This window comes from Hyperolius riggenbachi, chromosome 11 (genome assembly GCF_040937935.1).
Source record: "Hyperolius riggenbachi isolate aHypRig1 chromosome 11, aHypRig1.pri, whole genome shotgun sequence".
Taxonomy (NCBI): domain Eukaryota; kingdom Metazoa; phylum Chordata; class Amphibia; order Anura; family Hyperoliidae; genus Hyperolius; species Hyperolius riggenbachi.
Window position 1 is genome coordinate 43633018 of NC_090656.1, and position 144179 is coordinate 43777196.

Here is a 144179-nt window from a genome sequence, read left to right on the forward strand (position 1 = left end):
CAGCGCCGTATGATGTAAACAGCGGGGATTTCTTCCCCGCGTGTTTACATTTTGCCGGCGAGCCGCGATCGGCGGCTCTCCGGCTGTTCACGGAGACACCCTCCGTGAACTGACATGGAAATGGGAAACCACTTAAGACCTGCCGACGCCTATGGGCGTTAGCTGGTCCTTAAGTGGTTAAAAAATTACAGACGCACCTTTGCGGCACGCATGCGCAGTACTGTATTTACATTCCTACACTCTGTAGGAAGTGACTGTGCTGTGACCACATATGGGAACATCAGAACTGGGCATGCACGAGTTCTGTACCACACATGCTCAGAAAAGGAAGTGCTTGTGCATGAAAGAAAGAAGATGTGCACAAGTGCTTTCTGTCACTGGATGTGTGTGATTTGGAAGTAGTGCATGCCCAGTTCAGATGCGCTTGTTCACAAGCCAGTAAACTTCTGGGACACTGTGAAGAAAAAACTATGTGGAACCGAGAACAGGAGTTACCCTGAAGACAAAGAGGGAAGAGTGTCAGCAGTAAGTGCTCTGGCACCCTTGGATTTTTATTTAAAAAATTCCACAGAGATGCCCTTTAGGGCCCGTTTCCACTAGTGCGCACCGCATTCAGTTGCGGAAAACGCCAAAATGAATTTGCATGCGGATGCAAATTCTTATGCGTTTGTATGCACATTTTTATGCAAAAACATGTTAAAATTTGCATTTGTTTGTAAGTATGCGAATTTAACCATGTCAGTGTCTGTGCGCTTTTACATTGATTTTAGGCGAAAATTGACGCGTATAGACCTGTACGTTGGGGGCAGGGTTTACCCATACGTATGCTGCCATGTATACTGCAGGAAGTTGAAAACCGGTGATGCTCGGATACCCGCGATCACGGATTCGGCCAAATTCAACTACGGCGGAGTCAAAATCCGCCGAAGTAGTGATTTTGATCTGGATTTGAAATGGTCTTACTAATTCAGCCCGGATTTTACCCGTGATTGCCACTAAAATCTGGAATCACGGCCGTAAACAAGGCCTAACAAGATACAATACATGCTTACATAAAGGTGGTGATGTGGAGAGATAATCAGAAGATATAAGCCTCAATTCACTAAGCTTATCTCCTGTCTTTAATAACGTTTCTAGAGTTATCACCATGGTGATGAGGCATGTAGCATTCAGGAAACATTTTACCTCAGGCAAACCTAAAGTTAACTCTTCTGGCTTTAAGTTAACTATTCAATCCTTAAAATAACTCCAGAATTCTAAAGTTAAAGACAGGCTGTTAATTAACTGTGTGTAAAAATAACTACAGAGGAGGTAACTTATCTACAGAGGAGATAACTTAAGGAATGAAGAGATAAGATAACTCTCTCACTGTGGGCTCTATTCATAAAACATTTGCGGTAAAAAAAATCTTGGAGGGAAAACACCGCATCGGTATTTTAGACTTTTGTGTGCTAATTCATATAAATGTTTACACTTGCGATAATAGGTCGGGGAATTCCTGCACTAAACTGGCGGTGCTACTGAGTTGTTACATTTGCTGGCTGAGTAGATACATTTCTCTGTGCAGAGACAGAGTTACTATAAGGAGGCAGCCCCAGCATCCCTTTACATGTGCATTCTTTTGAAAACGGCCTCTGTTTGCCATGAATCTTCTCTCTGAATCTGTCTATTAGTCTTTCTAAACAGTCTGTTTAATTGCCACAGCTTAGAAGAACTTCAAGAAATGTTACACATGCAGGTTTTCTAATGTGAAATTTATTTAAAAACAGGTACCCAAGGGGTTAAAAAAAAAACAGCCTTGGTATTCCGGGATGCCTTGTCTGCTCTCCTCTCACTGCAGCTGCTTGGGAGGTCTTTCTCATTCACTTGCTGTTATCTTGACTGTGACTGCTGGCTTATCGCCTTATCTAAACAGCAGGTTTCTCTGCACACATTCTGCCTGCTCTAATCTTTATGAATTGACCTTCAGTGACATGTGTAGTGATAATCACCGCACAAGGCGGTAATTTCCCACACTGCAAAGGAATGTCAGATTTTCATGCGGAAACAGCCTTTATGAATGCCCACTTTGCTAAATGGTCGGAAAAGTCAGCTGTTTTGAGCGGAAAACTTGCGGTAAAGTTTTATGAATAGAGCCCTGTGTGGTGGCAAGTTTACTCTTGCTTTATTATCTCCAGCAGGATCTTACTGAATTAAGGCCATAGTGGCCCATATTCAATTCACCCCAAGTTATTATCTAGGTGACATTTTTTCACACCTTATCAATAAAATGCCCTTTAACCACTTGAGGACCGCCCCCAGCCGATGGGCGGCGGCAAAGACTGGGCCCAAACGACCGCAATACGCCCATCGGCGGGGGCGGCTGCGGGAGTGGCTATGCGGCGATCGCGTCATTCGTGACGCAATCAGCCGCCGGGGACTGGCTCCGCCCACCGCTCGTAGTAACCCGCCGGCCGTTCGGAAGCGCCGGCGGGTTACTAGCACCCGGATCGCCGCATGTACTTAGTATAATAGGCTTTGTAATGTATACAAAGCCTATTATACTGGCTGCCTCCTGCCCTGGTGGTCCCAGTGTCCGAGGGACCACCAGGGCAGGCTGCAGCCACCCTAGTCTGCACCAAAGCACACTGATTTCCCCCCCCCCTGCCCCCTGATCGCCCACAGCACCCCTCAGACCCCCCCCTGCCCACCCCCCAGACCACTGTTTGCACCCAGTCACCCCCCTAATCACCCATCAATCACTCCCTGTCACTATCTGTCAACGCTATTTTTTTTTTATCCCCCCCCCTGCCCACTGCCCCCTCCTGATCACCCCCCACCCCTCATATTCTCCCCAGACCCCCCCCGTGTACTGTATGCATCTATCCCCCCTGATCACCTGTCAATCACCTGTCAATCACCCATCAATCACCCGTCAATCACCCCCTGTCACTGCTACCCATCAATCAGCCCCTAACCTGCCCCTTGCGGGCAATCTGATCACCCACCCACACCAATAGATCGCCCGCAGATCCGACATCAGATCACCTCCCAAGTGCAGTGTTTACATCTCTTCTCTCCTCTAAACACCCACTAATTACCCATCAATCACCCCCTATCACCACCTGTCACTGTTACCCATCAGATTAGACCCTAATCTACCCCTTGCGGGCACCCAATCACCCGCCCACACGCTCAGATTGCCCTCAGACCCCCCTTTATCAATTCGCTAGTGCAATATTTACATCTGTTATTCCCTGTAATAACCCACTGATCACCTGTCAATCACCTATCAATCACCCCCTGTCACTGCCACCCATCAATCACCCCCTGTCACTGCCACCCATCAATTAGCCCCTAACCTGCCCCTTGCGGGCAATCTGATCACCCACCCACACCAATAGATCGCCCGCAGATCCGACATCAGATCACCTCCCAAATCCATCGTTTACATCTCTTCTCTCCTCTAAACACCCACTAATTACCCATCAATCACCCCCTATCACCACCTGTCACTGTTATCCATCAGATTAGACCCTAATCTGCCCCTTGCGGGCACCCAATCACCCGCCCACACACTCAGATTGCCCTCAGACCCCCCCTTATCAATTCGCCAGTGCAATATTTACATCTGTTATTCCCTGTAATAACCCACTGATCATCTGTCAATCACCTATCAATCACCCCCTGTCACTGCCACCCATCAATCACCCCCTGTCACTGCCACCCATCAATCAGCCCCTAACTTGCCCCTTGCGGGCAATCTGATCACCCACCCACACCAATAGATCGCCCGCAGATCCGACATCAGATCACCTCCCAAGTGCAGTGTTTACATCTCTTCTCTCCTCTAAACACCCACTAATTACCCATCAATCACCCCCTATCACCACCTGTCACGGTTACCCATCAGATTAGACCCTAATCTGCCCCTTGCGGGCACCCAATCACCCGCCCACACCTCAGAACGTCCTCAGACCCCAGCCCTGATCACCTCGCTAGTGCATTGCTTGCATCTATTTTCCCCCTCTAATCACACCTTGAGACACCCATCAATCACCTCCTGTCACCCCCTAGCACACCTACCCATCAGATCAGGCCCTAATTTGCCCCGTGTGGGCTCCTGATCACTCGGCCAAACCCTCAGATCCCCCTCAGACCCCCTTCCGATCACCTCCCCAGTGCATTGATTGCATCTATTTTCCCCTCTAACCGCCCCCTGAGACACCCATCAATCACCTCCTGTCACCCCCCTAGCACTCCTATCCATCAGATCAGGCCCAAAACATCCTGTCATCTAAGAGGCCACCCTGCTTATGACCGGTTCCACAAAATTTGCCCCCTCATAGACCACCTGTCATCAAAATTTGCAGATGCTTATACCCCTGATCAGTCATTTTGAGAAATTTGGTTTCCAGACTACTCACAGTTTTGGGCCCGTAAAATGCCAGGGCAGTATACAGTATAGGAACCCCACAAGTGACCCCATTTTAGAAAGAAGACACCCCAAGGTATTCTGTTAGGTGTATGATGAGTTCATAGAAGATTTTATTTTTTGTCAAAAGTTAGTGGAAATTGGATTTTTATTGTTTTTTTTCACAAAGTGTCATTTTTCACTAACTTGTGACAAAAAATAAAATCTTCTATGAACTCACCATACCGCTAACGGAATACCTTGGGGTGTCTTCTTTCTAAAATGGGGTCACTTGTGGGGTTCCTATACTGCCCTGGCATTTTAGGGGCCCTAAACCGTGAGGAGTAGTCTAGAAAACAAATGCCTCAAAATGACCTGTGAATAGGACGTTGGTCCCCTTAGCGCACCTAGGCTGCAAAAAAGTGTCACATGTGGTATCGCCATACTCAGGAAAAGTAGTATAATGTGTTTTGTGGTGTATTTTTACACATACCCATGCTGGGTGGGAGAAATCTCTCTGTAAATGGACAATTGTGTGTAAAAAAAATCAAAAATGTGTCATTTACAGAGATATTTCTCCCACCCAGCATGGTTATATGTAAAAATACACCACAAAACACATTATACTACTTCTTCTGAGTACGGCGATACCACATGTGTGACACTTTTTTGCAGCCTAACTGTGCAAAGGGGCCCAAAGTCCAATGCGTACCTTTAGGATTTCACAGGTCATTTTGAGACATTTGGGTTCAAGACTACTCCTCACGGTTTAGGGCCCCTAAAATGCCAGGGCAGTATAGGAACCCCACAAGTGACCCCATTTTACAAAGAAGACACCCCAAGGTATTCTGTTAGGTGTATGATGAGTTCATAGAAGATTTTATTTTTTGTCACAAGTTAGCGGAAATTGATATGTATTGTTTTTTTTTTCACAAAGTGTCATTTTCCGCTAACTTGTGACAAAAAAAAAAAATCTTCTATGAACTCACCATACTCCTAACAGAATACCTTGGGGTGTCTTCTTTCTAAAATGGGGTCACTTGTGGGGTTCCTATACTGCCCTGGCATTTTAGGGGCCCTAAACCGTGAGCAGTAGTCTAGAATCCAAATGCCTCAAAATGACCTGTGAATAGGACGTTAGGCCCCTTAGCGCACCTAGGTTGCAAAAAAGTGTCACATGTGGTATCGCCGTACTCAGAAGAAGTAGTATATTGTGTTTTGGGGTGTATTTTTACACATACCCATGCTGGGTGGGAGAAATATCTCTGTAAAAGGACAATTGTGTGTAAAAAAAATCAAACAATTGTCATTTACAGAGATATTTCTCCCACCCAGCATGGGTATGTGTAAAAATACACCCCAAAACACATTATACTACTTCTCCTGAGTACGGCGGTACCACATGTGTGGCACTTTTTTGCACCCTAAGTGCGCTAAGAGGCCCAAAGTCCAATGAGTACCTTTAGGATTTCACAGGTCATTTTGCGACATTTGGTTTCAAGACTACTCCTCACGGTTTAGGGCCCCTAAAATGCCAGGGCAGTATAGGAACCCCACAAATGACCCCATTTTAGAAAGAAGACACCCCAAGGTATTCCGTTAGGAGTATGGTGAGTTCATAGAAGATTTTATTTTTTGTCACAAGTTAGCGGAAAATGACACTTTGTGAAAAAAAACAATTAAAATCAATTTCCGCTAACTTGTGACAAAAAAAAAAAATCTTCTATGAACTCACCATCCTCCTAACGGAATACCTTGGGGTGTCTTTCTAAAATGGGGTAATTTGTGGGGTTCCTATACTGTCCTGGCATTTTAGGGGCCCTAAAGCGTGAGGAGTAGTCTTGAAACGAAATTTCTCAAAATGACCTGTGAAATCCTAAAGGTACTCATTGAACTTTGGGCCCCTTAGCGCAGTTAGGGTGCAAAAAAGTGCCACACATGTGGTATCGCCGTACTCAGGAGAAGTAGTATCATGTGTTTTGGGGTGTATTTTTCCACATACCCATGCTGAGTGGGAGAAATATCTCTATAAATAGACAATTGTGTGTAAAAAAAATAAAACAATTGTCATTTACGGAGATATTTCTCCCACCCAGCATGGGTATGTGTAAAAATACACCCCAAAACACATTATACTACTTCTCCTGAGTACGGCAATACCACATGTGTGGCACTTTTTTGCAGCCTAACTGCGCTAAGGGGCCAAAAGTCCAATGAGCATCTTTAGGCTTTACAGGGGTGCTTACAATTAGGCACCCTCCAAAATGCCAGGACAGTGAACACACCCCACAAATGACCCCATTTTGGAAAGTAGACACTTCAAGGTATTCAGAGAGGAGCATAGTGAGTCCGTGGCAGATTTCATTTTTTTTTGTCGCAAGTTAGAAGAAATGGAAACTTTTTCTTTTTCTTTTTTTTGTCAGAAAGTGTCATTTTCCGCTAACTTGTGACAAAAAATAAAATCTTCTATGAACTCACCATGCCTCTCACTGAATACTTTGGGATGTCTTCTTTCCAAAATGGGGTCATTTGGGGGGTATTTGTACTATCCTGGAATTTTAGCCCCTCATGAAACCTGACAGGTGGTCAGAAAAGTCAGAGATGCTTGAAAATGGGAAAATTCACTTTTGGCACCATAGTTTGTAAACGCTATAACTTTTACCCAATCCAATAAATATACACTGAATGGTTTTTTTTTAATCAAAGACATGTAGCAGAATAACTTTCGCGCTCAAATGTATAGGAAATTTTACTTTATTTGAAAAATGTCAGCACAGCAAGTTAAAAAAGTCATTTTTTTGCCAAAATTCATGTCTTTTTTGATGAATATAATAAAAACTAAAACTCGCAGCAGCAATCAAATAGCAGCAAAAGAAAGCTGTGTTAGTGACAAGAAAAGGAGGTAAAATTCATTTAGGTGGTAGGTTGTATGACCGAGCAATAAACCGTGAAAGCTGCAGTGGTCTGAATGGAGAAAAAGGCTCTGGTCCTTAAGGGGCGAAAAGACTGTGGTCCTGAAGTGGTTAAGCCACCAGCAAGCAAATAAATACTCTTTTGCTAGTACCTTTCCTCTTACTTTTTGGTACTTTTTCAATTGTAGAGTGCTCAAAAATTATTTTAAACAGAAGATGAAAAATTGTCTCCTACCGTGTTTCCCCTAAAATAAAACCTCTTCCGAAAACAAGCCCTAGCTAAATGGGACGCTATGTGCACGGGGAGGTGTGCAGTCTCTTACTGCATCTCCATTGTAGCTGCATCCCCTCCATTGACGTATAACAGCTCCTGGATCATAGCTGGTCGGCGTTGTGAACCTTCTCCCCAGAGGCTCAGTGACTGCGCTCCCCATGTGCGCCGGGGATGCATCAGCGCGTGCGCACACATGGATTATGACAGAGGGGAGCGCAGTCATGGAGCCCGTGTGTAGATGAGTCACAGCGCCGACCAGCTAGGATACCGGAGCCGTTATACGGTAATGGAGGGAGACGCAGCCGCAAGGGAGGTGTGAGAAGAGATTGCACACCTCCCCACACCCTAGTATAGTGTCTACCCCTCCCCACAAATGAATACTTACCTAAAGAGAGGTAAGCCTTGAGGCTCCCCTCCCTGTTATGATGTCCCCCGTCACTATGCCCAAACCCCCAAAAGATTAGCAGTAATGCATTACGCAGTAAGCCGGGGCCGAGGGTCCCATGCTACTGCGTATGCGCAGCCATGCTCGTGTGTCTACTGCACAGCCTTGCTGCAAGGGGAGAAGGAGCACAGCCTCGATCTGGAGGGGAGCCACGCTCAGTGACAGAGGACATCTGCGTAGACAGGGAAGCCTCGATAGGATTCTGAGACTTCCCTCTATTCAGTAGTGTTGCATTGTGGGTAACCACAATGTTCACCTATAGCAGAGTTATTGCAAGTTTCCTTCTGTTTTAAGAAGGCAAATTTCCCCAAGCATTGCTTATTAGTAGGAGGGCTTTTCGGTCTCTTTTATCCCCCTATACATTCCTAGTGGTTTGGGTCACCCCGAGCTGGTTGGTTACTCTGTTGTACTGGTCCAAACCCTATCCAGCCCTGACAGCCATATCAATCCCTGCCATGTACTGATGAGGGCCAAAAGTCCGAAACAGGCTGTCTACATGTGGGATTGATGTGGCTGTGTAATATTTAAAGCACAACTGAAGTGAGAAGGCTACGGAGGCTGCCATATTTATTTCCTTTTAACCACTTGAGGACCATAGTGGTAAACCCCCCTAAAGACCAGGTGGTGTTTTGCATAATTGGCCACTGCAGCTTTAAGGCCAAGCTGCAGGACAGCACAACACAGCACACAAATTATCCCCCCCCCCTTTTCTCCCCACCAACAGAGCTCTCTGTTGGTGGGGTTTGATCGCCCCCTAGTTGTTTGTTTGTTTTTTTTTTACAAATATTTATCTATATTTATTGCTAATAAAAATGTGTATTTTTGCATTTTCCCCCCTTGTCCCTCTCGCCCCCCCCCTCCCTCCCCCTGCCAGCCAATCACGGCAATCGGCTGTCATAGGCTTCTGCCTATGAGAGCCAATCGCTCTCTTGTCCCCCAGGCACGGCTGTCCCAAGTACAGCGCTGCTGCCGATTGCAGCGCTGTACTGTGTAAATAGACGGCGATCACGCTGTCTAACAGTTTCCCAAGCGGCAAAAGCCACTTGGAGACTGAAGAGGGGGAAGTGCTCCGCCCCCGAGCAGGAGATGCGCACGCAACTTGCGCGCGATCTCCTGCAAAATGCAGACCCAGGACTTGACGCCAATTAGTGTGGGCAGGTCTTTAAGTAGTTAAATACCAGTTGTCTGGCATCCCTGCTGATCTATTTGGCTGCAGGAGTGTCTGAATCACACTAGAAACAAGCATGCAGCTAATCTTGTCAGATCTGACAATGTCAGAAACACCTGATCTGCTGCATGCTTGTTCAGGGGCTATGGCTAAAAGTATTAGGCAGAGGATCAGCAGAACAGCCAGGTAACTGGTAATGCTTAAAAGAATATAAATATGGCAGCCTCCATATCCCTCTTGCTTCAGTTGTCCTTTAAGGCTGCTTTCACAGTAAGACGTTACAGGCGCACGTTAGAGCAGCCTGTAACGCAGCCCAACTCACAGTAATGAAACATCAATGGGCTGTTCACAGTGCCCACATTGCGTTACAGTGTAACGCTGGACGTTATTTGAAAGTGCAGCGTGCTGTGTGTTCTACGTTAGACTGTTTGCACATGCTCAGTATTGTGTGTGTTTTTTTTATTTTTTATTTTGAGCAGGCGAGGAGGAGGGGAGAGTCCGCTATTGTTAGCCACATGGCTAATTAATATTCACTGCACTGCAGTGTAGTGATGGGAAGTTCAGCTCAATTCATTGAATCAATTCATTGAAAAGAGCCCGACTTCCCATCACTACTGCAGTGTTTACTTACTGGAGCGGCTACTGATTGGCTGGTGGGACCACGTGATGCGGAGTGTTCCGATCACGTGGTCCCCGCAGAGTATCAGACAAAAAAGGTGCACCAAAAGCCGCACAACGCAGCTCACTCTGGCGTCCATTCCAACACCACCAGGGGTTGCGTTAGGGGTACGTTATGTGACCTTAATGTCCCCTAAAACGCAACGTCTTGGTGTGAAAGTAGCCTTAAGCTATAGGCTTGCTATACACCAGCGGTTCTGAGTGCTTGCCAGGCTTACAGGGGCAAAAAGAGATCATTTGCATATTCAGTAGTGGTGCATTGTGGTTAACCACAAATATTCACTTATAGCTCAATGATTGCAAGTTTCCTTCTGTTTTAAGAAGGCAAATTTCACCAAGCTTTTAAACCGAGTATCTGTTTTTTAAAACCATCTCTGAGCTAACGTTAGCTACATCTCAGCCATGTGGTAAACTACAAGAAGCGAAGGAGCCAGCCAATGGGAAGAGCCATCCTGTATGAGTCCTCACCCCATTGGTGCCCTAATGCACCCAGGGGCGGGACATCTGTGAGGCCAATGTTTGTTTTGCCTTTCTTGCTTGCCTGCAGTTGAAATTAGAAAGAAGAATCGATCCGGCTCCACTCTGTGTAGGCCTCGGCCTTGCCTCTGTCATTGCAAGAAATATTCAGACCAGCAAAAAGAGAAAACACACACCTTGAGTGAGTTCTCCCTCTATTTTTTCATAAAATGTTTATCACTAACAGAAGTGGCTTGCTGGAATATCTTTACTCCAGCATGAGCATTAGGCCCTGATATGATCAATCTTAGCTTGTGCCAGAGTTTAAACACCTTGCGCCAAGTCGTGATCCTCGGTGTGATAAAGAAGCAAACACTGCAACTCAGCTTGTCACTTCAAATGTCTATTTTTGTTCTTTACCAAAAGAAAAAAAAAAATCACACTTGGCTAAAGAGATGGTGACATCATGGTTGTCATGACAACAGATTCTTCACACAGGCGTTGTGAGGGCTGTTGGTTTACTGGTCTGCAGATAAATCCATGAGAGTGTAAGTCGTCTCCTCGTACGCCGAGCCCTTCGGAAACCCTCCTGTATGTTTTACATGGAGGCTGCAGTGACGTGATTCTGCTGCAGAGACCACTGCCAGTGTCTGCAGGGAAGTGACACAGGCAGCATCCGGAGAGCTTCCCAGCATGCAATACTGTTACTATGCAATTGCTGCAGACAGCAGAGCTCAGAATACTATAGGAAATTGCATAAAACTGAAATTCTCTTAGTTCCGTGGCCTTAATGTGAACTTGTGTCTGAATGCTGTGAAGTAAAAGCAAACCTTTGAAAATGTTGCCGACTTGTCTGAACTTAACCACCCTGGCGTTCTATTAAGATCGCCAGGGCGGCTGCGGGAGGGTTTTTTGTAAATAAAAAAAAAACTATTTCATGCAGCCAACTGAAAGTTGGCTGCATAAAAGCCCACTAGATGGCGCTCCGGAGGCGTTCTTCCGATCGCCTCCGGCGGCCAAAATTAACACGGAAGGCCGCAATGAGCAGCCTTCCGTGTTTGGCTTCTCCTGTCGCCATGGCGACGAGCGGAGTGACGTCATGGACGTCAGCCGACGTCCGCCGCCTCCGATCCAGCCCTCAGCGCTGGCCGGAACTATTTGTTCCGGCTGCGCAGGGCTCAGGCGGCTGGGGGGACCCTCTTTCGCCGCTGCTCGCGGCGGATCGCCGCAGAGCGGCGGCGATCGGGCAGCACACGCGGCTGGCAAAGTGCCGGCTGCGTGTGCTGCTCTTTATTTCGTCAAAATCGGCCCAGCAGGGCCTGAGCGGCAGCCATCGGCGGTGATGGACGAGCTGAGCTCGTCCATACCGCTAAGATGGTTAAAGAGCCGAGCGTGTCGCTGCAAATTTTGGGGGATTTTTGGGGAAAAGGAGTCATCAGGATTCTGGACGAAGCTAACAGTTATGAAACTGTAATCTATACAGCATTTCAGAAGATGTCAGTGCTATATAAATACACAATAATATGGTAGGACATTACACTATGACTATAGTATGATTAGATTGTGAGCTCCTCTGGGGACAATCAGAAAAGGGGGACACACGAAAGAGAGGGATAAAAAGGTTGAGGCACAAGACAGAGAGCCTGGTGGGAGAGAAGAAGTGGAAAACTGCAGACATCACCAGTGCTGTTTGGCAGAGACAAAAGCAGTAGGATTAGCCATACTATGCCAGGGAAAAAACATATATAAATACTTGATCTGTTACATCACACGTGTATTGTACTGTCCACGTTTTGATTTCAGTGAATTTTATATAGTAAATGAAGAGAATTCATTTTCTGGTGGGAACCATGGCTTTTGCCCAAAGTTTGAGGCTAAATCCTGATGTTATTTCCGCCCTTAACTTTTTTTTTCTTTTCTCCTCCAATCGCTAAGTCACCTCAGCCTTGCTTGTAAACACAAGTGAGCAGAGGAACCTGTTTCAGATAGGCAGCTAGGCAGGGAAATAAAGGGAAGAGGAGGGACATATTATAGATAAAAAGAACCCAAAGCATGCAACTGTTTGGCACTGACTGTTAAAGGGCCAGTGCTCCTAAAGTATGTGATAACTCCAAACCATAACAGCAGGCAAAGTTTTGAATGCAGGATTAGCATCTTTATCACTTAATACACTCAGACCAGTTGCTGTTGAAATTTGATTTTTATGGTGACAATCCTGCTTTAATAGAAGCCACTAAAATCTGAAAAGAGAAAAGGGTCATGGGGGAAGACAACAGGGTGGGAGGGGGAGCTGGAAAAAGAGATAAGATTACCTGCAATCAAGTTAATCTAAATTGCCTGGAGCTTGCTTCTCTGCTCACTACAGAAGTTGGCTGTCAGCACTTGTATCACGGCTTCTGCAACAGCACACTGCACTGCATTATTGATTAATTGCTCTGATCAGGATAATCAATAGTCTAGGGCACTCTGGTATTACAGCAGCCAATGCACTTGGCTACTAATGACAGGCAACTTCTGAAGCACTAAACACATCCTGCCACCGTCCCAGCTGCAGCACAGCAATCATTCTCTCTACTCACCCTGCTGCTCTGCACATTCACTCATTGCAGGCTGTGTAGAGAGCAAGGAGTACTGTAGAGATGATCAATGAGATGCAAATTCTTCCAAAAATACAAATATTTATGCAAATGTATGCAGATTGAAAATGTACCAATCAATTTAAACCTAGGTTTAAATTGATTGGTCCATTTTCAAGCTGCATACATTTGCACCAAAAAGTTGCATAAAATGTGCATCAACTCAGAAGAATTTGCATATCTGTGATCATCCCTAGCGAGGATACACATTGCCCACGGGACAGGAAGGAGGATTGCTACATCTAGTGCAGGAAGTAGTACAGTCCCCTACACTGCCTGCTGCTATTTTTTCAAATGTTGCCCAAATACAGCAGCACCCCTAGCCATGGTTACACTGGATGCTGTGAGCACCTGCAGCTTTATGGTAGGTATGCCCACTGGTGTACCAAGCTCAGAATGCCAGGACAGTCAGTGTCAGACCAGGTCTGCCAGAACAACAGCCAAATAAACCTCATTACATGATCTCATCTGACCAAATACCTCAGAGTTTGTTAAAACGGTGATTTCCCCCGCTGCGGTGCACTTTCATTTTCACTGAGTTACAAGTCGACGTCCACTGCGCGCTTCCTTGTACATGCTCCCGTCGCCAGGAGCATCCTGCACAAGCTCAGCATGAGAAAATCTATACTGTGCCTGTGCAGGATGCTCCTGGTGACCACAGCGTGAATGAGGATGCGTGCGGCCAGGATCGCACAGGCGGCGACTAAAGAAACTGAAGGTGTGCTGCAGCAGAGGACTGGAGGATCATTGGGAAACAGGTTGGGCACAGGATGGCTGCAGGGGGCTGGCAGAAGCCCCAGGTAAGTGAAACTATTATTTTACATACTTCAGGTTTCCTTTAAAGGGAACCTAAACGGAGAAGGATGTGGATTTTAAAATAATACCAGTTGCCCGACTCTCCTGCTGATCCTGTGTCTCTAATACTTTTATGCTGCATACACACTTGAGATAAAAGTCTCTGGAAAAGGCAAGATCACAGACCAATTATACCCCATTCCATGTAGTATGAGAGCCATACCTTCGCAGTCTATTCTATGGAGCTGCACTCCCCATCAGATAAAATCTTTGAAAGATGCTGCACACAAAGATGCCCGTACACATTCAAAAGATCATTATCTGCAAAAGATCTCTTCCTGCAATAGATCCATTCCTTCAAAATGCATTCATAGTCTATGAGATCTGCAGATCATCATACACACCTTGTTTAGCAGGCAATCATCTGCAGATCAGATCCACCAGGATGGATTTTCAGATCTGCAGATGATTGCCAGATATGCAGATGAAGTCTGTTAAACAAGGTGTGTATGAGGATCTGCAGATCTCATAGACTATGAATGCATTTTGCAGGAATGGATCTATTGCAGGAAGAGATCTTTTGCAGATAATGATCTTTTGAATGTGTAAGGGCATCTTTGTGTGCAGCATCTTGCAAAGATTTTATCTGATGGGGAGTGCAGCTCCATAGAATAGACTGTGTAGAGTATGGCTCTCATACTACACGGAATGGGGTAAAATTGGTCTGTGATCTTGCCTTTTCCAGAGACTTTTATCTCAAGTGTGTATGCAGCATTAGCCACAGCCCCTCAACAAGCATGCAGATCAGGTGCACTGACTGAAGTCCGATTGGATTAGCTGCATGCTTGTTTCAGGTGTGTGATTCAGCCAGTGCTGCAGCCAAAGAGATCAGCAGGACTGCCAGGCAACCAGTATTGTTTAACCACTTGCCGACCGCGCACTCATACCGCGCGTCGGCAAAGTGGCCGCTCGCGCGAGCTGCTGCTTCCTGTCAATTCACGGCGGGGGGCTCCGTGAATAGCCTGCGGGCCGCCGATCGCGGCTCGCAGGCTAAATGTAAACACAAGCGGAAATAATCCGCTTTGTTTACATTGTACGGCGCTGCTGCGCAGCAGCGCCGTAAGGCAGATCGGCGATCCCCAGCCAAATCAGACATGTCCGATTGGAATTCGATTCAGTTCGATTTGCCATTGTTTTGGCAAATTGAATTGAATCCCAATCGGACATGTCGGATTTAATCGGATCGTAAATAGAATCTTAATCGAATCGCACAAAGAATCGTATCGTGTAGATTGGGCTTAAGAGCGGAAAACTGCAGCTAAGAGTGGTAATCCCGACCTCTGCTCGGGGTAGCGGCCGGAGGCTGTGTGCAGAGCAATGCGCGTACAGGGCATTTCTATATACCTCCCAGGGGATCCTGACGTCGGCCACCATTCTTCTTCCGAGGCTCTGCTTCCTCCTGGTGAGATCGCCAGCTGTCGTCATGAGGACAGGCGGCAACCTCACTTGAGAGTTGCAGCGCCAGCCGGAGGGAAAACTAGAGCACTGGAGCCAGGGAGTTGAGTGATTGCAGAACTGCTGCAGATCTCTCTGGCAGCATGATTTTTTACCAGGTTATAGGGTATGAAAAGGTGCAAAAAAAAATTAACCGGGTAACTTGTGCGTTTACGTACTTTCATTGTACTGTCCGCCTCCCCGCATGGTAGCACTGCAGCAGTACCGCACAGTGTGACTTTTTCACAGTTCAACACAACTTACATGGTGTAAAAGGGGGAAGGTGGGAACTCATTCTTTTATTTGTATTTTTTGTTTGTTAAAGTGGTTCTCCTGGGATTAAAAGGAGAGGTGTAAAGAGGAACTGCAGTGAAAATGTCAAAAAAAAAAAAAAGCTATTTTATTGATGTTAATATTCATTTATAAATTGAAATGATATCATCAGTGTTACCCACTGTAAAATCTTTGCTTTCCCTGATTTACATTCTGAAATTTATCAGATGGCAACATCTTTAGTTCTGCCAGGTGATCTGTATGGACTGTTTGGAGAGTTCTATGCACAGCGGGAGATACGGTTTGCTTGGCAGTTGGAAAAAGCGGTTATTTCCCACAATGCAACGAGGTTCAGACAGGAAACTGTCAGGACCATGGTCATTACATCACACTGTGGGAGTGGTTTATCAACAATATCAGCCATACAGACCCCCTCGATTATCTGTTTGAGAAAAGGTAAAGATTTCTCGTGGGAAAGGAGGTATCAGCTACTGATTTGAATGAAGTTCAATCCTAGGTTAAAGTTCCTCTTTAAAGTGTAAAAGCACCCTCATGTTTTTTACCATACAGATCAGTGGGAACATTAAAGAAAACACCTACCCTGTGCTCTGATTCATCCTTCACCGCTCAGCCTGCTTGTTATCAGCCCTGATAAAATCCCAGACTGAGCATTCAGTCTGGCTTTAGCTGAGACTTTCTTCTCAAGCCCAAGCCTGCCCCCTTCTGGCTCTGCTTTACTGTTTACTGTATAATTGCAGCATCACGGAGAGCGGTTATGAGATGGAAGGTGCTTTGCCTGTACCTGCTAATGTAAGGGTATACTGTAAAATATATATTTTTTAAATCTATATTTGTTAGTCATAACTTGAGGTTTTTAGAAAAGGAGATTTTGTTTTGCACACAGCCCACTAAATAATATGTTTTTCTGATGAACTATGTTTTGCATGGAGTTATAGTATATAAAAAAAAAAAAAAAAAAAAAAAAAAAAAAAAAAAAAGGGCACACCAGAGCGGCGAAAATACCAGGTGTAGTAATTATTTTATAAAATCTATTGGGGGGATATGTTTATTTGTGCCAAAAGCGTTCATCTCTGGTTTCCTTTGCTGCAGTTTGTCCAATACACATCCTTAAAAAGGGGGCCTAATAGAGTCAGGCAGAACTGAAGGCAGACTCCTCTTAGAGCTCTGCTTACAGCACGGCCAGCTGGATTCATGCTCAAAAAATATCTTGCGCATGTTGAGTCACTGATTTCATGAGTAACGTTCATGTAAGAAACAGTCTGAGAAAAAAAACTAATCTTGGCAATCAGCAAATACCTTTGGAAAAAGATATGAGGCAATAGAAACAGCCAGTTGAATAGTGTTAATGGAGCATGCACTTTGTGTGATAAGACAGACTTGTTTTTGTTTCACATGCATTTTACTATAAGGAAGTATTGCAGGCAAAAGGGCACCAGCTAATATATTAATTCCAATAGAGGTTACAGGTTAAATCATCAGAAAGCCATAACAGGGCAGAAGTACACATGTTACAATACAGAGAGCAGCTGCCCCATCCTGATAGTATTTACAGAACATTTCTGTGCTACTCTGTGTCAAATATACCTGAAACAAAAACTCTTAAAGGACCACTGAGGCAAAAATTTTAAAATTTAAAATACCAGTACACGTGTATATGTGTGTATGTGTGTATATATATATATATATATATATATATATTACTTTTCTCCTATGTTCCTGTCACTTACAGTAGGTAGTAGAAATCTGACAGAACCGACAGATTTTGGATTAGCCTGTAACCTCATGGGGGATTCTCAGGGATTTCTTTATTTTCAAAAGCACTTAGTGAATGGCAGTTGCTCTGTCCAACTGCCGAAAAAGTGAACGGTGAGCAGGGAGGCAGGCCAGCATCATTGTATAAATCTTTTTCAGGGTGTTTCTTTATAAAGAATAAAGGTCATGCTGAGAATCCCCTATGGAGAGATGGACTAGCCCAAAACCTGTCGGTAATCTCAGATTTCTACTACCTGCTATAAGTGACAGCAACATAGGAGAAAAGTAATTTATGGCTCATTTTACTCTGGAAGAAATGTATTTGTATGTGTGTATATGTAGTTTAAATTTTAAGATTTTTGCAACAGTGGTCCTAAAAAATAACCCCCACCCTTCCCAAAAAAAAAAAAAAAGCTTGTTGGTCCGTTAGAAGGCATTTCTCTACCTAAATTTCCTGAAACTATCATGACTACAATTATGCTAAACAAAGCGAATTGTCCGTTAGGTAAAACAAACTTTTGTGCAAAAGTAGCCAACCAACTTAATATCTTCAGACAAAAGGGGAACATTTTTGGATACCTGGGGGTATTTTTCAGTGGGTCTGATGACAAGGTTCCCAAGCACCAGAGGCAGAGCTTCCAAAGTGATCCCCCACCCCAGCAGGTAATTTGGGTGCCACTATAGGTGCCCATGTTAACATTTATTTAAAATTAGTGTCTCTATTTGGTTATTTGGGCGCTGGGGCAGCACAACAGCTCTGTTGTAGTTTGGCTACCTGGAGCAGGTGCCCGTAGCAGCAGGAATAGCTATGATGGTATTAGAGGGGACACTGGTTAGCGAAGTTTGCTAAATGCGGTGTCAGGTGTAGGTAGAGGGTAGGTTAGTGTTAGGGACCTGGGAATTTTTCCTAGCTCCCTCTAGTCCGTCAGCTCCCCCGCCATTCTCCCGGGCCAATCTGCTGTGCTCCTGTGGATACAGCTGGGTTGTCAGTTCCTGGGCCTCCTCCATCACAGTCCCATAGCAGTCTGCGCAAGCGCAGTTAGTCTTAACTATGCATGTGCAGAAGGCTCCCAGCCATGGGACTGCGCATACGCAGTATTCCGCGCCTCATGTGAGTCACAGTCTTTATGTCTGCATTTCCCTGCTCCCCCACCATCCATGGTGTGCAGTTGCGATGCTTCTGGGCAATGAGTGTGCTTGGTGCACTGCATGTCCTGCCCCTCTTCCTACATGCCCTGTTAACGTGCAAACATTTTTGCATGGACAAACTCCTGCAGGGCAAAGCAGTGTAGTTCGTTTAGGCCCTGCAAATGTGCACATTCTGTGCCTTTAAATTAGCCGAGATGCTTATCTGCAGCCATTACTCACTTTACACCAATGACTGCATCGCCACAGATCCATCTGTTAAGGTTCTGAAGTTTGCAGACGACAACAGTTGTTGGTCTCATTCAAAACGGGGATGAGTCTGCATACAGGCATGTGGTGGGACAGCTTTCCTCCTGGTGCAGCAGCAACAACTTAGAACTAAATGCTCTCAAAACCATGGAGATGATAATAGACTTTAGGAGATCTCCCCCCCAGCACCTCCCCTTAACCATAAATGGATCCACAATAACCCAAGTAGAGTCATTCAAGTTTCTTGGGTCCACGATCTCAAACGACTTAAAATGGGACAACACTGCCACTATTGTCAAGAAAGCACAACAGAGAATGTACCATCTGCGGCAGCTGAAAAAGTTTGGCCTACCTCAAAAGCTAATGGTGCAGTTCTACACTGCAATCATCGAATCCACCATAACATCATCCATGACTGTATGGTTCAGCTCCTGCTCAGCATTAGAAAAGGGGAGGCTGCAGCGCATCATCCGATCAGCGGAAAGGATAATTGGCTGTAGCTTACCTTCCCTGCAGGATCTTTACACTAGCAGGTGCAGAAAGAGAGCGACCAAAATTGCCTCTGACCCCTCTCACCCAGCTCACTCCATCTTCCAGCGCATGCCTTCAGGAGTAAGATTCCGGTCAATCGCTACCAAAACCTCCAGACACAGGAACAGTTTTTTTCCTCAAGCGGTAGCCATACTTAATGCTGAACCACGTTAGAGCTGCTAGGACTGAAAGTAATCAGCACAGAACTAAACATGAACAATTCTCACATTGCTTACTGCCACTATACTTATAATGTCCTTAACTTGTAATATTCACACTGTCTGTCCTTGTATTGTTTTTTGTTTGTGTTTGTTAAGCAACTGCCAAGACAAATTCCTTGTAGGTGCAAACTTACTTGGCGAAAATAAATTGATTCTGATTCTGATTATAATACAGGTGCTTCTTGGTCATGAGAACACACCATCCCGCTATTGCAGCAGCCCATGAGAATACCTTTTTGTAGTTCTTCTAATGATAATTATTGTTAAACAGTGACATCTTGTGGCAATTTATGGTTATTACAACTTTTACCTTAGTAAACAGTATTTGACACATCCAATATATAATTTATTGTATATGCTTCTTTAAAACAGAAGTTAATTGCAGATATTGTGAGAAAGAAGGAACTCCTACAATACATCACCTCAACTCAACAAGTAAATATGCAAAGCAAACCTGTAGTCAAGGGAAGGGGGGAGTTACATACCACAAGCAGGGGTAAGCTTTTCAAGGCTTGCCAGGTCCTCCACAACCCCTCTTCATCCTTGTGACCGCCCTCCCCTCCATTAAGTGCTGCTACACTGTACAGGCACCAGTGAGTTGGCCTCTGCACAGTAGCACACAATCGCTTGTGCATGGAGAAACAAGCCATACAGAAACTGCTCCCTCCGTGCTACTGTGCAGGTGCGGGCCATTCTTCGCACCTGCATAGTATGGCTGCACTCATCAAATACTGTTAGACTAACAAAATGTTCAGCCTTATTTCTACTATCCTATAAGTTTCTATACCTGTTCTAATGTGGTCTGGATTATTGCAGCCTTTTCTAGTTGCTCTGTCTCTGTAATAGATCTAATCTTTTCTTGTCAAGCCTTGTCGAGACAAAGAGGAATGCACTGTCTCTGCTTTGATAGGGGGACATTATGCACACCCCCTGCAGGCTCTACTGTGTGTGTACGAGTCACAGGCAATGGCCTCAATTCACTAAGCTTATTTCCTGTTTTTAACAACGTTTCTAGAGTTGTTACCATGGTGATAAGGCATGTAGTATTCAGGAAACATTTTACCTCAGGCAAACCTAAAGTTAACTCTTCTGTCTTTAAGTTAACTCTTCAATCCTTAAAATAACTGCAGAGTTAAAGGCAGGCATTTAATTAACGGTGTGTGAAAATAACTAAAGAGGAGGTAAATTAACTACAGAGGAGGTAAAGTAAGGAATGAAGAGATAAGATAACTCTCTCACTGTGTGGAGGTAAGTTTTCTCTTGCCTTATCTCCAGCATGATCTTAGTGAATTGAGGCCATTGTCTCTGCTCACAGCCAGAGTCTCTGCAAGGCTCGTGGAGCTGAGACATTTCAAACTGCTGTGAATGCAGAGAGATCAGTGCAGAGCTCAGACAAGCAGCTAAGGAAACACATGGGAGTAACATTCCAGCAATCAAGTCACATTTGAGAGGAGCTTCTGCAAACAGGCACCTGCTCTGATGATGTATTGTCTGTTTGGCGGCCATCTTCATTGTTTACAAAAAACAATGAATAAAACAGTGATTTTATCACCAGAAAAGCAGCAGGAGCAGCGAAAATGTCACAGAGGGGGCTAGGAGAAGACAACAAACAGGCTGGTACGTTTATTTATGTAACATTTTCACAGTACAGATTCTCTTTAAGAGGGCCCCAGCTCAGGAATGTAGAAAGATCAGGGGAAGCCTCTGCACCAGGGTTCCTTGAGGACATTGAAAGGGTTCCCGGGCATTTCTTCCTCCGGTGAGCCTGGCCTCAGTTGGCGGAGTGAAAAAGTACCTCCTTTGTTCCTCAAAGGACAGACTAAATTTGGGAGCAGTATAATAAGGAGCGCAGTAACAACCAACAGTATAATGGTGATGCAGTATAATAAAAAGCCCTGTTATAGGGGCGCACTATAAGAAACACTACCACAGGTTACTGTTATAGGGAGCACTAAAGAGGTGGAACATGGAATGGGGACTAAACAAGAGGCTGCTACAGTTAATACGTTTTTAGCCACACCTTATTTTAGGCTGCTTACACACTAAGACGTTACAGGCGCACGATAGTGCATCCTGTAACGCTCCCCCAACGCACAGCAATGTAACACAAGTGGGCTGTTCACACTGCCCACGTTGCGTTACATGTAACGCTGCACATTCTCCCGAAAGTGCAGCATGCTACGGCGTTAGAGCGGCTTAAGCCGCGTTAGACTGTCTGCACATGCGCAGTCATGTTGGGGAGGAGCGGAGAGCAGCCAGGCACATGGCTAATTAATATTCACTGCACGTTGTGACGTGCAGTGTTTACTTCCTGGTGCGGCTACTCTGTGCGGCATTTGGCCGGCGGGACCACGTGATGCCGTATGCGTCCAAGAGTACGCATCACGGACGCCAGAGTGAGCTGCACAACGCGGCTCACTCTGACGTCCACATCGAAGAGCACCAGGCCTTGCGTTAGGGGCACGTTATGCGACCTTAACATAGCACCTAACGCAACGTCTTGGTGTGCAAGTAGCCTTAAAGATTGAGCCACCTGCAAAATAAATCCTGACTCCCTCCGCTAATACAGGGAGTCCCTGAGATCCAAAAATTATTTGAAATGTTCCACCAGGGTGAAAAGGTTAATCAAAACTGCTCTGGATCATCCATCTGCTACTTCCTCCGTACAGTTACTTACGGCTACTACTTAATTGCCAGTTAATTTAGAGCAGGGATGTGGAGTTGGAGCATTTTTTGGGTACCTGAAGTCAGAGTCATAAAAAAAAAAATCTACCGTCTCCTTATAAATGTAATCGGTTATTAAAAGAAAAATACGATAAAATGTTCTATTCATCAGATAATAACAATCATAAATAACTTGTATATACAGTAAAAGCAGTTATTAGTCCAAGAAAACTACGGTAAGTAATACATCCAATTAAAAAAGACAAACAGTTACTAGTGTTGCTGCAAGTTGTCACAGTATTTTTAAAATCCAATATACATATCTGATTGTGACTGTATATCTGATGTGTACACATGAATCTTTTATAACATCTTGGCAGTAAGAATAAAGCCTGAAGAGCAGATGTGTCACTAGTAGGGACGGCCAATGAGATGCAAAGTATTCTGTGTTCATGCAAATTTTATATGCAAATGTGTGCTGCTTGAAAATGGACCAAGCAAATTCCACCTTTGCACGATTTGATTCGTCCATTTTCAAGCTCCATACATTTTCATACAACATTTACATAATCCTGCATCAACTAAGAATTTCATCTCACTGCCCTTCCTTAGTCACAGCTGAGATAGTATGCAAACTGGCATTCATACATAACTTTAGTGCATTACAATAGAATAACATTTTATATGAGCTTGTATATTGGTGTACACCATTGTCTGTATTATTATGTACCCCATGTTTGATTCTTACTTTGTACAGCGCCACGGAATATGTTGGCGCTTTATAAATCAATAATAATAATGAGCTGTAATTTGAGCGTTTAAGAAAGGACCGCAGTACAGGCGTCCATGAATCTTAAGTCAAAGTATAGGTGACGCAAGGGGTTTTTTTTTTGTCTGGTAGGGTTTAAAGATATATATAAAAAAAAAAAAAAAAAAAAAAAAAAAAAAAGGGGCTCACTGTCACTTTTAACCACTTAAGGACTGCAGTCATTAATCCCTTAAGGACCAGAGCCTTTTTTTTTCCATTCAGACCACTGCAGCTTTATCGGTTTATTGCTCGCTCATAGAACCTACCACCTAAATGAATTTTGCCTCCTTTTCTTGTCCCTATTACAGCTTTCTTTTGGTGGGATTTGATTGTTGCTGTGATTTTTAGTTTTTATTATATTCATCAAAAAAGACATGCATTTTGTCAAAAAAAAAAAAAAAAGTTTAACTTTCTATGCTGACATTTTTCAAATAAAGTAAAATTTCTATATACATTTTTGTCCAAATTTATTGTGCTACACGTCTGAGGAAAAAAAAAAACATTCAGTGTATATTTATTGGTTTGGGTAAAAGTTATAGCGTTTACAAACTATGGTGCAAAAAGTGAATTTTCCCATTTTGAAGCATCTCCGACTTTTCTGAGCACCTGTCAGGTTTCATGTGGGGCTAGAATTCCAGGATAGTATAAATACCCCCCAAATGACCCCATTTTGGAAAGAAGACATCCCAAAGTATTCACCGAGAGGCATGGTGAGTTCATAGAAGATTTTATTATTTGTCACAAGTTAACGGAAAATGACACTTTGTGACAAAAAAAAATACAAAAAAAAGTTTCCATTTCTGCCAACTTGTGGCAAACAAAAAAGAAAAGAAATCTGCCACGGACTCACCATGCTCCTCTGTGAATACTTTGGGATGTCTACTTTCCAAAATGGGGTCATTTGTGGGGTGCGTTTACTGTCCTGGCATTTTGGGGGGTGCTAAATTGTAAGCACCCCTGTAAAACCTAAAGGTGCTCATAGGACTCTGGGCCCCTTAGCACACCTAGGCTGCAAAAAAGTGTCACACGTGGTATCGCCGTACTCAGGAGAAATAGTATAATGTGTTTTGGGGTGTATTTTTACACATACCCATGCTGGGTGGGAGAAATATCTCTGTAAATGAGATTTGATTTTTTTTACACACAATTTTCCATTTACAGAGATTTTTCTCCCACCCAGCATGTGTATATGTAACAATACACCCCAAAACACATTATACTACTTCTGAGTACGGCGGTACCATGTGTGGCACTTTTTTGCACCCTAACTGCGCTAAGGGGCCCAAAGTCCAATGAGTACCTTTAGGATTTCACAGGTCGTTTTGAGACATTTGGTTTCAAGACTACTCCTCATGGTTTAGGGCCCCTAAAATGCCAGGGCAGTATAGGAATCCCACAAATGACCCCATTTTAGAAAGAAGACACCCCAAGGTATTCAGTTAGGTGTATGGTGAGTTCATAGATTTTATTTTTTGTCACAAGTTAGCAGAAAATGACACTTTGTGAAAAACAAACAACCAACAACAAACAATACAATTCCGCTAACTTGTGACAAAAAATAAAATCTTCTATGAACTCACCATACTCCTAACGGAATACCTCGGGGTGTCTTCTTTCTAAAATGGGGTCACTTGTGGGGTTCCTATACTGCCCTGGCATTTTAGGGGCCCTAAACCGTGAGGAGTAGTCTTGAAACCTAAAGGTACTCATTGGACGTTGGGCCCCTTAGCGCACCTAGGCTGCAAAAAAGTGTCACACATGTGGTATCGCCATACTCAGAAGTAGTATAATGTGTTTTTGGGTGTATTTTTACACATACCCTTGCTGGGTGGGAGAAATACAGTGGCTTGCAAAAGTATTCCTTGATGTTTTCCACATTTTGTCACATTACTGCCACAAACATGAATCAATTTTATTGGAATTCCACGTGAAAGACCAATACAAAGTGGTGTACATGTGAGAAGTGGAACAAAAATTATACATGATTCCAAACATTTTTTACAAATCAATAACTGCAAAGTGGGGTGTGCGTAATTATTCGGCCCCCTGAGTCAATACTTTGTAGAACCACCTTTTGCTGCAATTGCAGCTGCCAGTCTTTTAGGGTATGTCTCTACCAGCTTTGCACATCTAGAGACTGAAATCCTTCCCCATTCTTCTTTGCAAAACAGCTCCAGCTCAGTCAGATTAGATGGACAGTGTTTGTGACCAGCAGTTTTCAGATCTTGCCACAGATTCTCGATTGGATTTAGATCTGGACTTTGACTGGGCCATTCTAACACATGGATATGTTTTGGTTTAAACCATCCATTGTTGCCCTGGCTTTATGTTTAGGGTTGTTGTCCTGCTGGAAGATGAACCTCCGCCCCAGTCTCAAGTCTTTTGCAGACTCCAAGAGGTTTTCTTCCAAGATTGCCCTGTATTTGGCTCCATCCATCTTCCCATCAACTCTGACCAGCTTCCGTGTCCCTGCTGAAGAGAAGCACTCTCAGAACATGATGCTGCCACCACCATATTTGACAGTGGGGATGGTGTGTTCAGATTGATGTGCAGTGTTAGTTTTCCACCCCACACAGCGTTTTGCATTTTGGCCAAAAAGTTCCGTTTTGGTCTCATCTGACCAGAGCACCTTCTTCCACATGTTTGCTGTGTCCCCCACATGGCTTGTGGCAAACTGCAAACAGGACTTCTTATGCTTTTCTGTTAACAATGGCTTTCTTCTTGCCACTCTCCCATAAAGGCCAACTTTGTGCAGTGCAGGACTAATGGTTGTCCTATAGACAGATCCCCCCACCTAAGCTGTAGATCTCTGCAGCTCGTCCAGAGTCACAATGGGCCTCTTGACTGCATTTTTGATCAGCGCTCTCCTTGTTCGGCCTGTGAGTTTAGGTGGACGGTGTTATAATTTAAGTAGGCCTCAGTTACTTGGCCTGAGTTTTATGTAAAAGGCTTGTCCGCAGTGTATGCCTTTAAAATAGACAGAGGCATCTCAGGGTCTGCGTGTAGCAGAAGATACACGCAGATACTGAGAACATGTTCCTAAGAGAAGGCCATCTGTTTACTCTGACCTCCACTTACAGGACAGGAACAGTAAACATTGGCCATATTTACTAAACATTCACATTCCCGCATCTGGGTCAAGTGCCTCATCGATTATTAATCGAGTAGGTGTGTATGATGACACCACAAGTGAGTCCACCAATAGACTTATTTAGGGGGTGGCGAAGATGATGTCATATTTAACTCTTTCCTAGCCGGTATTAAATCTGGAGTGAGCAATGGAGAACTCACTTCTGCTTCTTCCTTCTGCACTAGCTCGCAAGGCCGACTGGGACCTAAGCATGTTCGTCCTTTCTGTAATCTGATATAATGTATGCTGTACATATGTAGTTTAGTGTAACGTAGTTAGGAAGAAGGTACCTGATTGACTTCAAGAGGGAGTCTAATCATGAGCTTATAACGCAACATGAAGATTGGCATGGCTAGGATATGATGAATGTATCTATCTGTATTCCTGTGACTTGAATAAATAACGGAAACATTGAAAGAAGCCTGAGCAAGTCTATATCCTGTTTGCTGTGTGGAGAGTCAAGTGATCTCACAGTCTGTGAGACGATGGTGTCGAAGCAAGGTGATAAGAACAGTTTATAACAGTGGTGCCGTTAAACCCTTCCCTGTTTAGCAAAACAGGTGGACGGGCCGGGGCCGAAAAAGAAGTTTTCAGGATATTCCACAGCAAGACAAGCGGAATAGACGGACGCAGACAGTAAAGCTTATCAAGCTGATACTGATAAGTGGTGTGGGATGTGTGCGGGAGTCAAGCACACGGCAGCGATTCGAAAAATCAGCGGCGAAACTCTTGGACGTTACACTGTAACTGCATGTGCACACAGTTACAAGCCTAAAAACCTGGGTCAGAAGGAACTCTCCGAGGCTACGGCTGCTCGCAACTGCCGCTGGAGATTGAGCCGCTGTGGGGGAAGGTGGATGCCCCCCACTGACGTTCCGGTGTCCACAGAGGTTTCGTGGGAAAAGTTGCGGAATGCTGGTGAATTGCGAAGAATCTGCTGCTCAGGCAAGTTTGTTTACGTTGTTGTATGGCCTTATCTGTGTTGTATTTGGGTATTATAACAAGGAGAGGTTAATGTGTTAATGTGTACATTCTGTGTTAAGTGCAGCATGGTGGCTGCGGGCTTCTCATCTCTCCCATGCATGGTGGGAGGGGGGAGTCTGGTTTATGTGCTTGGTTTTTTTTTTTTCTCCCTCTTCAGATTCAAGCTTCCTGTGTTGTATATTTACGGAGTGGTTATCTCTGCATTTGTCTCAGGCATGTTTGTGCTGGCAAGAAGTTTTTTTTCTCTTCTCTTCTCTTCCCGTCTCTACAGAGGCTGGGAAAAAGGGGGGGGGGGGTCCCCCGCAGCAGGAGATAAGCCAGCGGTGCTTCAGTCTGTTGGGGCTGGATGGGGGGGGAGAGAGGGGAGAGAGGAGGAAAGCGAGTGTCTTTCTGTTTGTGAGATGTTCTGCACGTTTCTCGCATTTCCAGTCGGGCGGTTCTTAGTTATGTCTGTGATAGAGTGAGAAAGATTCCTACGTCTCTGGGGATCCGTATGTCTGATTGCAGTTCGGATTACAGCTGAGACGTGAAGGAATGCTGAGGCTGATTTTTGTGCACTGTGGATAGATGCTGTGTGTGACTAGGCATGTTTGTTTGTATTTTGTTCTCTCTCCTAGGTCTATAGGAACGAGAGGCTGCTATGGGAGCAGCCATCTTGGCTGGCAGTCCAGGACTCAAAATGGCGGCAGTGGAGAGAGCCCGCCCCCGTGAGTCATGGCCCCCACACGTCATGGCAGGGGGGAGGAGGGGCTGGGGGGATCCACGTCACGTCAGGCTGTGCTCGCGGCTCCGGGCAGAGCAGCTGAAAGGAAGGGGGGTAGAAATACAGAGACGTTCTCCTGTGTGTCTCGGTTCTCAAAGTATTTCCCCAGAGTTTTTCCCAGAGTCCATGGACAGGAATGCCAGAATAGGAAGTGTTTCCCAGCTCGGTGCAGGGACACACGGAGCAGTACAGATCGGAAATGGGTCTGTACTGTGTTGCTTATGGGATTATTCCTGTAAGTGAGGCACCTTAATGGGTGGTGCAGCATGAGTTCCCAATAGAAGGAAAGGGGGACAGCGCATCAAAGGGGGTGCCGGAGTTGGAAAAAAGGGAGTTGACCAATTCGTGTTTCCGTCGCCGCTTCTGCAGAGCGGTAACGTTTTTTCCGGTTTTGTCGTGAATAGGACCAGAGCTGGACTGAGAGGTCTATGCTGGGCTGGAGCTGTTTTGTGTGCGTTTTTTTTCGTCCACTGATTGGTCGAATATGTTTTTTCCAGCTCCTATCAATTGTAGCACAAAGAACAAGGACGGACAACAGTTCATGGGGCAATTATACAGATGATAGAATTGCCGTTTACAGAGTGACAGTGTATCAGTACGCTGTTTGCCATGTGACTACCTTCCATGTGGGCATTCAGGGATCTGCATACAGGCATGTGACGCTGGTATGCTTAGCCCTGCACCCTGTGTAGTTTAAGTGCAAAGTGCTCCTTCCTACAGGGAGGCAGCCAGTTTTTTTTGGTAGTTTAGGTGGTGGCACGGCAAACATTGGTCAGAGGGTACAACACACAGAACTTCTAGCAGAGCTGGTATCGCGATGAAGTTCTAGACAAGGAAATGCGATAATGAGTAAGAGCATTGCAGGCTCGCCTGCAAAGCAGCATCAGGTGTGGCATCCGTAATCTGTGCATGCGACGGCCGCGCATGGACAGATAAGGGGGGATGTGGAGTGAGCTGCAATGGGGGAGAGCTTCCAAAGGTGAAGCGAGCTTCCATAGGTGAAGTCCGCGGGAGCATATTTTAAACAGGTAAGTACTGAAGATAGTACTGAGGTAGGGGGGTGAAGTTTAACTCCAATCTACCAATAAGAGTAAACAGAGTTCATGAGAACCATAAAGCAACGAGATCAATTACGGTATATATTGATCAATTTAAAGTGTAAAGAGTACAAGCCGCAGGGCGAATCCCAAATCATTAATAAGAATTGATTTGTTTGTATTTCGATTTCAGGTGTTTGGCAATATGGATTTGAGACGGATGCCGTGCTGGCAGCAAAGCTGGAGATGTCAGTCGGATAAGCGAAAGGTTCCAGATGCCAATCTAAGCTTGGAGGAACACGAGATTCCTGAAATCGGAAAGAGACTAAAACACGAGATTCCTGAAATTGGAAAGAGACTAAACCACGAGATTCCTGAAATCGGAAAGAGACTAACAAAACTGTCGGAGCAAAGCATAATGCAAAGTGCTAATGTTTTTCTTTCCCAGGGTGGTGCTTTTATAATGAAGTGTACCATGCTGATGGTGATCCTAGGTTGCCATTCCGTCCTAGGAGAACGAAGAGAGGACATTCTCATGTATAATAAGGGGTTAATGAGAATGCAAGGCCCAAGCATGTTAATGTTGGGTGACAAAGGTACTGATCCTTTCACACCTCCCTCCGCTTGGCACAGATGGACCATGCAGGGACGGAGGAAAGGAGCACTTGTGCCAGGAGAAAGCAAATTTCATGGCACAATGTGGGTGAAAGGTCTGAAGGGTCAAGTGTGCGGGCAGTGGGAATTTAATGGCAGTGTAAATCTGCTATTGAATGCCACACTCCCAGAATCAATGCACCGATCCAAAGGTTTGTTAAAAGGTACATTGCAGTACAATGGGTACATGCAAAAGGGGGAGTGTGTGATTCAGGGGTACCTTGTCTTGGTTATGCAGAGTGAGATGGGTCCAGATTGGAGAGGAACGAGCAGGAGGCGTCAATTCTCTTACCAGAGAGACGCAGGGGACCACATCACACTCTGGAGCTACCAACAGAGAGTGCCTCTGAAACAACTATACACACGTAAAGGCTGGAAAGCCAAAGGTGGGAGGTTCTCGAAACAAGAAGTAAAAATCGAGATCAAGCCACATTTCCAGGTGACAAAGAGGGTGGGGAGAGCGGTCCCGGGGGAGGGAAAGCCCACACAGGGAACCCCATTCACACCACACGGGTCACAACAGGGGACGATATTACACAGTCCATATGCAACAGCTTATCCTCATGAGAGTTGGGTAAGTGATAGAGGTACTCTTAATCGAAAGATTGCAGAGAGTACAGTCTTCCCGACCTCAGGTACATATTGTGCCTCAGGACGTAAGGGGGGAAGAGGTCCAATCAGGACAGCTGGGGACATATTTTGTCAGCGAAAGATTGGACAAGGGGAGGTATATTAATTTTTCTGGAGAAGGATCTTTTGCATGGCAGCTTCGAGATGTTTGGGTGAACAAATGGAAACGGTGCAACATTCCTTTAGGCACCGCCACTTCCTTAGTTCCCACCTCAACCCATGTCTTACACCAGGACCTGAGAGGTCAACCTTTTTTGGTGCTAGACAGGGAGGTGAAACAAGTAGAGTTGTCCTCATGTGGGCAATTCTTGCAGAAGTACCTGCGTTGGCCGGGGCAAGTCAAATTTAGTGAAGATGCCTGCAGGCTCAATAACGCAGAGTGCGAGGCTACCATTCAAAAGATCCACCCTGAAGCCCAACCGATAGTTCCGGTGGCGGAAGGAAAGGTTTGGTTTTTAACATAAGGTCTAATGATACATTCAAGGTATATTCTCATAATTGTTCCGATAAGGGGGAGTTTCCAAGGGGAACATATTGTGTGAGTGGAGATCCCATATGGATCCTGTCATCCAGGTTTGATGACGTTGTTTCTCAAATTGTTAAGAGAACTCTAAAGGTCAAAGTTTCACGGGTAGTTCCCGTCCTGAAAGAGAACACGACATGGGACAAAGGGGAACAGGGTTTGATCCAAGACGGCCACATTTTGTTACAAAGGTTAAACAAACAGTACACTAAGTTAGAGGTAAGATTTCACCATGATACAGGTGATCTTAACGAGGTAGAACACAAAAATGAGCAGGTGAGTTCCAGTCTGCCCTGGTGGACAAAGGTTCCGGTGATGTTCCAGGGACACTCGGACGGGGCATCTGCAGTTCCAAAGTTCTTTCTACACCCACTGGTCGTCTGGATGGGGATGACAACTTTAGGCATCGTTATCCAGGTGAGGTTGCGGGTTAAAATTACGTAAAATAAATTAACCGGTCCAGAGATTGGTGCCTCATAAACAATCTCCGGAACCAATAGTTTAAATTAAGGGATATACAGGGTTACGGGTATAGGTTTAGTAGTACCTAGGAGCTGATTGTATAAAGGCGCTCTTTTAGAAGGCACCTGGCACTGCTCCGTTTTGTAACAACCAAACGAGTTTCACTTTTCTGTGGTCATGCAAGTTTGTGAGTGATACGCAAGTGACGCAAATGCTGAGCATGTGGTATTGAGGGACTTAGAAGTAGGGCCTCCCCAGAGAGCCTGGTTACAGGAAGACCAAGAGGTCTTGCTCTCTCTCTTCCAGGGGTAACCGCCTAGAGCAGAGAAGTTGTGTGAGCACGAACATCGAAAAGTGAAACATACAAGAAAGAAACCAGGTACTGGGAGGTTCAGACGCTGGGATCTGCGGGTCAAGCCGTTTTAGGGGGGATTGTTATAATTTAAGTAGGCCTCAGTTACTTGGCCTGAGTTTTATGTAAAAGGCTTGTCCGCAGTGTATGCCTTTAAAATAGACAGAGGCATCTCAGGGTCTGCGTGTAGCAGAAGATACACGCAGATACTGAGAACATGTTCCTAAGAGAAGGCCATCGGTTTACTCTGACCTCCACTTACAGGACAGGAACAGTAAACATTGGCCATATTTACTAAACATTCACATTCCCGCATCTGGGTCAAGTGCCTCATCGATTATTAATCGAGTAGGTGTGTATGATGACACCACAAGTGAGTCCACCAATAGACTTATTTAGGGGGTGGCGAAGATGATGTCATATTTAACTCTTTCCTAGCCGGTATTAAATCTGGAGCGAGCAATGGAGAACTCACTTCTGCTTCTTCCTTCTGCACTAGCTCGCAAGGCCGACTGGGACCTAAGCATGTTCGTCCTTTCTGTAATCTGATATAATGTATGCTGTACATATGTAGTTTAGTGTAACGTAGTTAGGAAGAAGGTACCTGATTGACTTCAAGAGGGAGTCTAATCATGAGCTTATAACGCAACATGAAGATTGGCATGGCTAGGATATGATGAATGTATCTATCTGTATTCCTGTGACTTGAATAAATAACGGAAACATTGAAAGAAGCCTGAGCAAGTCTATATCCTGTTTGCTGTGTGGAGAGTCAAGTGATCTCACAGTCTGTGAGACGATGGTGTCGAAGCAAGGTGATAAGAACAGTTTATAACAGACGGCCTTGTCTTGGTAGGTTTACAGTTGTGCCATACTCCTTCCATTTCTGAATGATCGTGTGAACAGTGCTCCGTGGGGTGTTCGAGGCTTTGGAAATCTTTTCGTAGCCTAAGCCTGCTTTACATTTTTCAATAGCTTTTTATCCCTGACCTGTCTGGTGTGTTCTTTGGACTTCATGGTGTTGTTGCTCCCAATATTTTCTTAGACAGCCTTGGAGGCCGTCACAGAGCAGCTGTATTTGTACTGACATTAGATTACACGCAAGTGCACTCTATTTAGTCATTAGCACTCATCAGGCAATGTCTATGGGCAACTGACTGCGCTCAGACCAAAGGGGGCTGAATAATTACGCACACACCACTTTGCAGTTATTTATTAGTAAAAAATGCTTGGAATCGTATGATTTTTGTTCCACTTCTCATGTGTGCACCACTTAGTATTGGTCTTTCACGTGGAGTTCCAATAAAATTGATTCATGTTTGTGGCAGTAATGTGACAAAATGTGGAAAACTTCAAGGGGGCCAAAAACTTTTGCAAGCCACTGTATCTCTGTAAATGGACAATTGTGTGTAAAAAAAATTGTCATTTACAGAGATATTTCTCCCACCCAGCATGGGTATGTGTAAAAATACACCCCAAAACACATTATACTACTTCTCCTGAGTACGGCAATACCACGTGTGACACTTTTTTGCAGCTTAGGTGCGCTAAGGGGCCCAACGTCCTATTCACGGGTCATTTTGAGGCATTTGGTTTCTAGACTACTCCTCACTGTTTAGGGCCCCTAAAATGCCAGGGCAGTATAGGAACCCTACAAGTGACCCCATTTTAGAAAGAAGACACCCCAAGGTATTCCGTTAGGTGTATGGTGAGTTCATAGAAGATTTCATTTTTTGTCACAAGTTAGTGGAAAATGACACTTAGTGAAAAAAATAAAAATAAAAATTTCTGCTAACTTTTGACAAAAAAATAAATAAAAAAAAAAATCTATAAACTCATCATACACCTAACGAAATACCTTGGGGAGTCTTTTTCTAAAATGGGGTCACTTGTGGGGTTCCTATACGGCCCTGGCATTTTAGAAGACCAAAACCGTGAGAAGTAGTCTAGAAACCAAATGCCTCAAAATGACTGTTCAGGGGTATAAGCATCTGCAAATTTTGATGACAGGTGGTCTATGAGGGGCTGAATTTTGTGGAACCAGTCATAAGCAGGGTGGCCTTTTAAGATGACAGGTTGTATTGGCACAGAAGTGCAGGAAGTTCTCAAATCGTGACCTGGACATGGCAGCAGAGAGCATGGGCATGTGATGTATTGGGTGCATAGACCAATAAGACCGCAATACATTCTTTTTGACTAGACCCATGTTAAGGAGAAGGCCCCCAAAAAATGTTACGTTCAGAAACTTGGAGTGGCTTCCACCGAAAAGAATGGGCATAGTAGCTTCTTGGATTGGCGGTTGCGTATTGTGTGGCATAACGGTTGGTCTCAGCCACAATCAAGTCATACCAGCAGTGATCAAAAAAAAATTCTGTCACTGCGGTGGGACGGGTGAGGGTTTGGCCGGGTGATCAGAAGCCCGCAGGGGGGCAGATTAAGGCCTGATCTGATGGATAGGAGTGCTAGGTGGTGACAGGAGGTGATTGATGGGTGTCTCAGTGGGTGATTAGAGGGGAGAATAGATGCAATCAATGCACTGGGGAGGTAATCGGAAGGGGGTCTGAGGGGGATCTGAGGGTTGGCCGAGTGATCAGGAGCCCACACGGGGCAAATTAGGGCCTGATTTGATGGGTAGGTGTGCTAGGGGGTGACAGGAGGTGATTGATGGGTGTCTCAGGGTGTGAATAGAGGGGGGAATAGATGCAAGCAATGCACTGGGGAGGTGATCGGGGGTATCTGAGAGCGATCTGAGGGTGTGGGCGGGTCATAGGGTGCCCGCAAGGGGCAGACGAGGGTCTGATCTGATGGGTAGCAGTGACAGGTGGTGACGTCGCGGGTGGGCGGAGCCTAATGCCGGCAGATGCATGCGATCTCCGGTATTTCCGTGTCCCAGGACCCGACGCCCATCGGCATACGCGGTCCTGGGTGTGCCACTTTGCCGACGCCCATAGGTAGTGGGCAGTCGGCATGTGGTTAAACTATTTCCCCCCCTCTCCTAACTTTATGTGAATGATTACTGGTAGAAGAATTAATTCACAATTGGGAGAATGCATGCGCGGGAGCGCAAAAACTGCAGGATTCTGCACTGGACGTACCTTGTACATCCAGGAGCACAGAGAGGCACAGACTTACAAATCAAGACTTTTTTTTTTCTATTTTTAACCACTTGAGGACCACAGTCTTGAGCCTTTTTCTCCATTCAGACCACTGCAGCTTTCACGGTTTATTGCTCGGTCATACAACCTACCACCTAAAAGAATTTTACCTCCTTTTCTTCTCACTAATACAGCTTTCTTTTGGTGCTATTTGATTGCTGCTGCGAGTTTTACTTTTTATTATATTCATCAAAAAAGACATGAATTTTGTCAAAAAAATGACTAACTTTCTGTGCTGACATTTTTCAAATAAAGTAAAATTTCCTATACATTTGAGCGCGAAAGTTATTCTGCTACACGTCTTTGATAAAAAAAAACTAACAGTGTATATTTATTGGATTGGGTAAAAGTTATAGTGTTTTAAACTATGTTGCCAAAAGTGATTTTTCCCATTTTCAAGCATCTCTGACTTTTCTGCCCACCTGTCATGTTTCATGAGGTGCTAAAATTCCAGGATAGTATAAATACCCCCCAAATGACCCCACTTTGGAAAGAAGACATCCCAAAGTATTCACTGAGAGGCATGATGAGTTCATAGAAGATTTTATTTTTTGTCACAAGTTAGCAAAAAATGACACTTTGTGACAAAAAAAAAAAAAAAAAGTTTCTATTTCTTCTAACTTGCGACAAAAAAAAAAAAAAAAAAGGAAATCTGCCACGGACTCACTATGCTCCTCTCTGAATACCTTGAAGGGTCTACTTTCCAAAATGGGGTCATTTGTGGGGTGTGTTTACTGTCCTGGCATTTTGGGGGGTGCTAAATTGTAAGCACCCCTGTAAAGCATAAAGGTGCTCATTGGACTTTGGGCCCCTCAGCGCAGTTAAACTGCAAAAAAGTGCCACACGTGGTATTGCCGTACTCAGGAGAAGTAGTGTAATGTGTTTTGGGGTGTATTTTTACACATACCCATGCTGGGTGGGAGAAATATCTCTGTAAATGACAATTTTTTTATTTTTTTTACACACAATTGTCCATTTACAGAGATATTTCTCCCACTCAGCATGGGTATGTGTAAAAATACACCCCAAAACACATTATACTACTTCTGAGTACGGCGATACCACATGTGTGGCGCTAAGGGGCCCAAAGTCCAATGAGTACCTTTAGGATTTCACAGGTCATTTTGAGACATTTGTTTTTAAGACTACTCCTCACAGTTTAGGGCCCCTAAAATGCTAGGGCAGTATAGGAACCCCACAAATGACCCCATTTTAGAAAGAAGACACCCCAAGGTATTCCGTTAGGAATATGGTGAGTTCATAGAAGATATTTTTTGCTTCAAGACTACTCACGGTTTAGGGTCCCTAAAATGCCAGGGCAGTATAGGAACCCCAATAATGACCCCATTTTAGAAAGAAGACACCCCAAGGTATTAGGTTAGGAGTATGTTGAGTTCATAGAAGATTTTATTTTTTGCCACACATTTTGCTAAACCGTGAGGAGTAGTCTAACCAAATGTCGCAAAATGACCTGTGAAATCCTAAAGGTACTCATTGGACTTTGGGCCCCTTAGCGCACTTAGGGTGTAAAAAAGTGCCACACATGTGGTACCGCCATACTCAGGAGAAGTAGTATAATGTGTTTTGTGGTGTATTTTTACACATACCCATGCTGGGTGGTAGAAATATCTCTGTACATGACAATTGTTTGATTTTTTTTACACACAATTGTCCATTTACAGAGAGATTTCTCCCACCCAGCATGGGTATGTGTAAAAATACACCCCAAAACACATTATACTACTTCTCCTGAGTACGGCGATACCACGTGTGACACTTTTTTTGCAGCCTAGGTGCGCTAAGGGGCCTAACGTCCTATTCACAGGTCATTTTGAGGCATTTGTTTTCTAGACTACTCCTCACGGTTTAGGGCCCCTAAAATGCCAGGGCAGTATAGGAACCCCACAAGTGACCCCATTTTAGAAAGAAGACACCCCAAGGTATTCCGTTAGGTGTATGGCGAGTTCATAGAAGATTTTATTTTTTGTCACAAGTTAGTGAAAAATGACACTTTGTGAAAAAAAAACCAATAAAAATCAATTTCCGCTAACTTTTGACAAAAAATAAAATCTTCTAGGAACTCGTCATACACCTAACAGAATACCTTGGGGTGTCTTTTCTAAAATGGGGTCACTTGTGGGGTTCCTATACCGCCCTGGCATTTTAAGGGCCTAAAACCGAGAGTAGTCTGGAAACCAAATGTCTCAAAATGACTGTTCAGGGGTATAAGCATCTGCAAATTTTGATGACAGGTGGTCTATGAGGGGCCGAATTTTGTGGAACCGGTCATGAGCAGGGTGGCCTTTTAGATGACAGGTTGTATTGAGCCTGATCTGATGGATAGGAGTGCTAGGGGGGTAACAGGAGGTGATTGATGGGTGTCTCAGGGGGTGATTAGAGGGGAAAATAGATGCACTCAATGCACTGGGAAGGTGATCAGAAAGGGGTCTGAGGGGGATCTGAGGGTTTGGCCGAGTGATCAGGAGCCCACACGGGGCAAATTAGGGCCTGATTTGATGGGTAGGTGTGCTAGGGGGTGACAGGTGGTGACAGGAGGTGATTGATGGGTGTCTCAAGGTGTGATTAGTGGGGGTAATAGATGCAAGTAATGCACTGGCGAGGTGATCAGGGCTGGGGTCTGAGGGTGTGGGCGGGTGATTGGATGCCCTAGGGGCAGATAGGGGTCTAATCTGATGGGTAGCAGTGACAGGGGGTGGGTAATTAGTGGGTGTTTAGAGGAGAGAACAGATGCAATGCACTTGGGAGGTGATCTGACTGCGGGTCTGCAGGCGATCGGATAGTGTGGGTGGGTGATCAGATTGCCCGCAAGGGGCAGGTTAGGGACTGATTGATGGGTGGCAGTGACAGGGGGTGATTGATGGGTGGCAGTGACAGGGGCTGATTGATGGGTGGCAGTGACAGGGGGTGATTGATGGGCGATAGGTGATTGACAGATCAGTGGGTTATTACAGGGAAGAACAGATGTAATTAATGCACTGGTGAATTGATAAGGGGGAGGGGGGGTCAGAGGGCAATCTGAGCGTGTGGGCGGGTGATTGGGTGCCCGCAAGGGGCAGATTAGGGTCTGATCTGATAGGTAACAGTGACAGGTGGTGATAGGGGGTGATTGATGGGTAATTAGTGGGTGTTTAGGGTAGAGAACAGATGTAAACACTGCACTTGGGAGGTGATCTGATGTCGGATCTGCGGGCGATCTATTGGTGTGGGTGATCAGATTGCCCGCAAGGGGCAGGTTAGGGGCTGATTGTTGGGTGGCAGTGACAGGGGGTGATTGATGGGTGATAGGTGATTGACAGGTGATCAGTGGGTTATTACAGGGAAGAACAGATGTAATTAATGCACTGGCAAATTGATAAGGGGGGGGGGGGGGGTCTGAGGGCAATCTGAGCGTGTGGGCGGGTGATTGGGTGCCCGCAAGGGGCAGATTAGGGTCTGATCTGATAGGTAACAGTGACAGGTGGTGATAGGGGGTGATTTATGGGTGATTGATGGGTAATTAGTGGGTGTTTAGAGAAGATAACAGATGTAAACAATACATTTGGGAGGTAATCTGACGGCGGGTTTGCGGGCGATCTAATGGCGTGGGTGGGTGATCAGATTGCCCGCAAGGGGCAGGTTAGGGGCTGATTGATGGGTGGCAGTGACAGGGGGTGATTGACAGGTGGTCAGGGGGGATAGATGCATACAGTACACGGGGGGGGGGGGGGGGTGTCTGGGGAGAATCTGAGGGGTGGGGGGTGATCAGGAGGGGGCAGGGGGGGGGATAAAAAAAAATAGCATTGACAGATAGTGACAGGGAGTGATTGATGGGTTATTAGGGGGGTGATTGGGTGCAAACAGTGGTCTGGGGGCTGGGCAGGGGGGGGGGTCTGAGGGGTGCTGTGGGCGTTCAGGGGGCGGGCGGGGGGGAAGATCAGTGTGTTTGGGTGCAGACTAGGGTGGCTGCAGCCTGCCCTGGTGGTCCCTCGGACACTGGGACCACCAGGGCAGGAGGCAGCTTGTATAATACACTTTGTATACATTACAAAGTGTATTGAACACTTTGTAGCGGCGATCGCGGGGTTAACATCCCGCCGGCGCTTCCGTATGGCCGGCGGAATGTTGTGGCGGGTGGGCGGAGCCAGTTGCCGGAGGAAGCGCGCGTCATCAATGATGTGATCGCTCCCCCGGCATGTGAAAAGGACGCAACGCCCTTGGGCGTATTGCGGTCCTTTAGGGATCCACTTTGCCGCCGCCCATCGGCTGTGGGCGGTCGGCAAGTGGTTAAATAAAAAAAATTTTTTTTATACAAAAAAAAATAAAAAATAAAAAAAAGACCCCCACAGCAGCAATCAATCAAATACCACCAAAAGCAAACCCGATTTGTGAGAAGGAGGTAACATTCATGAAATTGTATAGCTGAGCAATAAATTATTATATTTGTGAAGTGTGAAATTGTAAAAAATGGCCTGGTCATTAGTGGGGTATAAACCTCTGATCCTCAAGTGGTTAAATGACATATTCAGTACAGTTCTACTTTACAAATGTGACGGTGTTCTTTAAATGACCCCAGTAGCAGAGCTTTCTCCAACCAAGCTCAGGAGGTAAGAGGCCAAAAAGCTTATTCAGCTGAGCTCGATCTAGAATGGAATTTCTCAACTCTTACTGACTCTCCATAAGTAGCGAGAGAAAGTGGCGCGATACAGCAGACAGCCTGGGCACAGCAAAAGCTCCCGAGGGCCGGAGGTGGCTCATAGGCCACTATTCAGGGCCAGATTTCTAGAAAGTCCACAAAGGCTCGTGCCTTGGGCGGCTGCAGCACAAGGGGGCACCTGAACATGAAAGAGGGGTTGCTACATATGGAAGAGGAGGCTGAAAATAGAGAGCATCACATGAAAAGGGGAACTGATGAACAAGGAAACTGTTCATGAAAGCAAGGGCCTACCATATATGGATGAGGGGGCTGCACATTGAATGGGAGGGGGCTGCTGCACAGAAAAGCGAAGCCACAACATACTTGGCCTAGGGCAGTGATCTGCAAACTTGGCTCTCCAGCTGTTAAGGAACTACAAGTCCCACAATGCATTGCAAGAGTGATAGCCACAGTCATGATTCATAAAGACAAATGCCTTGTGGGACTTTGGGGGGGGGGGGGGGGGGAACCCCTGTAATAATAGCTCATGAACAATGTACCCATGACAAAATGAATGATATGAGTAACATACTGTAGCAAAAGTTTAATGGAATTTGCATCTGAATATATACAATAAAATACCAGTGACACTAGTGTAACAGCATGGCCCATCGGAAAAACTTGGTTTTAAATCTGCACAAAGCATAATTATGAGATGTACATTACATGAAATGATTTTTGTACACTCTTTAGATCTTCAGTTCCTAACGGCAAAAAGCAACAAGTACTTTTTGGACTATTGGGGGGGGGGGGGGGAAGAAAAAAGCCAACCGGTTGCCGTAGTTACCGACACATCATTGCTCTTTATACTTAAAATTAAATATATACAGGTTGTCATACATTTACGTAAAATTAAAAATTGTTGCAGCTCAAGGGTTAAGGGTACTTTTTAATTAACAAGGCCAGTAAGCCACTCCTCCAAGCTAGTGCTGCTAATTAAACGCCCTACAAGGCAGATGCCAATCAGCAGATGTAACCAGTACGCCCATCAGGTCTCCGACTCCGGACACGATGTGTAAACACGCAGGTCGGCAATCCACTGCTAGTTATAGACTGAAACAGCTAATTGACAGAGCCGCCTCTTGATCTGTTCTGTTCCCAGCCTAGGTTGTATTGATTTATATGCAGTTTGGAATTTGACAGCGCTAGTGGAAGGCAATGGGTAACTGGGCTGTACTTTACAGCCCAAATCCAAACAAGGTAAATTCTAATAGCACTCAGGATGGTAATAGTTTCATGAGCCAAATGTGCTTTCAAATGCAGTGCAACTTGCTTCCTGCCTTTAGCAGCTGGGTGTGTCAGTCAGACTGACCATGTGACACTTAAGGTAGGAAGAAGAATAGATGCCAGCCTACATTTCCCAGAATTTCAGCATTACAGTAGAAATTATGTGTCTGCATGAGGTGGCTGGACTTTTTAGTTGCACAGGAAGTAGGTGTTTACCATTCTAAGACCTTGATTCTTAACAGAAAATAAAAAGCATGGAAAGGTCTTAAAGTAAACCTGAGATGTGGAAATAAAAAGATTTGGGGCTTCCTCCAGCCTCATGAGCACCAATGCGCCCCTCCGCACATGCGCAGAAGAGCCTAAGGACGCAACTGAGCCAGATTACCAGGCTGATAGCGGCAGAACGGAGGCAGTCGGGAGGACGGCGAGGGACGAATCGGTGCTCATGGGGCTGGAGGAAGCCCCGGGAGAGTGGGTGTGTATAAAATCTTTTTATTTCCACATCTCGGGTACACTTTAAGCCTGTATGGATAGGGGCACAGCTGCAGAAAGCTACACAAAGTATTTTTGGGTTTTTAAAAGGTGCAGTTACCCATTTAGTTATGGTAAAAAAAACAAAAACAAAACAATGCTGTACAACAGCCAGATAATCCCATTTTCTGATTCAGTCCTGTGCAATATCAGCTCATAGTTATTAGGGTCTGTACTGCCTACAGAGTACCCAAAAGAGGCAATCGCATCTCTTTCGTCAGATTTTAATAATGTCCCTAGTTGTCAGCCTGGCTGTTGGTGGGCTGTGCTGGTCTTTTATCCTGGATTTTAAAAACATTCCTGGCTCTGTGGGGAATACACGTCAGCAGGCTGGAGACAGGAGCATCGGCAATGCCTGGTAAAAAGAAAGATCTACATTACTCGACATATACTTACAACCAGATCTCTCAGTTTTCTGTAGCCAAGATTATGCAAAATGTTGATCTTCTTCAGACCAACACTGTGCGGATGAGAAGAATTTGACAAACTCAACAGCAGAGGCTACCCATATCCTCCTGGCCCCAACCAACAACATATTCAACAAGAACAGATATGTGCTGGGTGGCTGAGCTCCCTGCCCTGCAAAATTAAGGCCATGCCTGTGTATAAAGCTGCCTTATTTCATGTTGTCTTGGGTGCCCTTTAACCCATTAGCAGCTTCAATAGCGTTATCTCGTTTGAGATAAATGCACTGCTCGTTGTGCTGTAAATTCTTGGAATGCTTTGAACTCTCTCTACTAGCAGAAAATATAGAAACTGAAAGTAGAAGTCCGCTGTTATCTGCCACTGCCCCCTAGTGACAAGTGGCCATAAAGACCACTTACCTTCGGTAAAGTCTTTTCGAGTAGTCCAGGGGACAACACCCCCCCCCATTGAGACTTGTCTCCCTCCCAATTCTGGACAGGAAGCTATTAAACAGCAGCATACATAAATACAAGCTACTCACAGAGATCCTCAGTAATAAAAAAAGGATGACCCGGACTCACCGTATGATGCTTGCATAATTTCTTTCTTAATAGTTCCCCACATAAGGTAGGAAGTAGGGGTGCTGTCCCCTGGACTACTGGAAAAGACCTTACCGAAGGTAAGTGTGGTCTTTCCCAGAACGTCCTTGGGACAGCACCCTTCCATTGAGATGATAATCCAGATAAATAATTAGTGTGGGACCACTGCCTGTAGAACTTTTCTACCAAAGGCTAGATCACCACTGGATAAAAGATTAGGTCTGTAAAGTTTTACAAATGTGTTTTGGCTGGACCAGGTAACCGCTTTGCAAATCTGCTCGATGGAAGCTCCAGCCCTCTCTGCCCATGATGTTCAGACACTTTTCGTTGAATGAGCCTTGACAGATGTTGGCACAACTTTTCCTCATGATTGATATGCCACAGAAATGGCCTGTCTTATCCATCTAGCAATAGTTGGCTTAGATGCACGGAACCTCTTGTTCTTTCCTGCAAAAAAGTATGAATAAAGCGTCTGTTCTCCATGATTTAGATCTATCCAAGTATTGAAGTAAACATCTTATAACGTCCAAGCAATGAAGTCGCTTCTTTTCATTTGATCGTTTTTCACAACAAGAAGGGAGAAAGATTTGAGTCCTATGAAATTTTGAAACTACCTTTGGAAGAAAGGCTATATCTGGTTGTAAAGTAACTTTATCATCAGAAATAATACAGTAAGGAGGCTTAAATGATAATGCCTGCAATTCCCCCACCCTTCTGGCTGACGTGATAGCAATAAAAAAACGCTGTTTTTAAAGAGAACCAGAGATGAAGCACCCTCTTGTATTTTACCTTATAAATCAGTGGGAACATGACAGTAAACACCTAATCTGCCCTTTGTTTCATTGTTCTCTGTGTAATCTGACTGTTATCACGTCTGATAAGAATCCCCGACTGAGAAGTCAGGCTGCTCCGTCTAGCTTTGCTACAGAAAGATTATAGCTAAGTCTGTATTCTGTGGTGTTATTTCAAGTCCAAGCCTGCCCCCTTGTGGCTTTGCTATAATGACTCAGCTATAATCATTCCCAGCAAAGCCAGATTTAATTGCTCAGTCTGGGATTCTTGTGACTGCTGTTAACAGACACTTTTAGCAGTGAGGAGGAAACAGAGAGCATGGTAAGTGTTTTCTCTAATGTTCTTACTGATATACATGGTAAAATACACAAGGGTGCTTCGTCTCTGGTTCCCTTTAAGGATTACAATTTCTCCGAAATCTGATCCAGAGGCTCAAACGGAGGGCCGCACATAGCCTGTAGCACCGTATTTAGTTCCCAAGTAGGAGTTTTTGGCACAACTACAGGACTAAGCCTCTTCAGAGCCTGAAAAAAAACGAAAAAAATTCCTCGAGCCAGTCTCCTTTGTAAGAAAACACTAATTGCTGCCGTTTGTACTTTTAGAGTACTAACACTAATGCTGAACACACACGTAGCGTGGATCTGGGAGGGAGGCCCTAGAGCTGCACAGCCGCACTCGCGTCGGTGCGGACTGCGCAGCCCGGCCTCCTCCGGCGGCCATATTTGAGGAGGCAGGAGAGCCCGACCCGGGCTGGGGGGGGGGGGGGTGGTCGGGGCCCGGCCGGGGGGCGGACAAGCAGCGGGGACCCGGCGGAGCTGCACGGAGGGCGCGGATGGCGTCCTCCGTGCCTTTAAACGTCATACAGGTACAGACCTTTTTTTATGGATTTGGGCTCGTAAATCCTTGAAATAAAACCTAAATATTCCATCGATTGTCTAGGTTCAATAGATTATTTTAATAAGCCATCCTAATGACTGCAGAAATTCCAGGGCAAGATTAACCACTTAATGCTTACCTGAGGAAAATGTATGCGTGCTTTGCGGTATTCGTTTTTTGACCCTGCATAGTTTGGCGTGCGAAAGCAAATGCATATTTGCATGAGCATTGCCTCATGAATAGCCAATTGAGCCAGATTTGCAGAGCCAGACTTGCTAGGGTTAAAACTTGGTGTTAGAGCACGCATACATTTTCCTCAGGTAAGCACAGATTAACCACTTAAGCCCGGAGTGTACTTTTTCCCTTATGGACCAGAGCAATTTTCACATTTCAGCGCTCCTCCCAATTATTTGCCAATAACATTACCACTACTTATCACAACAAAATGACCTGTATCTTGTTTTTTCTGCCACTAATTAGGTTTTCTTTGGGTGGTACCTTTTGCTAAGAATTATTTTTTTCTAAATGCATTTTAACCACCCTGGCGTTCTGATTAAATCGCCAGGGTGGCTGCGGGAGGGTTTTTTTTAAATAAAAAAAAAACTATTTCATGCAGCCAACTGAAAGTTGGCTGCATGAAAGCCCACTAGAGGGCGCTCCGGAGGCGATCTTCCGATCGCCTCCGGCGCCCAGAATAAACAAGGAAGGCCGCAATGAGCGGCCTTCCTTGTTTCGCTTATATCGTCGCCATAGCGACGAGCGGAGTGACGTCATCGACGTCAGCCGACGTCCTGACGTCAGCCGCCTCCGATCCAGCCCTTAGCGCTGGCCGGAACTTTTTGTTCCGGCTACGCTGGGCTCAGGCGGCTAGGGGGGCCCTCTTTCGCCGCTAGAGCGGCGGCGATCAGGCAGCACACGCGGCTGGCAAAGTGCCGGCTGCGTGTGCTGCTTTTTATTTCGTTAAAATCGGCCCAGCAGGGCCTGAGCGGCAGCCGCTGGCGGTGTTGGACGAGCTGAGCTCGTCCAGACCGCTCAGCTGGTTAATGGGATTAAGAAAAAAATAAAAATCATTACGTCTCAGTTTTCAGCCATTACAGATTTAAAATAATACATGCTTCCATAATTAAAACCCACGTATTTTATTTGCCCATTTGTCCCAGTTATTACACCATTTAAATTATCTTGCTATCGCAATGCATGGCGCCAATATTTTATTTGGAAATAAAGGTGCAGGTTTTCAGTTTTGCGTCCATCACTATTTACAAGCCCAAAAAAAATAACAGTAATATACCCTCCTGACATACATATAAAAAAAGTTCAGTCCCTAAGTATTATTTCGTTTTGTTTTTTTTACTTTATTTTATTATTTTTTTTAAATGCAAAAGTTTTATTTGGGCATTTATGGGAGAGAGTGGGAGGTAAGGGGTTAATTTTAAATTATGTGTAGGTCTCTTTATTAAAGTAAATGATTGTAGGTGTAATTTTACTCTTTGGCCGCAAGATGTTCTCAGTTATTAGCTTCTTGCGTATGCTTTTAGTACACAAACAGGAACTAATGCGTGTAAGTGTAACTTACAGTGTTTACAAATGACCGCAGGCATCTAATTGATGTCGCGATCATGGACACGGGGAACTAGAAAAATGAATGGGAACTGCGTTCCCATTCATTGATCTCCAGGCTAACATGTAGCAGTGAGAACTAGTGCGTGAGCACGTGAGAGCACGCACAGCGGCGATTGTGGCAGAGTTACGAATATCTACTCCCCTGAGGCTTAGATGAAGTTTTTAGGGGAGTAGATATACTGTACTGTAAACATTAAGTGGTTAATCTGGACTCTGACGGAATCTACAGAATCCCCCCAAAATAACAGATCATCCAGGTAGGTCAAAACATTAACGGATCTACTTCTCAAAACTGCGAACACTTATGACATACGTTTTGTGAATAGCCATGGAGCTGAAGCCAAACCAAAAGGTAATGCGCTAAATTGGAAGTGTCTTACCTCCTCCTGAACGCAGATGGCAAACCTCAGGAACGGTTTTGACTTCAGATCTACCGGGATATGAAGGTAAGCATCCTTTATCTATTGATGCCAGGAAGCAGTCTTTCTGTAACAGATTTGACAGAATTGATATTGTCCATCCTGAATTTTCTGTATTTTACAGCTCTGTTTAATCCCTTTAGGTTGAGAACGAACCGAAACTCTGAGGCTTTTTTACCAGAAACACCGGGGAATAATAACCCTGACCTTTCTGGAATGACAGGACTTCCCGGATTACTCTTTTTGTAACACTGAAATTTCGTTTTGAAGAGAGTTTATTTGAATTAGCGATCTTGGTTTTTGATTTACCCAAAACCTGTGCGGGGGTGGGGGGGTGTGTGAGATACCTTTCCAATACAATCTTTTCCATCCATCGATCTTGAGGAAGAAGTAGCCATTGTTCGTAAAAGTGGGAACCCCCCCGGTATCCTGGCGTCATTGTTTGTTTTGCTGGGGATTTTGGGCAAAATTAGATATGCCCTTCTGAGGCCTACTGGGTCCCCATCTTTTTCTGGAAGAGGTTTTGGTATCTGGCTCTGGCTTAGTGGAGCTACGAAAGGACCTTTTGGGCTGGAAGGACCTTTTCTTTGTGGGAAAATTATTTTTTGCATCTGCAGTTCTTTCTAATGTCTGTTCCAATTTTGAACCAAAGAGAAATTCAACCTCACACAGTAAACCACACAACTTAGACCCAGAAGAGTTATTCCTTGCCAAGTCTTCACCCATATGCCACGTCTAGCTGAATTTACTAGTGCCATAGTTCTAGCTGTCAATTTTACTGTATCATCTGCTGCATCAGTGAGATAATTAGTAGCATTGAACAATCTAGGAAAGTCCTTCAATATTTCCTCTCTTGGTATTCCTGAAGCTATTTTATCCTGTGTTTCCGATAACCATGTCCTCAAAGATCTACCCACTGCTGTGGAGGTCACTGAGGATTTAAATGTTAAAGAAGACTCCCATGCTCTTCTAAGTAGATTATCCATCTTTATCAATAGGATCCTTTAAATTGCATAAATTTTCAAACTGCAAGTCTGACTTTTTTGACACCCTAGAAAAAGATGGCTCCAGCTTGGGAGAATAACCCCGAAGATCTTTGATCATCCGCACTAAACAGGTACCTACGAGATAGAGGCCAAAAGGCCCTCTTTTCTGGTTCATCCCATTCCTTCCTGATCAAATTTTTTTTTAAAGAAGAATGGACTGCAATGAAACAAGTCTTAGGGTCTAACAAGCTCTCGTACATTTGATCCAAGAGTGTCAAAGCCTTTTTCTCTATAGTAATTCCCATAGCATTATGGATTTTAGAAAGTAAATCCTTCATGAGATCTGGTGAAAAGGCAAACTTTTGTGGTTTATCAGGTTTATCAACAGTATCCTCAGCAGAAAGGGAGGATATTTCTCCTTCCTCTTCAAAAAATTCTGAACCTTCTGACTCCTCACCACTCTTTCTTTTAGTGTTATGGGAAGGAGGTGAAGTAGCCTGCAAAGTGACCTCTACATTAGAGGAAGGCCCCTGTTTATGTGTACTGTCCTCCTGAGGGATACGGTAGAAGTAGTAGCAGCAGAATAGGAGGATGCTATAGCTGAATCTTTGATCTCCTTTATAGCATCTCTGAACGCATTCAGCCCATTAAGTCCTTAAAAACTACTGGAGACTCATCTTTAACAATCTTGTCTGTACAGTATTGGCATAATTTCTTAGAAGAGGATACAGATGATGATATACAATTACTAGAGATAGCACATCGTCTTTCTTTGCAGGTTGATGAATGTCTACTCTGAGTTGACTTGTCTTTTTCCTTATCAATCTTTTCAGCTTTAGTATTTTTAGGCTGAAAGATCAAAAAAGAAGCCATCAGTCCCTTCAGTGTACATTAAACAACAGATCCGCAGAAGAACCAATACAACTGCTCACCAGAGAGGGTTCATGGCCAGTCTCTGCAGATTGCAAAGGCCTGCAGCGTCCTCAAGGCATTGAGGCCATGAACAAACATATAGGTTATAAACCTTACCCTCACCTCCAACTCCTCCTTAATTGCCTGCAGCTGCTGCTCATCTCCCGCAGCCAGCCATAATTCCAATCACCGCCGCGGCTCTGCAATCAGGGCTAATCATGTGGGACGCCTGCACATGACCTCATCGCGCTTCCGCCCGGAACTTCCGGTTAGAGCGCGGCCGTCCATAAATCTTCAGTTTTCCATGGAGAAGTCTCCTATACGCTGGACGCGCGGCATACTGAGTCCCCTGCTCAGCCCACACTGCCTGCCCCAAGCGCTGCACCTGCCGACCTGACATGGGAGCACAGAGACCCCTCCACACCTCCTGTCCGGGACAGGAAAAACAACTGAGGATCTCTGCGAGTAGCTTGTATTTATGTATGCTGCTGTCCATTATGCAAATGTATTTGTTTAATAGCTTCCTGTCCAGAATTGGGAGGGAGACAAGTCTCAATGAAGGGGTGCTGTCTCAAGGACGTTCTGGGAAAAATACATTACAGTAGTAATAAATTAGAAGCAAGGAAATGTAAAAAATAAGAAATAAAAAAAAATGCTAAAATACATTGGCCTAGGGCACTTGCAAGCCTCTAAATGAATTGGCTGCTAAAGGGTAAGGGCCTGTTCAGACTATGCGCGTTCCTAGACGTTTTCAGGGAACGTGTCTGGGTACCAAAAACGCATAGAAACAGCTCCTGAAGCTTTTGAATGGGCTAGTTCACATGTATGCGTATGAGACGCATACGTTTCTCATCCGCATTGCTGCACGCAGTTCTGTGTGTCACGCATAGAAACGGACGCAATGAAAATCTATGGGCTCGTATCAAAAACGCGTACTATTGCGTTTTTAGCATCCATTTTCCTCTGCGGTTCCCATAATTCTTTTTTTCCCCTGGGTCACGTGTGTGTGCAAAACGCAATAGAATACGCATTAGAACGCAAGAAAAACGCATGCGTTTTTCAACTTGCGTTTCTTTGATTTTAAACGCATTCTTCATACGCAGATAAGTCTGAACAGGCCCTAAAGAAACCATACACAGAATAATTATTGGGTCAGTAGAGCACTGGTATGTATGTATAGTATACACATAATAAACAACACCAAAACCAGCTTTCTAAGGACAGCCACTGTATAATAGGGGTGTAGGGAGAGGAATGGTTTGTTAATGATTACTACTATACAAAGCCCATACAAAAGTGATCAGTACCACTACAGCAATGACTAGTGGAGGGCCCTATGTGGACTCCTCAGGTCCAGGGACAATGGTGCAGGGACAGCCTCTGCATCCCCTATTGCTTTGCCACTGCATTGGGTAGATTTCTGGAATCTTATGAGAGCATGTGCTAGATGTGGCATAGCATAGGTGTGTGCAGAAATCGTGCTGTGATCACTGTGAATGGCTCACAGTGATCAGTGTCAGAAGCCAATGAAATCAGCTCCTGACCAGTGTATGGAGCAAGCGGGAAGACTGTGGCACTAGACGTGAACATTGAGAGTGACAGGGAGCACGCAGCGGCAATGTGAAATCTTCATCCTGTCAGAGCCACACAGCCCCGAGCAGGACATAGATTTCAACTACGCTATGTCAGTTTGGAAGTAGTTAATTTACACTACACATTTAACCCCTTTTAAAAAGGTGGCCCACTTACCGGCTAGTGCCAGCGCCTTGACGGACTCAAGAAGATGAGGGCTGGAGAACTTAACGAAACAACGCAAGGGTTCTATTTTTCCAGCAACGTCAGGTTCCCCTTTAAATGCGGTTTCCATCTGTTATAATACCACAGTGCGTGAATACGACAAATCAGCAAAGTGAATTAAGAAGACAAACAGTTTTTTCACATTCTAAGCTTCATAAAATTGTTGAAAGGAGTGCATAGTTTACAGATTTAGAACCAAAAATTCTGTGTTCTCCCAGGGCTGTGGAGTCAGAGTCAGCAATTTTGGGTATCTGGAGGCGGAGGTTTATAATCTGTGGAGTCGGATAATTTCTGTACCAAATCCATCGCCCTGGTAAGTATTGGACGAAGGAGTCAGAGCCATTTTGGGTACCTGGAGTCGGAGTTGGTTGATTTTTGTACCGACTCCACAGCCCTGTGTTCTCCCTAGGCTCTGTAAGCTAGGCGCACTACCCGGCTAATTTTGGCGAGCACCCGGCTGACATCGGCTCGTGTGCTCCGCCTCCTATGCCACAGCCCTGCATTCCCCGTCACGCCCTACCCGGCTACATTTTCTTTCACTCAAGCTTTATTGCAAAATATAAAGTGCAATTACTTTACAACAGGTAAAAAGAGAGTATATAAAGTAACACTCGCAATATAACAGGTATAAAATCAATGCTATAAGAATATACAATCCCAATGGCAGAAATAGACCGGCTACATTTTCATGCTACCCGGCTGACAACGAATTCTGAAGAGAACACTGAAGACCCATTATTCTCCAACCCCTCTATGGATCACCAATCTTCAGAGCACATGTAAGCCCTGTAAGTAGACTGTGCTGCTATGGGAGGACGTGCCCAGCATTAACATACGCAGCAGGTGTAACAAATCAATCAGTTTTTCTCTGCCCAACTATGGTGGATTATGATCTGTACAAGACTCCTGGGGACGTGTGTACCTTAAAGGAAGCATATTCTAATTTGGGAAGCGGTCCGTCTCCAAATGTTTTGCAAGTCAGATTATGTATCCTCTCCTTCTCCTTCAGATTTTCATAGATCACCCTGGAATCCACTAGAATGAGAAAGCAGATACTTATAATCAAATTCCTTCGATAATTGGTTTCTCTTCTAATGGTGCACTGGCCCTTGGAACAGAGTAAGCTAGATGTAAGCTAATGGCTGGTAACCGTTTCATATGCTATTGATCCACTGATATGTGTAATTAATTTAGTAACTAGGGTGAAGTTACCAGAGTTATACTATCATCTATAGCAGGGGTAGGGAGCCTATGGCTCGGGAGCCAGATATGGCTCTTTTGATGACTGCACCTGGCTCACAGACAAATCAGTAGGCGTTGATTAACAAACCTACACTGCTCAAGCATCGCAGCTTAGTGTGGCAGTGCAAGTAACATTTTCAAAGTAGTGCTAGTGCACATGCACTACTAACATACTCGCTCTGCCCCAAAACGAACGGCGGCTCCAATTGTCCCACTCTGGACCCTGTCAGGTCCAGTGACTTAGTAGAACTAGATCCCCGCACTTTGATTGGCCCAATAGACTGCCTGTCACTTGACAAGCAGCCTATTGGGCCAAAGTTTGGGGATCTCTTCCCACAAAGTGAATCAACCCTCAAGTCAGCTAGCTAATTATACAAGCTGTTAGTCTGCATTTCTCCTGTCTGGCTCTCTGGGAAATTGCTGATGTTGCTGAAACCCATGAGAAGCTGAAGAAGTGTCTGACACTTCCGCTGCCCGGAGTATCAACTGTATACACATCACCATGGCAACAGGGATGTGAGCCCTACTGTCCCAGTTTGAAACATATTGTATGGCTCTCACGGAATTACAATTTAAAATGTGGCATTCATGGCTCTCACAGACAAAAAGGTTCCTGGCCCCTGATCTATAGAGTTTATAAGCTCATAGTTTACAGTATGTCTGATGTTGCTACTGCAATACTCTTGTACAAGAAGATCCCACAATGCGCTACTTTGAGTTGCCATGGTCAAAAGATATCTATAATCACATGCTTGTCAGGGTATTCTTCATTGTTACATGTGTAAATTGTCTATTTTTTTTGGTTATAGACTTTCTGCATGCAATGCGTTTCTTAAAAAATAAGATCACACCAGAAGTAAAAAAGGTCATTGCAATTACTTCCCAAAGGGCCACCAAGCCAGTCTCAGCATGGCCTCAGACACTGTATTGACCTAAAGAAGCTGGAAATATCCGTGAAACGCGATGTGTTCCATAAATGTGTATACTTTTTCATTATCCATGGTTGTCCATGACTGAGGTAAGCCACCTATTGCCTGTTTTTTAAAGTCTTATCTGCTTTGGGGCCTCCTTCCTTCCTATACTGGCTATTCCTTGTTCAGGGGTTCTGCTAGAATACAGAGAGACTATTTTTAGTTTCAAAAACATCTTTATGAGAACATTTTCTCATTACAACAATCAAACAAATTCCCAACATGTGATTAAAATAAAGCTCAATATTCAAAAGTGATATAACAGGAATTCTAGGTCTCATTTCCACATTTACAGCGGGCTGGGGATTATTTGTGTTGTCTTAGCTGTAGGTTTATGAGATATAAGTATGGTGAGAGGAACCCTTACATTTAAAGGGAATTCAATAAAGAGAACATAAAGGGAATTCAATAAAGAGAACATAAATATTTTCATTATAATATGTCTATGGTCTCCAGGTTTTCTCAAATACCGTATTTTCCGGACTATAGGACGCACTTTTTCTCCCCCAAAAGTGGGGGGGAAAGTTAGTGCGTCTTATAGTCAGAAGGTGTCCCCCACAAATACATATTGCAGAGACACAGGGAAAGAATAGGATCGCAGCGCTGGACAACAGATAGAGAGGGACTATGTCCAGCTGTGCAGGAGTCAGATTACTTACTTGCTGTTTGCCTGAGTTCAATGCTTTAACTGAAGATGACCACAGTCAGCACACTTGGATTAAGCAATGGTAGGAAAAATAATAACACAGCACACACTGAATATTATGAGAAATAACAGCACAAAATGGCACAATACGCAGTAAACCGTAGCATTACTGATATTTTTAATATATATATTTTACACTTACTAATACCGCCTGTCCCCGGCCCGATTATCTTGTCATAGTGTCATTCTACTTCAAATCACGGCAACTGCAGAATCACAGCCCGTGCACGCTACCTGCACTAAACTTGTTAAAAAATGCGGAAGTAACGTCATTGACCTATGACGTTACTTCCGCATTTTGAATACAGTGAGCGCAGGCAGTGTGCGCGGGCTGTGATTCTGCAGTTGCCGTGATCTGAAGCATAATGACACTATGACAAGATGATCGCTGGGACACACGGCGGGGACGGCACCAGGAGGAGACCTAGAAGTGATTAACAAACCTACACTGCTCAAGCATCGCAGCTTAGTGTGGCAGTGCAAGTAACATTTTCAAAGGCGCTACACCTGCTAATGCCGAAATTCTGTTTTGTCCCCACGTTTGTTGCCTGATGAAGCGGGCTGGGCCTGCGAAACGCGTTGCACTTTTTTGGGGTACTATTTAATAAATGTGATTGCTACTATTCAGACAGTCTTTCGTGTCTGCTTTATGGAGGTAAGTCCACCGCTTCCTCCCAGCAAATTTTAAAGTTTTTATCCGCTTTTATCCTGCTGGCGCCTCTGTTCTCCTACTGCTATACCGTGTCCACCCCTGGTGGAGGGGTGATCTACCCCTTTTTCTGGTCTACAGAGAGCGACTTCTTCTCCCTGAGTGAGGACAGGTCTAATCTCCTCACCTGCCTATACAGTGGTTGCCTTTGTGGTAACCCATGTTTGTGAGTATAATTTTCTCACGATAACCTTTATTTCATTTATGCTTAACATACTACACTATATTGGGCTCTCGGTTTCTCTACACTTTACCTATATGATATATATTTAACTGACATTTTTTATTGTAACAACCAACGATTTATACAGGAAAATCATGACGATTAACGAGATTGCCCAAACTTTCGCATCCCAATGTACAATACATGCGCCCACCCTCTTTCCACTATAGCTGGATACAGAATACCACAGGAGTCGAAAAACAGGTTTACAGAAGTTCTATTGTATCAGGCTTTACTATAACAGGCGTTACTCCCACATACTTAAAAAGATGCTTGGTTGGGACCTGGACATTTAGTTTACTATACTCAAAGTTTGAGTATATCAGAGTTTACTAGAATGAGACTATACTGTATTATCATTTTGGAGGCAGAAGCAACATATTGAAGCTTATGTTCATTATGATTAAGGAATTTAGGTTTGTATCCCAATAAAAATGATAATGGGTCTGGTACTATACTTTTATTTAGAACTTTAGACAGTATTTTACTCATCAGCATCCAACTTTTGGAGGCCTTGTGGCAGTTGCATCCCCTGAAGCAATTTGGGGAGATATTATGATTAATTGTATGTAATCCTAAGGGAACCAAGGCTGTGGAGTCGGTACGAAAGTCATCCGACTTAAAGGGGAACTGCAGTGAGAGGTATACGTATGCTGCCATATTTATTTCCTTTTAAACAATACCAGTTTTCTGGCAGCCCTGCTGGTCTATTTTGATGCAGTAGTGTCTGAATATTACCAGAAACAAGCATGCAGCTAGTCTAGTCAGATGTGACAAAATTGTCAGAAACACCTGATCTGCTGCATGCTTGTTGGGGTCTATGGCTAAAAGTACTAGTGGCAGAGGATCAGCAGGAGAGCCAGGCAACTGGCATTCCTTAGATGGAAATAAATATGGCTGCCTCCATACACCTCTCACTTCAGGTTCCCTTTAGGTTACTTACACAGTTGGACATTGCCTCTGATGTGACGTTAAGGTCACACAACGCGGCCCTAACGCAACAAGCCGCACTGTGAAAGTGTATTTACTATGGAACAAAAACGTTGCATGCGGAACATTTAAAAAAAAGGAAAAAACCATTACTGAGCATGTGCAACACAAGTAACGCTACACACTAACGCAACGTGTGCACTGTGAATGTCGCAGACTTCGCGTTACTCTGTGTTAAAGTATTTTATAACGTGCGACTTTGACGTCGCACTGTCAAAGAGTCCTTCATGAAATCAGGACTCCGACTCCAGGTACCCCAAATTGCTCCGACTCCACAGCCCTGAAGGGAACTATGCATATCCGATTACGTAATATACACTTTCAGAGCTGAAGTTTGGAGACTGCCTTTAGATACAGTATTGATTTCACTCTTGTACTCACATGCTTCTATACATATCTTTTTTCCCATTTCTGCATAAATTTAAGCTACCTTGCAGAAGTACATTTTGTAGATCACAGAGGTAACATATGATTTCCTTTCTCAGGTGAGTTCTTTCTAATCCTTTAATCTGTAGAAAGTTTTTTTTTTTTTAACTTTGACAGCGACCACAGACACCAGCTGGAAATACCGCATACCTGAGTAGGGATAGATTTTGCCCACATGCCCCATGGTGGCTGTATAACAACCCAGTTTTCTGAGTCTCTCCCTTTCCTAATCGCTATTTATTCCTACTGCTTGACAGGCTATAGGGATATTGGTGCTCCTGGTTGTCTTTTTTTTTATTTTTGAAGTGTAGCCTCCCAGACAGCTTCCAACGGCAATTACTATGGTAATCGCGATGCTACTGTGATCGGCAAATCACATATGATGTGAAGCTCGTATTGTAACATGCCTACCGAAAAAATGGGCCTGATTCTATACCCTTTTTCTCCTAGGAGATAGTTTTTCATTTACATTTAAAACTACCCCTGCATTCTGCAACTGAAAATGTAGCAAAACATAGGGGAGAGAGAGAGAGAGAGAGAAAGAGAGAGAGAGAGATCTAGGTCCGAATGTGCAGCCAGCCAGCGCGAGGACATGCTCCCCTTGAAGGAATGCGTGGGGCTACAGAAGGGAGCTAACAGCTGCACCCTAGGCCTGCTGATGAGCAGAGTGGTGGAGGCTCACAGACCGCGGCGCACATGGCAGTTCCAGCGTAAAACCCCCCCATTAGCCATGCAAGGAAGCTCCCCCCTCCACATCCCAGTGTACGTGGGGCTACCAGAGGGAGCCTACAGCGTTATGCTATGCAGAACAGAGCTGTGGAGACACACAGACCGCGGTGCTTGTGGCAGCTCCTGCATAAAAAAATTTCTACTGAGTTTTCTCCTAGGTAATATTTTTAAACTTGTCAATAAAATGCCTTTTAAGCCACCAGAAAGCAAGAAAATACTAAAGATTGATATCGGAAAATTGATACTTACCTTTCCGTAATTTTCCTTTCCTGGATCAAACGATGGCGGCATACCTATGGGTATTGGCTCCGCCCCCGAACCTGATAGGACAGATCACCTATAAGATTTCCGTTCCGCCCCCCTCCAGCCATTCTGGTGAAAATCAGGCCTCGAATGGACAAGAGGGAGGGATCTGTATGCCGCCATCGTTTGATCCAGGAAAGGAAAATTACGGAAAGGTAAGTATCAATTTTCCGATTTCCTGGACCAAACATGGCGGCATACCTATGGGATATAACAAATCACGCTTGAGGGAGGGAACTGTTGCAAAAAGATTAATACTTTATTTATACAGACAATACAGCTCTCCCAAAATCAACTGATGACAAGGAAGCAGGGTTAACATGGTAATGTCTCAAGAAAGTATTCACGGAAGACCACCCTGCTGCTCTACAAATAGACTCTACAGAGACTTTAGAAAAACAAGCCCAGGAAGCAGCCATGCCCCTGGTTGAATGAGCCCGAACTTCAGTAGGTATAGGTAATTTCTTAAGAATATAAGCCTTCTGTATGGTCTTTACCAGCCACGAGGCAATAGTTCTAGAGGTTACTGGCATTCCTTTCCTGGGGCCTCTGAAATTGATGAACAAATATTCTGAGGTCCTGAACAAAGTTGTAGCTTCTAGATACATTCTTATGGACTGCCCCACGTCTAAAGGATGATAATTCTCCTCCGCCAGAAGAGTGGGTAAAGAAAGCTCCTGATTTATGTGGAACGAAGAGGCTACTTTCGGAACAAACTGCAGCACTGGTCTAATTACAACCCTGTCTGGGAAGAACTCCAAAAGGTTGCCAGAGCAGCCCAGAGCTTGGAGATCTGACACTCTCTTCCCCGAGGCCATCGCTGTTAGGAAGACTGTTCTCATCGTTAGATCTTCCAATGACAAGGATTGCAGAGGAAAGAATGGAGGAGAAGACAGCACCTCCAGAACCAAAGACAGGTCCCATTTTGGAAAGAAGGGCTTCCTGGGAGGGCGCATTTTGAGAAGTGCCTGGATAAACTGCACCACTATAGAGTGAGTGGCCCATCGATGACCTGTCAATGCTGATAAGGCTGAAACCTGAACCTTTATGGCTGCCACACTAAGGCCTTTATCAACTCCCGATTGTAAGAAGTCAAGGATGTTCTGGACCTCCGGTTTCATGCTATCGAATCCTCCTTCCAGAGCGAAACTCACAAATCTTTCCCATATCCGGTAATATGTGGAATTCGTGGAAGGTTTTCTTGCTTTTAGAAGAGTCTCTATCACCTGTCCGGAACATCCGATGTTCTCATACCTCTTCCTTTCAACCTCCAGGCCGCTAAATCCAACTCCTTGACCCTCGGATGAAGGATGCTCCCCTGGGACAGGAGTTTGTGATTCATTGGCAACCTCATTGGATCCTCCACACTTAGAAACGTTGCTAGGGCAAACCACGGTCTTCGGGGCCAGAAGGGAAGTATAGTGATGATCGTGCATGATTCTCTGCACAGTTTCTGAAGGAATCTCGCGATCAGAGGGAACGGAGGAAAAGCATATCCCAGATCGAAGTCCCACTTCTGGACCAGACAGTCCACTCCTGCCGTCGAGGGGTGATGAAACCGAGAGAAAAACTTCTGAACCTTCTTGTTCCTCGGGGAAGCGCATAAATCCACCTGTGGAAGCCCCCATTTCTTGGTGATTTCGAAGAAGACCTCCTTGTCTAAGGACCACTCGTGGGGATCCACAAATTCCCTGCTCAGCTGATCCGCCAAGGTATTCTGCTCTCCTGGTAAATAGATTGCCGTTAGGTCTGCCAAGTTCTTCACTGCCCAGGTCATGAGATGTGCGGTTTCTTGAAGGAGAGACCTGCTCCGAGTCCCCCCCTGTCTTCTGATATAGGCCACTGCGGTCACATTGTCTATTCTCATTAACACTGATTTCCCGTAGATCATGTGCTGAAGAGCCTTCAAAGCCATGAATGCCGCTCTTAATTCCAGGAGATTGGAGGGTACACCTTCCTGTATCGTTCTCCACTTGTCCTGAACTTGCACATCCTTGCAATGGGCTCCCCATCCTCTGATACTGGCATCGGTCGTGATCACCACTGGGGGATCTGGCTGAATCTGCCGACAATTCCTCAAATTCCGTTCTCTGGTCCACCAGAGAAGAGAACTCTTCACATCCAGAGGAAGGTAGAACCTCTGACTCAGGCTCCTCTTGTTCCAGTGAAGAAGGAAAAAGAATTGGAACTTCCTGAGAAACCAGTGGGCCCACTTCACCATCGGTATTGCAGATGACAGAGAACCCAGCAGGCTTAGACAGTCCCTTGCTGACAAACTTGCGACTCGCAGAGATCTCTGAACTCTTTTCTGTATCGCTTCTACCTTCTGATCTGGTAGGGAGATCTGGTTCTGCACTGTCCGAAACCTTGCCCCCAGAAATATTAAGTCCCGAGCAGGGGATAGCTGACTCTTGTCGAAGTTGACCAACCAACCGAGCTGTTGTAGCAGACTGAGCAAGGTCCTCTGATGCTGCAGTAAACCCTGGCAATCTTGATGGAGCAGCAGGATGTCGTCTAGGTAATGATAAATTCTCAGCCCCTGAACTCTTAGATACGCCACTACCGGAAGCAGGATCTTGGTGAAGGTCCTTGGGGCTGTAGACAGGCCAAATGGTAGGCATCGAAACTGATAGCATCTTCCCTCTAATGCAAACCTGAGGTACTTCTGAAATTCGCTCTTGATGGGAATATGTAAGTAGGCGTCTGACAAATCCACCGTTGTCATCCAGTCGTCTACAGCTATCATGGAGGTTATTGACTGCAGGGATTCCATCTTGAAGTGCTTTATACTTATATGCTTGTTTAGAAACTTCAAGTCGAGGACGGGCCTCCATCCTCCTGAGGCTTTTCTTACCAAGAATAGTGGTGAAAAGATTCCTACATGACTTTCCTCGACTGGAATGGGAATGATCGCTTCTTGTCTGAGCAGCGTCTGTACAAAATCCCTTAGAGCTAGATACCTCTCCTTGTCTCGTGGGATCTTCGTGGGTGTGAACTTGAACCGTGGAGGTCTCCTCCTGAACCTCCAAGAATGTCCCACCTTCAGAGTGTTCACCACCCAGGGGTCTTTGATTATTCCCACCCAAGATTCCCAGTAACGGTGCAGTCTGGCCCCCACCTGGGAATCCTGAGTGGACGTCCCATCAAAAACGCTTTTGACTCTGCTGGGGATCGGATGAGGCCTTGTTCTTCCAACCCTTAACAAAGGAGGCCTGGGTTCCCTTCCAATTCCTATTGAACTGTCGGCTTGGTCTGTACGATCTTGACTGCTGAAACCTGTTACTGGGGTTTCTCCTAGAAGTCTGCTGCCTAAACGGCCTCTGCTTTCGGTCCTGTGGGATCAGACCAGACTTTCCCCCAGTCACCTTTGAAATTGCTTCATCCATCTGAGGGCCGAATAGATAAGACCCATCGAAAGGAATCTTGCACCAATTTGCTTTTGATGCTGCGTCGGCGGACCAAGGTTTCAACCAGAGAGCTCTTCTGGCCGTGACGCTGTGCAGCATTGACCTGGCGGCCGATCTGATAACGTCAATTGCTGCCTCTCCCATAAAGTCCCCAGTTAGTTTTAGCTCCTCCAAGGCTTTTATTATCTCCTGCTTGTCCGCGCCCGAATTCAGGGCTGATTCCACATTCTCTACCCAAACATGAGTAGCTTTTGCCAAGGAAGTTAAGGCAATAGCTGGCTTGCATGCGGCTCCTGCCGCTAAAAAGGCCTTCTTGACGTCTGTGTCAATCTTTCTATCGGAAGGTTCCTTAAAGGCTATCGCATTTTCCATGGGGAGCGTCACGTGCTTGGCCAATCTGATGACCGAAGCGTCCACGGCCGGTGCAGAATCCAGCAGCTTAGCATCCTCCTGCTTCAAAGGGTAAAGCTTTGAGAACCTGTTGTTAAGAGAGGCTTTCTGCTCCACTTTACTCCATTCTTTCATGATCACCTCCTTAATGACCTTCATGAACGGGAATGCCTCTGGTTGCTGGTCTAGGTGAGGGTAGTATCTATCTGGCTCGTGAGCCGAACCCTCATCCTCCTGCCAGTCAATAGCTGATTTTATGGCAGATAGAAATGCTGGTACCAGCGCGAAACTGAAGCCTCCTTGCGGGGAATCCTCCTGAGGGAGGGGATCCTCCCATGGCGCCTGAGGGACTGCTGACGCTGCTGGTTGTGGAGGTGCCATATTCTGGAAGGTGTCTCTAACTGCCTGTTGAATAAAGGCTAGTACCTGTTCGTTATCAGTGTCTCTCTCTCTCCCAAGTTCCGCAAAACAGGCCTCACAGACCCTCTTATCTGGCATAGCTGGCTGAGAACAGGACCAACACTGATTTTGTATAGGCCTCTGAAACGGCTCAAGGGTCTCAGATTGAGGCGAAATGACCCAATCTCTACGGGACCTTTTAGGGGACCTATAATCGTAACGTCCTCTGTCTCTATAAGAAGAATAACGATCCCTATTCGGAGATCGCTTTCTTCTAGAGTCTCTGGAACGCCTGTCCCTTGATCTTGATCTGGAGCGGTAATCCCGCCTCCTCGAGGACTCCTTCCGATGTCTCCTGCTCCTACTACGGGACCTGGATCTACGATCTCTGGAGGACTTGTTCCTCTTGGCCGATTTATTCCGGGAACGACGGCTCTTGCTCCTGTCCCTTGATTTCGACCTGGTTTGCCGGGCCTTAGATGGGGATCGGTGCTTGGATACTGCCCGGCCACCTCCTCCTTCAGTCTGGCCCCCCGAACTGTAAGATAATATAACATATACCATATGTTTCAATCACTTCCCTTATGACTATATTAAGACAAAGGGGAACTGCACTCTTTTACTGAACATCCCATAGGGACCCTGTGCCAGGAAATTATATATGACGACACCATGTGCATAAACAGAAAGACTACATTTAGTAGTCTATACCTGTTGATGACCACCTCCTCCACACGCTCTCTAGGATCCATATCTCTGTTTAAGAGAAGGATTGCACAACTATTAGCCAACCTTCACATAATGCAGGTAGTGACATTAGCATTTCTAGAACATGGCAGATGATTCTCATACCTTCTTCAGAAGATTCAAGCCCCCAGGAACGATCAGTCTGGCCCACAGCGGTGAAAGGCAAGGAAAGCACCGCAATCCGGATCAGCAAGGCCTCAACCGGCCTCCACAAATCCTCCGCAAGGCTTCAACAGGCCGCATCCAGGAGCGAACACACACAGCTCCTCTCTGCCAGGACGCCAGGAACAGCGCGCAGCCATCTCTCTGCGGCTTCCTGTACGCCCATATCCGTGCGCCCGGCCAATCAGGAGCTCCCAACGCAAAATCTCGCCTCTCGCGAGATCTCACGCACAGGCTACGCAAGGAGAGGTGGAGAGAGGGAGGCGGCGAGAACCGGCGGCGCCATTGCAGAGCAGGGCAAGCCGTACTCCAGACACGCTGGGGCACATGCATGAGGACGACATTAAACCCTGTTTAAGGGTACAGACGTCCTCAACAGCGGGAGAGGCTGAACCCGCTGGGCACAGGGGAAACAAGTAAGCACCTATAGATAAGAGATAGCTGGAAAAAAAAAAAAGAAAAGAAAAAAGAAAACAATCAATGGAAATACAATATAGGCGAAGCTGTCCATTCGAGGACAGAAAAAAGAATGGCTGGAGGGGGGCGGAACGGAAATCTTATAGGTGATCTGTCCTATCAGGTTCGGGGGCGGAGCCAATACCCATAGGTATGCCGCCATGTTTGGTCCAGGAAAGTACTTTTTCACCTACTTTTCAGTACTCTTTCAGCTGAAAAGTGCTGGAAAACTACTTTAAATAGAAGATGAAAACGTATCTCCTAGGAGAAATCTCAGGTGAAAAAGGGGATTGCATATGGGCCATGGAGTGCAGAGGTGATAGGATCTCTGGTAACGAGTGCAGAGACATGGAGTGCAGAGGTGATAGGATCTCTGGTACTGAGTGCAGAGACATGGAGTGCAGAGGTGATAGGATCTCTGGTAACAAGTACAAAGACATGGAGTGCAGAGGTGATAGGACCTCTGGTACTGAGTGCAGAGACATGGAGTGCAGAGGTGATAGGATCTCTGGTACTGAGTGCAGAGACATGGAGTGCAGAGGTGATAGGATCTCTGGTACTGAGTGCAGAGGTGATAGGATCTCTGGTACTGAGTGCAGAGGTGATAGGATCTCTGGTACTGAGTGCAGAGACATGGAGTGCAGAAGTGATAGGATCTCTGGTACTGAGTGCAGAGACATGGAGTGCAGAGGTGATAGGATCTCTGGTACTGAGTGCAGAGGTGATAGGATCTCTGGTACTGAGTGCAGAGGTGATAGGATCTCTGGTACTGAGTGCAGAGACATGGAGTGCAGAGGTGATAGGATCTCTGGTACTGAGTGCAGAGACATGGAGTGCAGAGGTGATAGGATCTCTGGTACTGAGTGCAGAGGTGATAGGATCTCTGGTACTGAGTGCAGAGACATGGAGTGCAGAGACATGGAGTGCAGAGGTGATAGGATCTCTGGTACTGAGTGCAGAGGTGATAGGATCTCTGGTACTGAGTGCAGAGACATGGAGTGCAGAGGTGATAGGATCTCTGGTGCTGAGTGCAGAGACATGGAGTGTAGAGGTGATAGGATCTCTGGTGCTGAGTGCAGAGACATGGAGTGTAGAGGTGATAGGATCTCTGGTGATGATTGCAGAGACATGGAGTGCAGAGGTGATAGGATCTCTGGTACTGAGTGCAGAGACATGGAGTGCAGAGGTGATAGGATCTCTGGTAACGAGTGCAGAAACATGGAGTGCAGAGGTGATAGGATCTCTGGTACTGAGTGCAGAGACATGGAGTGCAGAGGTGATAGGATGTCTGGTACTGAGTGCAGAGACATGGAGTGCAGAGGTGATAGGATGTCTGGTACTGAGTGCAGAGACATGGAGTGCAGAGGTGATAGGATGTCTGGTAACGAGTGCAGAGACATGGAGTGCAGAGGTGATAGGATCTCTGGTAACAAGTGCAGAGACGGAGTGCAGAGGTGATAGGATGTCTGGTAATGAGTGCAGAGACATGGAGTGCAGAGGTGATAGGATCTCTGGTGATGATTGCAGAGACCTGGAGTGCAGAGGTGATAGGATCTCTGGTACTGAGTGCAGAGACATGGAGTGCAGAGGTGATAGGATCTCTTGTGATGAGTGCAGAGACCTGGAGTGCAGAGGTGATAGGATCTCTGGTACTGAGTGCAGAGACATGGAGTGCAGAGGTGATAGGATCTCTGGTACTGAGTGCAGAGGTGATAGGATCTCTGGTACTGAGTGCAGAGGTGATAGGATCTCTGGTACTGAGTGCAGAGGTGATAGGATCTCTGGTACTGAGTGCAGAGACATGGAGTGCAGAGACATGGAGTGCAGAGGTGATAGGATCTCTGGTACTGAGTGCAGAGGTGATAGGATCTCTGGTACTGAGTGCAGAGACATGGAGTGCAGAGGTGATAGGATCTCTGGTGCTGAGTGCAGAGACATGGAGTGTAGAGGTGATAGGATCTCTGGTGCTGAGTGCAGAGACATGGAGTGTAGAGGTGATAGGATCTCTGGTGATGATTGCAGAGACATGGAGTGCAGAGGTGATAGGATCTCTGGTACTGAGTGCAGAGACATGGAGTGCAGAGGTGATAGGATCTCTGGTAACGAGTGCAGAAACATGGAGTGCAGAGGTGATAGGATCTCTGGTACTGAGTGCAGAGACATGGAGTGTAGAGGTGATAGGATCTCTGGTGCTGAGTGCAGAGACATGGAGTGTAGAGGTGATAGGATCTCTGGTGATGATTGCAGAGACATGGAGTGCAGAGGTGATAGGATCTCTGGTACTGAGTGCAGAGACATGGAGTGCAGAGGTGATAGGATCTCTGGTAACGAGTGCAGAAACATGGAGTGCAGAGGTGATAGGATCTCTGGTACTGAGTGCAGAGACATGGAGTGCAGAGGTGATAGGATGTCTGGTACTGAGTGCAGAGACATGGAGTGCAGAGGTGATAGGATGTCTGGTACTGAGTGCAGAGACATGGAGTGCAGAGGTGATAGGATGTCTGGTAACGAGTGCAGAGACATGGAGTGCAGAGGTGATAGGATCTCTGGTAACAAGTGCAGAGACGGAGTGCAGAGGTGATAGGATGTCTGGTAATGAGTGCAGAGACATGGAGTGCAGAGGTGATAGGATCTCTGGTGATGATTGCAGAGACCTGGAGTGCAGAGGTGATAGGATCTCTGGTACTGAGTGCAGAGACATGGAGTGCAGAGGTGATAGGATCTCTTGTGATGAGTGCAGAGACCTGGAGTGCAGAGGTGATAGGATCTCTGGTACTGAGTGCAGAGACATGGAGTGCAGAGGTGATAGGATCTCTGGTACTGAGTGCAGAGGTGATAGGATCTCTGGTACTGAGTGCAGAGGTGATAGGATCTCTGGTAACAAGTTCAGAGACATGGAGACGGAGTGCAGAGGTGATAGGATCTCTGGTACTGAGTGCAGAGACATGGAGTGCAGAGGTGATAGGATCTCTGGTGATGATTGCAGAGACCTGGAGTGCAGAGGTGATAGGATCTCTGGTACTGAGAGCAGAGACATGGAGTGCAGAGGTGATAGGATTTCTGGTACTGAGTGCAGAGACATGGAGTGCAGAGGTGATAGGATCTCTGGTACTGAGTGCAGAGACATGGAGTGCAGAGATGATAGGATTTCTGGTACTGAGTGCAGAGACATGGAGTGCAGAGGTGATAGGATCTCTGGTGATGAGTGCAGAGGTGATAGGATCTCTGGTAACGAGTGCAGAGACATGGAGTGCAGAGGTGATAGGATGTCCGATGACAGGTGCAGAGGTTATGGGATCTCTGACGAGTGCAGAGACTGCTAAATCTGCAAATATATACAACAAAAACAACAACAACAAAAAAAACAAAAAGCAAAACAAAAAACCTTTAACTCACCTATGGCTGGGGTGAAGCTTTTTACTGGAGGTGGTTTCATATGATGTGTCAGTAAACTCTGTTAAAGTAAACAAAAACGAGAATGTTGATGTTGGATTTTTGTGGATTTATAACAGCTGGTGATATGTTTTTTACACTCTTGAAGCAACATGTAACATGAGAGTAACCAATGTATGTAAAGCCACACTTCTACATGGAGCTAGGCTTTGATCCAGTTTTCTCACTGTCAATGTTAGAAGTCCAGGGTTATAAAAACAGTTTCTCTGCAATGGTGCTGCAGTATCAGGATGCGTACACACATCCCATTTTAATAGTTGGCCAATCTTACTACCTCCATGTAGCATGGCAGCCAACCTACACAATATGTTCATAGCATTTAAAATCTGTTGGCCCTCATGCTACACGCAATTGGTTAAAGGGGCATTGCATCTAATGTTGCTGATTATAGTTAATAATATAAATAATAGTGACTGACTTCAGAAGGGCTCATTAACCATGTGGGGGGAGGATCAGAGCAACTGCCCTTCTGGCTAGAAAGAAGCTGCTTGCCAGCAATGTGTTGTTTAATCTCTGCAGCGTCTCTGGCTGAGTCTCTGGTTCTGCCGAGGACACATGGACAGTCTGTGTGAGAGAAAGGAGGGGCAGACTCAGTCAGATACGCTACAGTGATTAAACACCACATTGCAAGCAGCGCAACTTCTTATCACAGGGAAAGAATCTTTCTAGCCAGAACGGCAGTTTGTCTCCCCCCACGTGGTTAATGAGCTCTTCTGAACTTCGTAGCTAATGTGTATTCCCATCCTCCCCCAGCTGCAGCAATGTGTCCTGTCACACACCACTTAACTTTTCACTAGATAGATACTTTTTTTTTAACAACTTGTACCTCTTGTGCACATTATTTACTTTATTAACTAAAATCAACAATATTAGCCATAATGCCCCTTTAAGGTAACGGATGCAATTGTAAGACTCCTGTGTGGCTGAGAAAACCATCTACAGGGAACTACACTTGAATACATGAAACCCTCATGTCTCATACATTAGATGAAACTCGTCTGAGGCAGCCAATAAGGACCGCCTCTGAGGAGAATCCTGCGTGTGCACAGTATCCCCAGACACCCTCGGCCAGTAATCAGCCTGGTAGATTGCATTGTCAGCCGAGAGCATTGTTCGCCCAACTCACCCGGCTCCCATGTGACATCACAACTGCGCCACTGTCTGCCCTCTGCATAGCAACAGATTACGTTGCTACCCTGCAGGTAAAGACATCTCTACAGCCTTAGCCTTGCAATGTTGTCTAAGGGATCATGTCCTGATCTTGTTGATTTTGGCACGATCCGCGCCGCTACAGTTGGGTACCGCTGGTCTTGGTTCCCATTGAAACATTGGTTATTCGCGTAAATTTGGACGGCGGGAATTGCCTCATTTCCTCAGACCTCCTGGTTTTGTATCGACATCTAGGGATTAGCTAAGATTCCTAGATAAAGCCTGATACACCCCTTCAATTTTGATTGGCCAATCATTTTACCACCTCATGTAGTATAAGAGTTTACCTAAACAATCTGCTCATAGCACTCAAAATCTGTTGGCCCTTGAAACTACACGGAGGTGGTAAAATTGCCAAATCAAATTGAAGGTCGAATAAGATCGATTTTGAGCTTTGGGATTGGTCGTTGGCGATCAGTAAGCTATACATTTTCTCAACCGGAAATAGGATCGGAAGTGAAAGTTGCAAGGTGTGTACCAGCCTTTCCTTGTGCGTCACATCTGGCAGATCTGCACAACAACGGAATCCAGAGACGAGGTAATGTAAGTTGTACCCCAGTATGAAACACATTCTATCCAGCAGTGACACCGGCTACACTCAATCCTCCTGGTTTTTAATAAAAGCTGTCTCATTCAGTTTTGGTTTAGATTGGCTTTAAGCCCATGGGATCAGGGGTAGATTTGGCTTTAGGCACAAATTGTCCAATGACTGCCACTGATACACAACAAACAATTGCCAGTTGACAGCAGATAGTTCTCCAACCCTTACGGTACCCAAACATCAGTCCATGTATGGGCAGATCGATTAAGACACAGATCTCTCTATGATCAAATCTGATTGGAAAGAAATCGTTGCCTGCCCATTTACCACAGGCTGATTACCAATAAATCTCATGCGGATATTGATCCGGAATCGGCCTTGTGACCCATCCACTTCCCCGATGCTGCCCCCCCCTAATATTCAATAAACCCTTTGGTGCTCGGTGCACTATACATTGCATGTCCATGGCCACCACTGGCTCCGGCCATACACGTGCCCCACGTGGTTGCCCGAGTAACGTGGGCGTGTGCGATGCGGGGCACGTGTATGGACGGAGGAAAGTGCTGGAGCCAGCGGCGGCCATAGACATGTAATTTATAGTGCATTGGGGGAGCACATACACCATAAGGGTGATAGCGTCGGGGGTTTGATTGCTTGTCGCGCACCCAACCGCACACGACGGCCCGACATCTTGCAGCATGTCCAGCCAATTAATACACCCCATTTCAGCCCAAAATTGGTCACATCGTCAATCGGCCATGCAATTGGCGGCACCAAATTTTCTTCCGATTTGATTATAATAATCGAATAGGATGGTCGATCGAGCGAAGTGTATGGCTGCCTTCCGTAAACCACCCCCCATGTCACTGCCCTACATATACAGTTCACAGTATAATCAAAGGTGCAGGGTGTCCCATCACTCAATACTAAGCAGTTTGGGGTGGCCTTCCATTGATAAAGGAGGTTCCAAGACACAAGAAGGCAACACAGAAGTACACATTTATGTTGCTTTCAGAAGTGATTCTAAAGATTACCAGTAGGTGGGAGAGAAAGCCATTTACCTTAATAAACAGCTGTTCGCCATACAGTGCAACAAGCTCAAGGTTTCCTGATGACTTTTCCCACCTGCTGAAGTGGTTTAGAACCAGATCTGAAAAAGGAAACACTGGTATCAGAAAAGAAATAACAAAAGTGACAGAGCACTGACTACCTGTGTCTACTACGGTGACAGTACACAGTCCTATGATGAGCAGATACAGAGTGTCATCAGTGAATCTACAACATCAAACAAGATCACACTATTGTACATCAGACTTATGCTACATACACACTTGAAAGATAAATGAAAGATATCAGACCAATTTTACCCCCTTCCATGTAGTATGAGAGCATACTCTACACCAGGGGTCTCAAACTCGCGGCCCGCGGGCCATTTGCGGCCCTCGATACAATATTTTGTGGCCCTCGCCGGCAAAAGCTTCCTTATAGTTTGCTTCAGTGCTCCCAAGTAATCCGCCGCATCCCCGCCACTAAACGAGGGCTGCAGAGCCCCCAAATCGCCCGGGGGGCTATCCGCCGGCATTTCCTGGAAGGGGCAGAGCTTTCAGTTTCAGCTCTGCCCCTCCTGACGTCAATCGCCGCACGGATCGCCGCCTCTCCCCGCCCCTCTCTGTGAAGGAAGAGTGAGAGGGGCGGGCAGAGGCGGCGATGCGCCGCGATTGTGAAATTCCTTATGCGGCCCAGCCTCATCCTGACTTTGCCTCCTGCGGCCCCCCAGGTAAATTGAGTCTGAGGCCCCTGCTCTACACAGTCTATTCTATAGTGCTGAACTCTCCAGCAGATAATGCAAGATGCTGCACACATTCAAAAGATCATTATCTGCAAAAGATCTGTTCCTGCAAAAGATCCATTCCTGCAAAATGCATTCATAGTCTATGATATCTGCAGATCCTCATACACACCTTGTTTAACAGACATTCATCTGCAGATCATCTGCAGATCAGATCCACCAGGATGGATCTTCAGATCTGCAGATGATTGTCAGATATGCAGATGAAGTCTGTTAAACAAGGTGTGTATGAGATCTGCAGATATCAGACTATGAATGCATTTTGCAGGAACTGATCTTTTGCAGATACTGATCTGTTGAATGTGTACAGCATCTTTGTGTGCAGCATCTTGCAAAGATTTTTTTATGTAATGGGGAGTTCAGCACAATAGAATAGACTGTGTAGGTGTGGCTCTCATACTACATGTAAGTTGGTAAAACTGGTCAGATATCTTTCATTTATCTTTCAAGTGTATACACACCATTACGGGGCCCATACACTCAGCCGATTTTCTGGCCGATCGATCAAAATCGATCGATCGATTGCAAATCGGTTGGCCAATCGACTGATCGACAGCCGATTTCGATCAATTTCGATGGATTTCCATCAAAATCCAGGTCGATCTGTTGAGATTGCTTATTATTTTGCATTGGCCCTAATGGAAATCTGATGGCAAAAAAATGCCATCAGATCGAATTTCAATAGATTTCAAACTGAAATCTATTGGAATTCTATCCTAGTAAAAAAAGTTTTAAAAACACATCAGATAGATAAGAAATCCATCTGATGATCTATCTGCTGCTAATCTGATGAGTGTATGGGCACCTTTAGGCTAAACACACACCACACAATCTTGGTTGTTCAATCTTACCACTTTCATGTAGTATAAGAGCTTATCCAATCAATCATCCAAGGTATTTTCAATCTGTTGGCCCTTTTACTACATAGATTTGGTAAATCTGTACAAAGATTGTATGGTGTGTGTTGAGCTTAAAACCCTGTGAAAAAATGCTTCCGTTTTGAACATGTACAATTTACTTCTACACTATTTAATGTTCTTTGTCAAGTGTTTGGACAGTTTCTTAGGCTTTTCTATCCAAAGCTCCCTTCCCTACTGCATAAGGCAGGTAGAGCTTTGATTACTTTTTTTCAAATCTATTCTATTTTAGTACTCAGAGTGAAGGCAGCGGAATAGGGGACATTAATATAGCAATCGGAATATAGATCAAAAACTATTTGCCATATTTATTTCCTTTTAAGCAATACCAGTTGCCTGGCTATACCGCTAATCCTCTACCTCTAATACTTTTAGCCATAAACCCTGAACAAGCATGCAGCAGATCAAGTGTTCCTGACATTGTCAGATCTGAAAGATTAGCTTCATGCTAGTCCCCAATTCAATGAATACGCAACGCCGGCATTCATTGTATCTTCCGGTTACACTGCCAAGCATTACTTCCAATTCACGTGCTTATCTATGAGAATCGGTAATGACTGAGGACATCTTCATTTTTATTTAATAAAAATCCCCACACTGACTTTTATAATTGACTATTTCCCTCCCACACCCTCCCATAGTACCCAAACTTCTTTTTTTATTATATGGGGAAAAAAAATTACATAAAAAAAATATAAGCAGTTACCTTAGGGACTGAACTTTTTTTTTTTTTAAATTTAGGTCAAGGCAGTATATTACTATTAATTTTTAATTTATGGGCTTGTACAGTGGGTTGCAAAAGTATTCGGCCCCCTTGAAGTTTTCCACATTTTGTCACATTACTGCCACAAACATGCATCAATTTTATTGGAATTCCACATGAAAGACCAATACAAAGTGGTGTACATGTCAGAAGTGGATCGAAAAATCATACATGATTCCAAACATTTTTTACAAATAAATAACTGCAAAGTAGGGGTGTGCGTAATTATTCGGCCCCCTGAGTCAATACTTTGTAGAACCACCTTTTGCTGCAATTACAGCTGCCAGTCTTTTAGGGTATGTCTCTACCAGCTTTGCACAGCTAGAGACTGAAATCCTTGCCCATTCTTCTTTGCAAAACAGCTCCAGCTCAGTCAGATTAGATGGACAGCGTTTGTGAACAGCAGTTTTCAGATCTTGCCACAGATTCTCCATTGGATTTAGATCTGGACTTTGACTGGGCCATTCTAACACATAGATATGTTTTGTTTTAAACCATTCCATTGTTGCCCTGGTTTTATGTTTAGGGTCATTGTCCTGCTGGAAGGTGAACCTCCGCCCCAGTCTCAAGTCTTTTGCAGTCTCCAAGAGGTTTTCTTCCAAGTTTGCCCTGTATTTGGCTCCATCCATCTTCCCATCAACTCTGACCAGCTTCCCTGTCCCTGCTGAAGAGAAGCACCCCCAGAGCATGATGCTGCCACCACCATATTTGACAGTGGGGATGGTGTGTTCAGAGTGATGTGCAGTGTTAGTTTTCCGTCACACATAGCGTTTTGCATTTTGGCCAAAAAGTTCCATTTTGGTCTCATCTGACCAGAGCACCTTCTTTCACATGGTTGCTGTGTCCCCCACATGGCTTGTGGCAAACTGCAAACGGGACTTCTTATGCTTTCTGTTAACAATGCCTTTCTTCTTGCCACTCTTTCATAAAGGCCAACTTTGTACAGTGCGTGACTAATAGTTGTCCTATGGACAGAGTCTCCCACCTGAGCTGTAGATCTCTGCAGCTCGTCCAGAGTCACCATGGGCCTCTTGACTGCATTTCTGATCAGCGCTCTCCTTGTTCGGCCTGTGAGTTTAGGTGGAAGGCCTTGTCTTGGTAGGTTTGCAGTTGTGCCACTCCTTCCATTTCTGAATGATCGCTTGAACAGTGCTCCGTGGGATGTTCAAGGCTTTGGAAATCTTTTTATAGCCTAAGCCTGCTTTAAATTTCTCAATAACTTGATCCCTGACCTGTCTTGTGTGTTCTTTGGACTTCACGGTGTTGTTGCTCCCAATATTCTCTTAGACAACCTCTGAGGCCCTCACAGAGCAGCTGTATTTGTACTGACATTAGATTACACACAGGTGCACTCTATTTAGTCATTAGCACTCATCAGGCAATGTCTATAGGCAACTGACTGCACTCAGATCAAAAGGGGGCCGAATAATTATGCACACACCAGTTTGCAGTTATTTATTTGTAAAAAATGTTTGGAATCATGTATGATTTTCGTTCCACTTCTCACGTGTACACCACTTTGTATTGGTCTTTCACGTGGAATTCCAATAAAATTGATTCATGTTTGTGGCAGTAATATGACAAAATGTGGAAAACTTCAAGGGGGCCGAATACTTTTGCAACCCACTGTAATTAGTGATGGACGCAAAACTATAAAATAAAATATTGGCGCTATACATTGTACTAGGAAAAATTTTTTTTTAAACGTTGCAATAACCGGGACAAACGGGCAAATAAAATGCGTGGCTTTTATCCACAGTAGAACATTGTATTTTAACACTATAATGGCCAAAAACTGAGAAATAATGAAATTTTTCATTTTTTTGTCTTATTCATGTTAAAATGCATTTAGGATAAAATAATTCTTAGCATACTGTACCTCCCAAAGAAAGTCTAATTGGTGGCGAAAAAAACAAGATATAGATCATTACGCTGTGATTAGTAGTAATTAAGTTATTGGCGAAATAAAGGGAGGAGGGCTGACAGGTGAATATTGCGCTGGTCCACAAGGGGAAAAAACCCTCAGTGGTCAAGTGGTTAAAAGAAAGTAAACATGGCAGCCTCCATATACTCCTCACTCCAGACGTCCTTTAACTCCTATAGCATACCTACACCTACTGTAATTTCTATGAATACATAAGGAATAATTTACAGAAACCGCTCCCCAACCCACTGCTTACCCTTTCACAAATGGATTTTATCAGCACAGCCAAGGTTTTTATCCTATATTTATTAAAGAAATACTTTGTGTATGTAGGGGGTCGGGGGAAAATGAGTTGCACTTACCCGGGGCTTCTAATGGTCCCCCGCAGACATCCTGTGCCAGTGCAGCCACCCACCGATGCTCCGGCCCCGCCTCCGGTTCACTTCTGGAATTTCAGACTTTAAAGTCTGAAAACCACTGCGCCCGCATTGCCGTGTCCTCGCTTCCGCTGATGTCACCAGGAGCGTACTGCGCAACCCAGTATGGTGTGTGCCTGCGCAGTACGCTCCTGGTGCCAGTGTTTTTCAAACTTTAAAGTCTGAAATTCCAGGAGTGAACTGGAGGCGGGGCCAGAGCATCGGTGAGTGGCTGCGCCAACACAGGATGTCTGCGGGGGACCATTAGAAGCCCCGCGTAAGTTCAACTCATTTTCCCCAGACCCTCCCTACAGTATTCATTTAACTTCTATGTCCTTTATATCTTGCAAGCTGATGGATCAAAAAGGTGTTCAGTCGAGATATTAATGGAAACTTTGATAATCTTTATGAGATGGGTGAAAAGAGGAGTGAGGATAGAGGTCTCCACCACTTTAGACAGCTCTAATAATTACAAAGCCAGAAGAGGAAGTGGCTATAAGGACACTATACCGCATTTATGCGAAAATCTGATCAACTGATGCAAAGTGATAAAACAATTGGAAACTGTGGTGGGTACACTAAACGAAAAAAACCAGAGACACCGGGAGCCCCAATGGTGTATTATCTTTGGACAACTGGGAAATTTTTTTTTTTAGGAGTGATAATACTCACAAGTGTGGGTTGCTCAAGAGGCAACCACTCCCAACAGGCAGGTGGGGGAAACCCGTCCCCACTCGGTCTTTATTACGTGGTAAATTGATAAAACAATTGCTTCTTTCCCAATCAATTTCCGATTGAGGACCAATCAATCAGGCATTTATTACATAATGCATGGTCACATTTACACACCGTCTTAGGAGAGGCAGAAGAGGGAAGACTCAAGCTGGCCATATTTTCCATCTTTTCTCATCGATTCCTGGTGAATTGGATCATTTTGATCAATAGTGGCAAAGCATCTGAACGATTAACTTTAACTCAACTTTGGACAGTTTATCGATTGAAAATCTAATAAGACAGGTTGGAAACCTCTGTGTAAGGGAAGCAGGGCAGGAGCAGTGAGGGATCCATGGCCCATAGCAGTGCTGTGTACCGAGCAGCGCAACAAAAGATCTCCACTGATGTTGGCCACACAAGTGTAGATTCAATCTCAAAAAGTCAGAGTCAGCAAACTGTATATTAGGAACTGTGCTTTATTGTTCCATCACACAGAAAGACACCATGTGATTATTATCACCAACAATCATTTAGGAGACCACACCCCTTTATCAAGGCACAGGACAGATCATACAATGGTTGCTGTGATCAGGGATACTGTTCATCACATCATGAATAATTGATTTATTGTTTAACTGCCCTGAAGGGTGGCTTTAAATCGTCAACAGATAGTTTAATAGCAGAGCCGAAATTTATAAATTGGTTCAAAGCTGTGAACAAAGGCTTGAATAAGGACAAAAACCTTTTTATATTGGTACTAGTTGACCTACCGTATGCCCGTTTAAAAAGGGGCTCTAGGTCTGCCACACGGCATGTCAGTGCGCGTACGTCCGGCTCCCTGGCCCCTTCCTCCTGTCCCAATGGCTCTTCGTGCTGCACATGTGCAGTAGCGCAAACGCATGGACAGGATGATGCAGGGACACTTAGGTTTTATAGGTATGAGGCTGATATTTAATGCCATAACTCTTTCTCAACCTATATTGCATCCACTCTGCTTGTAGCTAAACTTTTGAACTTGGAATTTACGATGCCCCTGACAGTCTGAGCCCCAAGTGTGTGAGGATTGTGTAAACCAGGAGTCTTATTTCAGCTAACACCCTCTCACCCCATTTAGATGTTCAGTTTCACTTAAGGCATCTTAATGACGTGTATTTATGCTTGCAAACAAATTATGTATAACCTTTTGCTGTTGCATGTATATAGCTGTCTGTTCCAACAGCTTGTGAGCAGTCATGTCCCGCGCCGTCCTCCTATGATGCTCTGTTCCCAGCCACCGGTCCAGGTCTGATATTTGTCTAACAAGACAAATAGTACTTGCTCCCGCACGTCATCGGGAGTTTACTGCACAAGACTAAGCTTTCTTGTACTGCGCCTGCGCAGTAAGCTCCCAATGACGACCACGGAGCCCTATAAGAATCGCCGAGACCGGCGGTGGGGAACGGAGGATCATTGGAGGACGGCGTGGGACATTACAGCTGCAGGGGCCAGTAGAAGCCCCAGGTAAGTGACCGGTTTTATTTTCAAACACCCCCCCCCCCCCCGACACAGCTCCTTCAACTATTTGCCGACCGATCCACGCCAATTGACGCGGCGGCAGCCCCACCCCACGTCCTGAGCGGGGCTAGCAGGAGATCGCGCGCGCATCTCCGCTCTGCCTTCAGTCTCCTAGCGCCGATTGGAGACTGTTAGACGGAGAAACCGTAATCTAAGGCAGCGCTGTACTGGGGACAGCCGTGGGACACAGGCAGAGTAGGGATTGGCTGTCAGAGTATCTACACAGAGTTTGTATGTTCTCCCCGTATCTGCGTAGGTGTGTGTGAGTGTGTGTGAGAGAGTGAGTGTGTGTGAGAGAGAGTGTGTGTGAGAGAGTGAGTGTGTGTGAGAGAGTGAGTGTGTGTGAGAGAGTGAGTGTGTGTGAGAGAGTGAGTGTGTGTGAGAGAGTGAGTGTGTGTGAGAGAGTGAGTGTGTGTGAGAGAGTGAGTGTGTGAGAGAGAGTGAGTGTGTGAGAGAGAGTGAGTGTGTGAGAGAGAGTGAGTGTGTGAGAGAGAGTGAGTGTGTGTGAGAGAGTGAGTGTGTGAGAGAGAGTGAGTGTGTGAGAGAGTGAGTGTGTGAGAGAAACTGAGTGTGTGCGAGAAACTGAGTGTGTGCGAGAGACTGAGTGTGTGAGACTGAGTGTGTGAGAGAGTGAGTGTGTGTGAGAGAGTGTGTGTGAGAGAGTGTGTGTGAACTGAATATAAAAAAACAAAACAGTTTCATACCTGGGGCTTCTACCAGCCCCTTTCAGCCTTCCTGTCCCCCAGGATCCTCCATTCTACCACCGCCAGCTACTTTTGGTATCACTGAAACGACTATTGCGCGCCCCGCATATCTTTCTCTGCAATAGCGTCCTGCGCTATTAGCGTGGGACACCATTGCGGATGGGAACGCATAGAAAGATACGTGTGGCTGCCGTCGACTTGTAAGCTGACGGTAGGATAGCACCGAAAAGCAGCTGCAGGCGGAAGAACAGAGAATCATGTAGGACCGTTGCAGGACAGGAAGGCTGCAAATAGCTGGCAGTAGCCCCAGGTAATTGAAACAAACACTTTGGTTTCTTTTATATTCTGTTCCGCTTCAAAACTAATAACTGGTATGCTATGTGCATATCCACCTTCACCCTGAAGTGCATGAGGTTAAAGTGAAAAATTGCAAATACGTTTTCTCTGGCATCAGCAATAGCATGTAGATGGCGTAAGCTTACCTGATCAAATCTTTTAAAAACAATATCTTTCAGGGAATCCAGACATCGACTTTTAAGTTCCATTTCCTGAATCTGAGTATAGCCAGCAGCTTTTAAAAGTGCCTAAAAAAAAAAAAATGCAAAAGACCAAAACATAATTATTACATCATAAATTATAACTATGTACAGTATATGTTATGGCCGGAACTCGAAGTCTGGCCACTTCGGGTTCTGGCCGGTCAAAATGTGAAGTGGCCGTGCCCCTGTGGCCAGTGTTAGAAATGAAGATTCCCAGCAGCATAAATGTCTCACTGTGGCCAATATGTGAAATTAAGATTCCCAGGCGCATAAATGAATGAATTCCTTGGCGGCAATGTGACAGATGAAGCCGGCTCTTCGGCTCTGCCTCCCCCCCCCCCCCCTGCCCTTCTATGCAGCTTTGGCACCAGAGTTGTTGGTAGCGGCAGGGAATCCTGCCGTTCATTCCTCTGCAGAGCGGTTGCAGCCTTCCCACTCTGCTTCCCTGCCGCTCAAACTACTCTGGGGGACTCGCGTGTCCCTGGCTGCCACAGCTGTATAGGAGAGGGGTGGGGGAGGAGCCAGAGGCAAAGAGACGGCTTCATCTGCCTCATTGTCGCCAGAGAATTCATTCATTTATGCCGCCAAGAATCTTAATTTCACACATTGGCCGCAGTCAGACGGCTACCTAATTCATTTATGCTGCCGGGAATCTTCATTTCTAACATTGGCCGCAGGGGCACGGCCACTTTGCATTTTGACCGGCCACAACCCGAAATGGCCAGAAAACAGGGGCTTAGTAACCGTCTCTTACAGTTTTTGTTATCTGCTTACTGCTCAATCTGCTACTGCTGTATCCTGTTATTGTCACTGACAATATTTGTCTTACCTCCTACTTGTGCTCAGATGTTACCAAAACCTACTGTATATCGTACATGACCTCGCCATGCTTGGTGAAATAAACTGATTCTGACAATGTAAAGGGACCTGTATGTGTATTTTTAAAGTGGAACTGTCGAGCATTAAAAAAAAAAAAATAATAAAAATAAATAAATAAATTTTTTATTTTTATCTGGTAGGGATGCTAACCAGGCAATCCAAAAGTTGAAAATCATGCTTACTTTTCTGGTTGATAAATGATCATTCCCCAGTTTACCCGACGCTTATTTGGTACATCTGCCACACCAAGAAAGTTGCAGGGCATGCCAAGTTGTCTTTTTTTTTTGCTTCTTTACTTTCTCCTCACACTTAATGCAGCCTAATTGGCTGAAGCCTCTTTCCCTACTGTTTTCCCCTCCCACAACTCTGTTTCTCTCTGATTGGCCAATATTTCTTATGCTGAGACGATGCACTTTCTCTAGTGAAGGGCGGGCAATGCATACACAATCAAGCAGAGGAGAGTAAGGGAGGAAATTGCATCAGGATTAGCTTCAAGATAGACACCATTAAAATGGAGAATCCTAAGAAGGATTTTCTCATTTTTTACTATAGAAGAATCACTAAAATCAAAACGTGGACATTGCAATACATATGTTATGCAAGTAGAGCAAGTATTTATCTACTTATATGTGTTTTTTTTCTGAGATAGTATGGCTGAAAGGGTCATCTTTAATGTGCTTTACACTCAAAAAAAAAAAACAGGGGCTTAGTTGGACTTTAACAGCAAAATGTAAACAGTAGTATATTTACCTGACACAAGATGGGCCGGGCGGTCTTTGTGAGACCCGTTAAAAAGGCGTAAGGTGTCTGGGTGTGGTACACGATGAAGGTGGGCTTGTACTGATTGGGCTTCATGTAAGCACTGCCCCAAGCAATGCGGATCCACAGGGCATCTCCAACATCTCGGAAGTGGACAGTCACCTAGACACCGGGAGAATGAGTCATCATATTTTTATTAACAAGTAGCATAGTAAGTAGAAAAAGAAATGGGGTGTATAAAAAGTATATCACAGGAGGAATACAGTATTCATTTTAGGTGCGTCACAGTAAACCGATTTGGGGGAAAAATATATTTTACCAGCTCAGGTTATGGACAAAATTGTTCATATTATTTACCAAAATTGGTGCACTAACGTATTACTTGTTTACCAGATAAAAATAAAAAAATGATTTTATGCCCAACAGTTACTTTTTAACAAAAATTCAACATTCCCTTTAGGACGCACAATCTCTAAATGGAGCAGGTCAGAGGGATGCCTCTGTTGCTTCGACATCTCATCTGAATGTGTTTACATAGTGCTTTTCTATAGAGGTCTCAGTCTGAGGTTACTTCATATTCCCGAAGCCATCTAAGAACATCCACATGGGATTGAATGCTGCAGCACTGAAGGGAATGGAACTATGGAGGACGTCACAGACGCTTAATTTTGTGCACCTTAGAAAAATAAAAAAATGGATGTACAGCTCTTGAGGACCCTGGGCTTAAACCCCCCTAGTGACCAGGCCATTTTTTTACAAAAAGGCCACTGCAGCTTTAAAGGGAAGGTCCAAGCAAAAAAAAAAAAAATGAGTTTCACTTACCTGGGGCTTCTACCAGCCCCATGCAGCCATCCTGTGCCCTCGTAGTCACTCACTGCTGCTCCAGTCCCCCGCTGGCAGCTTTCTGACCTCGGAGGTCAGGGCCGAATTGCGTACATTTTTACACATTACCACTAGTGCAGAAACATTAACACGTACATTTTTACGCGTTAGTGGTGCGTTAGTGGTGCAACACGTAAATTTTTGTTCCTGCACTAGCTGGAATGCGTAAAAATGTATGCAATGTGGCCCTGACCTCTGAGGTCAGAAAGCTGCCAGCGGGGGACTGGAGCAGCAGTGAGTGACTACGAGGGCACAGGATGGCTACATGGGGCTGGTAGAAGCCCCAGGTAAGTGAAACTCATTTTTTTTTTTGCTTGGACCTTCCTTTTAAGGCCTGATTGCAAGGCCGCACAATTCAGCACACAAGTGATCCCCCCCCCCCCCCTTTTCTCCCCACCAACAGAGCTTTCTGTTGGTGGGGTCAGATCGCCCCCTAGATGTTTGTGTATTTTTTTATAAATATTTGGGTTTTTTTTTATAAACTTTCCCTGGTTTTCTTTATATTTTAATACCCCTCCCTCCCTCCGTCCGTCTGCCTATCACAGCGGATTGCTTCTGTGTTCCCCAGGGGGACAGCTGTGTCACACGGCTGTCCCCAGTACAGCACTGCCATAGATAACAGCGCTGTACTAACTAAATAGACAGAGTCGCCGTCAGTCTCCTAGCGGCGATTGACTTGATGCCAATTGGTGTTAGGCGGTCCTGGGGCTGCCAATTGGCATTACGCGGTCGTGGGGAGGGTTAAAGAGGAACTGTAACCAAGTATTGAACTTCATACCAATCAGTAGCCGATACAAACAAACCCCCCCCCCCCCCTTCCGCGAGAAATCTTTACCTTTTCTCAAACTGATCATCAGGTGGCTCTGTATGGCTGATATTGTGGTGAAACCCCTCCCAGTGTGATGTCAGGACCTAGGTACTGACATCACACCGTGGGAGCCTTGGTGCATTGTGGGAAATAACAGCTGTTTCCAACTGCCAAAAGCAGCATCTCCTTCCACAGACATTACCAGCCAGCGGTAAAGATGTCACCATGTGATAAATTTCAGACTGTAAATCAGGGAGAGGAAAGATTTTACAATGGGCAAACAATGACCATCATTTAGGCCTTGCTCACATCATAAACCGCAATTGCTGATGCCAGCGTTTTGTGCACAATTATTTTAAGCGCTTACCTGCATGTTGAGATTTTTTTCTAAAGCGCTTTTCTAAGCACTTTTGCAAAGTGCATGAGTCAGGAAGTGAACTCTTTCAGCCGGAAATGAATACAATGTATTTATTCATGAAAGCGCTGGGGAAATCGCAATACAAAGCGTTTTCAAGCGCATTGCGATTTCCCTATACCTTCCATTGAGGCAAGGTACAGGCACAGGCAGCTCTTTGGTGAGTGGATCGGAATCAGACCGCTCATAATTGAACATTCTCATAGGGGATCATTGCACAAGCGCTTTGAGGAAGTTAAAAAAAAAAAAAAAAAAAAAAAAAAAAAAAAAAAAAAAATCGCCGGCGCTTAAAAAAACCCAGAAAGTGTGAACAAGCCCTTACAAATTCTTGTTAAAATCAAGCACTTTCTTTTATTATTTACTGCAGTTCATACTTAAGGAAAATATTGAACTTTAGGTCAAATTATACAGTATATGAATGTCCCATTTTTAACAACATGGATTGTACATGAAGTGCATTCACATGGGATAAAATGACTGCTGTCTTTCTGCTCCCAAACAAGACGTGTTAATAGTGCCATAAACCCCTTGACATGAAACTTCGGAGCCTTACATTTTTCATAACTGATAAAATACCCCTTTGGAAACTCGCTTTGAACTCCGAGACTTCAATATGATTAATTTCAGGATCTGCAGAGGAAACAGAAACAAATTCATTCTCAAAACAAAAGTGATTTGGTTCACAAACTTAAAGCGACACTAAAGCTAAATAGTATGATATAATGAATTGTATGTGTAGAACAGATAATTAATAGAACATTAGTAGCAAAGAAAAGTCTAAATTTTTGTTTCAGTTATATAGCTTTTTTTTTTTTTTTTTTTTTTATATATATAAAACATTGCATCATTCAGTGATATTTGCAGTTTACAAACTACACCCTGTATTTTAAACTATAAAACAGAGCAAAGCTAAAAACCCTTTGAACTTTCCAGCAGTAAAACCTTAAAGAGACTCTGTAACAAAAATGTCACCCCGTTTTCTACCATCCTACAAGTTCCTACACCTATTGTAATGTGCTCTGGCTTACTGCAGCACTTTCTACTGTCACCGTCTCTGTAATAAATCAGCTTATCTTTCCCCTGTCGGACTTGTCGCCCTGTGTCTGGAAGGCTGCCAACTCTTCAGTGTCGATCTGCTATGCACGCCCCCCCCCTCCAGGCGTGTGTGTGTGTGTGTGTGTGTGTGTGTGTGTGTGTGTGTGTGTGTGTAAATCTTGATCTTTCCTCAAAATCATCTAACATACTTACATTAATACCAGCTAATCCTAAAATAGGCACCTTCTACATCTTACCAAAAATACACAAAGAAGGAAATCCAGGTCGTCCTATCATCTCTGGTTTGGGGACACTAACAGAAAAGATATCTGGTTGGGTAGAAAACATTCTTAAACCCATGGTAAGGAATATAGCCAGCTACATCCAAGACACCACTGACCTTCTTAACAAATTGACTGCCATGGGTCCGATCCCAGAGGGTGCTATCCTGGCTACAATGGATGTTGAATCCCTTTATACCAACATTCCACACGAGGACGGTATTGCAGCTTGCCAACATTTCCTTCAGCTTAATGATCTACCAACAGAGCCCACACTACAACTTATCAGGTATATACTAACTCACAACTATTTTTTATTTGGGAATGATATGTATCTACAGACAATGGGCAGTGCTATGGGAAGTAGGATGTCGCCCCAGTATGCAAATTTGTTTATGGCCAGATTGGAGGAAAACTTCCTTTCAACTTGTGAAATTAAACCATAGGCTTACTTCAGATTTATAGACAATATCCTATTAATCTGGACAGCATCACAGGAAGAATTAATCAGATTCCACAAATACTTCTCAGAGTACCACAAGAACATCAAGTTAACGCTCAGCTTTTCAACCTCCCATGTCAGTTTCCTGGATACCACAATTTATATACAAGATAGAATTTTACAAACATCTATATACCGTAAACCAACTGACTGGTATATTAACCTAAAATGGAAGAGTTTCCACCCGGAACACACCAAAAAAATCTATTGTTTACAGCCAGGCTCTGAGGTATAACCGAATATGTTCTAATTCAGAGGACAGAGACAGACAACTTATGTCACTACGTAAAATATTCATAGATCAGGGATATCATCCACGAATCGTTGATGAACAAATACACAGAGCAACTTTAAAATCAAGAGAGGAACTGTTGAAGTACACCCCAAAGACTGAAAACAACAGAATCCCAATTGTGGTAACCTACAACCCAAAATTAAAGACACTGAGGAAGATATTGAAAGCCCTACAACCAATACTCCATAAAGACAAACGCCTGAAGGATGTTTTTCCTGATTTACCACTGCTTGCTTTCAGACAACCTCCCAATTTGAGACAAATGATTATCAGAAGTGCATTATCTACACCAGAAACTCCAGGCACATTACCCTGCAATAACACAAGGTGTGAGACCTGCCCTTATATCTTGGGCACAAGCCAAATACAAATACCAAACTCACAGAAATATCATCAAATACAAGACCAATTTTCCTGCGAGTTGTTGTATACATGATACGCTGCATGAAATGCCCCTCAAGAGGAATCTATATAGGAGAAACAAGACAAAAACTGCGCACAAGAATGAACCATCACCGCTTTAAAATCAATGAAGGTAAAATGGACACACCAGTGGGCCAACACTTTTGTGAACCAGGACACAGCATGCAAGATCTAAAAGTACTTGTCCTTAAAGCGGAATATAACCCTGCATTTCAACTTTGCTCTAAAACATTATTTACAGTATATTATATGCAACCAGCATTTTTTTTTACTAGACCAGCATTGAAAGGGTTACACAGGGCTTTAACCACTTGACCTCGAAGGGTTTTTAAAAATAATGAAAATGTATTTCATTTTTCTATGGTAAGGTGAATAATAGGGTATTTGGATGTGGTTTTACTTTTTGGCCACAAGATGGAGATACAGAATTGTGTGTTCTAAAAATAGAAACAGCCAAGTGTTTATTATTTGTTTAGATTTATGTATAACAGGTGTTTGTAAACAAGGACGTAGAAAAGCGTAGCAAGGGAGGCAAAGTGGTTAAAGTTCCTGGAGATTTCTGCAGACGCATCCGAAGCTGACATAGATACATTTTGTTTACATAAATGTATCTAAGTGTGGTATGTGACTCACTGTCTCTGACTGAGAAGGAGCTGGAGGACAGCCAAAGAGTGTGTAACATTTCTCAATAGATACATTTAACTAAATAGAATGTAACAATCTGAACTTCTGCATATCTCTCCACGGAACTTTAAACCTCTGTGTTTAACCCTTCCAATACTGGTCTAGTAAAAAAAAAAAATGCTTTTTGCATATAATATGCTGTAAATAATGTTTTAGAGCAAAGTTGAAATGCAGGGTTATATTACGCTTTAGGGGCAACTTCAAAAATGATCAATCAAGAAAAATGTATTTATGAAAATGTTCAATACATTAATAGAAGGTTTAAATTGTGGAACAGGATTCATGACACCTTATGCAACATGATTGATTTGGCTTCATGATCTTCAGAAACCTGCTGGATTTCATGTATGGTTGCACTAACTCACTGGCTCCAGCCTGCTGATCACCTGACACCTAACGGATAAACAGTAACCCGCACAACTGTCATCTTCGTGTTTACCATTTATCTGCATCAGTGTTTTACTTCAGCTTACATCTGGAAATATGCCTGAAGAAGGGGACTAGATCCCAGAAAGCTTGCATCATTTAACTCTATTAGTTAGCCATTAAAAGGTATTATTTCTTACAAAACGTTTTTGTTTTTTTCTACCTATATAATATATATGGGTGTGTGTGTGTTTGTTTTACATTAGCCAGCTTTTCTCTGCTCTTATCTTTTACAAGCTGGATAAATCCTCTGTTGTGAAAGGAGTCACATGCTGAGGAATTACAGACATGGGCAGAGCTGTCTGCAGGAAGAAACAATCAGCCTGTAACGCTTCATTGGATGAGAGCTGCAGGGAGAAAGAAACACACAAATGATCTCTTGAGATTCAAAAGGAAAGCTGTATACAGCCTGCTTGTGTATGAATGTATTTTCTATGTTTTTCTACTTTTAATGCGGCGAGGAGCGGCAAAACTGTGACAGAGGGGAAAAGGAGAGGTCCCCTAACGCACTGGTATGTTTACTTTTGTGCAATTTTAACAATACAGATTCTCTTTAAATAAACAAACCGTGAGAGACAGGTTGAGAGAAGTGCTTCAGAAAACAGCACTGTAGCCAACCAAGTTTGGTCGGAGAGCTTTGAGAAGCTCTTTTGCATAGATATCAACTGAAGTTTCTTAACTCTTCTTGTACTGGAAACAATACGAGACTCATATCTGTGCTACTTATGTTCTATTTCTTAGCTGTACAACACATACAATTCATCTCATACGTTTATTTTCACTTCAGATTCCCTTTAAAGAAGAATGCCACACAATGCCATAGAAGAACCTGGGCATATTTTCCCAGGCTCACCAAGGTAAAGTCTTAACCAGAAGTCTTCCCAGTTTTAGATTCTGAAGATACGAAACCTATGGAGTGCTTTTGTGTAGAGTAAAGGACATACTGAGAATCCCCTTATGATGAGATGGACTAGTCCAAAACCTGCCTTTACCAGGCACCGTAAGTGACAGCAACATAGGAGAAAAAAGTAATTTATAGTGCAATTTACTCTGGGAGAAACGTACTTATATGTATGTATACATATGCATTTTAATTTTTTTCTCAACAGTGGTCCTTTAACTAAACACTTATTCCTGCACTGCTGGCCACTACCATGAGAGCTGGAGGCACAGACAGGCCAGGCGTTTGGTGTACCGTAGTCCTGAGCATTTCGTTTATTAAAGGCTCTTATGCACCATTATGTCTCTCCTTTCTGTTTGATATATACTTTGTAATGTTCACTCTTGTCAAGGGGGCTGCTTGATCTCATTGAGGCTTCCCGTTCTTCTTTCAAAGTATTGTCCTCCAGACTGTTATTGAACATGAATTTTATTTATTGATGGTATGGCTGGCACACCAATACTTCATTTAGGTATACCCCATTATTATTCGTATGCACCTGGAATGGTCTTTTATATTCTTAGAGGGGCAACAACATTGTATTCGCCGAAACTGAAGCCTTGCAATAAAGAGGAAAAAACAATGATAAATAATTATATTGGAAATAAAATTATAATAAAAAATAACCTGATGGCTTGGACATTTCATAAACTTCCCATGTCTTCTTTGTGGCATTAGCATGGTTATCTGTGGATAAAAATGTAAATGTTATGGACATAGAGTTGTATAGACTGCAGTCTTTTTAGGTATAAATATTCTTTTACAGGCAGTCCCTGGCTAACAATGTCCAATGTAGGATGACATCACTACAAATGACAGACAAAACAAACAAAATGACATCACGTCCACAACAACAGTGACAGGGATCACGGAAAGCTTCCTGGATTGGTGTGGGACGTAACTGGAGGTGAGAGTGGGCTCTGTTGGCAAAGGTGAAGGTGGTCTGTGATGGCATGAGGGTACCCTGAAGGATAGGAGGAGACACAGAGGGGTACAGGATAACATGATGGAACAAGTCCTCTCCTCATCTTTATAGGTTTCCCTCACACAAATACTGTGTCAGCACATAAGGTGCAACTGGATCAGAGGAGGTGAAAGCAAGCTCAGCTCTCATTGGAATAACGCTCACACAATCAGATAAGGAATCCAGAGGGGCCTTCCTCAGACCTGCTCATTACTCAGATCTGGTATAAATAGTTTTATGCCAAAGAGCAGCTGTGTTCAGACAATACCTGTGTAAACAGCATTGTACCATTCTGTTTACGCCTTAGCAAAGGGGACCGTTGTGGCCTCAAAATGGTCGTTGGTGATCAAATGGACATAACACTTGTTTCTACTTAAGTGTGTAAAGCCTGTGGACAGTTTCTGATAACTAATTTAGTCCAGCACCTTGGATTTGCACATAGTGTTTGACCTCACCACTGCATTACGGACTACTTAAGACTTTCAGTTCATTTGCTGGGTTGCCGGGAGTTGTAGTCATCTGCTAATGGAATCAGTGGCAAGTAACCACCATCTGTCCCGTTTTATGTGTACTCAAACAATCAGTTTGTTTGGTACGGCTAGGTCTGCCACTATGTATGTCCTCTCTTACTCCTAATATCGCTACATTGTGACAGTACAATTCTGAGTAAACTCTAGAGACTGTTGAGTGAGAGGATCCCCAGAGATCACATATTTTCCAATTCTGGTGACTGTTGGGAATATTACCGGATGTTCTTGGCCTGAATGTAATAGTTTAAGCTTTTACTGCTGCCACATTGGGTATCATTCATAAAAGTGTTGTCGGTAATGAGAATCAGTGCGGGAAAACACCGCTGTCGGTATTTTAGACTTCTGTGTAGTCATTCATAAAAATGTATACAGTTGCGATAGCAGTGCGGAGATTCCCCGAACTAGGCTGGCGATAGGCAGGCGGTAGGCTTGCGGAAACACAGGAAGCTGCAGAGTTGATACATTTCTCCGTGTTCCGCTCTACTGCAGCTGCCTGGGAGGTCTGTGTCTTCATTAACTCAGCATTACTCTCGCCACATCCAAGGGAGCGGTATTTCCCGTCCTCATACCGCTTGCGGTAATATTTATGAATTGACATTTTGTTACATTTTTTACGATAATCACCGCACAAGGCAGTGATTTATCGCTCTGCTCGGTAATGTCAGCTTTTCATGCGGGAAAGCCTTTATGAATGGAGATTTTGCTAAGTGTTCAGTAAAGTCAGCTGTTTTCAGCATTTCCACATGCTTTATGAATGATACCCATTATGGGTTAATCAGATAATTCTATGAATAAGCAGGTCTACAGCTTCTACTAATAAGCATATCAGTGAGTATCTAACTTTATGTGACAATAATAAAATTCCTGCTTCTAATCAAAATATCCCTGTGGAATTTCTATAAAAGCAGTTTGAACTTACAGACAATGTCTAAATCCGCCGCATGATTTAAAGTGGCCCTTTTTTCCTGGGGAGAGAAGAAACAATTAGTAAGGGGAATTAAGTGATTACAAAATTGTTTACACATTATTAAATAGGGCACATCAATGCTACACCAACTTACAATGCCCCTACTGCAGCCAAGTCATTTGGTATTGATCACCCACGCCGAGCCATCACCACATGTCACAAGTAATAGAAACTTTTGTGCTTGAACTCTAGTGGTTCCGCTCCCAAGCTGCTGTGTAAACAACCGCTTCCAAGGAATTCTGTCACTAAAGCTATGCCAATGATCAGTCACAACTGAATCTCTGTGGAATCTGCAACACTGCCTGACCGTTAAAACACAAAAAGCAATATTCTGCTGCAGGCAGAGTCCGTATAGGTTTGTCCATCTGGCTCCTGTGTCTGTGCAGTTAATATTTAGGGCCCGTTTCCACTATCGCGAATTTGCATGCGTTTGCAGCATGCAAATTCGCATAGCCAATACAAGTGGATGGGACTGTTTCCACTTGACAGGATTTCTGAGCGTTTTCGTCCGCGTGAAAAATCCACATGGCAGAGCCATCAGAATTCGCATACCGCTATGAGATTCGCATACAATGTATTTAATAGGGAATTCGCATGCGGTTTTGTTATGCGAATTTACATACGATTTTGCGTGGAATCAACGGAAAAGCACACAGGCACTGCCATGGATAAATTCGCATACATCGTCAGCCATGCGAAGTCGTATGCAAATTCTCATGAAAATTTGCATATATCCGCATGCGAAATTTGCATCCACATGCAAATCTTTACCGCGGCGATTCCCACAGCATAAGTGGAAACGGGCCCTTAATCAGGAACTTCAAGGAAAAAAAATAAAAATAACAAAAAAAAAAACAGTTCTTCAATGGGTGATCCACCACACCCCAATGACACATATTTCTTATAGAGAGGACTATAAAAAAAAAATTATATAACTGTCTGTGCATCCATGAGGTGACAGATGGATCTGCAGCATATGCCATGTCTGGAAAAATCATGCAGGTCAAGACTTTGCATTCTAATAACCAGAGTGGATACAATGTATCCACTGGTAAAGGGCAGATGTTAGGCTCATAACAATAGCCCTCCTATGACCCCCGCCATCCTGCGGGGGAACTCCTGTCAGCAAATGCAGAGCGGTGGCAGCATAATGGTTATACATTAGCGGCTTTCAGGGGCGGGATAAGCCCTCCTCACTCTTCTGTGTACCCACTCGCCTGGCAGCCAATCACTATGCAGATCATGATGCCAGTCACATGATGGGACCCGCATAGCAATTGGCTTCACAGCACAGAGCTACACTGAAGATAGGAGTGAGGAAGATCTGTCCCACTGCCGGAAGCAGGTAATGTACAACGCTCCGCCTCCACATGTGCTAACAGGAGAAGGCCCTTAGACCCTGAGCACCCGAGGAAGGGGGTGGGGGGCTGGAGGATGAGGGCCCAGCCCTCAGATCTTTGCTGGGGAGCCTGGTGGGTAATAGATACACCCCTAGCAGATGTGAACAAATTCTATGGTTAATAATGATTGACACCTTTGTTTTTGCATTGGCTCCAATACAGGAATACAGACAAAAAAAAATGGGTGCAGGGAAATTTGGGTGCACGATGTGGCACCAGAGGCCATAATGCAAATTACAGCTGTAACGCTGGTCAGACAGTCATTTGGACGCCGACAAAAGATGGGCCCCAAATTACTTTAAAAACAGTGTAATTCGCCCACCAGCAGCTGGTAGCCAAATTACATCTTAATCCGAGTCCATGGCGACCTGGAGAGGGGATAATAATGAACGTCTCTGAGACTTGTGCAGGAGCATGGTGAGCTGGTTTTCACCTTTACCCTGCACCCAAATCTCACAGCGCTGTTTTTTGCATGAATGCCAAAAAATGACCTTTTCCATCATAATGTGAAACAACCCTTATGCTTCATACACACTTGAGATAAAAGTCTTTGGAAAAGGCAAGATCACAGACCAATTGTACCCCATTCCATGTAGTATGAGAGCCATACGCTACACAGTCTATTCTATGGAGCTGAACTCCCCATCAGATAAAATCTTTGCAAGATGCTGCACACAAAGATGCCCGTACACACTCAAAAGATCATTATCTGCAAAAGCTCTGTTCCTGCAAAATGCATTCATAGTCTATGAGATCTGCAGATCATCATACACACCTTGTTTAACAGACTTCATCTGCATTTCTGGCAATCATCTGCAGATCTGAAAATCCATCCTGGTGGAACTGATCTGCAGATGATTGTCTGTTAAACTAGGTGTGTATGAGGATCTGCAGATATCATAGACTATGAATGCCTTTTGCAGGAACAGATCTTTTGCAGGAACAGATCTTTTGCAGATAATGATCTTTTGAGTGTGTACAGGCATCTTTGTGTGCAGCATCTTGCAAAGATTTTATTTGATGGGGAGTGCAGCTCCATAGAATAGACTGTGTAGAGTATGGCTCTCATACTACATGGAAGGGGGTAAAATTGGTCTGTGATCTTGCATTTTCCAAAGACTTTTATCTCAAGTGTGTATGCAGCATTATACAGCACTGGTTAAAATATAACTAGCGTGTGGAGTACCTCACAAAGCTGAACCACGTGTAAGGCGATATTTTCCTTTATTCTCGTCTGAACCAATGACTGGAGGTCCTGATCTGTTAAAAACCCCCAAGCCTTCAATATGGTCCTCATCTCAGCAAGTGGTATCTTCTGCACCGTCCGCTTAATAAGTTCAGCAACACGTTCATCTATGGGGGGAATTCTGAGAAGAAAACAAACTAATGTTCACATTTCTTACATACTCTGCACAGAATTAAAGAGACCATAACATAAAAAGTGCCCCTGGGGGGTACTTACCTGGGGAGGGGAAAGCCTCTGGAGCCTATCGAGGCTTCCCCAGTCCTCCTCCGTACCACGGAAGCAGTGCTGGACCCCCAACCAAAAACAACAACCGACAAATTGCCGTGCTGTGGCGCATTCGCAGTAGCGCCTGCAATATTTACCTTCCCCAGCTCTAGCGCAGTAGTAGCTTCCCGATGGGATAAAGCGGAAATAGTCGAGCCTTATAGGGTCCGCTCTACTGCAGACCCAATTGGGATTGGCTATTTCCGCCTTAGTCCGAGCCGAGAGCCGCTACTGCGCTGGAGCTGTAAATATTTACCTCCCTGCCTTAGAAAAGCGATGTACAAAAAAAGCTAACGCGCAGGTAAAACGCTGGCATCAGTGATTGCGATTTATGATTTGAACAAGGCGTAAGCAAGCTTTCGGCTGTATAGTCTTTGTTGGGCTTCAATCCTGTTTGCTCACAAGCAGGGCTGCAGAGTCGGAGTCAAGGAGTCGGGGCAATTTTGGGCACCCGGAGTTGGAGTCGGAGTCGTGGTTTCAGAAACTGAGGAGTCGGAGTCGGGAGTCGCATGATTTTTGTACAAAATCCACAGCCCTGTTAAGTATTAGACTAAGGAGTCGAGGAGTCGGAGTCTGAGCAATTTTGGGTACCCGGAGTCGTGGTTTCAGAAACTGAGAAGTCGGAGTCATGGTTTCAGAAACTGAGAAGTCAGAGTTGGAAGATTTTTGTACCGACTCCACAGCCTTGCTCACAAGATATTGCAACAGCCAACTATATACATGCAAAATCAAAAGGGGATCGAAGACCGACGAAGGCTATTCAGCCCAAAGCTTGCTTAGGCCTTGTTCACACTACAAGAACTTTTTAAGTGCTAGTGATTTTAAAAAGCTCTTGCTAATGCAATGTTATGGGGGATTTTTACAAAATCACATTGCTCCAGTGTGAACACACACCTGGGATAACATTAGCAAAAGCTTTTAAAATCACAAAGCGCTCAGAAAAGCTCATGTAGTGTGAACAAGCCCTTAATTCTATTCTTTTACGTTATCCAATAAATGGTATCATCCTGATTTGAAACGTCTTGCTTTTACTGATGGCTAACACCAGTGTTCTCCCCAGAATTTTTTTCCAGCCGTGTGGCATGAAAAAGTAGCCGGGTGGGGAGCAACCAGGGGAATGAAGGGCCAGCGCAAAAAATTGGATGTGGGCGTGGCTTAGGCGGAGCTATGACTATGGCAGGATTAGATTGTGAGCTCCTCTGAGGAAAGTCAGTGGCATGACTATGTACTCTGTAAAGTGCTGCAGAAGATGTCAGTGCTATATAAATACATAATAATATGGTAGGACATTAGACTATGACAGGATTAGAGTGTAAGCTCCTCTGAGGACAGTTAGTGACATGACTATGTACTCTGTAAAGTGCTGCGCAGGATGTCAGTGCTATATAAATACATAATAATATGGTAGGACATTAGACTATGACTATGGTAGGATTAGATTGTGAGCTCCTCTGAGTACAGTCAGGCAGTGACATAACTATGTACTCTGTAATGTGCTACAGGAGAGGTCAGTGCTATATAAATACATAATAATAATATGGTAGGACATTAGACTACGACTATGGTAGGATTAGATTGTGAGCTCCTCTACGGACAGTCAGTGACATGACTATGTAGTCTGTAAAGTGTGTCAGAAGATGTCAGTGCTATAAATGCATCATAATAAATATGGTAGGATATTAGACCATGAAAGGATTAGATTGTAAGCTCCTCTGAGGACAGCCAGTGACATGACTATGTACTCTGTAAAGTGCTGCTGGAGATGGCAGTGCTAAATAAATACATAATAATACTAATATGATAGGACATTAGACTATGGTAGGATTAAATTAGTAATTAAAGAAGACCTAAAGTGAGGGAAAGACGTTAAATGTTACTTACCTGGGGCGTCTTCCAGCCCCCTGTAGTCCTTCAGGTGCCTTGCTGTCCCCCAGGTCCTTTCTGTTGTGCAGCTGTCACACTATGTGCTGTGCCAGCTTCACGCACCTCCTCGATTCAGTTCCCATGGCCAGCAGCGTTCTGGGCATCCGCAGTTTGTAAAATGTCTCAAATATGCATGCACAGAATGCTCCAGGACACGGATGCACAATTGAGGAGGCACGTGGCCAGGACAGCACATGCGCAGTAGCCCAGCCAGCTAGATTTTGGAGGAACACATAATAGAGCAGACTGGGAGGACAGCGAGGGAGCTGAAGGACTACAGGTCCCAGGTAAGTAAAAATCTATATTTTATGACGACAGACATGCTGCAAGATGCTGGCCCACCATGTTTGATCGGGTGTGCGCGGTAACAGTGAGCGATATCTTATTGGGATGAACTACGAAACCCACAGCGCTGTTCACAAAGTGTGTAAATGTGCCCCGTGTGTATTTCTACATTACCTGTCCTCTGTTGCCCCCTGCACAGTACCCATCTGTATTCAGCTTCTTCCTCTTCCATTTGTGCCTCACGCTGCCGACGTATAGCACGAGTGATGTCACACACGCCACGCAATAAACGCCTGCAGCATGTGACATGCAAATGGAGGAGCAGGAAGCGGCAGACAGATGGGCACCATGCAGTGGGTGACACAGGACAGGTAATGTATAAATGCACACACAGGGGGTACACTTATACACCAGAAGGGGCGAGGCGGCGGATTCGGATGATTCCTGAGAGATTTCAAGCTGAAATCAATCGGGAATTGACCTGCAGTGTATGGGCACCCAACAGATCTCTCTCTAATCAGATTTGATCAGCGAGAGATTTGTCTCTTGATTGAATCTGCCCATCATCACTAGATGTATGGGCACCTTTACTTTAGCAGGTCAGCATTATGACCCTGCAGTCTCATCTCTGCAAGCCCCAGGTCCTTATCAGTCCTGCCTGGAGGGGGGTAGGGAGAAGTTCTGGCTGAATGGCTTTACAGCTGGTCTCCCTGGCTGCTTCCAGAGAACAGTTTCAGAATGGAGGGGGGTAAGGGGGACAGCAGGGCTGCTCTCACACATAAACTCACACAGAAGCTGCAGGCACATATAACATTCCCCTCCTGAATCCCATTCCCCGACCCGCAACTTCACTCATTGACTGGCTTTCTGACTTACGATCCTGGGAGTGGGAACACAGCGGCTGCCTGATGAGGATGTAAATGGCTCCGCCCAGTCCATGCTAATTCAATGACTGTACGAGCTCAACGAGATCTCGTACACTGAGGAGCAGAACAGTCCGGGGCTCCGGGCTTCACTATTCACAGGCACGTGCTGTCAGCCGGCTGGGATTTATGACGCAGAGGAGCAGAACAGTCCGAGCTTTAATTACAGCCACGTGTTGGCAGCCGGGCGGGAGTGTAATCTTACCCGGGCGGCGCGCCCACTCATTTGGCTCTGGGGAGAACACTGTAACACGGTACAATAACCTAGTGCTACATCTAGGAAGATGATAGATTCTAGTGGGCTATTAAACTCCTGGGCGTTACGGACAAGCTCAGCTCGTCCAGTAACGCCGCAGGGCACCGCTCAGGCTCTGGTGGGCCGATTTTAATAATTTTTTTTTAAACACGCAGCTAGCACTTTGCTAGCTGCGTGTTTCTCTGATCGCCGCCGCCGATACCCGCCGCGAAAGAGCCCCCCCCCCCCCGCAGACCCCGTGCGCAGACTGGCCAATCGCCGCCAGGCTACGCTATGGAGTGGATCGGGACTCCCTGTGACGTCACAACGTCATTCCGTTCGTCGCCATGGCGACAGGAAAGCCCTGAAGGAAAAAAAAAACTACAAATATTTACGAAGATCTGTACATCACTCCTGAAACAGGGATAAATGAGGGAGGAAGAGGGACAGGGTTCCCAAAGAGTGACTGTCCCTCCAAAAGAAGGACAGTTGGAAGCTATGAAATCTTATTGGACTGGACTATAACAGTGATCTGCAAACTTGGCTCTCCAACTACAAGTCCCACAACGCATTTGCCTTAAATGAGTACGGTAGGGGGGAAAAGAGCTGAACTTACCTGGGGCTTGTAATGGTCCCCCTCAGACGTCCTGTGCCTGCGCAGCCACTCACCGATGCTCCAGACCCCGCTGCCGGTTTACTTCTGGAATGTCCTCAACTCCTGCTGACGCCACAGGGAGTGTACTGCAGGCACAGTAGGTCTGCGACTGCATAGCACGCTCTCAGTGACGTCAGCAGGAACGAGGACGCGGCCCTGCAGGCGCAGTGGTTTTCCGACTTTGAAGTCGGAAATTCTGGAAGTGAGCCGGCGGCAGAGACCTGAGCATTGGCGAGTGGCTGCGCAGGCACAGGACGTCTGTGGGGGACAGTTAGAAGCCCCAGGTAAGTTCAACTCTTTTTCCCCCTACCCCCTTACAGTAGTCCTTTAATGAATCATGACTGTCAGACTCCCGCAATGCATTGTGGGCCTTGTAGTTCCTTAAAGAGAACACGAGGTGGGTTGTAATAATCCTATCAGCACACAGAGGCTGAGTCTGCATATAATGCCCAGCCTCTGTTGCTATACTGTCGTCCCCCCCCCCCCCCCTGCGCTCTGCTGTTCCCTATAAATGCAAGTTGTTTACATCCACACTGTCACTCTCCGCAGCTCCCCCGCCTCCTCTATATCGCCGCCTGCGACCCTTCCCTCCCCGCTGATAGGATGGAAGAAACGCAGGCGAGGAGCGGAAATATGGAGGAGGCAGGGGAGCAGCAGAGAGTGACAGTTAGTGATGGGAATTCCGGCTCTTCTCAGAGAATCGGCTCTTCTGAATCGGCTCCCATTAAAGAGACACTGAAGCGAGAATAATTCTCGCTTCAGAGCTCATAGTTAGCAGGGGCATGTGTGCCCCTGCTAAAACACCGCTATCCCACGGCTAAACGGGGGTCCCTTCACCCCCCCCCAGCAAAATTGCTGCTCTTCAGGCAGGGCTAACGGCTGCAGCCCTGCTCTCACCGCCGTCTATCAGCGGCACATCGCCGCCTCTCCCCCGCCCCTCTCAGTGAAGGAAGACTGAGAGGGGCAGGGGAGAGGCGGAGATACGCGCTGACAGACGCACGTGGGGCAGGACTGCGGCAGTTAGCCCTGCCTCAATCAGGAAGAGATCCCCGGCTGCACGGAGGGGATTTCTGGGGGGTTAGGGACCCCCGTTTAGCCACGGGATAGCGGCGTTTTAGCAGGGGCACACATGCCCCTGCTAACTATGAGCTCTGAAGCGAGATTTATTCTCGCTTCAGAGTCTCTTTAAAGAGCCGGCTCTTACGGCTCTCAATCGGCTCTTCATTAACTATCACTAGACACCACTCAGAATCAGCGTAAAAGCCCCGTCTCCATGACAACTCCAGACTGCTTCCATGACTGGGGCAATGCCTCCTGCTACTGCTCTGCTCCGCCCCATACACTCCTACAACCTGCAAGAGGAGGACTACATCTCCCAGCATGCCTCAGCGCCCTTTATTACATAGCAAAGCAGGGCTATGTGGGGCAGCTGAGGTATCGGCTCTTCTCAAAGTGGGAGTCGGCTCTTGTCGTTCGCAGCAAAGAGTCGGCTCGTTCGCGAACGACCCATCACTAGTGACAGTGTGGATGTAAGCAGCTTTCTAGCGACATGCTGCAGGTCACTAGCACGGTGGTTTGATTTATGGGGGACCTGGGGGGAGACAGTATAGCAACAGAGGCTGGGCATTATATGCAGATCCAGCCTCTGTGTGCTAATAGAATTTATAAATCCCACCTCGGGTTCTCTTTTAACAGCTGGAGAGCCAAGTTTGCAGATCCATTGACTATAATGTACCAGATCCCCTCAGAGTACCATAATCCATGTAGATGACACATCAGAGAAGCAGCTGGCTCTTAATTGGTTGCAATGCAGCTACTTCCTCCTAACATATGCTACAGATTACAGGTGTGAGACTTCAGTGTGGCCCTTTGAGAATCTGGAATGTACTCATATGGGGCAGCTCCATCCTGTGCTGAGCCTGAGGCGGCGCCGCTGCGATCCTCAGCACTGCAGCTCTCCTAGGAGGCTCCAGCCCTGCTATGTCAATCTATTATCTCCTATAGTCGGTTTACCCACCTTTGCCGCCTCCGCCCATACTGTGCACTCCCGGCTGGCGCCGCCATAGCGCCAACACTTCCCGTTCAAACGGGCCAATCACACTCCATCACCGCGTCGCCTACTGCCGACATCATCTCCATGCGCCCCCCCTCCCAGCACCCCCCGGTGTACGCTAATCCAGGGCGCATAGTGACGAGTAAGACCCGCCCGCCCCTAGCCGCCTCCTCATTGGAGAGACCTATATGATTGATGCGCCGCAAACCCAATCACAGCGGAGTGTCCGGATGTTATGTAAAAGGTGTCATGTTATGTAAAAAAATTATCATTCAGATGCCTTTGCTGGTGGACAAGTAAGTATGGGGTAGGTGGGAGAGGTGGGACAGCTGTATAGCTGCACATATGGGATCAGTAGAGGGAGTGGGATGGGACCACTTTGCACCACAGATGCCAGCATGCTTTTCTAGGCTCTGCTGGACATGTTATGGAATTGCAGCTTACCAGTGCTGAACATGTATAGGGAGCCACCATATCACTTTCATTTCAGGTGCCCACCAGAAGTGTCCATGCAGGGGTAGTTGGGACATGGCAGAGAGTTTTCTGTTTTTAAAGTGAAACTTAAAGGACAACTGAAGCAAGTGGGATATAGAGGTTGCCATATTCATTTCTTGTTGCCTGGCTATCCTGCTGATCCTCAGATCAGGTGTTTATCACATTATTGTCAGATTTTATAAGGTTACATTAAAACAATAAATATGCTTTTTTACGTTTTTAAACATAACAAAACTGGGGTATCAAAAAGTCATTTTTAGGAGTAGGAGGATAGATACAATTGTTTATCTCTTCATTTTATTTCAGTTAAAAGAAATCTATAGCAATCCAAAAAAAGTCAGTTTAACTTACCTGGAGCTTCTACCGACCCACTACAGACCAGGACAGACCGATCCACCGCCCACTGGTCCCCTGCAGGGACTCACTATAGTTTTCGGTGACTGAGCCAGTTAATGGCCACTGCGCCTGCACAGCCCTGGCCTCACGCGTCATGCACTCTACAATACTGGGGGGTGGAGACGCCCAAAGATAGGTAATGTGATGAAACAAAAAATAATAATAAGGTGGAGGGAAGTGTCTTTACCACTGCAGATGGAAGAACCCAAACCACAGGGTTAATGTAAAAAATTACATTATTTATTCAGCATGATTAAATGGACAACGCGTTTTCACAGGTCTCAGCCTGCTTCTTCAGGTCAATTCAAGTGCCTTTAAAATATGGTCACAAGCATGGACTGAACAGCTATAATTATGCTAGTTTTTCAAACTATTCTGATGCATACAATCTATATAACATTTATCATCTCTATGCAAGCCATTTTCTAACTAAATGCTATTAAATATTATCTTTCATCTTCAGTATGCAGCTGACATACCATTTTTAGGAAACTTGCAGAAACCATGGCTACAGTATATGGTTTGTTGTTTTTGATACACAGAATCTTCCTGTGCTTGTTTGTCTCTCAGTTTATAAGTTTGCACAAAGTAGAAAGTAAAATGTGTTCCTCACTTCACAAACTACTGCTTCATTGGGTGTCCTCTGATGCACACTTAGAAAGGCGGGGATGCTTGCTCTGCATACATAGCCTTTGGGAGTAATCACTACTGTCTCATTAGCAGCTGACAGCCATGCACGGCAGCTTTCATATTGAAGCATATGGAGGGGAGAGAAGAGGTCAGGGCAACACCACAGTGATCTCAAGTGTAACGCTGAATAGGTGCTGGCTTACTGAACAGGCAGAGCCAAGATTCGAACCCAGGTCTGTTTCAGAGGCAGAGCCCTTAACCATTACACTATCCAGCCACCGCTGGATAGTGTGTGGTGTGATATCTTATGAAAAGATATCACACCTTATGAAAAGATATCACACCTTATCAAAGTTAACATGCCTTATCAGAGTAGCATTGCGAGCACTACTATTTATGCCTGCTAATTGGCAATGGCGCTCGTCCTGCCCTGAGCCTCTGCTGGTTCGTAGCGCTCGCTATGCTATTCTGTTAAGGCGTGTTAACTTTCATAAGGTGTGATATCTTTCATAAGGTGTGATATATTTTCATAAGGTGTGATATCTTTGATAAGGTGTGATATTTGAGTTACCACAGTTTAGTGAATCAAGCCCTTTGGGCTTGATTCACAAAGTGGTGCTAACCTACTTAGCACGTCTAAAGTCTTTAGACGTGGTAACCAGGGTGCTAAGTAGGTTAGCACCGAATTTCTGAATTAGACCGCGCGCTAAGTACCGCACGCATAGTTTTGCGTGCGCAAAGTCCTATAGGCTGTAATGGGCACTTCGCGCGGAGCGCCCTGCGCTCTGTGCAATGCGCGCATACATTTTTACGCGCATAAAGTTTTGCGCACAAAAAGCTCATTTAGACGTGCTAAGGGGGTTTTCACAGGCGTGCTAACAGTTAGCACCGCTTTGTAAATTAAGCCCTTTATGTGCTAAAGAGATGCTTTCATAAAAATTTATTTTTTTCCCCCCCCCTTTTTTAGGGAATTGTGCTGATGAACTCGTCTACATAAGTGAAGCGGTTGAACAGTTCTTGTACATGTTCTCTAAATACACAGTTGGCCTTTGTTAAAAGATGCATCCGGATTTGTCCCCCCACCTTCACACTGACGAGTGCAATGCGGCCATTAATATGCTGAAACAGTGTCACCTTGAGGTAAGTGCTCCATAAAATGTTAAGTTGATATATATATATATTTATTTTTCAGCAACAATCCTCTGGAAATGGTCATACAGATCATGGGCTTGGTTCACTAAGAACGATTTGGTAAACATTTCATGTAAGGTAAATTACCTCATGCGGAAACTTAAAGCGGATCCAAGATGAAAAACTAACTATAACAAGTAACTTGTCTATATATATCTTATGCAAAGTTTAGATTTACACAGCATATCTAGCTGCAAACAGCTTCAAAAGCTTATGATTAATAATTCCTGTGATACAATGAGGGCAGCCATGTTCTGTTTGTCACAGGTCTGAGGGCTGGAGATGCTATCAGCTTGCCTGTGTGTAAATTCAGTCCCCTCTCCTGCTCCCTCCTCCCCTCTGCCTCTGAAATCTCTGGCTAGTAACCTCCTCCTCCTCCTGCCCAGACTAAGCTCCCATAAGCCCTTGCTACAGGGCCAAGGCACAAAAGGAGCTGTGGACGAGGCTTGTTTAGTTTATAGGGATTTAGAGTATTAAAACAAAACAAAAAGAGTATTTGGCTTGAGGAATGCCCTATAAACTATATGAAAGGAACACAATTATGCAATGAGTAAAAGTTTATCTCTGATCCACTTTAACTAGAGCTTGTGACATTTTAATGAAGTGACTAATTAAGCCATTTACCTTATCAAAGAGATGATTTACCAATCAAAAATACTGAAAGTGGTGTTTCCATAGTAAAACACCTGCAATGAATGAATGGGGCCAGAAATAGTGATACTTACAAAGCAATGGTATAGTTTAATGAATGCTGCCCAGTGTCCTTTTAGATGCATTCTATATATTGGATCCTTGGTCGGATCTCTTAATCTTACTGTCTGTCTTTGTTGGATAATTTATATTTTCCATGTTCTTTTTCAAATTATTTTGTTTATCTGTACTTCTTGCTGCATGGGAAAATACAGATATGAATTTCAGCTGTTCAGTCAATATACATGATATGCATTGTGTTCAGTGCACGCTACTTGCAGCATCTTTTGGCCATCTCAGGGGCAACCCATGATAATATCCTTATGGTAAATTAACATGGAAAACACCAGATGCCGCACTTAGGGTTGCCGCAGTATACCGGTTCGACAATATACCGCAGTTTGATTGTGCATGGTAAATATAACATGCACAATCTCCTTGTAACGGTTTTTGGGAGGCGGGCTACTGGGGGCGGAGTGACGTAGCGGCGAACGAACGAACAGCGGCGAGGATAAGCAAATGCTCACTTGCTGGCAGCCGGGTCGTCCTGCACGCTGTACTAGCTTCATTCTACTTCCTGTTCTTGTTCTATTTCCCTGAAACAGCGCATCCCTGGGCGCTATTACAAGGAGGTGATGCAAGAACAGGAAGTAGAATGAAGCTAGTACAGCGTGCAGGACGACTTGGCTGCCAGCAAGTATTTGTTTTGTACCCCCTGCTCCTGCGTCCCCCCTGGCTCTCTATATTGTGGGCACCAATCCTGGCTACACCTATCCCTGGCTACCTATGCTGCAGGCACCTATCCTGGCTACACCTATCCCTGGCTACCTATGCTGCGGGCACCAATCCCGGCTACACCTATCCCTGGCTTCCTAATTCTGGCTACAGCTATCCCTGGCTACCTATGCTGCGGCAACCTACTACTGGGGTGGGGGGGGCACATTATTTAATGTAAGGGGGGGCCCCGGGTCCAAATAATTGTTTAGTACTGTATACCGTAATACTGTGGTATTTTTATTGACGGTTATCATACCGTGGAATTTCATACCGTTGCAACCCTAGCCGCACTACACAACAATATGCTGCAACAACAATTCAGTGTCCTATTCCCAGTGGCCAGAACACCAGTGCAATTCCAGCCTAAATCTCCAGAAACCCGTAATTATGAGGGTCATCTACAAAGAAACAGCCCTTTTATCTGCCACTCAAAGTATTCTTTCTGTGTAATGTAACTTGCATGTGTCACGTTTACCATGCCTCACAGTTTTTCTAGTCACATGACTGCAGAACGCTAGTAGCTTAACAAAGGCATTAACATGATAACAATAACATTTCTATAGCGCTTTTCTCCCATAGGATTCAAAGCGTTTAGGCTCTCTCAGATTCAGTAATTGGTAGTAGGATGAACTGGTAACACAACAAAATTATATTTCTGCAAACGCCAAACTGAACAGGTGGGTTTTCAGCCTGGATTTAAACACGTCCAGAGATGGAACTGTCCTGATCTGCTTAGGTAAGCAGTTCCATAATGTTGGAGCAACATGACAGAAGACTCTGGGACCAAAAGTATTTAGGTAGCCAGTGAAGGGAATGCAGGACTGGTGTTATGTTGCAGTGACGGGGTTTGTATTCTGCATGATACCCCCACTCCTCTCAGGTCCTCCAACCAATAGGTGGTGGGGGGGGGGGGTGATGCTACTACAACACATTTTGAAAACCTTATAAAAACATATAAGAGGTGATTAAAGAACAATTATCAAAGAAACTGTTTTCTGTAAACCCCACATACAGTACCTATGGAGCTTCTAGCCAGCAACACTATAATGCTTTTCAGAGGTCTCTTAGTACAGCGTGTGGGGAAAAAAAGCTTTGTTTATACGGGGGAGTGGGGGAGAGGCAGAGCTGAACTGTAACCTGGCTGTTAACTGTTTACTTTACACTTCGATGCAGAGCGAGAGAGAGAGACAGAACACACAGACTTTAGGTGATGATTATTTACGCACATTTGAAGCTATATTTCTGCTTTATATAATTCTTTACTCACAATATTAAATCCAATGAAGATTGTTTCTGTATGCTGGATGTGCTGGACACAGTCCTCCATAGTAATACTCACTGTGAAAAATGATGAAAAAAAGCCTTTGTATTGCTGTTTGCTAGTAATTACTGGAAATACGTGTCATTTAGAATTTTAGTTAACTTTGATAGTTGTTCTTTAAGTAGAGAAATAATCAGAAGATACAATGGGGTTGATGCATGAAGCTGTGGTAATGTTACCGTGCACAGACAGCACATGGCAATCTTGCCGTTGCTGCCAGCAGCAGTGTGTCATAAGTTACGCTATTAGCATGACTGCTACTCGAGTACCGCGAGTGTTGCTATGGTAACAGCATTACTAACTAGGTCACCGTAGCAACTGTAGCATAACTAGTGGTACACTGTTGCCAGTAGTGCTGGTTATATTCCCTTTGCGCTTTGTGCATATAGCAATATTACTGCAGGTTCGTGCATCAGCCCCACGGCATTGTAACTGATTAAGTGAAATGCTATGTACGAACTGATTCATTATAGCATTTGTAATTTCTTATTTTACTTACTTCTAGCATAAATTTCTGAAGTTTTTTGGGCATTGCAATGACTTCGATCGAGTGATGAGAAAATGCCTTTGGAAAGAGGTAAGCCTACCTACAGTACATTGTTATTAATGACTCTCTGCTGTATTGTTTTCTTTTTTTTTTTTTCAAACTCAGCATAACCATCCAGGTTGTTACCCAACTTTTCCACCAGCCTCATTTCCATTCTTATTTTTGCACTCGAGGCCTTGCTTTAGGGGTGTTAGCATCATAGTTTGAAAAAGGAGTTTTTGTATGCTAGTAACAAACTTATGTACAAATTATGTAAAAGAAGAAAGAAGAACAGCTTGATAGAGGCGGGCTGAATTTGATTTAACTGTTTATACCTGAATAGATCACAATCATACTTTTCTATATATATCCCTCTTTTCATTCCAAGCATGCATACCATACACACCTTCACGAGCCACCCAAAAGGTCACTCCCTCACATTTCTTAAAGGGAACCAGAGATGAACGTTTCACACAAAATAAACATATCAGTTGATAGCTTGTAAAGAATAAATGCTCTACCTGATAATTTCGATACTCTGTTGTGCCTTTTTAGTGTTTTTTTTATCCATTATTGCTCCAGGAAAAATCCAATATGGCCACCAGCTCATATCCCTTCTGATTCCGGGTTATGAGTTGTTCTGGATGTGCTGTCTAGGCTGTATGAGAAAGGCTGCTGCAGCCTTTCATCTGTGTGCTTTCATTTTGGTATGATGTGCAAGCTGCCTGTAGGAAGTGTCTCTCATAGGAATGTAACTGCAGTCATCATCATTATCTATGCAGAGTGAAAACAGAGCACACAGATCATATTGCAGCCACACTTGTCTGTTTCAAAGCTTCTCTCTCAGCAGAAGCAGCCCCTCCCATGTCATCAGAGCTCTCAGTATGCAAAGCAGCAAAGCTGAGCCAGGAGGGGGCAGGCTTGAAAAGACTCCACAGAAGAGTGACTCAGCTATAATGTTTCCAGGTCAAACCCAGACTGAATGCTCAGTGGGGGGTTCTTATCACAGCTGATAAGACTAATTAAGCAGATAAGAATGAAACTAAAAGCAGGGTAGGTGCTTACTGTCATGTTCCCACTGATGAATGTAGTAAAATACATGGGGGGGCTTCGTCTCTGGTTATCTTTAAGCTCATATATCCCGCAACTTCCCCCATTTCTCCCTCCAATACTGAATTATGTTTGATGACCATTCCTCCATGTTCTCTATATTAATTTCACATAAATCATCCATCCCTTTACCCACTCAGCAAGGTTTAAGGGTGTAGATTCTTTCCAATGTCTTACTATTATTTGGCGAATAATTAGGGAGCCTACTTCTTTTAAGAATATGATATCCGGCGTTCCTGGTTGAGTGTTGTCACCGAAAATAGCTGTGATTGGGGAAATATTAAAGTGACTTCTCAAACCTGAGTGGGGTCAGGTTACAATTCTCCCAACCTGCAATTACAGTGGTTGCCTTTGTGGTTACCCATTCTTGTGAGTATAATTTGACACTTTATACAATATTGTTCTGAATACCAGAGTTACTACATTAACAAAACAAACACAGAACACTTATATCGCGCTTTTCTCCTGGCGGACTCAAAGTGCCAGAGCTGTAGGCAGTAGGATGCACTCTATAGGCAGTAGCAGTGTTAGGGAGACTGGCCCAAGGTCTCCTACTGAATAGGTGCTGGCTTACTGAACAGGCAGAGCCGAGATTCGAACCCTGGTCTCCCGTGTCAGAGCAGAGGCGGAGCCCTTAACCATTACTCCATTCAGCCACTCAGTCTACACCTTCTTTCTTTTTACAAATGTATGGGGGAAGGGTGGGGGTGTTGCTCCACAGCTGCAGTGTTTAGAATGAACCGCCTTGACATGCTCTGCGTGGCTGGGGGCATAGGAAAACACTGCGGGAATCTGCAGATTCCCGCAGAGGGAAGTGAGAGAAGATGGAGGCTTCCATATGGACACGAGAGGCTACGGAGCAGCCTCCGGTAGGTAAGTAAATGTCTGCTTTACCACTAAAGGCCGCATGGTTAGCAAACCTCCCTTAGGGGGTGGTTTATTCCTCAAAAAAATTAAAAATGTAATGCGTAGTTTCTTTTGTACCTGTGATTTTTAAAAACAAAAATGTAGATACTTACCTCTGTACAGGAAAGCCTCTGGATAATCCAGAGGCTTCCCCAACTGTTGTCGAGCTTTCCATTCCAGCGCTGGGATCCTCTAAACCTAATTGACAAGGGCTTGTGAAATTGGTTTACATGACAGCAATAGACGACCCGCACCTGTGTAGTAGCACTGAGCCGCTCTTGCACGTTTTTTACTTGCAGGCAAATTGCATATCCTATGAGGCATGAGGACTCCAATTCAAACCCTTATGCCCCTTACACACTCGTGTGGTGCGATTCTGCCATGGGAGAGCCCGCCGCAGGAGAACTGCACCAAAGCCCCTCTCACATTACCCTGCGGCAGATGACACTGATGGGGTAACTTTCACAGGCCCGCCCCCCACTCAGTGACCTACTCCCTGCTGGACAGGAAGTACATCACAGGATTCCTGTCAATCTGCACATGCACGCCACACCGCGCTCCATTGTTCATATGTCGCCATAGACTTGCATTACCGTATAATCCGTAGTGTAGGTATTGCCAATTTTGCGGTGGGTATGCGGCAATTTAACTACTGCCCTCACAGAAGTTTGCATCGCATTGAGTATGAAAGTCTCCATTGACTTTCATTGACATAGCAGCCTTTTGCGGTAAAATTGCTTACCGTAATGCCATAGTGTAAAATGGACTCTGTACTAAAAAAAAGTGCACCTGGGAGGTACTTACCTTGGGAGGGGGAAGCCTCTGGATCCTATCGAGGCTTCCCCCATCATCCTCCGTCCCACGTTGGTCTCGCTCTGGCCCTCGGAATGCACACCTGACAATTTGTCAGGCTGTGCAATATTTACCTCCCCGGCTTCAGCGGGGGCACTGTTGCAGTTCTCGTCTCGGAAATAGCTGATCCCAGATGGGTCCACTCTACTGCGCAGGCGTAAGTAGAGCGGACCAGACTGGGAATGGCTATTTCCGAGCCGAGAGCTGCTACTGCACATGCGCTGGAACTGGGGAGGTTAATATTTACATGGCTGCCGCTCGTGGACCTCTAGCGAGACCACCGTGTGATGGAGGATAAAAATCCACCACTCCCGACTGACTTAACCACTTCAGGACCTAGGGCTTTCTACCCCCTAAAGGAAAACTTAAGTCAAATAAAAAACATGACATTTACTCACCTGGGGCATCCCTCAGCACCCCGAAGCTGGATGGTGCCCTCGCAGCCCCGCTCCGATCGTCCTGTCCCCGCCGGCGGCTACTTCCGGTTCGGCGACAGCCGCCGACAGGCTGGGAACGCGGCTGATTTTCCGCGTTCCCAGCCGCTGCTATCACCCTCTATGCTGCTATAGCGTATATATAGACGCTATAGCAGCATAGAGGGTGATAGCAGCGGCTGGGAACGCGGAAAATCAGCCGCGTTCCCAGCCTGTCGGCGGCTGTCGCCGAACCGGAAGTAGCCGCCGGCGGGGACAGGACAATCGGAGCGGGGCTGCGAGGGCACCATCCAGCTTCGGGGTGCTGAGGGATGCCCCAGGTGAGTAAATGTCATTTTTTTTTTTTTTTGACTTAAGTTTTCCTTTAAGGACCGGCCACTTTTTTTCCATTCAGACCACTGCAGCTTTCACGGTTTATTGCTCGCTCATACAACCTACCACCTAAATGAATTTTGGCTCCTTTTCTTGTCACTAATAAAGCTTTCTTTTGGTGCTATTTGATTGCTCCTGCGATTTTTTTTTACTTTTTATTATATTCATCAAAAAAGACATGAATTTTGGCAAAAAAATGATTTTTTTTAACTTTCTGTGCTGACATTTTTCAAATAAAGTAAAATTTCTGTATACATGCAGCACGAAAAATGTGGACAAACAAGTTTTTGATTAAAAAAAAACCATTCAGTGTATATTTATTGGTTTGGGTAAAAGTTATAGCGTTTACAAACTATGGTGCAAAAAGTGAATTTTCCCATTTTCAAGCATCTATGACTTTTCTGACCACCTGACATGTTTCATGAGGGGCTAGAATTCCAGGATAGTATAAATACCCCCCAAATGACCCCATTTTGGAAAGAAGACATCCCAAAGTATTCACTGAGAGGCATAGTGAGTTCATAGAAGATATAAATTTTTGTCACAAGTTAGCGGAAAATGACAGTTTGTCACACACAAAAAAAAAAAAGGTTTCCATTTCTGCTAACTTGTAACAAAAAAAAAATGAAATCTACCATGGACTCAACATGCCCCTCAATGAATACCTTGAAGTGTCTACTTTCCAAAATGGGGTCATTTGTGGGGTGTGTTTACTGTCCTCGCATTTTGGGGGGTGCTAATTTGTAAGCACCCCTGTAAAGCCTAAAGGTGCTCATTGGACTTTGGGCCCCTTAGCGCAGTTAGGCTGCAAAAAAGTGCCACACGTGGTATTGCCGTACTCAGGAGAAGTAGTATAATGTGTTTTGGGGTGTATTTTTACACATACCCATGCTGGGTGGGAGAAATATCTCTGTAAATGACAATTTTTTATTTTTTTTTACACACAATTGTTCATTTACAGAGAGATTTCTCCCACTCAGCATGGGTATGTGTACAAATACACCCCAAAACACATTATACTACTTCTCCTGAGTACGGCGATACCACATGTGTGGCACTTTTTTGCACCCCAACTGCGCTAAGGGGCCCAAAGTCCAATAAGTACCTTTAGGATTTCACAGGTCATTTTGAGAAATTTCGTTTCAAGACTACTCCTCACGGTTTAGGGCCCCTAAAATGCCAGGACAGTATAGGAACCCCACAAATGACCCCATTTTAGAAAGAAGACACCCCAAGGTATTCCCTTAGTAGTACGGTGAGTTCATAGAAGATTTTATTTTTTGTCACAAGTTAGCGGAAAATGACACTTTGTGAAAAAAACCAATAAAAATCAATTTCCACTAACTTGTGACAAAAAATAAAATCTTCTATGAACTCACCGTACTACTAACAGAATACCTTGGCGTGTCTTCTTTCTAAAATGGAGTCATTTGTGGGGTTCCTATACTGTCCTGGCATTTTAGGGGCCCTAAACCGTGAGGAGTAGTCTTGAAACAAAATTTCTCAAAATGACCTGTGAAATCCTAAAGGTACTCATTGGACTTTGGGCCCCTTAGCGCAGTTAGGGTGCAAAAAAGTGCCACACATGTGGTATCGCCGTACTCTGGAGAAGTAGTACAATGTGTTTTGGGGTGTATTTTTACACATACCTATGCTGGGTGGGAGAAATAACTCTGTAAATGGACAATTGTGTGTAAAAAAATCAAAAGATTGTCATTTACAGAGGTATTTCTCCCACCCAGCAGGGGTATGTGTAAAAATACACCCCAAAACACATTGTACTACTTCTCCCGAGTACGGCGATACCACATGTGTGGCACTTTTTTGCACCCTAACTGCGCTAAGGGGCCCAAAGTCCAATGAGTACTTTTAGGATTTCACAGGTCATTTTTGTTTCAAGACTACTCCTCACGGTTTAACGCCCCTAAAATGCCAGGGCAGTAAATGAACCCCACTAATGACCCCATTTTAGAAAGAAGACACCCCAAGGTATTCCGTTAGGAGTATGGTGAGTTCATAGAAGTTTTTATTTTTTTGTCACAAGTTAGCGGAAATTGATTTTAATTGTTTTTTTTCACAAAGTGTCATTTTCCGCTAACTTGTGACAAAAAAATAAAATCTTCTATGAACTCACCATACTCCTAACGGAATACCTTTGGGTGTCTTCTTTCTAGAATGGGGTCATTTGTGGGGTTCCTATACTGCCCTGGCATTTTAGGGGCCCTAAACCGTGAGGAGTAGTCTTGAAACCAAATGTCGCAAAATGACCTGTGAAATCCTAAAGGTACTTATTGGACTTTGGGCCCCTTAGCGTACTTAGGGTGTAAAAAAGTGCCACACATGTGGTACCGCCGTACTCAGGAGAAGTAGTATAATGTGTTTTGGGGTGTATTTTTACACATACCCATGCTAAGTGGGAGAAATATCTCTGTAAATGACAATTGTTTGATTTTTTTTTACACACAATTGTCCATATACATAGACATTTCTCCCACCCAGCATGGGTATGTGTAAAAATACACCCCAAAACACATTATACTACTTTTCCTGAGTACGGCGGTACCACATGTGTGACACTTTTTTGCAGCCTAGGTGCGCTAAGGGGCCCAACGTCCTATTCACAGGTCATTTTGAGGCATTTGTTTTCTAGACTACTCCTCGCGGTTTAGGGCCCCTAAAATGCCAGGGCAGTATAGGAACCCCACAAGTGACCCCATTTTAGAAAGAAGACACCCCAAGGTATTCCATTAGGTGTATGGCGAGTTCATAGAAGATTTTATTTTTTGTCACAAGTTAGTGAAAAATGACACGTTGTGAAAAAAAACCAATAAAAATCAATTTCCGCTAACTTTTGACAAAAAATAAAATCTTCTATGAACTCGTCATACACCTAACGGAATACCTTGGGGTGTCTTTTTTTTCTAAAATGGGGTCACTTGTGGGGTTCCTATACCGCCCTGGCATTTTACGCGCCCAAAACCGTGAGTAGTCTGGAAACCAAATGTCTCAAAATGACTGTTCAGGGGTATAAGCATCTGCAAATTTTGATGACAGGTGGTCTATGAGGGGGCGAATTTTGTGGAACCGGTCATAAGCAGGGTGGCCTTTTAGATGACAGGTTGTATTGGGCCTGATCTGATAGATATGAGTGCTAGGGGGGTGACAGGAGGTGATTGATGGGTGTCTCAGGGGGTGGTTAGAGGGGAAAATAGATGCAATCAATGCACTGGGGAGGTGATCGGAAGGGGGTCTGAGGGGGATCTGAGGGTTTAGCCGAGTGATCAGGAGCCCACACAGGGCAAATTAGGGCCTGATTTGATGGGTAGGTGTGCTAGGGGGTGACAGGAGGTGATTGATGGGTGTCTTAAGGTGTGATTAGAGGGGGAATAGATGCAAGCAATGCACTGGCGAGGTGATCAGGGCAGGGGTCTGAGGGCATACTGAGGGTGTGGGCGGGTGATTGAGTGCCCTAGGGGCAGATAGGGGGTCTAATCTGATAGGTAGCAGTGACAGGGGGTGATTGATGGGTAATTAGTGGGTGTTTAGGGTAGAGAACAGATGTAAACACTGCACTTGGGAGGTGATCGGACGTCGGATTTGCGGGCGATCTATTGGTGTGGGTGGGTGATTAGATTGCCCGCAAGGGGCAGGTTAGGGGCTGATTGATGGGTGGCAGTGACAGCGGGTGATTAATGGGTGGCAGTGACAGGGGGTGATTGATGGGTGGCAGTGACAGCGGGTGACTGATGGGTGATTGATAGGTGATTGACAGGTAATCAGTCGGTTATTACAGGGGAGAACAGATGTAAATATTGCACTGACAAATTGATAAGGGGGGGGTCTGAGGGCAATCTGAGCGTGTAGGCGGGTGATTGGGTGCCCGCAAGGGGCAGATTAGGGTCTGATCTGATGGGTAACAGTGACAGGTGGTGATAGGGGGTGATTGATGGGTGATTGATGGGTAATTAGTGGGTGTTTAGAGGAGAGAATAGATGTAAACACTGCGCTTGGGTGGTGATCTGATGTCGGATCTGCGGGCGATCTATTGGTGTGGGTGGGTGATCAGTTTGCCCGCAAGGGGCAGGTTAGGGGCTGATTGATGGGTGGCAGTGACAGGGGGTGATTGATGGGTGGCAGTGACAGGGGGTGATTGATGGGTGATTGACAGGTGATTGACAGGTGATCAGTGGGTTATTACAGGGAAGGACAGATGTAAATAATGCCCTGGCGAATTGATAAGGGGGGGGGGGGGGTGTCTGAGGGCAATCTGAGCGTGTAGGCGGGTGATTGGGTGCCCGCAAGGGGCAGATTAGGGTCTGATCTGATGGGTAACAGTGACAGGTGGTGATAGGGGGTGATTGATGGGTAATTAGTGGGTGTTTAGAGGAGAGAATAGATGTAAACGCTGCGCTTGGGTGGTGATCTGATGTCGGATCTGCGGGCGATCTATTGGTGTGGGTGGGTGATCAGATTGCCCGCAAGGGGCAGGTTAGGGGCTGATTGTTGGGTGGCGGTGACAGGGGGTGATTGATGGGTGATAGGTGATTGGCAGGTGATTGACGGGGCAGATTAGGGTCTGATCTGATAGGTAACAGTGACAGGTGGTGATAGGGGGTGATTGATGGGTGATTGATGGGTAATTAGTGGGTGTTTAGAGAAGATAACAGATGTAAACAATACATTTGGGAGGTAATCTGACGGCGGGTTTGCGGGCGATCTAATGGTGTGGGTGGGTGATCAGATTGCCCGCAAGGGGCAGGTTAGGGGCTGATTGATGGGTGGCAGTGACAGGGGGTGACAGGGGGTGATTGATGGGTGATAGGTGATTGGCAGGTGATCAGTGGGTTATTACAGGGAAGAACAGATGTAATTAATGCACTGGTGAATTGATAAGGGGGGGTCAGAGGGCAATCTGAGCGTGTGGGCGGGTGATTGGGTGCCCGCAAGGGGCAGATTAGGGTCTGATCTGATAGGTAAAAGTGACAGGTGGTGATAGGGGGTGATTGATGGGTAATTAGTGGGTGTTTAGAGGAGAGAATAGATGTAAACAATGGATTTGGGAGGTGATCTGATGTCGGATCTGCGGGCGATCTATTGGTGTGTGGGGGGGGGGGTGATCAGATTGCCCGCAAGGGGCAGGTTAGGGTCTGATTGATGGGTGGCAGTGACAGGGGGTGATTGATGGGTGATTGACAGGTGATCAGGGGGGATAGATGCATACAGTACATGGGGGGGGTCTGGGGAGAATCTGAGGGATGGGGGGGTGATCAGGAGGGAGCAGGGGGCAGGGGGGGGATAAAAAAAAAATAGCGTTGACAGATAGCGACAGGGAGTGATTGATGGGTGATTAGGGGGGTGATTGGGTGCAAACAGGGGTCTGGGGGGTGGGCAGGGGGGGGGGGGGTCTGATGGGTGCTGTGGGCGATCTGGGGCAGGGGGGGGGGGAAATCAGTGTGCTTGGTGCAGACTAGGGTGGCTGCAGCCTGCCCTGGTGGTCCCTCGGACACTGGGACCACCAGGGCAGGAGGCAGCCTGTATAATACACTTTGTAAACATTACAAAGTGTATTATACACTTTGTATGCGGCGATCGTCGGGTTAACATCCCGCCGGCGCTTCCGTATGGCCGGCGGGATGTTGCGGCGGGTGAGCGGCGCCAGGCGGAGGCGGAGGATCGCGTCACGGATGACGCGATCGCTCCACCCATGCCCCTACAAGGACCGCCGCCATTTGTCTATACGGCGGTCCTTGCGGGGTGCACTTCCCGGCCGCCAATTGTATATACGGCGGTCGGGAAGTGGTTAAAGTAGATGCAGTGGGTAGGGGGTAAAAAGTACATACTGGCCGCTCCTCTTTGTCCCCTCCGTTTGCCGCCATTCTTGTAGTATATATCCTGGCGACTTTGCTGACCTTTGCCCCGGACATCTTTGCTTCTGCCCGGCGCATAGTTACAGGCGCAGAAGCACGCTAACTCCTCAGTCTCCTCCGTGCTTGCGTCTGCGCTCCACTAAAGCAAAGCGCTGGATGCTAGCACTTGGAGTGAGTTCGGAGGGGGGCATGATTTTGCACGGGGGATTTAGTTTAAATTTTTGCAGTAGCAATGGCTAAACAATGTAAATCCTATTGGGCATGTTTACTTTGCTAAATTACATTTCTGCAAAAAAGAGTGCCCGATATTGAAACTAAATCCCCCGTGCAAAATCATGCCCCCTCCGAACTCACTCCAAGTGCTAGCATCCAGCAAAAGGTCAGCAAAGTCTACTACAAGAACGGCGGCAGACGGAGGAGACCAAGAGGAGCGGCCAGTATATACTTTTTACCCCCTACCCACTGCATCTGCCATTTTTACCACAGCCTTTCGGCTCTGGTAACCTTTATATTAAAAAAAATAAAACAAAAAAGAAAAGGGAAATTCCATCAGATTTCTTGAATGAATGAATAAAACAAAAAGCTTTCAAATTTTCGGTCTTTATCGAATTGCTGTAAAATTGGATCATTTTATTGTATCGTGTGCGTGGCCACCTTTAGGAGCGTGGGTATTGGGGACAACTGATTCAGCGTTTTGAATAAAGTAGACCCAAAACTGGGTTTGTAATGTTCTCTGGTACAGAACAGAGGAGGAGAATGACTATCGGGGAGGTGAGTCAGCTGCCTGATATGTGAACTCCATGGCCCATATGCAATTAAGTGTTTCTCCTGAGTTTTTTCTCCTAGGAGATCATTTTTTCATTTTCTCTTTGAAGTAACTTTTTAGCACTTTGCAATTGAAAAAGTGACAAAAAGGAGGTGAACAAGTGTAATCAAAATTATTTTGAGTATTTTCTTGCTGGTGCTTAAAAGGAATCTTGTTGACAAGGTGTTAAAATATCACCTAGGAGAAAAAGTTCACTGCATATGGGCCCCAGAGTGTGCAGAAAGCAGCTTATCTGTTAGTAGAATTGGACTGGCAGCAGTGTGAGTCATGTGACTGCTGGTGAATGCTAAAATATAGATATTTGCACCAATTTTGCAAGTACGATATTTATGTTTATTACCGTTTATACTCCAAGTCGAGAAATGTAGGACTGACTCACAGCATAAAAGTGTAGGGGTCACCTTATACTTGAGTCAGTCCTACATTTTTTCAACTTATAGTCCTGTTATGGGTGGGGGCACCCCTCTTCTCTTGTCCCTTGCAGCACCAAAGCGCCAGCTACTGTCCCCATGCTGGCACATACAGGGAGGGAGGAGGGACCTAACGTGTGTGTGTGTGTGTGTGTGTTTTGCAGATACTGGCCCCATGCACTGGGAAGAGACCTAACACTGGCCACTGCAGCTCTGTGTGGGAGGTTGCACATACTGGCCCCATGCTGGCACATATGGGGAGGGGGCGAGGGACTTAGAACTGGCCACTGCAGTGTGTGTGGGGAGGGGGGGGGGGGGTGCACATACTGGCCCCATGCTGGCACTTACAAGTAGTGGAAGCAGGACCTAACACTGGTACTGCAGGTGGGTGTGTTGGGGGGGGGGGGGGGTGTACATACTGGCCCCATGCACTGGGAATGGACCTGAGACTGGCCACTGCAGCTCTGTGGGTAGTGGGGAGGGGTGGTGGTTGCACATACTGGCCCCATGCTGGCACTTATGGGGAGGGGGGGACCTAACACTGGCCACTGCAGCTCTGTGAGAGGTGTTTTTGTAATGGGGGATGCACATACTGGCCCTATGCTGACACATAAAGGGAAGGGGGAGGGACCTAACACTGGCCACTGCATCTCTGTGGGGGTGCGCATAAACTGCTCCCATGCTGGCTCGTATAGGGAAGGGAGGACGGGCCTAACACTGTCCACTGCAGCTCTGTGGGGGCATAGGGGGAAACACACTTACTGGTCCCATGCTGACACATAGAGGGAAGGGGGGAGGGACTTAACAATGAACACTACTGCATTTTGGGGGGCGCACATACTGGCCCCACTTGGTTAATGGCTACATGTGGGGGTTTGGATGGGTTAATGGCTAAAATACTTTATGCAGTGCAGCCGTCACCACTCCTGCTCCCCAAGTGCAGCCAGTAATATTACTGGATAGACTTATACTTGAGTCTTTAAAAAATTCCAGCTGATGAGGGTCAGATATTGGGGTGGACTTGTACACAAGGTCGACTTATATTCGAGGATATACCGTAAATACAGATATTTTCACCAATTATCCAAATGTGATATTTGTGTTTATTATTTGTACATGTAACAGGGACATATCTTGTTAGAACAGAGGCGCTTCATTTGAATCCTTGTGCAGATTGTTTGATACTCCTCCCTATATTGCCTGATGAAGCGGGGTTGAACCTGCGAAACGCGTTGCATTTCTTTTTGGAGTTCCTAATAAATGTGTTCGACTGTCTGAATCGCAGTCGTTGTCGTGTCTGCTTGAGGGAGGAAAGACCACCACTTCCTCCTTCAATTTTGCCATTTAAGTTGGTTTTTAAGCTCATTTAATCTAATCTTATACTTTTGGCGCCTCTGTTCATTGTATACAATATCTTGTTAGAAATAGATACTGATTATAACAGTGATAACAATTTATACCTTGTAATTACTTTCACAGATGGAAGATAAAAGAGCAGTGAATTTTGCCAAGTCGAAGGAACGCAGACAAAAAATCATAGATGCTGCTAAGGAGGGACTGTGAAAGAAATCTCATGCCAAACCTGTGCACAGACTCTCGTCCCATCTGTACCAATACATCTACCAGCATTGGCATCATATTTATTTTATTGTTCATTTTTTTTCAATTGAATGCGTTTCCTCGAATGACTGCTTTAAAGAAAACTGTATTTTATTAAATGGCTTCAATACCCAAATTTCTTTCATATTTCTTTGCGTATTTCTTTACTAATACAGGTGCAGATATTCCTCTCTCGGCATCGCTAGTTCTACTTTACCTGGCGGGGAAACACCGCGGCTGATTGATTCAAAGCTCTGTAACGCGTTGTCTAATGTGAAAGGTAACATGAAAGTCAATAGACTTTCATGTTACCCCGCTTACCGCATCCTAGGAGCGATCCGTCAAAACGCACGGATCAGCTCCTAGTGTGGAGGAGCCCTTTATTACCGCACTTTGCTGCATGAAGCCCCTTGGGCCTTATACGATTCATTTTTTTTTCTCCTAGGTGATATTTTCACTCCTTATCAATAAAATGCATTTTAAACCACAAGCAAGCAAGAAAGTACTCAAAATAATTCTAACCACTTCGCATCCAGACCTTGTTTTCCCCTAATTGCAGGGGTCCCCAACCAACGGTCCGCAGCCCACTGCTGGTCTGTGGTATGTTTGCAGTTGGGCCGCGGGACTGTCCTCTTGCCCGTCCCCGCGGCCGACGCTGTTATTACCTTAGCCAGCGGCCGCTTTCTTATATTCTCCTCTCCTGCGTGTGTAACTGATTTCCCAGCAGCATGTCTCCCGGCTGCTGTCTGTGAGGAGGCAGGAAGCAGGAGAGAGCGGTTCCCATAGTAACAGTGATATACATTGCTGCTACAGGAAGCCGCTACCCTGCTTCCTGCCTCCTCACAGACAGCAGCCGGGAGACATTATAGCCAGATGTACCCCCAGGATTAGTGCTGCCCCCCATTATAGCCAAATGTGCCCCCAGTATTAAGTTATGGCCCCTCAGGTGCCCAGGTGTACCATATTATTAAATCCCACTCCCCTCGGTTACCCAGATGTCCCCCAGTCAGTTTAACCCCCCCCCCCCCCTTTACACATCCCCCCAAGAATTGATAGCCAGATGTCCTCTCCCCCATCAGGCAGCCCCCTCCTTGCACACGATAAAAAGCAAAGCACGACTTTTCTGAGCACCACACAAAAAAAATGGATCCACTATGGTCAATAAATGCTACCAATTCTGCATTATTTTTGTTCTAAAAAAAATCCTTTCATCTGGCGAGGGATTATTCTACATGTTGACGTTCCCCTTGCTGAGGCAGCCACGATGGTTCTGAATTTCTCTCTACATTGCATGCTGGGAGGTGCAGTAATGTGGTTCCAGCCAAAGCATTGCCATAGAGAAGCTGGCCGCAAAAAGCATTCATGTATGAGCATGAGCGAGATGACAATGTTGACAAGTTCCCCCCCCCTCCCCCCCAAAAAAAGCTTTGCTCCAAATGCTGTAATCTGTTCCTCAAAGACCTAATGAACGTTTCACGGCTCACTGGCTGCTTCCTCAGAGGCAAACCAACATTTAAATATCTCGCATATCGGAGCATATGATAACCGCACCGTAGAGCACCAATAACTCAATTACTCCATACACTGGAAGCCAAAACCACAACTTGTAAGATCTCCACCTCAATACTGCTGCTAAGAACACTTTAACCCTTCTGTGGCGAAAATTCTGTGGAGTTGCATTGGAAGAAATATTCTTTATCTTCTCCACAGAACACAATCACATAGCTCCCAACTGTCCCTCTTACGGAGGGACAGTACTCCCCAACTGTCCCTCTTACGGAGGGACAGTACTCTAAGGAACCAAGTCCCTCTTGCTTCCTTATTTGTCCCTCTTTAAAGAGACACTAAAGCGAAAAAAAATTATATTATGATTTGTATGTGTAGCACAGCTAAGAAATAAAACATTAAGATCAGATACATCAGTGTAATTGTTTCCAGTACAGGAAGAGTTGAGAAACTCCAGTTGTTATCTCTATGCAAACAAGCCATTAAGCTCCCCGACTAAGTTTGTAGTGGAGAGGGCTGTTATCTGACTTTTATTATCTCAACTGTTCCCGGACTATTTACTTTTCCTCTGCTAGAGGAGAGGTCATTACTTCACAGACTGCTCTGAAAGACTCATTTTGAATGCTGAGTGTTGTGTAATGTGCACATATTATAGAATGATGCAATGTTAGAAAAAACACTATATACCTGAAAATAAAAGTATGAGAATATTTTCTTTGCTGCTAATCTTCTAGTAATTATTCATAGTACACAACCAATTCACTATATCATATTTTTTTTTCCGCTTCAGTGTCTCTTTAAGACTGATATACAAATCTATGTTAATACTATTATATATACTACTATTATACTATTATATTATAGTATTTATATGCTGAAAATGTGTTAAACGAACTATAAACTTTATTCCCATTACTTAAAGAGGACCCAAACCAAACATTTTTTTAAAATTCAAAATATTTAGATGCACCACTCTGACACATACAAAGATAAATAAACACTCCTCCAAGCCTATGAGCATTTCAGTACATGCTTTTCACCCTTCTCTTTTCATAACTAGGGTTATACAGGTGGCAGCCATTACTTCTGAGCTTAGTAGAAGGTTTTAGATCATGGGTATGTTTGTCATCAGCTACCCTCCCTCACAGGGGCGTCGTCTATGTGAAATCTCACACAAGCTGAGATCACCTCCCCTGTGACATCATCAGTAGCAGCCTGTGTTTTGTTTTTTATCTCCTCCACCAGTCTGCCGGATTCTGTCCCGGCAATATGAAAGGAAGAGAGGGGTTCCTCCAATAAATGTAAAATATTTTATATTTGCCATCATGCAGTTGAAAAAAAGGCTGCTATTTATTATTATAAGTTAGAAAATAGATTTTATTTCTGAAAATGTTTAATTTGGGTCCACTTTAAAGGGAAACTTAAGAAAAAAGAGATTAACTTACTTCGAGCTCCTACCAGCCCCTTGCAGCCACCCTGTGCCAGTCCGCAATGATCCTTCGTTCCCCCACCGCCAGCTAGTTTTGTTTTTGCTGAGGCGGCGGGCCACTGCACCTGCACAGCCCTAGCAACGCGTTTCCATCGCATTGCAGAGGGGAATGTGAAGACGGATACACATGATCAGGGCCGTGCAGGCGCAGTGGCCCGCCGACTGAGTCGGCAAACACAAGACTAGCTGGCCGTGGGAGAACAGAGGATCATTGCGGACCGGCGCAGGCACAGGGACATGACGGCAGCAGGGGGCTGGTAGAAGCCCCAGCCAGGTAAGTAAATCTCTTTTTTAAGTTGCCTTAAAGGGAAGGTTCAGGGAGGGGGATTAAAAAAATAAAAATAAATTTCCACTTACCTGGGGCTTCCTCCAGCCCGTGGCAGGCAGGAGGTGCCCTCGCCGCCGCTCTGCAGGCTCCCGGTGGTCTCCGGTGCCCGACCCGACCTGGCCAGGCCGGCTGCCAGGTCGGGCTCTTCTGCGCTCCATTTCCTGGCACTTCTGCGTCCCACGCCGGCGCGCTGACATCATCGGATGTCCGCCGGGCTGTACTGCGCATGCAGAAGTGCCAGGAAATGGAGCGCAGAAGAGCCCAACCTGGCAGCCGGCCTGGCCAGGTCGGGTCGGGCACCGGAGACCACCGGGAGCCTGCGGAGCGGCGGCGAGGGCACCTCCTGCCTGCCACGGGCTGGAGGAAGCCCCAGGTAAGTGGAAATTTATTTTTATTTTTTTAATCCCCTCCCTGAACCTTCCCTTTAAAAGATACCCGAGGTGACATGATGAGATAGACATGGGTATGTACAGTGCCTAGCACACAAATAACTATGCTGTGTTCCTTTTTTCTTTCTCTACCTGAAAGAGTTAAACATCAGGTATGTAAGTGGCAGTTCCTGTCTGAGTCAGGACTGATACAAAGGATAAGAAGGTTGAGTCGGGTTGGCACTACAGCGAACAGCTTTAGCACGCGTGGAGTAGTGTACGATGGGCTTGAAAGTGTGCACTCCTCATAGGACAGCTTCACTGGCGTGCTCAAGCAGGGAGACAGATGCAATGCATAACAAAAGAAGTCAGCAGTGCCTGCTTTACACCTCTTTTGTTACGAGTCAGACTACAGTGTGACCCTCACTGATAAGAAATTCCAACTATAAAACACTTTCCTAGCAGAAAATGGCTTCTGAGAGCAGGAAAGAGATAAAAAAGGTCAATAGTTTATATATTTTAGCTCTGGCAAACTTCAATGAATGTGTCATTGAGCAAAAACTATAAAACAGTAAAAGTAGATTTAAATATAAAATGAAACTGTGGAATATTTTAAAAAGACATTTTTAGGAGAAGGAAGATAGATATAATTGTTTGTTTCATTATCTTATTTTCACCTCGGGTGTCCTTTAAGTTTCCCTTTAAATAGATTGGACAATTCCCATTACTAAAATTGATGAAATACAGGAGCAGTGTGGTTTGAATGATAAAACTGCATGTTTTGATTCTGAATTGTTTGTGGCATGCATGGCAAGGAGTGTAGTGGGGGCGTGGTTAGAGGTGTGGCATGCATGGCAAGGAGTGTAGTGGGGGCGTGGTTAGAGTTGTGGCATGCATTGCAAGGCGTGTAGTGGGGGCGTGGTTAGAGGTGTGGCATGAGTAGTCTTAAATTGTCCCTCTTATCTCAAAACGTTGGGAGGCATGTAATCATATTAAATTGATAATGCATCAGTATTAAAATAATCATGATTATAAAACCTTGTAAAAACATTTGTTCATTATAATCCCTATATGAATATATCATTACAGGTTTTACAAATTCATTAAAATATAAATAAATTCAATTCACACGGTATAAATTCTGATTCTGATTCTATAGAATCTCTCCATATACTGTATTGCAAATGTGCCCCATCTTGTGGTTAAAAACGGAAATGCAGTCTGTGAATTTGCTATAAAACAATTTCGGTACAGTGCTTTTCTTCTGTCTGACTCAAAAGCACTTGAGAGCTGCAGCCACTCACTTGGAAATATTGCATACGACGATGACCCTCTTGTTCCATGCACAGAAGAAAGCTTTATTGGGGTTGGAGCTAGATAAACCATACTTCGCTTTGCTTGTTATATTGGGGTAAATTCTCAAAAGATAGGTAAGTTCAATGTGTGCATACAATGCTAACTAGCTGCATGGATGTTTTCACTAAGTGATGCATGTATATAGCGCATTACACAATTTGCGTAGCTCATTCCATAAATTGCATACATGCCGATAAACTTGACGAGCGCTATATACATGTCCTGAGATGGCGTGTGTGGGCCAATTTATACTTACCTAGGGCTTCCTCCAGCCCCATGAGGTGCTTAGAGTCCTTCAACGTCCTCTCCGTTATCTCTGAAATCCTCCTGGTAATCGGGTCAGTCGCTGCCAGTCGTGGTCTTCAGCGCATGTTTGGCTGCGTGCGTGCGTGCCCTGCGCCCAGGAGCGTACCGCGTCTGTGCAGTACTCCTACGCAGGTGCAGAATGCTCCAGGCTGCGGGAAAGTGTGTGGCCAGCCTGATTACTGGGAGTTTTTTTTTAGAGAACGTAGGGGACAGGGAGGACGTCAAGGGACCCCAAGAACCTCATGGGGCTGGAGGAAGCCCTAGTTAAGTATAAATTAGCCAACACGCCAGCTCAGTTTTCCTTTAGAGGACCACTATCTCGAAAAATTTTAAAAATGTAAAATAACGTACACATACAAATAAGAAATATGTTTCTTCCAGAATAAAATGAGACATAAATGACTTTTCTCCTATGTTCCTGTCACTTACAGTAGGTAGAAGAAATCTGACAGAACTGACAAGTTTTGGACTAGCCCATCTCTAAAGGTTTTCTTTATTTTTAAAAGCACTTAGTGAATGGAAGTTGCTCTGCCCAACTGCCAAAAAAGTGTGCAAACAGGTAGGGGGGCAGTCTGCATCTTTATATAAATCATTTTCAGGGATTGTCTCAGTAGAATAATAAAGGCCATGCGGAGAATCCCCCATGAAGAGATGGACTAGTCCAAAACCTGTCTCTTCTGTTAGATTTCTACTGCTTACTGTAAGTGACAGCAACATAGGAGAAAAGTTTTTTTATGGCTCATTTTACTCTGCAAGAAACATACTTCTCATTTGTATGTGTTTACATGCATTTTAAATTTTCGCAATAGTGGTCCTTTAAGTTTAACAACCTTTTATCCTGTTGTTATGCATGACTGTATACGAGTTAAAACAATAAAATTTGGATTATAATGAAAAAAGTTTAACAACCTTCACAAATTGACTCCATTGTGTGAAATATATGACAGTTTGCAATGCAAAGTTATGTGCATCGCAGGAGAAGCCTTTTTTTTGTAATGTTCCTTTTTTATTACCTGATTTGCTTGGTTTGAAAAACTGCCTTTATTTCTGAATGTCAGCTGCAGCTTAGGCACACTAAATTGCAGCCCTTTCACAAATCCCATCATCTCCCACTGGAAGTAGTTAGAAACTAACGGAGGGCAAACCTAGTCACCGTTTTGTTGAGGGCACATATAATAGCCCATGTACTCCACTGGAGAGCGTAGAGAAAGGGAGTGGGTGGAGTCAAGTGTTGTCTCTGTGTGCATGGATAAGAAACTGGCTAATGGACAGAAAGCAAAGAGCTGTTGGATCATATTCAAAATGGGTGACTATTATCAGTGGGGTCCCACAGGGGTCAGTACTGGATCCAGTACTCTACAATTTATTTACTGTGTTAAAGGGAACCAGAGACGCCAGCGTTAAAAAAAGAAATAAGATTTCATACATACCTGGGGCTTCTTCCAGCCCCATAAGCCTGCATCGCTCCCACGCCGCCATCCTCCGCTTCCTGGATCGCCGGTACTGGGTCCCGTCACTTCCGGCGGACGCGGACAATTATCCGCATGCATAGGGGCTCCCTCTATACCCGTATGCTTGCGGCTGCGCACTATGCAGCCGCACGCGTAAGGGTATGCCAGGAGCCCCTGTGATGCGGACGATTGGCCGCGTGCTGCCGCCGACTGGCCGAAACTACGGGACCCGGAACCGCCGGATACAGGAAGCTGAGGACGGCGGCGTGGGGGCGATCCGTGCGTATGGGGCTGGAGGAAGCCCCAGGTATGTATAAATTCTTTTTTCTGGGGCCTCTGGTTCCCTTTAATGAGCTAGTAGATGAAGTAGAAAGCAATGTTGCTGATTTTGCAGATGACAAAATTGTGCAGAATCATCAACTCTCAGGAAGATAGTGACATATTGCAACAGGATCTGGATAGGATGGCTATATGGGCACATACATGGCAGATGAAATTCAATGTTGAAAAATGTAAAGTCATGAATTTTGGTCATAGGAATGGTCTAATACCATAGGAAAAAAATGGAATACAGATGGGGGCATCAAACTTAAAGGGGACTTACGAGTACTGGTTGACAACAAGTTAATCAATTGTATTCAATGGCAAGCAGCTGCAGCTGCAGCTAAAGAGAATACAATTTTGAGATGCATTAACCTCCTTGGAGGTAACCCCGAGCTAGGGTCGGGGCGGCAAACCACAGCTCAGAGCAGTAATCCCGAGCTCCGCTCGGGGAAGCCGCCGGAGGCTCTATGCAGAGCATTGATGGACGCCATTCATCTTCCTCTCCTCCGAGGCTCTGCTTCCTCCTGGTGAGATCGCCGGCTGCCATCATGACGACAGCTGGCAATCTTGCTTTAGAGTTTCAGCGCCACCAGGAGGATGGAGGCATAACTGCAGCGCTGGAGCCAGGGAGGTGAGTGATTGCTGGGCTGTGCAGATCTCCCGGGCAGCATGATTTTTTTCCAGGTTTTATGGTCCGAAAGGGTGGGAAAAAAATTGTACCGCTTTTAGACCCTAAAAAATAGATTTAAACATAAAATAAAACTGTAGAATATCTTAAAGAGTCATTTTTAGGAGAAGGAAGATAGATACAATTGTTTATTTCATTATGGTAGTTTATTTTCGCCTTGGGTGTCCTTTAACCTCCCTTTTTTCCCCAAAAGCAATGCAATGTTTTCACAAGCTTTCAAACCCTAAAAATAATACAGCTTGATAGATCTGTAGCAGTCCTGCACATTCCACACCTCCAAAGGATACAAACTCGGGATTTCTGCTCTGAGCTGCAGATTTCCATCCCGAGCCTGACCCGAGGTTACCGCTAAGGAGGTTAAGCTGAGTACCCACTGAAGGATGGATTAGGGACTCTCCAGCGACAATGTGACAAAGGTGTGGGTTATTGCACAGTATTAATCATTGTTTAACAAGTTTTCGTTTAATGATGTTGAGGGATATGGTGAAAACGAGCGTTTGTTGCGAAAAAATGTCATCTGAAAAATCACGTCTGGAGGAAAAAACGCCTGTACACACTGAACAGATGGAAAACTGACGCGTGGAATGTATCAGTTTGTAAAAGACAGCAGTTTTTCATCTGTGACTCTCCATTCCATACACGGTCAATGCAACGCATCCATTTCATCCAGAATAATCAGTCCCACCCAAAGTGGGTAAGTCTGTGGTCCTTAAGTGGTTAATGCCAATGTGAGGCGGGCCTAACTGTAAAGAACCACTTCCTGAATAGGTGGCAAAAACCTATCTTGCCCTCTGATTTATTTACAGTGGCTTGCAAAAGTATTCGGCCCCCTTGAAGTGTTCCACATTTTGTCACATTACTGCCACAAACATGAATCAATTTTATTGAAATTCCACGTGAAAGACCAATACAAAGTGGTGTACACGTGAGAAGTGGAACAAAAATCATACATGATTCCAAACATTTTTTAAAGATCAATAACTGCAAAGTGGGGTGTGCATAATTATTCAGCCCCCTCTGGTCTGAGTGCAGTCAGTTGCCCATAGACATTGCCTGATGAGTGCTAATGACTAAACAGAGTGCACCTGTGTGTAATCTAATGTCAGTACAAATGCAGCTGCTCTGTGACGGCCTCAGAGGTTGTCTAAGAGCAACAACACCATGAAGTCCAAAGAACACACAAGACAGGTCAGGGATCAAGTTATTGAGAAATTTAAAGCAGGCTTAGGCTACACAAAGATTTCTAAAGCCTTGAACATCCCACGGACCACTGTTCAAGCGATCATTCAGAAATGGAAGGAGTATGGCACAACTGTAAACCTACCAAGACAAGGCCGTCCACCTAAACTCACGGGCCGAACAAGGAGAGCGCTGATCAGAAATGCAGTCAAGAGGCCCATGGTGACTCTGGACGAGCTGCAGAGATCTACAGCTCAGGTGGGGGAATCTGTCCATAGGACAACTATGAGTCGTGCACTGCACAAAGTTGGCCTTTATGGAAGGGTGGCAAGAAGAAAGCCATTGTGAACAGAAAAGCATAGGAAATCCCATTTGCAGTTTGCCACAAGCCATGTGGGGTACACAGCAAACGTGGAAGAAGGTGCTTTGGTCAGATGAGACCAAAATTGATCTTTTTGGCCAAAATGCAAAATGCAACGTGTGACGGAAAACTAACACTGCACATCACTCTGAACACACCATCCCCACTGTCAAATATGGTGGTGGCAGCATCATGCTCGGGGGGTGCATCTCTTCAGCAGGGACAGGGAAGCTGGTCAGAGTTGATGGGAAGATGTATGTAGCCGAATACAGGGCAATCTTGGAAGAAAACCTCTTGGAGTCTGCAAAAGACTTGAGACTGGGGTGGAGGTTCACCTTCCAGCAGGACAACGACCCTAAACATAAAGCCAGGGCAACAATGGAATGGTTTAAAACAAAACATATCCATGTGTTAGAATGGCCCAGTCAAAGTCCAGATCTAAATCCAATCGAGAATCTGTGGCAAGAACTGAAAATTGCTGTTCACAAACGCTGTCCATCTAATCTGACTGAGCTGGAGCTGTTTTACAAAGAAGAATGGGGAAGGATTTCAGTATATAGATGTGGAAAGCTGGTAGAGACATACCCTAAAAGACTGGCAGCTGTAATTGCAGCAAAAGGTGGTTCTACAAAGTATTGACTCAGGGGGGGCCGAATAATTACGCACGCCCCACTTTGCACTCATTGATTTGTAAAAAATGTTTAGAATTATGTATGATTTTCGTTTCACTTCTCACGTGTACACCACTTTGTATTGGTCTTTCACGTGGAATTTTAATAAAATTGATTCATGTTTGTGGCAGTAATATGAAAAACTTCAAGGGGGCCGAATACTTTTGCAAGCCACTGTATACATGTTAATTAGATCTTCTCTAAGGCCCCGTTTACACTTAATCAGTTGCTCTCAGTTATAATTGAAAGAAAACTGATTTTCAAAGTAATGCCCATATTTTCCTATAGCACCTTTCACACTTAACGCGTTTTTACTGAAATCTTTTTCACAAGGCACTGCTATTAAAAAAACACGTACCAACGCACACCAAGGGCCTGATTTACAAAGTGGTGCAAACACTTTGCACGCCAGTGAAAAGCCCTTTATCACGCCTAAACTCAGTTTAGGAGTGATAAGAAGAAAAATTCCCGCGCGCAAAGCCGCACAGCGCACAGCACGAGGCGCCCATTAAGCCCTATGGGCGCTGCACGCGGAATCGCGCTCGAAAAAACGTTGCGCGCGGGACTTTGCGCGCGATAACCAGCACAAAGCAGTGCTAACTCAGCGGTGCAAAGGTCATCACGCCTAAAGTCTTTTAGGCGTGATAACTGAGTTATCACCGCTTTGTGAATTAGGCCCTAACTGATTAAACGATACCACAGCTGAAAAAAAAGATTGCTGCAGTGTGTGGGGGGTTAAAAGTACATACTGACACCTCCTCCTGCCGCTGTTAGTGTAATATTGATCCCGGTGTCCGGCGACTTGATTGACCCCCCACCCCGACATACTGCGCCCTGTATGCGCAGTATGTCCTCCACTCTTCACTTCTGGGTGGCGCATAGCGATCGGCTCAGAAGCACACTGATCCCTCTGTGTACTCTGGGCTGCGTGTGCGCTCCACTACACCAAGCGTCACATGACTAGTATGTGATCCTGGACACCGGGATCAATATTACACTAACGGCGGCAGACGGAGGGGGGCAGGAGGAGATAATGGTATGTACTTTTAACACCCCACACACTGCAGCAATCTTTTTTTTCAGATGTGGCATCCTTTAAGTGTAAATGGGCCCCAAGGCTGGGGTCACATGTCTGTTTTCATGCGCTTCTTCTGCATAGGAAAACTGAGAACCAATGTTAATCAATGGGCTAGTTCACACTAACATGCATTTTTCGCATGCAAAAATAAAACAGCAATGCAGTACTGGGTGTGTTTGTGCTACCAATTACATCATGATTCGCTCGTTTTTCCACACACGCTATGCAGAAAACGCATGCAGAGAAACTCACACAGAAAACAGACAAGTGTGCTCCCTGCCTAAGGCTCCCTGCACACTGCATGTATTTCCGATTTTTAATAGTAAGAAAAAAAAATCATTTTGACTCACCTAGGGCTTCTATCAGCCCACTGCAGCCGTCCTGTGCCCTCGCAGTTATTCTTGGATCCTCCTCCAAGGCCAGCTACTGTCAATTTTGGCCGACAGGCTCGCTTCGCCTGCGCAGGCCTGGCCACGCATCTCCTTCTTTGCGTTCCTGTCTGCAATAGCGCTATTGTGGAAGTGAAGAAGACTACATGTCACCAGGCCTGTCAGCGAATCGAAAGTAGCTGGCAGTGGAGGACAGGAGGATCCGAGAGTGACTGCCAACGCACGGAACAGCCCCAGGTGAGTAAAAATTATAATTTTTTTTTTTTGGGTTAGGCTTTAGTGTCTCTTTAAGAGGGCAGGGAGATGAGACTGTACTGACCTAAGGTGCTGTCCAAAAAGAGATAATGTCTAAGCAGCAGAGGGAGGTAGGTGGGGTCAGGTGATCTGAGTACACAGTAAAAGATTGGCCAGTGCCCCCTTCAACTCCCCCCTTCTCTCTGATTAATCTATGTAAGGATAATGAAATAATGGGAGGCATTTCAATAGTGATCAAAGACCTGGTCTGGTCAGTAAAATTGTCAGGACCTGCAGGACCCAGCCAACCGGGTGTTCTTTGGCTTACTGGTTGTGTATGGTCTCCATGTTGAATTTTTGGGTTATTAAACACGGTTGACCAAGAGAAATTCCAATTAGATTGTACAAAAAAAAGTTAAATAATGAATTCAATAAAATTTATTATTAGAAAAATTACTGGGCAACCTCCAGACGATTAGTAGTTTTACAATGGAGAAGAAAAAAAAGTGCCAAATGGAGGAGAAAAAAAAGTGCCAAATATTTTAAACATTACACATGTATATATAAAAGAACTCAAACGAAAACCTTAGAAAGTGATGCATTTTAACAATTTTATCAGCTCCTGTTTACGCGCTCCTTCGCCACCATTTAAGTCCACGGCCTTGTCTTTGCTGGTCCCAGTTTATACGATCTCTTTCTGGGGAATGAGCTGCATTGTGTGGCAGTGGGGGGGCATCAGCTCCAGGATACGAAGCTCTTCTCTGTCTATGGAATGGTCTTCCTTCATGATGGACTGCAGGAGGCTCAGGAACTCCTTCCACCATAGGTGGCTGCCGGCGCCTGTTCTCCATCACGACCTGGAAACTAAGGTGAAAAAAGTATGAAAATCACAAGAAAACCACAAGAAAAACTAAAGCAATAACAAACACATGGACAACTTTTACGAATACATTTTTTTCAAGGCCCCTGAAAATTACAGGGCTGTGGAGACGGAGTAATTTTGGGTACCTGGAGTCGGAGTTGGAAGTTTCATAAACTGAGGAGTCGGGTGGTTTTGTACCAAATCCACAGCCTTGTTAGGTATTAGACTAAGGAGTCGGAGTCGGGCCATTTTGGGTACCTGGAGTCGGAGTTGGAGTCTGAGTCGGTGGTTTCATAAACTGAGGAGTTGGAGCCCTGGAAATTTATCAATAATAATAATAATAATAATAGCAGTTTTTTGCATAGCTATAGGCTTTACTCTTCTCAGTGTACTCTTTCTGTATCCCGTCCCTTTGCAGTCTGAACAGTAAAATAATGGCAAGCCAAGCAGGGGTATCCCTCTGCCTATACAGACTAATATTCATTCACTCTGTTCTGGTTCATCACATCTCATAACTAGATTTTTTAAATGGCATTGAAGGTCTCATTTATCAAGAATGGTTAGATAAACTACTTATTTAACTTGAAAACAAAACAACAAAAAGGGGACCTAAATAACATTAAGAGTTCATGAACTTGAACATAGAAGTATGCTTGTTCACATCGGCATCTGTGCTAATGATGCGGTGGAACACCAAGGGACTTCTGGCCAAAACTAATTGACTGCTCTGCAGTACAATAACAGAATTGAGAAATGTCACTTCAGGATCTATATTAAATACATTTTTTTACTGAGTTTTGTCACAGGAGATATATTCACCAATAAAGCATCTGTTAAAGTGTACCCGAGGTGTCAAAAAACACAAATGTTGGCTTCCCTCTGCTTTGGTAAGTATTTACTTTTAGAGCTTTGTAACAATTCAAGTTCTCTTTAAGCACCCAGCAAGCAAGAAAATATTCAAAAGAAGTGTATGTAAAGCAATACCTCAGTAGAGGAAAGCCTCTGGATAATTATTTCACCCCAACGCTGCTTGCCGGGACCTCCTTCTTGGCAGCTGGGTTCCCATTGGTGTACAGGTACGGTCACACTGCGCAGGTGCTAGTACCTAGAACAGCTCATGCCTGATCAGCAGCATGGAGGTGCTCATGCACAGAGGAAAAAGCCATACAAAGGACTCCGCCCTACTGCACAGGCCATACTTGTGCTTCATACATGGATGGGAGTGAGGCCACAAGAACATATCTGACGAGCCCTTGTGTACAGAGGGTCCCAGCACTACATCAGTGGACACCAGGAGGACCCAGGAAGCCTGTCCAGAGGCTTTCCTTTACTGAGGTAAGTATTCAATTTTCGTTCTTTTTTTTTTTTTTTACTTCAGGTACCCTTTAATACTGCTTGCAAATGAAGAGGTTCTCTGTAAGCTCAAGGGGACACGTAATGGGAATTTGACAAGGATTTTATGACTTGGTGGATTACTAAGAAGAAGCCTGCCAAAGTGTGGCTGTATGTGCAAGCAGCAGAGCAGAAGCATGCTAGATTGGTCACATGTGACCACACCCATATCTTTCCACTCCTCATAGAGACTACCTTAGCCCACTGAGGAAGCACCATTGGGTAATCTTGTCTGAAAACAATGAGATCAATTATATCCTAGACTGAACTACGAACACACTCTCAGGAACTGTATTTCCAGTTGTTCCAGTTTTGGAACAACTGCTGTGCAGACACACTGTCTGGCTATTTTCCCAGCAGCCAATTCTGTTCTATTGAGGATGAGTTGACATTTTCTTTGGTGCGGAGGGAAAAAAATAATAGCGTGACAGATCACTTGTCAGAGACATCAGGGGACACCAAGACAAAAAAATGATAGTTTACATAGTAAAAAATATTCAGTCGATAGTCATACAATAATATAGTGGGTTTACAAAGCCTAAGCCCCACTCAAGGAAACATTTTGATTGTTGATTTGTACAGTCTGGTAAAAAAATTATCTAGTATTTGTTGTCCTGTGTCCCATACTGCAACTTCCCCGACTGGAAGAAGAGAACGCTCTCCGAAAGTAAAGCCTGGTACACACTTTCAATTATGATTGGCCAATCACTGATCAATTTTACCACCTCCATGTAGTATGAGGGTCTTCAGATAGCAAATACAGTACTATGAGCAAATTGTGTAGGTAAACCCTCATACTAAATGTAAAAATTGGTCAGTGATTGGCCAATATCAATTGAAAGTGTGTACAAGGCTTTAAGCCAGGTACACACATTTAGTTTCAATTGGCTATTTTTTCCACTTCCATGTAGTATGAGGGTCTTCCAATAGTGAGTACTATGAGCAGATTGTGTTGGTAAACCGGCATACTACATGGAGGTGGTAAAATTGGTCTGTGATTAACCAATGATAATTGAAAATGTGTACCAGCCAGGCTCTGGCCATGCGCATCTGTATTGCTGTGGCCCAACCCCACTGGTGGCTGCCAAGCTGGGGGCTGGCCACAACAACATAGGCAAAGGTTTCCAAAGAGCTTTGGCATAGCTCCCAACTGTCACTGTTTCAGGAGGGACAGTCCCTCTTTGGGAACCAAATCCCTCTGTCCCTCTTTCTTCCACATCTGCCACTTTTTCAGCACTGATGTACAGATCTATGTAAATATATGTATTTTTCTGCTTAAAATTTTTTTTAATTGACTCCAAAGTTTATTCCCATTCTTTAGTTGAGACCAGTAAAATATAAAAAAATATATACATACCTGTGGCTTCCTCCAGCCCCCTTCAAGCTGGATTCTCCACTAGGTGGCCCGGTAATTTCGCCAGTCGGGGCAGGCGCAGTCTGATTCCCACATTACGCTCCTGGTGCTGGTAGAGTTCTGCGCCCGTGATGAGAGCCTTATGGGGCGCGCACAGCTGGGCGTGCGTAGTATGCCCCGACTCGTGGAGTAAATGGGGTAGCTAGCGGAGGATCCAGGTGGCCCGGGAGGACGGCGAGGGACCGATGAGTCTGGAGGGAGCCCCAGAATATGTATGCATTTTTTTTATTTATCTCTCTGGTTTCCTTTAAATCAATACATTTTTTTCTTTCAAACATTACAATGAAATAAAACTAATGATGTAAGAAATGGTTGTGGTTTGAATGCTAAAGCTACATATTTTGCTTATGAATTCTTTGTGATTAAGGGTGACTAACGGTGTTTGCTGGCAGGGCTGTGGAGTTGGAGTCGGAGTAATTTTGGGTACTCGGAGTTGGTGATTTCATAAAGTCGGATGATTTTTGTACAAAATACACAGCCCTGGTAAGTATCAGACTAAGGAGTTGGAGTCGAGGAGTCTGATTCGGAGCCATTTTGGGTACCCGGAGTCGGAGATTTCATAAACTGAGGAGTCGGAGTCGGATGATTTTTGTACAAAATCCACAGCTCTGGTAAGTATTAGACTAAGGAGTTGGAATCGAGGAGTCGGGGCCATTTTGGGTACCTGGAGTCAGAGTTGGAGTCTGTGATTTCATAAACGGAGGAGTCAGAGTATTTTTGTACTGGCTCCACAGCCGTGGTTGCTGGGCGTGATTAGGGGTGTGGCAGGGGCATAATTAGAGGTGTGACAGGAGCGTGAATTCCAGTATCCCTCTTTAAGGCCCGGTTCACATTAGCGGTGGCTATCCGGAATAGCCGTGCCGGAGCCGCACCGCATGCTGGCCGGACGAAACGGACGCACGGCATAGCAATGTAAATCTATGCCAGGGTTCACATGTGTCCGTTTCGTCCGGACCTGAGCCGGACCGGATCCGGACTCCGGTGTCCGTTCCAACATGCGCTATTTTTTGGTCCGGCTCCTCCGGCAGCCGTATCCGGGGCGGAGCCGGACTGCACCATCCGGCCAATGGAAACCAATGAGAACCGGAGAGCGCACAACACACTGGCAAAAAATCCGGATGTTCTACCCCACTTCCTATGCGGATTTTTGCGGCGATATTGGCTGGGGACACATGGGCAAGCATTTTGGAGTGGAGCAGCACAGCTGGATCCGGATCCGGAGATGTTGGCAGCATGTCGGAGGTGGAGGTGAGTGCTAAACAGCAGAGGGCCTGATTCCACAGGTCCCCCTTCTGCTGACCTCCCAGACCCCAACATTTTTTTTTGTTTTTATACAGGTTGTTACTCTTTAAGAATCCGGACCGCAACCGTGTTCATACCGCACGGAAACCGTATGCAACCGGACCGGATCCGGACAGGAACCGTACGGTTCAGGTCCGATCCGGCTCCGGTGCGGTCCGGACATCCGGTGCGGTTTTTGCAAAACCGCAAGTGTGAACCGGCCCTTACTCAAAAAGTTGCAAGGTATGGCTTTGGCAGTCTTTGGGAACATAACCGCGACTGCACTGCTGAGGATAGGAGCATCATTTGTTATCCTAAGATATCAGGACAAGTGAGTATTCTACCCTGAGAACCCCTCCCCCCATCCATCCTTGTTTTTAGCTTTAACTTATTTTTTCTTCTTACAAGCTTACTTTAAAGCAGGGGTATCAAACTCGCGGCCCGCGGGCCATTTGCGGCCCTCGATACAATATTTTGTGGCCCTCACCGGCAAAAGCCTCCTTATAGTTCGCTTCAGTGCTCCCAAGTAATCCGCCGCATCCTCGCCGCTAAACGAGGGCTGCAGAGCCCCCAAATCGCCCAGGGGGCAATCCGCCGGCATTTCCTGGAAGGGGCAGAGCTTTCAGCTTCAGCTCTGCCCCTCCTGACATCAATCGCTGCACGGATCGCCGCCTCTCCCCGCCCCTCTCTGTGAAGGAAGAGTGAGAGGGGCGGGCAGAGGCGGCGATGCGCCGCGATTGTGAAATTCCTAATGCGGCCCAGCCTCATCCTGACTTTGCCTCCTTTCGGCCCCCAGGTAAATTGAGTTTGAGACCCCTGCTTTAAAGCAAGCCTGAAGGGTGGAACAAAAAGGTAGAAGCTTGCCACTGTAGAAGGAAACCGCTGAATGATCCAGAAGCTTTCCTGATGTCCACGACCCCTCTGCTGCCAGTTAGGGCCCTGTTCCTCTTCATGCTCCCTTCCATGTATGAGAGGGCCACACTGCAGAGGCACCCATAGGGTTCGGGCCTACTCAGTAGCATAGAGCCGCTCGTGCACAAAAGATAAAGCCATGTTTGAGCGACTCTGTGCTACTGAGCAGGCCATACTTTGTGCCTGTGCAGTACGACCACACTCATACATGGAGGGGAGTGCGGCCACGAGCACAGTGTTTAAAGGGGAACTGAAGTAAGAGGTATACGGAGGCTGCCATATTTATTTCCTTGCCTGGCAGCCCTGCTGGTCTATTTCTCTGCAGTAGTATCTGAATAACACCAGAAACAAGTATGCAGCTAGTCTTGTCAGATCTGACTTTAAAGGCTGAAACACCTGATCTGCTGCATGCTTGTTAACCTCTTGAGGACCATGGGCTTTACCCCCCTAAAGACCAGGCTATTGTTGTCAAAAAAGGCCACTGAACCTTTAAGGCCAAGCTGCAGGGCCGCACAACACAGCACACCAGTGATTTCTCCCCCCCTTTTCTCCCCACCAACAGAGCTCTCTGTTGGTGGGGTCTGATCGCCCCCCCCCCCCCCCCCCCCAGTGTTTGTTTTGTGTAAATATGGTTGTTTTTTTTAATAAATCTACCTATTTTTTCTCTCTCTTTTCCCTCCAACCCCACAGCCAGCCAATAACGGCGATCGGCTGTCATAGGCTTCTGCCTATGAGAGCCAATCGCTCTCTAGTGTCCCATGGGGACAGCCGTGTCACACGGCTGTCCCCAGTACAGCGCTGCTGCAGATTGCAGCGCTGTACAATGTAATTAGACAGCAATTCCGCCGTCTAACAGTCGGAGACTGAAGGTGGAGCTCTGCTCCGCCCACTAACAGGAGATGCGCGCGCAGCGTGCGCGCGATCTCCTGCACTGCGAGCCCCAAGGACTTTACACCAATCGGCGCTAGCTGGTCCTGGGGCTGCCGCCGCGGCCACGCCCATCGTTGTGATACGGTCAGCAAGCAGTTAAAGAGAGTCTGAAGCCATAATAAAAATGGCTTTTTCCCTTATATATAGCAGGGGCATGTGTGCCCCTGCTAAAACGCCACTATCCCGTGGCTGAACGAGGGTCCTTTCCCCTCCAAAATCACGACCAACTTGGTCGTAGATTTTGCTACCCCTGTGCACTTCCGTGTGAGGCGGGGCTATGAGCTGCAGCCCTGCCTCACACGCGTCTATTAGCGGCTGATCTCTGCCTCTCCCCCGCCCCTCTCAGTGAAGGAAGACTGAGAGGGGCGGGGGAGAGGCGGAGATCCGCCGCTGATAGACGCATGTGAGGCAGGGCTGCAGCTCATAGCCCCGCCTCACACGGAAGCGCTCCCCGGGCAGCACAGGGGGATTTGGAGGGGAAAGGACCCTCGTTTAGCCGCGGGATAGCGGCGTTTTAGCAGGGGCACACATGCCCCTGCTATATATAAGGAAAAAAGCCATTTTTATTATGGCTTCAGACTCTCTTTAAGGGGCTATGGCTAATAGTATTAGAGGTAGAGGATCAGCAGGGCTGCCAGGCAACTGGTATTGATTAAAAGGAAATAAATATGGCAGCCTCCGTATACCTCTTACTTCAGTTCCCCGTTAACATTAATGTCTAATATTTTCAGAGGATCCCAGCAAAGAAACGGAGATGTGTTGGAAGATCAGGGAAGCCTGTGGACTATACAGAGACTTCCCTATGCTTAGGTAAATATATTTCTTTTTCTTTAGGTGTCAGGTATTCTTTAAGGCAGGGTTCATGCTACCACGGGTTTGTGCCATGCATAGGGTCATTGGATCCCCTGTAACTGGCACGACCTCAATGTTCATAGCAGTTCCGTTGTGCACAATGCAATAGGACATTATAAAGGCTGGGTTCACACTTATGGTGCCCATACATGTTACAATTTTTTTCATCCAATCTTACCATTTCTATGTAGTATAAGGGTAAATTAAGTGAAGATACTGAAAGGATAATTTAGGCAGTTCCCTTATATTACATAGAAATTGTAAGACTGGATAAAAAAAATTGTACCATGTATGGGCACCATTAGAACGGGTTCATGCCATGGATGCATGACACGACCCTCTTGCCCAGACTAGTCCTGTTGTGTCCGTTGCATCGGATGAGCCATAGATAGCACCCCCTTCCCCAGGTTCCTGCTTGTTTTAAAAAAAATTATTGGGTATGTTTAAAGGGACCCCGAGCAGGACGTTAAATGGATAAATGAACTTACCTGGGGATTCCTCCAGCCCCTCGTAGTTGGTGCGGTCCCTCTGCGTCCTCCAGGCTCCCTCCGTTCTGCCCCCGATGGCTCCGTTACAGTGGCAGCTTGTGTGCCCATTGCTGTAAGTGTTCTGCGCATGCGTGTTTTATTTTTTGGAGAACCACGCATGTGCAGTACGGTTATGGCGACGGGCGCACAAGCGAGACAGGCACACGGAGGGGCCGCGCATGTGCACGACTTTGGCCGAAGTCACCTCTCTAACGGAGCCACTGGGGGCAGAACAGAAAGAGTCCAGAGGGACCTCACTGACCACGAGGGGCTGGAGGAAGCCCCAGGTAAGTTTATTTGCCCATTTTAGGGTTCTGCTCAGGGTCCCATTAAAACAGAAGCTGTTTCCACTTGTAAAAAAAAAATGATGTTCATGGCTACCTATGGTGCAACTCATACACCCACGGACACAACAGCAAAACAGAGCAGACCCAGAACTGTCCGCTCCTTGTCAAATGACCCACCGCAAATGGGAACAAAGCCTAACCCTATACTGTACTGAATAAACTAAATGAAACTCATGTAGGGGTGAGTGGAAGAAGGCCTTGTTCACATTGCGTTCTGTTCGCATGTCCGTCTGCATTGGGCGGGTTTTGTGGCATTTTTTTCCGATTCCCGGCGATTACCTGCCCAGTGTTTTTTTTTTTTTATTTAACCGCTTTTCTACGCGGTTTTGCCGAGCAATTGCGTTTTTTCACTTCCGGATGTTTGATCTGGAAAGGAATAAATACAATGTATTTATTCTTAAAAACGCGAATGCAACCGCTGCACAAAGCGATTTTGTGAGCGTTCATTTTTCCTATACCTTCCATTGAGGCAAAATCGCCTCAAAAATGGCTCAGGCACCGCTTTTCTGACCTGAACGCAGACGGAACGCTCCAATCTGAACTACACCATAGAGAAGCATGGTGTAACCGCTTTCAGTGCGTTTTTGAAAAAACGCCTCGGCTCGTTCACACTACAGGCGTTTTCACCATTTTTTAAGCGCTGGCGATTTTCAAAATTGCCCTGAAAGCGCTTGTGCAATGATTCTCTATGTGAGCGGTTAGTTTCCGATCCGCTCAAAAAAGCGTTGCAAGGGCCATTTTTGAGGGGATTCCACCTGAATGGAAGGTATAGGAAAAACACAAAACGCTCAGAAAATCGCTTTGTGCAGCGATTGCGTGAGCGTTTTTAAGAATAAATACACTGTATTTATTATTTTCCGGATCAAAGAGTTCACTTCCTGACTTGCGTCATGGAGTGAATTTAAAAACCGCTTGCGAAAATCGCTTAGAAGAGCGAATTTAACTAAAACGCCTGGCCCACCCAAGCGCCAGGAATCGCGAAAATAAAATGCGCCAAAAACAGGCCAACGCGAACAGAGCGCAATGTGAAGGAGGCCTAAAGGAGTCTTGCTCAGACCAGTCAGTGATAAATCCCTGCAGGATGGTCTGCAGTCACATTATTACACGTAAATGTTCCTCTTCAGTCACAGTGTCAGTATATATGCAGATTTATTACCTCACTGGCCCGTCTTTAGTGATGTTAGATTAGTCTGGGGTCTTCCAAAGTCTGGGCAGCACCAGACACAGCTGCAACCCCCGGCAAGAAGAACAGCAACACTGTATCTGAGGTCAGCAGCAGGTCACCCAGTCTCCTCACTCTGCTCTCCTCCTGCGGTGTGATGCCAGCCTGTGCGTTCTCACGTGTCTGCTGCAGGGAGAGCTCCCAGTGACGATGTATGAAGAAGAACCGGATGTGACATGCCACAGCATTCCCTCCACTGAGGACTGGCTTTCACCTCGTGTAGGTGAACGTTTGGCTGGTAAGGTTTTCTGCATATTTCCTGCATTTGTATATGATGAAGGGAATGAATTCTTTTTAGTTTTTATCAAGGCTCCCTGCACACTGCAAATCCGTTTTCCGTTTCCGATTCCGATTCCGTTTCCGATTTTCCTTGAATACATTCAACAGAAAAACGGATCAAAAAACGCAGCATGCAGTTAAGATTAAAAATCTGAATCGGAATCGGATGTAAAAACAGATTAAAAAGCGGAATCGGAATCTGAAATGCATGCAGTGTGCAAGAGACTAGACGGATGTCTGGTTTTATATCTTATAAATTATTGTTTTACAAACTGCTGCTGCTGAGAGCTTTATTATAGTATCACCTGCACTTTACTATAGTGCAAAATAGCATATGGGCTGTTGAAATCCTGCTGCCAATAAAGTTTTACTTCTGTATCCCCATTTGCTCTGTGACATCCAAAGGTGGCCACGAACGATACAATTTGCATAACAATCGTTTCCAAACTATTATTTGTATGAACGATAGGAAGTAATTGTTTGGAACCACGAACGGATAAAAATCTCCTAAACAATCCAACCAGATTAATGAAATCGATCCAATTTTCAGATCAATCCCGTTAATCGGATTGGATTCGTTAGAAGATTGTTCGCCATTAGTGGTCCCAAGAAATCGCTTCCAATCATTCATATAAATAATCGTTAGTTAACTATTGTTCTGCAAATTGTATTGTTAGTGGCCACCTTTATCCCAACCAACCCATTTAATGTTAGATACTTCCTAAGGTCTGGTGCTAATCTTCCTCATTAACATTAAACCCTTCAGACTGGGACCCACTAGGGCGTTTTTGGATTGCTGACAATTGCTGGCGATTCCCAGAAAACACTTTGCCAATGAAAGTAAGTGGTGCGGAACAGACTAGTGCGATTGCGATTAGGGCTAATTGCAGGCGCAGGACATGCAGCATTTAGTTCTGGGAACAGTAGCGCTGCAAAATTGATTTCAAAAGCGATTTTGCAGCAATATGGGGGGCGAGCAATTAGAGATTTAAGTAAATTTATTTATACTTACCCTGGCGTCCAAAATTCCAGCTTCCGTCCATAGCCCGCCCTCGAGCAGAAGAGTTCACAGGCGCTTCTCTGATTGGTCCTAGAGACCACTCAGTCCTAGAGCTGCAGCGATTCCTAGTGGGTTCCAGGCCTCCCTGACAGTGACATCTATCCCTAAACTTCTCCCTTTTACGGTAACCCTTGGCTTATTATACCTACCTCCAACCTTAACTGAACGTTGCCCTATTCCTGGTACCTAACCCTTAACTACCCCTAAAATTACCCCATCCTAAAGCCTAACCTTTACATCATTACTGAAGCTAACCTTCCCCTACAACATTCCCTAACATTAAAATGTTTTCACATGGAACTGCAAAATGCATGAATTTTTGTAAAAAAAAAAAAAAATAAATAATTGTAATTTTCCGATGCTTGAAAAGTCAGATTATTAAAAAAAAAAAAAAAAAAAAAAATTTTTTGGGGGCAGACAAGTATGCTCCCAGCGTTAGGGCCATCTTCCACTACTTGCAGATTGCTGCATTATTCCCCACAAGGAAAACGGAGGGCAGCCTATTGATTTCTTAAAAGTGTACCAAAACCAAAGTTTGGGTACACAAGCCCGCCCACACATGCGCAGTAGGCTCCATGCTACAGCACATGCGCGGGTGAGCTCGATCTTATGGTGCCCATACACGATACAATAAAAACGTTCGATTTTCCCGTTTATTCGATCTAAATGATCGAATTGAATCAAAGTTGAAAATATTTTTTTTTCGATCAAGAAATTCGAACGATTATCCCGTTTTTCCGGGAAAAATGATTGGACATGCTGGAAAAATCTTTATATTCGATCTAACGGAATAATCGAACTAAATTATCTAATTGAAAAATTGTACCATGTATGGCCACCTTTACAGTGCGCGCCCATGATTGTACAAGAGGAGCCACGCGGCCAAGATGAGGAGGGGGTCTGCACACAGGATAAGGGGCACTGTGGTCCCCCGAGGGAAGCTTCAAAAGGATCCTAAGGCTTCCCTCTCTGAGGGGTAAATACTAATTTTGAATCCGAGCTTCGGCTCGGTTTCTCTTTAAAAAGAATCTGAAGCCAGAGTAAAAATGGCTTTTTACCTTCTATACATGTGAGGCATGATTGCCCCAGCTAAAACGCCGCTATCCCGCGGCATAACGAGGGGTCTTTACCCCCCGAATCCCCTCTATGGTGCCCGGGGAGCACTTCCGTGTGAGGCGGGGCTATGAGCTGCAGCCCTGCCTCACACGCGTCTGTCAGCGCGTATTGCCGCCTCTCCCCCACCCCTCTCAGTCTTCCTTCACTGAGAGGGGCGGGGGAGAGGCGGAGATCCGCCGCTGATAGATGCGTGTGAGGCCTCGTTCACATCAGGGCCGTTTCTGTGCGCTTTCCACAGCGCACTGCCCTGTGCGTTCAGCAAGGTATTGATTTTTCCATGTAACTAAATGTAGCTGGTTCACATCTATGCGCTGCGCTGAGCAGCGTTACAGAAACGTAGTGTTGCATGCATTTCTGTGCGTTGAGCTGTAAAGCGCACAGCAATGCAAGTGAATGGGTCCGCTTTTTTAGCGCATATAAGCGCGTACAAGCGCATAGAAGCGCATGCGTTTTTTACCCCTAATTGGAGAAAAAAATACATTTACATACAAAAACAAAGTTTTATTGACAACTGCTGCTGCTACAGTAAGCAAAACGTGCTTTAAAGAAGCGCAGCGCAACGCACAGAAACGCGGACTAAAGCGCGCACAAGCGCATGCGTTTTTTACCATGCGCTTTAACACGTTTTTCAGCGCAGCAGATGTGAACGAGGCCTAAGCAATGTTGTTGCCAACCTAATACCAGCTTAGAGCACTAACTTCCAAGCTTGGTACAGAATAGCACTTTGGTGTGAAGTTATATGGTGTACTTCTGCTTCCATAGTCAATCACTACATTTTTGCACCTGCAGTTTGTATGATAGGGAGTGCCACTCTACAAACGCTGTATCTACATGTATAAACTGTGTACTTCTGCTTCCATAGTCAGTCATCACTTCATTTCTTATTGATTTTTGAAGCAAGGAGGAAGCTATGGGGTTCCGTCGATTGTCTTGATAACACAGGCCATTACCGCAGTGCACCCAATCGAGCATGTCGGCAATACACCTTGCAGTGTGTCCGATCGATACATGTAACCAATGTCGGCCCGAAATTGGTCGATCGTCAATTGAGCATGCTCTTTGCGGCGCAGATCAGATGAACATCGGTGCCACCGCGAGCATGCTCGATTGACAAGTCACCTAAGGTGTGGCCACCTTATGACTTGTCTGATGGCATGTAAGAACTCAAACCCACTAGCAGCCTTTTCTATGTGCTAGTGATTTGTAAAGCTCTTGCTAATGCAATGCTATGGTGGATTTTTATAAAATCACATTGCTCAAGTGGGATCACACCCATTTAGCAAGAGCTTTTCAAATCACAATCGCTTAGAAATGGCTTTGTGACGTAATGCTTCCACTCCCCTTCCAGGCCTAAAGAGGTGCCAAGCAACGACTTGACTACGTGCTGTGTATTGTTCCTGTTATTTATTGCCTGAGGAAGTGGGTTCTTGCCTGTGAAACGCGTTGCGACTTTCATTGGGAGTATATAAATAAATTGAGTATTACTTGAATTCCGACAGTACATGTGTCTGTTTAGGGTTGGCTGGTCCACCACCGCAGCCTGAACATTTTAAACTTTTTAGTGACTTTTATCCTACCGGCGCCTCTGTACATCTCTGCGCAGGCCTAAAAGAATATTTACACTTCACTAAAGCTAATTGCTAATGATGCTGGCTGGGGTACAACTGTGTGACATCATGTCAGATTGAGCTTACAGAGTCATAGATAAGTCTGTATGTGATTCTAATCTTCTTCTTGTACGGTTCTGATCCAATTCTGTATAATCCCTGAAGAAGAAACTCAAAGAAAACTTGTAACAAAAAAAAACACCCCCGTCCTCCTCCGTCGCAGCAATCCAGCGAGTATCCGCTGTACTGCGCAGTCGCGAGTCCTTTTCACCTGCACAGTAGAGCGGGTGGATCGGGCTCGGCTACTTCCGCCTTAGCCCGAACATAGAGCCGCTAGTGCGCCTGCGCAGGATCGCGGTAAGTAAATATTGCTGTGCCTGCGCAGTATTTGACAGCCTTTCTCGGGGAAGTTTTTGGGAAGCCAGCGCTGGATTCCCCCAGGCTACAGAGGACAGGGAAGCCTCATTGGGACCCTGAGGCTTTCCCCTCCCAAGGTACGTTTTTTGCTACAGGTTCTCTTTAACATATGGAAAGCTTTCAATAAACCATGTACAGTTAGTCACAAAAGGTCTTGCCAGAATCAACGTTTGTTGGTTTGATGTCTGCATTTCTGCTCCTCGACTAACAACGGACCACACTTTACTTGCTTACCCATGAGGGCTTAGCTTTGTGATGTGTCTTTGGCTAGCGATGATAGGATAGCAGCTAGAATATTAGCATTTCATAGATGCAGAATATCCTACTAGCTTTGATGAAGAGAAGGGAAAGTTTGTGTCAAGATATTGCAGTAAATGTCTCATAGCAGATCCTGACTGTGTTGCATGGCTTTGGTGTTTTACTTTTTAGTGAACGGTGCCATCTGGTGGCTTTGTTGTGTATTGTTGTATACCCAAGAATGTCCATTAGATTTAGTCATCGAAAGGTGGCCACACACACACCATCATTTTTTTCTTTAATTTCTTTTCAATTTAGGCCTCGTTCACATCATTTAGCGCAGATGGCTGTGCGATCGGAATGCAACACGTCCGATCGCACGGCATCTGCGCTACTATGCGCTGCAGATATCATTCATTACAATGAATGGGATCTGCGCTGCGATTACCAAAAATGCATGCAGCACGCGATAGCGCATATGATGGGAACGGTAGAAGGTCTGTCTATGCCCTTCTACTGTTCTTACGTGTCGCACACTATACGTGCTGCCAAAATGCGCACGGCAGCGCGTATAGTCTGAACGAGCCCTTAACCTCCTTGCCGGTCCAATTCCCGCGGCAAGGGGGCAGCGCAGCACTTTAAAAAAATGTTTTTTCCTTTAATCATGTAGCAAGCCCAGGGCTCGCTACATGATAGCCGCTGAGCAGCGGCATCCCCCCACCCACTCCGATCGCCTCCGGCGATCAGACTAAGCAGGAAATCCCGTTCAGAACGGGATTTGCTGCTGGGCTTCCCCGGTCGCCATGGCAATGCGGCGGGAAGACGTCATGGACGTCGGGACGTCAGAGGGAATCCCGATCCATCCCTCAGCGCTGCCTGGCACTGATTGGCCAGGCTGTGCAAGGGGTCTGGAGGGCGGGTGGCGGCGAGCGGCGGCGATCATAGTATGCACGCAGCTAGCAAAGTGCTAGTTGCGTGCAATAAAAAAAAAATTATGCAAATCGGCCCAGCGGGGCCTGAGAAATCCTCCTGCGCAGGTTACCCCGAGCTGAGCTCGGGATAACCGGCAAGGAGGTTAAAGAGGAACTGTAACGACAAAACGTCCCCTGGGGGGTACTCACCTCGGGTGGGGGAAGCCTCCGGATCCTAATGAGGCTTCCCACGCCGTCCTCCGTCCTTCAGGGGTCTCGCTGCAGCCCTCCGAGAATAATGACGTCAATATTTACCTTCCCAGCTCCTGCACAGGAGCTCTGACGGCTGTCGGCTCCGAAGTAGGCGGAAATACCCGATCGCCGTCGGGTCTGCTCTACTGCGCAGGTGCAAGTTTCCGGCGCCTGCGCAGTAGAGCGGACCCGACGGAGATCGGGTATTTCCGTCTATTTCCGTGCCGAAAGCAGCCACAGCACCCCCGCTGGAGCCAGCAAAGGTAAATATTGAATCTACAGTCGGGTCTGTCGCCGGCTGTTCGGAGGGCTGCAGCGAGACCCCCGTGGGACAGAGGATGGCGTGGGAAGCCTCATTAGGATCCCGAGGCTTCCCCCACCCGAGGTGAGTACCCCCCAGGGGAGGTTTTTGATGTTACAGAGTCTCTTTAAGGATCACAATCAATTTTCCTGATTGATTGTAACATCTGACCATGTACCACACACGTGTTCAATTTTGTACGTGTTCAATTATAGAAAAAAATGATTGAAAACTCTGAGAAAATTGCTTGAGTGTATATAAAAAGAAATTGACGGAGCAGTGCTTTTCAGCGCCGCTAGATTTGGGTGCAGCGAGCGCCACCATGGACTATAAAGGGATTCAGTCTATAGCGGTGCTCAGTGAGTAACGTCGGTGCTGTCAGAAGACGGAGCCGAAGTTGCTTAAAAATCATAATAATTCGGCTTCCAGCAATCGCTGGAAGCCGAATTATTTCATTCCCCACCATCCATGGCGGCCTGGAGGGGGAATAGTAATTAATTCGGCCCGGACTTGTGCAGAAGCAGGATCAGCCATATACCGGCTGTATTCTGCGCCCAAGTCTACCGGCGCCGATTTCAAATGTACTCAGAAATTGACAATACACCACACACCATTCAAAAAATTGTAAATCTGATCAGATTTCTTGCTTGAATAAAAAAAAAAAAAAAGTTTTAGATTTTTGGGGAAATCCGATCATTCCTATCAAATTGCCATGAAATTTGATCATTTTATTATATCGAGTGTGGCCACCTTTAGGCAGTGTTCACACTTTTCCTTGCCAATTCTGCATATGATTTACCACATTTTTCCATATGTACAAATTTGTGTTTTGTGATTTTTCCTTTTTTTTTCACAATTGTGAGCTTTATTTAAAGTGAAACATGATAACAAAATCAACTAAACATCACATAGCTTACAGTGCCATGAAACAGGATTTGTTTGCATAGATAGTCTAATAAGGCTTCACAAGGGCATAGATAAACTAGAGAAATATATCAAAAAAAGCAAACAGAGTTATCTACAAACAGTATAGTGATCAGTGCAAACTTCTTTACCATTTAAAGCAACGGTATCAGACAAAACAATCTTTAAGTAGGTGCATTTCAACAGTCTACTTAGTGGTACTAACCTAACTATACATCCACGTACCAAGGATAGAAAAAGAAGAGAAGGGAAGAAAAGAAAAAAAAAAGGCAAAAAGAGGTGAGGAAGAGAAAATAGGTCTTTTTTGGGTCAGAGAGACAATCAATGTCTACATGGTAAGGAGAGCTTAGACTTTTAGCTATGAAGCCAGGTAATTTTTATATTCCCTTGTACATTGGTACTCGGACCACACCATCCATGTCATGGAATGTTTCTCAGTTTGGTCCTTGGATATGTGTATCAGGTTTTCCATTTTCTCGATAGAGTCCAACCTTCTGATCCAGTCCTTCACCGAGGGTGGAGTGGTAGTTTTCCATCTCAAGGGGATCAGAGCCCTAGCTGCATTTATCATGTGAATCACAAGGGATCTCTTATATGATTTGATGGATTCAGGTGTGTTATGTAATAAAAGAGAGTCTGGTGCAAAGATAAGTTTATCACATGAGAATCGTTCCATTGTTTGATGGATCTGTGTCCAAAATGGTTTAATCAGGGGGCAGGCCCAGAAAATATGCAAGAGTGAACCTCCAGCATGGCCACAGCGCCAGCAGATATCTGGTATGGAAGGGAATATTTTATGTAGATGTGATGGGGTCTTATACCAACGTGCGATGATTTTGTAACCCATCTCCTGAGTGTTTACATTTAAAGATCCCCTGTGGTTCAATATGAAAATCTTTCGCCACTGTTCATCATCTAAGCCCCTCCCCAAGTCCTCTTCCCAGTAAGTCTGAAACTTAAGTTTGTCAGTGTTTGAAGTCTGTACCACCATCTGATACAGGATAGAGATTAAATAGCCAGGTTTCTCTGCCACAACTATCAAGTTTTCGAAGGGAGTGAGAGGTTTTCCCCAGTCAAATTTTCGCTTAAGAGAGTTCAGGAAGTGTCTGATTTGGAAGAATTGCCATTGTGACAGGACAACGTCCTCTCGTAATTTGGACATCTCCTCAAAAGACTTCACTGTATCTCTATCAATAAAGTCCTTGACTCTAGGACATCCGTCCCGCGGCCAGTCTTTGAGAAATGGAAGGTCACAAGCCGGTGTAAAAGCTATGTTGTCATGTAAAGGAGTAATTTTACTCGGGAAGGAGGAAAGACCCAATGAAGGTAAAGTCTTCCTCATGCTTTTAATTGTAGCTACTAGTAAGGGATTAGACCAGGTCTTCTGAACTGCGCTGGGGATATCAGACCATCCAATGTTTTGTGATTTTTTCCCAGTAATTTCTTGTTCAATTAGAACCCATTTTTTTTTGGCTTTTGACATTGGACCACTCTATGACTCTAGAGAGCTGTGAGGCTACATG

The 144179-nt window shown here is 45.2% G+C and overlaps 2 protein-coding genes and 1 long non-coding RNA gene across 3 annotated transcripts; 2 read left to right on the forward strand and 1 right to left on the reverse strand.

Annotated features, from left to right (window-relative positions):
• Positions 1–10416: 10416 nt before the first annotated feature.
• LOC137538303 (uncharacterized) lies at positions 10417–78288 on the forward strand. The gene is made up of 3 exons (XR_011024743.1): positions 10417–10528; positions 51597–51726; positions 78008–78288. It is a non-coding gene; the product is annotated as an uncharacterized lncRNA (long non-coding RNA).
• On the reverse strand, positions 41266–95791 carry CENPN (centromere protein N). The gene is made up of 11 exons (XM_068260381.1): positions 95648–95791; positions 89286–89466; positions 86652–86697; positions 84866–84925; positions 80206–80282; positions 77539–77709; positions 75853–75954; positions 64723–64780; positions 50389–50501; positions 49419–49536; positions 41266–41412 (listed from the first exon to the last, which is right to left on the reverse strand). The coding sequence occupies exons 1-11, from the start codon at positions 95692–95694 to the stop codon at positions 41294–41296; spliced, it is 1092 nt and encodes a 363-aa protein (XP_068116482.1). The 5' UTR covers positions 95695–95791; the 3' UTR covers positions 41266–41293.
• An 82-nt stretch (positions 95792–95873) lies between these two features.
• CMC2 (C-X9-C motif containing 2) lies at positions 95874–114221 on the forward strand. Its single transcript, XM_068260382.1, has 4 exons — positions 95874–95979; positions 98172–98344; positions 101689–101760; positions 113966–114221. The coding sequence occupies exons 2-4, from the start codon at positions 98264–98266 to the stop codon at positions 114047–114049; spliced, it is 237 nt and encodes a 78-aa protein (XP_068116483.1). The 5' UTR covers positions 95874–95979; positions 98172–98263; the 3' UTR covers positions 114050–114221.
• Positions 114222–144179: the final 29958 nt, after the last annotated feature.

Bases quoted from the DNA above. Each gene is read 5' to 3' on its own strand.
- CENPN (XM_068260381.1), bottom strand. From the start codon at position 95,694: ATGGCGGCGCCAGCCGGGAGTGCACAGTATGGGCGGAGGCGGCAAAG. The intron at 75,955-77,538 runs GTAAATATACTA...TTTTTTTTTTAG, and splicing joins CCCGGCCCATCTTGTGTCAG to GCACTTTTAAAAGCTGCTGG. The intron at 41,413-49,418 runs GTAAGTGGGCCA...TCTTTTTACCAG, and splicing joins CAAGGCGCTGGCACTAGCCG to GCATTGCCGATGCTCCTGTC.
- CMC2 (XM_068260382.1), top strand. From the start codon at position 98,264: ATGCATCCGGATTTGTCCCCCCACCTTCACACTGACGAGTGCAATGCG. The intron at 98,345-101,688 runs GTAAGTGCTCCA...ACTTACTTCTAG, and splicing joins TGAAACAGTGTCACCTTGAG to CATAAATTTCTGAAGTTTTT. The intron at 101,761-113,965 runs GTAAGCCTACCT...TTACTTTCACAG, and splicing joins GAAAATGCCTTTGGAAAGAG to ATGGAAGATAAAAGAGCAGT.